General features: G+C 39.9%; 1 long non-coding RNA gene across 1 annotated transcript; it reads left to right on the plus strand.

Annotated features, from left to right (window-relative positions):
• Positions 1-6,823: 6,823 nt before the first annotated feature.
• LOC148127991 (uncharacterized) lies at positions 6,824-56,700 on the plus strand. Its single transcript, XR_015740787.1, has 3 exons — positions 6,824-7,055; positions 55,074-55,180; positions 56,624-56,700. It is a non-coding gene; the product is annotated as an uncharacterized LOC148127991 (long non-coding RNA).
• Positions 56,701-144,179: the final 87,479 nt, after the last annotated feature.

The raw sequence follows: 144,179 nt of genomic DNA on the forward strand, positions 1-144,179 counted from the left end.
AAAGATCTTCATAGTGTGTGACAGTAACCTGACCGGTCTGTAGTTGGAGCAGTCCGCTGGGCTGCCCTTTCCCTTCCAGATCGGAACAGTGGTGCTGCGGTACCAGTCGTGTGGCACTTTTCCCGTGGAGACGATGTTGTTGAACAGCTCGCACAGCCACAATGCCGAGCCATCTTGAGTTATTTATAAAAATAATAAAGATGGGATACACAATATATAAATACTATAAAAATAATAATGGTACCTTTCTATCTATACTGTCTAGAACTCTTCATGATCTCTTTCTTCTTCATCTACCATATCTATCATTTCTACCCTATCAGGGTTTCCACCCCAATCCACTATTACATACTCTGAGACCAATCATTTTCTCATCCTCCAACCTCTAAATATGGGTAATATCACAAGCCAATCTGTATTCATCGTCTCTCAATCCAGTTTACCAAAAGGATAATGCAAAACAACAACACCCCATCATCAGTTTGTACTCCCACACCCTGAAATGTCTTTGTAGGATCGAACCCAAAACATGACCCAACTCATATATACAGAAAAGCAAGTCTCACATTTTTAAAATGCTTTGCTTATTTTCAGTTAGATAGCAAAATAAAATAGTTACATAAAATTGAAGTTCAGTCTTTGTAAGGGAAGAGCTGCTAGTAGCAGCAGCAGAGACGAAGCTTAAAAGCTTCTGTGTTTTTAAGATGGACAAAACATTTTTAGCAGATGTCTCTTAATCAGAATTTGTTTGGCACTCACTATTCACAGGTGCTGTGTTCAGCCATTTCTATGCTGAGTAAATCAGGGATCAGATCACGGATTGACAAAAAGATACCATTTAGTTTTAATAGTAGGAGCCAAGTCCTCAGCCTTTTCCAGACAGCACCAGTGATTAGTGCAGGAGATACAGTATTTCAGCAACACACAAAATGAAGTACACAAATGCTACTACTGGTCTATACCGGTCAGTTCTAACTGTGGGATAAATATAAAGAAAGTAGAACACAGAACTATGGGAGATGGTGACCATTAGTAATGTCTGACTATATTGCAAGAAGAATTTAGCGGCATCCTGGTGCATGATTTTCTGACAGGGTGAAGATATGCTAAAAAATGAGTCTGATCGTAGGGGTGAAGGATGCAGATGGCTGTTTTCCTATTCATTTGCATGCACCATATGATAAATGTGGTATTGGGTTGTCAGTTTCTTTACAATGGTCAAAGATTGCTTTGGTTAAAAAATGATCTTTTTTCTATTCAAGAGATTTTATGCTAGCCTTTTGTAATCTGGTATCCTCTGCAAACGTAGGAACTATGAATATCTAAATTTCTCCCCTAGTGTGGTTTTAAATGGAGGAGTCCATGTTTGTCTACTAGACATCAGGATGCTGGAGACTGCTTTATGTACCGCAGTTCTGATAAAGAAGAATATTTGTAGCTCAGGGTTGAAATGAAAGGTTCGTAGTGTTTTCTGAGTTTGGTTGGATTTTTCCCTCCCCCCCAGGCATTTCGTAACCCAAATTAGGTAACATCATCAGTTACTTAGATGTTACCTAATTTGGGTAATAAAACATTTGCAGGAAAACAATCAAGCTCAGAGACCAACAAGGACCCTACATTGCAGCTCTTCTAAGATCTATTGTGATTAAATGGATGGGTTTCCAGGGTTGAGTAGTTTATCCAGTCTATACAGTTAGCTTTAGGGGCAAGGATAACGTGCTAGTTTTATGTTGGGCTTGAGGGTAGGGGGAGACTCAATTGAGAATTTGTAGCATCCAATTCTGCCTGATAAAGGACTGGATAATTTATAGCCCATTGAGCTTAATGTCAACTCATAAAATATTTATCTGGTTGCCAACTGAAAGAGAAGGGGGAGCAGTGCAGCAGCTTGCAAAACTGAAACTGCATTCCATAAATGTTTTCAAAGATAGTTTCTAGGTGACCGAAGTTTCTGCCACGCAAATTCTAACTGGAGAGTATGATTGATGACTCTTGGCTATGGATGTGTCCCATTGGAGAATATGAATTATGATACACCCAGGGGGTGGGGGAAAACCAGGATCAAGGCTGTCAATGAATGATGTGTCTGAGAGTCGGCTACACCCAGGCAGCGCCGGCATGTTTACTCCTGATAAATCTTTAAGTTTAGAAAATCTGGCTAGAGACTCATGATTTAGATGGTGGTAACTACCAGAGCCCTGAGACTTAACACATTGTACCAACCATAGATAAGTGTCTATATCAAGTCTTGATCATATTGTCACCAACACGACACATCAGAGTGAGCAGATACAAGACTATCATACAGGTAGCCCTTGACTTTGAACAACATCCATCCTGGATACAGTGCAACAGCACTGAAAAAAGTGACTGACTATTAGTCCTCATACTTATGACTTTTGCCGCATTCCCCGCCAACCAAGTGATCCAGGCCCTTGGAAATGGTTGCAGTGTCCTGGGGATCATGTGATCCCCATTGTCCACATTCCCAGTCAGCTTCTGAGAAGCAAAGGCAACCTGGGTAAACTGGATTTGCTTAATGATTACGTGACTCACTTAACAACGTCATTGGTTTACTTAACTGTCAGAAAAATCATAAAAAAACTCAGGTGTGAGTCATTTGACAACTGCCTTGCTTAGCAGCAGAAATTCTGGACCCAATTAACACCAGGCTAGAAACCAGGAAACTCTGAATTCAGATTGTGCCTTAGCCGTGAAAGCCAGCTGGGTGACCTTAGGCCGGTCACTCTCTCTCAGCCCAACCCACCTCACAGGAAATAGGAGGTGTTGTTGTGGAGAAAAATAAGATGAGGAAGGAGTGTTAAACATGCTCACTATCTTAAAAATAATAAAGGCAGGATATCAAGTAATAAATAAAATAAATTGTGATCATAAATTGAGGACTACTTATAATAGTTAGCCATGTTTTTTTAGACTAGAGTCAACTTCTAAAGGCCATATGTAGCCTGTAGCATGACATTCAAAATTTAAGTTACCCCATTCATTTCTTTTCTGTTGTATTTGACCTAGAGAAAATTATTGGCAGTTTGACAGATAGGAGTAGATGCTTCCCCTTTTCATGGATTATTTTCTAAAACATTAGTCTGATTGGGAGAGAGAGAGAGAGAGAGACAGACTTTAGAGCAGTGATCAAAGCTGTTCATTTAATTATTGGAACATTAAGTTCTTCCTTATAAAGCTATGAGCTAAAAGGTTTTATGTGAAGAGGATTAACAATAAAATATCAGAATAGACCTTTATATTCTACAAAATGCCCAGTATCAGAAAGAATATTAGAAGAAGCTGTGTTTTGTACTGCCTTGACATATAGAATCATGATATCTCATGGTATGCATTTATCTCTATTTCATAATCCAAAGCAAACAACGCTTCTGTACCAGAGACAAATTCTTTGTATGTTTAACCACACAATAAAGTATTCTGTTCTATTCTGCTCTGCTCTATTTCCACTCCATTCCATTCATCATTCCTAGTCTTCCATCTTTGCTTATCTATGTGCTTTTAGAGGGCCTAGGCTTCTGTCTATCTTACCTCCTTCCTCCAAAAAGGTAACATAAGTCTCAGGCATCTACAACTTGGATACATTTGCTAGTCTGCTGCTTATCATAATTTGGCAAATATAGAAGTAATTCTTTTATATGCTTTTATGGTTTTGTGCAGAAAGAAACATAACGGGGGTGGTTGTGGATATGTGAAGTCATACACACATACTTTTGTTCAATGACTATTTGGTCTACGATCCACACAGCATAGACACTAGAAGCCCTGAAGTATAGTAAATTTGCTTCTTATTTCTTGACTTAACATTCACAATCATGCAGTTAGCCTAAATGGTTTACGTTCCATGAAGTTTAGAATTCATGCTTTGCATGGAAAGGTTTCAGGTCTAATTTCAGGACATCCCCAGAATGACTTTGGGTTTAGGCTTGAAGTTTAACTGCCACTGCTGAATTACAATGCCTGGCTTGATATCACTGAGATCAGTTTCATGACTGACAGTCAAACAGCCTTTTGAAAGAATTGGGTTGAATGGTTGAGAGCTGAGTCAGATAGGCCAGCCATACAATGGGGTAACCAAAGTGGGTTACAGCAGGATTTCTTTGGGGGAGTTCTTGTGATTCAGGTATCTTCATTTCAGTTCATCCGTTTAGTTAATCCAGTGATAATTTGCCACCCAAATTTTGCTAAATGAAGTTGTGCTTCATGGATGAAGGCCAGCGCTCCATGAATTTACCCATTCATGCTGCGGACCATTATTTTGTGATGATAAAAAGAGAAGTGACCAACTGCACTTTTTGGTTCCTCTTCTGCATTCTGTTCTTCATGGTTGACTCCAATTTTCCATCTCATTGGAGGAATAGCAAAATTGGGAGAAAACATATTATTTAACTCTCTATGGTAGAATTGATATATTTCATGAGGAGTTTGAGAAATTTTCCCCAAATTGATCAGAGCATAGTTTTCCAAGAACTCGGAACCCCATCTTTTTAATTTGTCCCCTTGCCCATCTGTACTAGTGAAATAAAAGAGATGTAGGAATATATCTGACTCTACATCTTAAAGCTACATGCTTTTTTTTTTTGAACTGAAATTACAAACAGTGATAAGTTAAAAAAAACAGGGGTCCTTAAAAGTAATAACAAAATGTTCTTAAGATTTTAATATGCAATGTTTTTCTGCTTAAGTAATTTTGGAAGGCTGCCCCAGAAACAAGATCTCTCCACTATCCACTTTTGTAGTGTTAAAAATAATAAAATAAAACAGGAATCGATACAAATGTGTGGCAGACTCAAGTTACCAGTGTATAAAGGAAGAGGAAGGAAGCCAGAGTTTGGATAGTAAACAAGGCTATTTGTCTTGCAATAATGGAATAATTGTGATCATTTCAGAAGTTGCTCTTCTTTGGCCTCATGAGACCTCCTGCTTGCCTCTCATTGTTTAAATATGCATATTGTCTCCCAGAAAGTGTTTCCTGTTGAGAAAAAAAGGTAAGCAGGGAAGTATTAAGGCTGGGGAGGGTGGGGTGGGAAGAAATGGTAGGAATTTTATTTCGTTGTGAAAAAAAAAAATAAAAGAGAATAATTAAAACGCAGAATAAAACTTCATCTGCCTCATCTCCGCTTATTGCACAAGGAAACCTTGGCAGGGAAAAGACAGAAGAAAGACTCCAAGAAGATAGCTTTGCTTGGCAGACAAGGTAAATGTTTTGTAACATGGAGGATGCCAGTAACCTCTCTAGTAAAGACATAGTATAGAAGCATCTGAATAGTAAAGATGCTTAATGATAAAGATACTATTACAAGTAGTGGGATTCAGCCGGTTCGCACCAGTTCAAGTAAACTGGTTGTTGAATCACACACACACACACACACACACACACTGCTATCAAAGTGGATCCTGGGTGCTGCGCTGCAATGGACAAACAGGCAACAGCGTGGCCGGCATGAGGGAAGGACCAGGCCTCTTTCACCTCTTTCTTCTCCCTGTTCCTCCTCCTTCCCTTGTGCCGGCCATCTCTCTGCTTTGCAAGTTGGGGTGCGGAGAGGAAAAACAACAGTTTAGACACAAGTACTGAATGTAATGATGATCATGTGACTGAGAGATAGCCCTGTTATAACTTTGGGGCAATTGGTAAGTGAGGACTACCTGTATCGATTTTTTTCCCCATTTTTTTTTCTTCCTTAGGTCTGAAATATCTATAAGATTTCTCCTTTGCCTATTTAAAGGTGCAGCCGTGTTGACTGTGAGACTTTCGCAGGCTGAGGGGAGGTGGGGATTCCACAGCAGCTCTGCTCTACTGGAACAATATCAGATGTTAGCTGAGTACATCTAACATTACAAAAGCAGACTACCGCTCAGGGGTGTCAAACTGGAGGCCCATGGGCCGGATGCATCCCAGGCAGGCCACGCCCAGCTCAGCTCAGGGAATGGGAAAAAAATGTCACAAAAGTCATGTGACGCAGAACGTCACGCCACATGACGCAGCAAGATTGACACCTGTGACTTAGCCAATCGCGCTTCCTCTTGCTTTCTTTTCCTGTTGTCTCCCAGAGTGACTTCTTGAAACTCCCCTCAATTTTTTGGGAGCAGCCACCAGGATCTGTCTAAAAAGCCTGTAGTTGGTCTTGTTTTTCTAAAGTGGGTGTGGTGGAACTCTGGCTTTCTCTTCACTGCTCAATTGCCTCACTATGGGGAAAAAAAAGGATTTTAAAAAATTCTGATAAAGATGTGCCATAGAAGCAATGAAAATCCAATCTATGAGCTACATGTAAATAAATGACTGGTAAACTTTTCCTCTGTGTACATGTAAAAATAAAGAGCAAACAAAATTAAACTTCTAAGAGACTTACATATCCATTTGCCTTTTATTCTACCCTATCCCTCCCCATTATGGCACAATGAGGATCATAAGAGGTTGCATAGAATCTACTCCTACTTGCTGGCTCCCTGTCTTGAGCCACACTGCACCATCAGCTCCATGAAGGCAGGAAGCCTTCATGAAGGAGTATACAGCAACCGTCATAAATAAGAGTCAGTTGCTAAGTGTCGGAATTTTGATCACGTGACCATCAGGATGTTGCAATGGTTGTAAATGTAAAAAATGGTCATAAATCACTTTTTTTCAGTGCCTTTGTAACTTTGGTCACTAAATGAACTGCTGTTAGTTGGGGACTACCCATCGTCTGCAAAATAAATTTTAAAAAATGCTTGGCTTTATGCTAATGGATTGGAGGGGGAGAGAAATTCCTTTATTAACTATCTTGCATTCTCTCCTGCTTTTACTGATTTCAATGATAGTCACAGATATGATCCAGTTACTTTTGGGAAACACCTATTAAAATATAGTTATGCTACTGGTGAAAGTTACCTGCTCACCTCGCCTCTCTATGACCAAACACACATTTTGAGATAAACCAGCATGCAGTCAGAACTCATCATCCTAAACCCAACCAGAAGCTGGACCAGAAAGGATGCTAATCAGTTTCTCTACTACACATTGAATAAAACCTGGAACGTTCAAAGGGATATTGGAGGTAGGTGCCTGATGGGAAAGGGGTGGAGCTTTATCGCAGACTCGCTTTGGATTTGTTCATGAAACCAGATGCTCCTAGTGAGCTGTCAGTTTTCCCATATGAATTGTGGCTCATTTGGCAATAGTAGTTTTAATCGAAGATTGCAGAACCCACTTCTTTCTGCAAGTAGATGCAAGTGCTTAAAGTAGGGGCTTCCAAATGTGGCAACTTTAAGACTTCTGGACTTCAGCTCCCAGAATTCCTCTGCCAGCCATGCTCGCTGGAGAATTCTGGGAGTCGAAGTCCACAAGTCTTAAAAGTTGCCAGGTTTTGGAAGCCCCTGGCTTTAAAGCGTGCATTGCCAAGAGCTTCTAATGCCACCAGTTTGACCAGGTTCATTAGCTGGTTTGGAAATGAAGGCTTTAATGGTTATCCATACATTTAACTAACTTTAAAAGGAATCACCTGTTCATGAAGCAGTTTTCTCTCTTAAAACTGTGCTCGCTCTATGATTCAGCAAAGTGTTGATTCACCAGTAGGGCTGATGAACATCTTTTATAAGCTTGCGTTATCTTTATCTGTCATTGACAAGTTCTGCAGGTAAAGTATGAAATCATTATTATGTGTATTGGTATGATTGAAAGAGGAACAAAAAACACGCCTGCGAATGCTTTCACGGTAGCTTTTCACTACATCTGAAATTAATATTACCCATATATGACTAAGGTGATGAGGATTCCAGTAGCCCATTTGTTGACATTTTCCTGAGGACAAGGCTGGTCAGAGGCAGCTTCACTTCAAACAAATTTCTTAAGAAGGGAGACCTCCCAGGCCGTTTGTGAAACGTTGATAAGACCTATCGACAGTCAAATTCTTATCGAAGGTAGATGAGTTGCTGATTGGCAGTTCTTAATGAGGGTGGCTGGGACAAAGGCCAGGCCATCCTTCGGTACTCAGAATGCAGAGGCCAACCGTGAGCCTGGTGGAATGAAATGAAAATAGAGCTGTCCAATGCCTCCCACACTGAACATGTGTGACAATTCATGTATTGCACATTTGAAGTTGGAGAAAGAATCTCTCTCTCCTTGCAGTTAGAGGCCTCAGCATCTAACCATCAACTGGAGAACTGAAGTCACCTCTGATGTCGGGATGGAGGGTATATATTATTTCTCACTGCAGTTTTCTCAGAAGTAAGTCACATTCACTCTATCATAATCCTAAAACAAGCACGCTTAGAATTCAAGCTAGAGTATGACAACACCCTCTGGTTATTGTTTGGAAGTTGGCACTAGGAATGTCAAGAGGGATTTATTTCAGTCCCTCTTTCTTGTGGTTCTTTCTATCCAACATATTCCTCTTATATTTCACATCTGGTTTTTGCCTTCTCGTTGCACGTGACACACAAGAGTTTGGATGATGTGGGATAGCCTATTCAGTTTCAGGTAGGAAAGATTTCACTTTAAAGTCAAGGTGAGGAGTAGGTGTACCTTTTGTCAAGTTCCAGCCATTAGAAAAAAAATGACTTTTGCTTCGGTGCAGATGTTTTTATGTGACATATTGGTTATGAAAAAGGGGTTATTTGAGCCTTCCAGTCATTTCTCTTCCGTTTCTTAGATGGAAACCAACTCTCCAGTTTCATATAAAAAGCTATCACATCACAGAGGAAAAATGTTATACAGGGAGCATCCCTCCATCCTTCCCTCCCTCAATAAGTAAAATATTCTGAAAGGTCAAAATCCTTATCTTTTCCAAAGCAGGTGGCTTCAGTGGAGCCATTTTAAGAGAGATTTCTTTCAGGAGACTGAGCCTCAAAGCAAAGCCTGCATATTCAGAAGCAGATGTAGGATCCTTTACGCATCGGTGCTTCCAGTTTGCTTTCTCTTTTACCTCTGCTGTCAGATGCATTTAGATTCTGAACGAGGACCTCAGCTAGTCTTAGTCAAATCAAAGCTTTCCCTTTACTTCCGTACAAGGTTCGCAAAGACGATCTGTTTGCTGATGGTTTTCTGGGCTTCTGCCAAATAGTCTGGGAGGCGTCTTCTCTCTCTGCTTCTGTCTGAGGCATTGCTGCAGCCTTTCCATGAGGCCAAAGAGATTTCAGTTGGAGACTTATCCACATTAGACTATTAAATCTAAACAACTGATGGGCATAAAACGTTTTTCCCCTTAGAGCTGCATAATCAAGTATACATGTAAGTGTGTGTGTGTGTGTGTGTGTGTGTGTGTGTGAGAGAGAGACACAGAGAGAGAGGTGTTTGTGTTTGTCGAGAGAGGGGAGAGAGAGGGAGAGAGAGAGGGAGAGAGAGAGAGGAGAGAAGGGAGAGAGAGGGGAGAGAGGGGGAGAGAGAGAGAGGTGTTTGTCAGAAAGAGGGGAGAGAGGGAGAGAGAGGGGAGAGGGGAGAGAGAGAGGGAGAGGGAGAGAGGGGACAGGAGAGAGAGGTGTTTATCAGAGAGAGAGGGGAGAGAGAGAGGGAGAGGGAGGGGGGAGAGGGAGAATATAGTAGAATTCAGAGAAAAAAAGAACGTGAAGTGGTGTGTTGAATGCATCCGGAGAAGCACAGAATCCAATAGAATTGTAAGAAGTTCCAAAGAAGTGGAACCTGAATTGTTTCTTGTATTAATATGCCAGGATAAAATAATTTACAATCCATTTAGAAATTGCAGCGCTGAGGAAGGGGCTAACATCTTCATTCAATGGGAGGCAAGTATGCCCATTTCCATCTGCAGGTGTGCATTCATATTTGTTAAACATGGCTGAAACAATTCCAGGGATGGAAGCAGAGCATCCTTTTTCAAAAGCTTAGATAGGTGGCAGATAGATGTTGAGATTAGCAGGACTCCTTCAGACTCCTGCTGAACAAATGACACAGCCAGAGAAAATATTACCTCGATCTCTCAATCATATGGCTGGTTGAATTAATATTTTGAAAGAGGAGTTAAATAGGCATGAGAATTCCTTTATTTCTCTATTGGATTTGAAGCTTTGCTTTCTTTTTTCACAATTGGTACCTCTACGGTAGCTCCGATCCCTTTGGAGGGAATGCTGCTCCCCCTTATTCCCGAGTAATTCATTCAACTGAATCAAATGCACATCCACAATCTTTCAGAGGAAAAAAACCCATTGGTTTTAAAGAAGCATTAGTGTTCCATCATATCATTTCATGCCCTATTGCAAAATGCTTTCCTCCCTTCCTAATATACTGGATGTGGGGCTCCCCCCGAAAACTGGAAGCTCAAAGCTTCCAGTTTAAGTACATTTAAGAGAACAACGAAGGGTCTTCATTCGTCCAGAGGCAACTCAAAATTAGCTCATTTGATGCACACGAGATCAAATTGGTATAATTATAGGTTATTTATGAAATGCAAGGATATGTAAAATACAAAGTAAGATTTCTTCTTATTTCTAAGTTGGTTCTGTCCTTGATTAATTTCCACCCATTGTTTCTTTTCCTGCCTTCTAGTACTTTGAAGAATAGCTTGGCCACCTCTTCTCTGTGGCAACCCCTTAGACATTAGAACACTGCTATCATATCATCCCCTAGTCCTTTTTTTCATCAGACTAGACACACCCAATTCCTGCAACCATTCTTCATTTAGGCCCTCTTTGTTGTTCCTCTCTGCATTCTTTCTAGAGTTTATGTAGATTTTAGTCAGCCTGTAGTCCGCATGGAATAATTAGAGTAATTCATCCCAAGTGACAAATTCCATGTCATTCTTCGGCGAAATGGGTGATTTTTTTTTTTTTTGCTGTGCTTTGGAAAGATGCTGTCTCTCTGTGTTTGTTTACTCTGAGCAAAAATGTCTACAAACAGTGAAAGCTCCCTTTCCCCAACCCTCCAAAAGGTGGTTTGGATAGGCAAGATGATAGAAATGTTGTGATCGACTTCGTGCCTTGACAACTCTGGTACATTAGCTGTTATCAGAGTTGAAAGAGCTGCTACAACATACCCATTGTAGATATTGGATGAAGAGCTGGCAGGCTGCCCGAAGGTCAGATAAAGTACTTAGGCAGGCAGTTTGCCAGGCTAAAGAGATGTCAAGAAAATCAATTAGTCTCTAAAGAAAGAGCAACAAGCTAACTAAAAATCCAATCGTGAAAGGCTCTTTATATTCCAAAGGCAGCTTATTAGCACTGACTATATCTTTATCTCTTTAATAAAATTACATTTGCTAAGCAATTAAATCAGGCTTGGGTCAGATGAGGCTAATACAGAAGAGGTTGTAAACACCTGAACAGACCCGATTAGAAATACTACCCACCGCTGAGTATTTAATCAACTTACTTTCTGGATACCCTTCTATCTGACTTTCAATTTAAGTTGTTCCTCCTCTTTTCCATTCCCACTGTCCCCTTATTCCCTCTATTGATTGCTCTACATATATACATTTGGCATACCTAAGATACTTTCTCAGCTGAGCGGTAATGGAAAGCCATAGACATAGACTCTGTCTGGTGGAGCCGTGTAGGTTGCTTAGTAAATTATAACTGTCTGAAGTCAATACAAGGAAGGGAAAGGTACACAGGCTTGTTTTTGTACGTTTCTTCTCCGGTCACCTAAGTTAAAGAAATGAGCTTCATCATCATCAGAGGAATGCAGTGTAGGATTTGTGGGCTGCCAAAATGCCACTTCTGTGCAAGACTTTTTACTGCAAAAGTCTCTGTTGCTCTAAATTAGCAGATAATTTACAGCTACTATGGTACCCATTGCTGTTCATCTGACCATGTTGCTTAGGTTGGAAAATAACGGGGCTGGTTCAGAGGTGCCATGTGTTTCCTTTGTAATGCCTTTGAAGCAGTCAGTCTTTAAACCATTATGATTTTTCTAACTTCTACTTAGGTAAAAGCCAGGTCTGGGTAACAAATGGAACCAGGGGGAAGTCCTGCCTCAATAAATATCAAAATCCTACCCATTGTTGACAAGGTTTAAAAACAATCTCTCTCCTCCCCTTTCCTTTGAATGCACATAGTGGAAAACCTTCTGATGGGGAGATGTAGCTGTCAGATGCACACAGAATGGAGATTGAACATCTGTGAGTTCTTTCTTTTCAGAGGCATGCACAGAAATGGCACAGCCTTTGTGCAAATGTGCAGTATATTGTAGGGCAACACTGCCTTGTGATTATTTGCTTGGTCACCTCATCTGGGACCAGTGAAACTAATGGAATGGGACAACTTGCCATTGGGACAACTTGCCATCTCATTGTGGCCAACTTGCTGTAGCCATCTTGCCATGGCCAACTCACTGTGGCCAACTTGCTGTGGGACAACTCGCTGCAGACAATTCCATGCGGGATAACTCAATGTGGTAAATGTTATGCACCACTGTTTCTTCAAAATCATTTCCATTGAGAAAAATGGAAATAATGTTGATTAGACTTTGGACAACTTTGGGGCATTTGTGATTTTTCCTAGCCCTATCCTATGAGCCATGGTGACACAGTGTTTAGAATGCAGTACTTGCAGGCTTCTTCTGCTGACTGCCAGCTGTCAGCAGTTTGGCAGTTCACATCTCACCAGGCTCAAGGTTGACTTGGCTTTCCATCCTTCCAAGGTGGGTAAAATGAGGACCCAGATTGTTGTGGGCAATATGCTGACTCTGTAAACCACTTAGAGAGGGCTATAAAACATTGTAAAGAAGTGTATAAGTCTAAGTGCTATTGTTATTTGCTATTGTTATTTGCAGGGGTGGGATTCTACCAGTTTGCACCTATTCGCGAGAACCAGTTGTTAACATTCTAAGCAGTTTGGAAAACCGGTTGTTAGAAAAATTACTGGCCTAATCCTGTACGGAAGGCAGGAAGGAAACATTCTGCTGTTGCTTACAGAAACTGCCTCTCCGTTGACCCTTATTACATTCTTGGCAGGACTAGATTTCCTGTCTCAGGAACTTCTCTAGAGTTGTTTTCCCCTCCTTTGTTGGTACTTTGCTTATGTGGAGTGACCATTCAAAGTTACAATGGCACTGAAAAAAGTGACTTATGACCATTTTTCACACTTATGACTGTTGCAGCATCCTCACAGTCATGAGAGGCCAGGCGAGGAGATGGGTGCCTCGATGTGAGTGATCTTGAGTTGGCCACACTCAGCCAGTCACATGACCACCAAGCCATGCCCACCCAGTCAGATGACCACCTAAGCCACACCCACCACCTAAGCCACACCCACAGAACCGGTTGTTAAAAATTTAATCCCACCCCTGGTTATTTGTGCTGGTTTTGTTTTGTGTACAGGTCATGTATTATTGCCCCTATGGACGATGTCTAGAACATCAGAGACAGATATGGCATTCAACAGGTTCTGACTAGTTCTGGAGAACCAATGGAGGAAATTTTGAGTAGTTCGGAGAACCGGCGAATCCCACCTCTGACTGGAAATTTTACAGTATCCTTCCCCTGCCACGCCCACCAAGCCACGCCCACAGAACTGTTAGTAAAAAAAAAATGAATCCCACCACTGATCAGAGAGGAGAACTGATATGACACAATTGAACCCAGGATGAGGCCAATCTCTTCTTTAAAGGTTCATGCTTCAAATTCCATAGCACCAGCTGCATTAGATAAAGGAATGAGAGAAAAAACACAAATGATACGCAGTGAAAATTCAGGTCGGTATCTGTTCCTTTTTCTTTCATTCTTTCTCTGCTGAAATACATTTTCGCTAATCTGCTAACTTAACCGAACACTTTTAGTAGTACATTAAAAGCCACATGCCACTTTTCTTTCAGGTAAGAGATGGTACAAAATATATTCTTTGCAGTACAAAAGAGAACTGAGAAATTTGCATTAGACCAGTCAATGGACAATGTGTAGTCCAGTCTCCCCCCCCCCCTCTTTTTTTAACATTTATTCCCTAGACAATACATCACCACTCTGCCAACTCACAGGATTTTTGAAATGGTTTTAATGATTGCTTGAACATTTTAAACACTTTTCTTATGCAAAAAAAGGGAGAAAGAAGGAAAAAAACACACCTGCGCACAACCATGTTAAATTATGTAAAAGTATCATTTAACCAGTCCAATTTTGGGTAAAACAATTAAACCTTGATCACATGAAATAATATTCACCAGTCTTTCCTGGCATCTCAAATGTAAAATAAACACATATCTGTAATCCAAGATAGTAGGTTTGGAAGAACTTTCTTATTCTAACATTGAATGTTTATTTATTAGACTTGTATGCTGCCCATCTTGTATATCTTCTTTGTTATCCTATGGAGAACCGGCAAACACCACCTCTGACTGGCCCCGCCCCCATCTATTATCTGCTTCCCGAGTTCCAGCTGATTGGCTGGGTCTTCTTTTGTTGCACTGCACAGGAGAATGGAGCTGGAAAGCAGGTTAGTGGGGTGGGGAGGGAATGGGATTTTGCAGTATCCTTCCCCTGCCATGCCCACCAAGCTATGCCCACCAAGCCATGCCCACAGGTAGTTAAAATTTTTTGAATGTATGTATGTATGTATATGTATATGTATATGTATATGTATATGTATATGTATATGTATATGTATATGTATATATTCAGAATGACAAGAATTTAATCTTGTTTGGATTAAATAGCCCCATCCATCTCTGCTTTTTCCTCAAAATAAAACTATTTTGGTCTCTTTTTGTTGATTGTGTACCAGCTAACAACCAAAAAGCAGTAGTCGTTTGTTCCAACTGTTTAGATAGGAAAAAAAATCAATTGTATAGATTTGGTAGTGGTGGAAATTATGAGGAAAATTCTTAGCTACTGTACGAGCTTCTGCAAAGATACGAGTACAGTGCTTGCAAAAATATGGCAACCTGAGCTTGTATTATTAGGTAATTATTGTTGTATAATTACTGTGATATCACTACTAGCTCATTCCTGTTTTAATGCTCCAGAATAACTGTAAGAATTTTTGGGGGGGAAGCAATGAGAGTGGAACTCCTATCAGAACATACACATGTAGCTGGCAGGATAGAGAAATTCCCTTTTAAAACATAACATATTCAATTTGCCTATCTGTATGTTACTATGTTTCCTTTCCTCTTGGATAATTTGATGTACCATGTAAACTTCTTTCTGAATTATTACGGCATTCAAAGCTCTCATTGTTTCACAGGCAGCGCTGACAAACAAACTCATTCATTGAGCTGATATCTAAATGAATTCAGGCACTGGCTTGCATTGTAATTCAAAGTATAACGTAAGTCCCTTTGCTTAGAAGTTAGTGGAGTGTAACTGTTCATGTTGTGAAATTACTTTTTGACAATGATGCATGGGGGAAATTATGCTGCAGGAATTGGAAGGGGAAGTGATACATGCCGTAAGAAATTCAATGAGCTAACACACAGGGAGAAAAGAATGGGAGAATTATCCAGATGGACTGACTGGAAGTCGATCCGAGGGTTTGTTCGCCTTGAAATGATGATGTCTGGAAGTCTGCAAGGGCCTCCTTTGGTTCAGTCCAATTTGGAATAGGAACAGATGTACTATCTTATCAACGCATTGGGATGTTGCCCTTTCAAGAAAGGCAGCAGTTATATTCTAATAAAAATGGTGAGGAGCATCTAGAGGCCCAACAGTTAGGGTTGCCAAAATGCCAAGGAAATCCCAACCCTTGGCTTTTGCATTCATAGGGATTTTAGACTACATAGTAGAACCAAAGATACCCATTGTAATTTGCAATGTATATAGATTGCAATACAGGTAGGCCTTGGCTTGCAACCATTTGTTTAGAAACTGTTCAAAGTTACAACAGCACTGGAAAGCATGACTTATGACCCTTTTGCACAGTTAACACTGTCACAGTACCTCCTGTGGTTAGGTGATCAAAATCCAGGCGCTTAGTAGCTGCCATGTGGTTGTAGTCCCTTATCTTCTTTTGTGACCTTCTGACAATCAAAGTCAATGGAGAAGCCAGATTCACTTACTAACTTAATAACTGCAGGGATTCAGTTAAAGTGGTATTCAGCAGGTTCTGACCAGTTCTGGAGAACTGGTAGTGGAAATTTTGAGTAGCTTGGAGAACCGGTAGCAAAAATTTTGAGTAGTTCGGAATGCCATCTCTGACTGCCCCCACCCCCATCTATTCTCTGTCTCCTGAGTCACAGCTGATTGACTGGGTCTTCTTTCGTTGCCCTGCACAGGAGAACAGAGCTGGAAAGCAGGTTAGTGGGGTGGGGAGGGAATGGGGAGAGAATGGGGATTTTACAGTATCCTTCCCCTGCCATACCCACCAACCCATGCCCACCAACCTAACCCAAGCCTACCAAGCCACACCCACAGAACTGGTAGTAAAATTTTTTGAATCCCACCACTGGATTCACTGAATAACTGTGAACCAAAAAAAGGGCACAAAATGGAACAAAACTCATTTAGCGACTGTCTTGCTTGACTGTAGGCATTTTGGGCTCAGTTGTAGCCGTAAGCCAAGGACTTCCTGTATAAGAAGGTTTGCAAATCAAAAAAGTGTACAGCGATGCAATATGTTGCAAACCTCTTCTTTGATGGCTGCTTTCCTAATCCTTAGTCTGCTTTTGTCAAGAAATCCAGCAAGTAAGTTACCTGTTTCCTGTCTTGCTGAAAACTTGAAGCGGAATTGCATAATCCTCCAGGATCTAAGACTTGGCTGTTGTGTCTGCTTGTTTGGAAATAAATGTACATAATGTCTTCCTTGAGTTCAATAAAACATATTATAAGGAACACAAGGAAGTGAACAGTATAGCCACCATGTTCCATTTCCTTGTTTTTCCATTTAAAATATACATAATAGGCAGTCTTAAATTAGACAGTATTCCATCTAGCTCTGGACACCAGCGGAGAGATTTTTTGTGGGGGGAGGGGGGGAATTTTTTTGAAACAAGTCCTCTCCTAGTCTACTTTTCCTTTTTAAAGGAAAACCCAAACCTTGAGGTGGTTCATATCACCTCAAGGTATGATTAACCTTGTTTGTTGAGTAAGCTCAAATAGGTTGGATCACATGTTAAGTCAGAAATGAAGCAAACTCTATTATGACTTGTTGTGATGTGTGAACCCAGTCCTGGAATCCTGAAACCTGAAACTCAAGGGCAATGAGGCTGGGATTATACTGGGGTTGATGCACTACAACTCCCTGTGATCCCAGTTAGTCTATATGGAGATACAATTAAGATATCTCTAGAAAGCTCTGATCCAACAGATATATTCAACGATAGGTCAGATATTCGACAATTTCTATAATTTTGTCTTATGTTGTGACTATATGGTCAAATGGATAAGCTCTTATTCATCTGTTTATTTGCTAGATGTTTTCCACCTCTCTGTGTTTTTAAATTCTCAGAGGTTTATTTAAAAACCACTCCCAGTCTATCATAACAAAATGCAGTTGAAAATTGAATTGTAGGACCATACACCAGATAGCAGCAACAAACATATCATACACCCCAAAAGGGAGAATAGGTCTTTAAAATTCCCAGAATATCATCATAGAAGAAGGGATGCAGATGTCAGGGGAAACACATTCCAGGTTGGCAGGGGCCAGGACAAAGGAGACATGCTTCCAGGGTCCTGACAGATGACATGGCTTAATGGAAGGAGCCTGGAACATGCCAACTTTGTCCAACTGAATTGGCCAGGACTGGACTAGTTGAAGCTTTTGGGTGGTCCTTGAGAGTAGCCCCATGTAGAAGCATCATGCAGTAATTGGTTGGGTTCACATGTTAGCCATGAGGTGGCTAAGACAAGAAAATTTGTCTGGAGGGCCTCCCAGTATAGGAAATGATGCAACTGGTGCATCATGTGAAGTTGTGCAAAGGCCTTACAGGCCACAGCCACCACCTGCTCATCCAGCAATAGCTGCAGTACAGGAAGACCCGCCCCCCCCAGCTGGCAGACTACTCTTGAATGGGGAAAGGCTATCCTATCCATAGTTAAAGATGGAATATGCCCAGATCTGCCTGACTCCAACATCCACAGCCACTTGGCCTTGATGAGGTTGGGTTGGAAACAATTCATCCCCATCCAGATCCTCACAGCCACCACACACTGGGGCAAGACTCTGAGAGCTTCATTTAGGTGATCTGGTTTAATTTAGTTATAAGGTTCCCAAAGGAGCCTGGGTGGCTTATATAACCCAAACCCAGCAAATAAAATGCAACTAACCTGAAAAAACAAATTACCAAAACCCAACCAACACGGTTCAAACCAAAATGAACTGAAACAAAGCAAAACAAAGGTGGCCCAATCAATCTATCCCAAAGATTTGGGGGAAGAATCACATCTTCAAGAGTTTTCTGAACAACAGAAGTGTGAAAACAAAACCATAGAGCTCCAAAAGCCCTTTGAACTAGCTAGCCCATATTTTCTCTTTTATCGTTAACATTTTTATTGAGTTATAAAGTAATATAAAATAAAATAAAAATACAAAGCAAATAGGAAAGCAGTGGAAAAGGAAAGGGAAATGAGAGGTGACAAAAGGTAAGAAGAAAAAGAAGCCTTGACTTCTGACTCTCTTTGTTATAGTTAAATAAGGAATTAACACCAAACTACAACTTTTTGCTTTTTCAAGGCTAACCCATGTTTTCTCAAACCATTAGTCCTCTCTTGAGAAAGATTATCAGCCAGTGGGTGGATGCTTTTTCACCAATGTCTTGCTTATTCTGTTTATTATATGCAGTTGGAAACTTTGAGGATGCTGTTCGCATTCAGTGGATGACAGAAGGAGGCGTAGATCCTGCCTGTTAGCCGTACTTCAGATGACAAGCTTTCATAATTCTAGAGTGAGCCTATGTAAACAGCTCTGTTTACAGAGCTTAGCGATGCAGGAGGATGCGTTGCATTGTGGCAGAAGGAAGCAATCTCACTTTTGTCTCAGTGTTTTGAGTGTATGCCTGGGATGTTTGTGTACGAGGTTTGATATATTCCTTGCCTGTTTGCAGCACTGAAGAGTACTGGGGGGTTACTCTCCACTCCCTGTAGTTGTTTTGATTTCCTTTTGAGATGAAGTGAATTGAAAGTACTGAGTATAGCGGACTTGAGCCTACACAATTTTTTCTGCTGTTAAAGTTTGGGTTTTTTTTTTGGTCTTTACTCAGTTAACTCTATAACATGTCATTTCCTCTTAATTGGAATCCATGTATATCACACTGGCATTATTTATTTATTAGATTTTTTTAAAAAAATCCCACATTTATTATTTGTGTAAATAACTCAAGACAGCAAACATACCTAATGCTTCTTCTATTTCCCCACAACATCCCTGCGAGGTGAGTTGGGTTAAGAGAGAGGAAGTGGCTCAGTCACCTACTCAGGCACTAGAACTCATACTCTCCTGGTTTCTAGCCCGGCCTCTAGACCAAACTGTCTTTTGAAATGCTAAAACACTCCTCTAGCTGGATCACTGAGTTGCCTGATAAAATCTTTGCTTTTGCAAATGTGAGGCTACTGAAGAATGCCAAAGTCTGATTTGCATTAATAGCAGGCTGTTCTCCCTGCTGAGCCTCACGTATCAGTTTGTTCTGTTCTGTAGGCTGCTCGGTGCTGGGATCGATGCTGCTGGCATCCACACCTGTAAGGACGTAATGGAAATTAATGGATTTGATTCAGTCTATCACATGTCAAGGCTTGCACAAGCCAACAACACGGTCTACTTCAAGTTGCTCAAAGGAGCAGAACGTTATGGCGATACAGATCTAGACAGGGAAGCAAGAGATGGCTGAGAGAAATCTCTTGTTGGTGCGCAGATCTCTGGATCAGGGCATGAGAAAGAGGAAAGCAAGTTTCACAAGACCAGCATGCCACGATAGGCTATATTACTATTAGCCTTAACTGGTGCTTTCTTTCTATTATCAATAGCTCGGTATATAGTAGATGTATTGAGACTAGGACTGGTGTGCAGAGTTAGAGTCTTCTCTTTGATGATCTCTTTGATGCCAGTGGCAACAGGTGGGATACTGTTACATTCGATTTGACCAATGCATTTTGGATGCCTTCTTGTCTGGGGGTTCTTGAAGGGACTGAAGCCATATCCCATATTGGTAGAATGAACTTCTTAATTCTTATGGCCATGATGGCGAACCTATGGCACACTTGCCGGAAGTAGCATGCAGAGTAATTTCTGCCGGCACATGAGCCGTCGCCCGGAAGAGATGCACTGAGCATGTGTGTCTGCCTCCCGACAGCCAGCTGCTTGTTGGGTATCTGCTGCACATGCACAGAGGCACATGGTGCGCACAGGAAGACATGCGCATGCACAGGCAGGTGGGGGTGGCTCACATGCATGTTGCATTATGGGTGCAGGCACGCACGCATGTGCATGCATGCACTTCTGGTACACAACAACGAAAAGTTTAGCCATCACTGTTTTATGGTTTGTACTTCACATAAAACCACTACAGATTTACCCCTGAGATTTCATCATGGCACAACAATTATATTTCCTCTTAAGTGTTCTTAATATTCCCATAAAAGATACCATCTGTACAGGTAATACTAGACCACAATCGAGCCCAAAATTTCTGTTGTTAAATGAAACACTAGTTAAGTGCTGCCGTTGTTAAGTGAATCACTGCAGTTGTTGAGTTATTAACATGGTTGTTAAGTGACTTCCCATTGACTTTACTTGTCTGAAGGTTGCAAAAGGGGATCATATGATCTTGGGACACAGCAATGGCCATAAATATGAATCAGTTACCAAGCGTCTGAATTTTGATCATGGGGATGCTACAACAGTCGTAATTGTGAAAAGCAGTCATAAGACACATTTTTCAGTGCTGTTGCAATTTTGAACACTCACTAGGTGAACTGTTGTAAGTCTATATATACCATTATTGTTATTGTTAATGTTATTGTTATTGTTGTTGTTATTACTGTTATTATTACTGTTATTGTTGTTGTTATTACCCATTAAACATCCATCTATTCTATTTGATTGTCCTTAACTCCTTTTATTGTTATACTTTTAAAATAAAACACAGGGTAGCTATATTAAGGAAATCAAAACCTGGTTCACCTTAAGATAGCAATAGAACTCAGCACTTAGTCTTATATACCGCTTTATAGTGCTTTAAAGCCCACTCTAAGCGGTTTACAAGAGTCAGCCTATTGCCCCCAACAATCTGGGTCCTCATTTTACCCACCTCGAAAGGATGGAAGGCTGAGTCAACCTTCAGCCTGGTGGGATTTGAACTGCCAAATTGTAGGCAGCTGGCTGCAGAGGTATCTAGCAGTACTGCACTCTAACCACTGCGCCAATGAGGCTCCTCAATTTTATTTAAAGATCCTCAGATTAATCTGATACAAGATAATGTGAATAAATGAGGGAAAGTCAACACATTTGGGGAAATTCCCTGATGCCAAATGTACTTTATAAATAAATGAAAACAACAACAGCAACCAATCAGCGTGGGCATTATGGACACTGTGTGAATTTAGGCTACAACTGGAATAGTGCGCCTTAAGTTAATTGCAGAATTTTATTGCTTCAAATTTGAAACCACATTTTTATAGCTGAGGTAGCAGGTGCAGATAGTTTTATGATTTTAAAAAAAGTGAACAATCCAGTTTTTTTTTTAAGCAAATGGCCATTGCAATATAAAAATAAAGGAGGAGGCCAATATATATTAAAGCAAAACCAAACTATAAGAGTTGGAGGGTTTAAAACAGAATTGGACCCCAGAGCTAGTGTTTTCATTCCATTTTGTATCAAATAACCAGTGTTTTACAAGTATAATTTGGACCATAGGCTATAAACCCAGAGGTAGACATTAGATAGAGTCCCACATCAGAACATGCAGTGAGTTATGGTAAAATGAAAAACAAAAGCTTTCTGAAAAGTCACTGCATATCTTTGTCAGGGCTCTTTGGTGTCCAAATTACCTACATCTGTCTATTTTAGAACCTCAGTTTTCCTTTTCAATGATTTTTTTGGAGGGGGCAGGGACAATAATACATCATTTCAGTCAATTCAATTTACACCTACGTTTCAATTTCAATTTACACCTACATTTGAAAAACTACAGAAAAACCTCCCTGTGTCCAAGGTTTATATCTGCTGAATGAACGTTCCTTTATATTGTGTGGCACAGGTTTTGCAACTGAAGGAGTTGCTTGTTGTATAGAGCAGATTGTCCTTACAGTTTGTCCGGAAGGTGTTTTTTCAAGAGGCAGCTGGACTTTCTGGTTTTTCTTTGAAGATGTTTCGCTTCTCACCAAAGAAGCTTCTTTAGCTCATGGATGCTTCCTGGATGTTTCTTGGAAGCTTCTTGGATGAGAAGCGAAACGTCTTCAAAGAAAAACCAGAAAGTCCAGCTGCCTCTTGAAAAAACATCTTTGGAACAACCATGATCTGGATGACTGAGAATCTCCGTAGGCATATCTTATAGCTTACTTTCACCTGTTCTCATGAACTCTTGTGGAAAATAATTTGTTTTCAAAGGAGATGCAAATTTTGGAGAGCTTCCTTGGAGGGAATGGGGGTATTTTTGTACCATCTGAATTATGAGGTTGCTAAGAATCACGTGTCAATGTCCTGTCCTTCATGAGACAATTATCTCTTGGGGAATGGCATCTTTCTTTGGTTTGTTGTGCTTCTACTAAATCCACTGGGAAAACAGCAGTTGGAAACTCCTCCCCTAGACTTCACTAGTAGTATTTTACTACCCCTAATAAGGGAAAACTCTTATGTCCAGATGTTATGACATCATAGAAGACTTTTGGAAGAGTGATCCATCCAACCAACCTATCTACCCCTTAAGTTGGGTGGATAATTTTTTAAAAAAACCATTTGTGACCAGCTCTAATTTCTGATGGAGTACTGAATTCTAGTCTCTCTCTCCCCCTCCCTCCCTCTTTCTCCCCCTCCCTCCCTTCCTCTGTGTCTCTCTGTGTATGTATGTATGTGTGTGGTAACTTTTTTGTGGTTCCAAGCCTAAAGAAAGCCTTGAGATCAATTGGTGCAAGTACTTCAGCATATGTGGTTACAATCTGAACAGGAGCATGCAATACTGTAGGTGACATTTGTACTTAAATTAACAATGGGGAAAGAGGGGAACACATATGTATAGGATCTGAATCTTCTCCTGGAGAGTCAAGCGGAAATAAATCCTACCTAAACTTCTGGCTCCTAGGTTTAAGTAAGCAGCAGACTGAAGCTACCGTTAACTTCAGCTTCAGTCACAATAATACACAGGCAAACAAACAATACAAACTCAATTGCAAAAAATATGACTTCAGCAACAGAGTGGTCAATGCCTGGAACACCCTACCTGACTCAACCCCTCACAGGTTAAACCTCAAACTGGGACCTCACAGACCCCATGGACCTCACCCCATTCTTAAATCCTTAAAGGGGGCGTGCAAAAGCACACCAGCTTGCCTACGGTCCCTGTTTTACTGTCCCCATTTATCTGTACTTACTTCCTTTGTTCTTGCTTATGTTCATACTTATGCTTGTTATCTTTTACATTTTTGACAAACAAATACATAAATAAAATAAAACAAATAAATCCCTTTCTTCATTGCCACGATCTCTGCTTCTGTAGTACATATCAAATATGTTCTTTGCCTAGAAGAAAAGAAAAGAAAAGAAAAGGCTAACAGAGTTGGATTAGCAGCGTCTCCCCTCCTGACATTGGATTGCAGCAACTGTGTCTGAGCCCCTCTTCAAAGCACATGATTATCAATTCGGGAGATGTCTCACAGGCACCTTCCACTGAAATCTATCATGGATGCCCTTTCTCCTGCTCCACATACAGAAAACACTTTCCTCTTAATTCGGTACAAATTGTTCAATCTGATGTGATTAAGTACCCAGGGCTAATGTGCAATTTACTACTTTGAGAAGTACCACGTAAGAAGAGTACAAGGGCTCCGGAGAAGCAAGGTCTTTACTGTAGTCTTTTTTTTTTCTCCTTTTGAAGGAAGCTAGAAACCCCATTTTTCAAAATAAATGGGGACAGGATTAGATAATGCACCTTTCATGCCCCAAGAGCCCAAATTCTTGCTTTTAGAGTAGGAGCTATGACATCATTTCTCTGCGTGCCAAGTTAATTGATGGATTATCCCCAAATGACCAAAGGAGGCTCCGTGATCAGTAAATTATGATCACGCCTGCCTGCAGTGAGCAGTGAACTGGGTGAGGGACAATAAATTGAAGCTGGGGGAAAAAAAAAAGGAGGTTCTCATTGTAGGAGATAATAATTCCAGACAGTGATACATTTTCGGGTTCTAGAAGAACTTCTGGAAGGAGCAGTTGTGAAGTTGGGGTGTTTCTGGGTCTGGTTTTCTCTTTGGCTTCCTAGATTAAGGTTATCACCCCAGCACCTTTCTAAAAAAAGAAAAAAGAAAATAACAAGACGTGCTGACAACCTCTGGCTTTGACTCTTAATATGCTGTAAGTGAGTTTGCTTTATTTTTATTCTGTCAATTCTAGCAGGGGAACTAAAGCCACACTGCACTTGTTCTAGAAGTATTACACAGGCCATCACTTTGTTACATGGGCTCAACTGATAACTTGGACCTCCTCTGAAATTATGAGAACTGACCTCTGGCATTAAAGTTCCTCAACTTTTTGTATTTTCAAAATTACTGTTTTATTATTTTCATTGTAAACCAGCCTGAGACATTGGATATGCGAACTGTAAATAATAAATGAATTAAAGAATTCTGCCAACTACAATTCTGATCTAATTTCAGTTTTATTGGGTTCAGTGGAATAATTTTTGCCCTAGGACAGAAAAAAAAAATCTCCACCCTATAATGATTGTGTCAAAAAGTGAACACTTTCTGTATTTCAAAATTGACTTCTTACTTTCTACTACATTCTATTTTTTCCTAGAATGTTAGATGATAAATACAGGGGTGGGATGCTACTGGTTCTGCCCAGTTCTATAGAACCGGTAGTTCTGTAGAGCAGCAGACACCAAACTGTATGTCTGTGTTTGTTGCTGTTTGGCCCACCCGCCCACCTGGGCTCTTACCTGTCCTTTATTTCCTGCTTTTTCAACCTCAGCTGCTTTGCATGGCACAGCTGAGGTTGAAAAAGCAGGAAAAAAGAGGCTTTTCAATTGCTGCGTACCCCTGTGCAGTGCTTTTCAGCTGTCCAGGAGGCACAGCTTAAGGGTTTTTTTACACGTGCATGCGTGTGAAGTGTGCATGTGCACGCAAAATGTAGTCACCAAACTGGTAGTAACACTGGTTGAATCCCACCTCTGGATAAATACTTGGGAGGATCACTCTGTAGTTAACTTGGTATGTTGCTGACATTTATTTTGTTAATATGGGTAGTCTTTGTCTTACAACCATTTATTTAATTTCATGTTTAAAATTACAAGAGCACTGAAAAAGTGACCTATGGCTGTTTTTTCACACTTTATGACTGTTGTTGCATCCCCCATGGTCATTTGATCAAAATTCAGACCTTTGGTAACAGGCATATATTTATGATGGTTGCACTGTCCTGGGGTCAGGTGATCACCTTTGTGTGACCTTTTGACAAAGTCAGAATGGGAAGGTCAACATGGGGAAGCCAGATTCATTTAACAGTGATGTTACTAACAACTTCAGTGATACGTTTAACAACTGTGGTAAAATGAGGCAAAATTCACTCAACAATTATCTTGCTCAGCAACGGAAATTTTGATCTCAGTTGTGGTTGTAAATTGAGGACTATTTGCACTCCTGTTCATAAAGGAAGCTGTCATGGATCCTTCCATCCCAGTGCATTCTGGGTAAAAAAAGCACCAGTTGCTATGATCGAAAGCTTTCTTCCCCATCTTCCAGCTATTCAAATTCAAGGTGCCATCCATTATTTCCTTTTCTCATTTCTTTCTGCCTAATCTAGATGGTCATAGATGATGAGTCTAACTTCCACACACTGTAAATAGCACAGACACATTGGACACGAATATAAGCATGGCATAATGAACAATCAATTAGAGATCGTCTGAAGTCCCAATCTTTCCCATTTGATCTCTCCAATCCTTTCCAAAATGTGCTCTCTTCTTTATTACTCCTATCTTCCAGAGAAATGTACGAATTCAGCCATGACCTCTGATAAAGCTTATAACCCATCATCTCCCTTCCAAGCAATTTTTTCCCCAGTGGGCTTCATCAATATAAAATAAGGAGTGATATTAAAAACAATTTAAAGAAATACAATTGGAAGAAGGTTGCAAACACTACATAATAGGATACTAGCAAATTAATGATGGTACTTAAAAGTTTAATAATGTAGATATGAGATTTTTCAAATCAGATATAAAAGTCTACCTGTGTAATTAATTATAATATATTGGTGAAACATAATTTATAGAAACCCATATTGGATAGGTTGTCATAGGACTGAGTTAGGTATTGGAGTTATTGGACCTCTGGCTATAGAACTTAGGTCTGTTGGCTGAGAAATCGGGGCCAGCAATTTTTCTGGAAGAAAAGGTGCTTACCCATTGGAAATATACAAAGAATGATAACAAAGAAATAATGTTATTACAAATCCAGTCCAACAAGTAGAGGATTTCTGAAAAGAATACACCAGTTCTGGAAAGAACAACACCCAAAATCAGACCCGCAAATAATACAAGTGGCAAAAGTAAGCAAAAATAGTACCAATCATAATAGGCACCTTGGGTGCAATCCAGGAGTGGGCTTCAAAAATTTTAGCAAGGGGTTCTCTGCCCAGTTGCTGGGTGGGTGTGGCCATGGTGGGTGTAGCTTAGTTGGCTCCCGCACCATGGCAGAAGGAGGCATTTTTGCTCTCCCTGGGCTCTGGACGCTTTTCTCAAGCCTCTAAGAGTGAGGAAGCAGCCTCCCTGCACTCCAGAGGTTCTTGGGAAGCTGGAAACTTACCTGCATCCAAAACGGGCCACGTGGGGACTCCTAGGAGGGGTGGGGCAGGGTGGGTGGGGCCAGCCAGGAGTGGGATTTGGGGGTTCTCCAAACTGCACAGAATCTTAGCTAGGGGCTCTCCCAAACCTCTGCAAACCCCCAGCAGCCGACTCCTGGGGCAATCCCAAAACATCTGGAATACCACTTGAACACCACTGGCATTGACAAAATCACCACCCGTCAATTGCAATAGGCAGCTTCACTTGGAAACCCTTCCACTGTGCAACTATACCTTTGATAAGATCAAATCCACCACATCTGCCCTATCTCAGGTCATTCAGAAGGGGCCTGACAGGTGGACAAAAAGGCCAAATCTATTCTAAACATCTGGCTATATGGTCAGCCATAAAAATCTATCCAACTTATATGCTGCATTTTATAAACGAAAACAAAAAAATTAGGCGTCTGTGAGTGTGTATTCAATTTATATAACCAACCATTTCACATTTGTGACGGAGGTTGCCTTACAAGTAGAACAAAGAATTATGTAAAAAAAAAAAGGAACACCCATACAAACTGTACAAATGTTAAAAACAATGCAAGAATTAAAAGCCACACAATACGGTCTCCTGGAGAGTACAGCATTCAAGAACCGCATAGCTATTTTATGTTCTCAAAACCCCTTTCTGAATCCCAGGCCAGATGGCAAAGTCACATCTTCGGGCTCTTCTGGAACGCCATCAAAGTTGGAGCCAGACTGAAATGAATAAAACATAAAAGATAATGAATTTTGGGGAGGACAAAGTCTACTTTGAATGTGAGAATATTATATTTCTAAATAAAATTCTCTAACACTCCCTTTCCCCCCTGCAATGGGGTTGCTAATCTTTTTAAAAATTAAATATATATTCTACATAGCATACATGTCATTTATAAAGTCTATTTATTTAAATTTTATTGATGACATTCAGTCTAAAATGCTTAGAGAGAAAAGTAGGCGATTTGTATAATCAGATCTACAGACTAAAATGGCGTAATGCAGAAAAAAGAGGAACAGAGGAGGGAAAAGTAAACCAAGTAACTCAATCATCTATTTCACCATTCCTAGCATGGCCAGCTTTTGTAGAAGGAAGCTGCACACAGTGTTCCCAATGACACAATGGCTTTAAAACAGGCTTCATCATTTTAAATCATGGGATAACCGAGGAGCCTGGCTGTCACAGTGATATCTTTTTTTCTCATAGTTTATTTTTCAGCTGCTCACAGGACTTAATAGTCATCCACTTTCTATGTTTTATTTATTTATTTTATTTATTTATTTGATTTGTCAATTGCTTACAATATAATAGGTATAAGTAAAAACATAGTTATGAATACGTGGATACATATAAGAAAAAATAAAAAAAATATGAAAGAAACAATAGGACAGGGACGGTAGGCACATTGTTGTGCTTATGCACGCCCCCTACAGACCTCTTAGGGAAGGGTTGAGGTCAATAGCAGACAGTCTAAGGTTAAAGTTTTTGGGGTTTGGGGAAAAAAACCACAGAGTCAGGTAGAGTATTCCAGACATTGACCACTCTGTTGCTGAAGTCGTATTTCCTGCAATCAAGTTTGGTGCGGTTAACCTTGAGTTTGTATCTATTGTTTGCTCTTGTGCTGTTATGGTTGAAGCTGAAGTATTCATTGACATGTAGGACATTGCAATGTATGATTTTATATACCATACTTAGATCGGACCGAAGACAGAGTAATTCAAGGTTTTCTAGTTCTAGAATTTCAAGTCTGGTGGCATAAGGTATTCTGCAACGAGTAGAGGAGTGGAGAACTCTTTTTGGGAAATATTTCTGGACTTTCTCAACTGTGTTAATATCAGATACGTAATGTGGGTTCCATGTGTTCTATGTTCTATGTGGAAATATGGAATTGTCATCATGGACTGGAGTACATTTTCTCTGTTTTCTGGAATGCAATCACCCTACTTGGCTCTTAAAGCAGCTTAATTAAGGATAGGTGCAACATGATTCTTTGCAACAGTGTTGTGAAAGAAACATTGGACAGTCAAGTAAGGGAAGTTAAGAATGTGAGAAATTCAGAAATATGGCTGACATGAGTGATACAGAATAAGTGTTCATATATAATTGTCATGCTTCCAAGCAACGATCCCAAATGAATCAGGACTCAGAAGCTCCATTCAGGCTTGAAAGACCTTTTATTGAGTACATTGCATTGGCACTTAGAAAGTTGAAGCTAACTCTGGGTAATTCCCATGCTTCAGAGTAATAAAAAGAATAGAAACTTCCCACCCCTCTCAAGTGTTTTGGGTCACGTTAATCCAGTGGTGAGATTCAACATTTTTTACTACCGGTTCTTTGGGCGAGGCAGGGGAAGGATACTATAAAATCTCCAATCAGAGGTGATATTTGCCAGTTTTCCGAACTACTCAAAATTTCCGCTACTGGTTCTCCAAAACTGGTCAGAACTTGCTGAATACCACCTCTGCGTAAACCAATCAGTCTAGTGGGATCTTCCCTCTTGGTCTCAGCAGATATTCGTTGCTATGACCTTGGTTCATATGCTGAGTTTGGTGGATGTTTTGTCTAGTGGACTCAGGTTCCGCTTTCCAGTTTCTTCTAACCCCCCGCCCCCTCACCTCAAAGAGTGGCAACTAAGAAACAAAGCAAATGTAAATATGGCCTAGGCTGTAGTTGTTTTGAAGTTGACAATAGTCCTCAAACAAGAATAGAGGTAGAGACACAATTATGAGAAAAGAGCCCAGAAAGAAATGAAGCGAGACCTGTATTTTGGTGGTAGAAAGGAAGTAGATGTGCTTGGTACTCCAACATTTTCAAATACCGTTTTTTAAGTCAAAGATTAGGAATCTGGAGTCCCTCAAAGTTCCAATGTTGCGGAAGAGCAACTGCCTACAGGCTCAGCCAGCATCAGTAACCTGCCTGAAGGAATGTGAGGAGCTGAAGTTTGGTAACATTTCATTCGTTGAATTGAATTGAACATTTTAGGTTCATCAACAAAAATGAACAAGCTGAGCAACAGTACAGATCTATAGAGGAATGACTGAGTCTGTCATTTGCACTTCTATAAAGAGCCATAGTGGTAAAGTGGTTAGAATGCAGTATTGAAGGCTAGTTTCCTGCTTGAGCAGGAGAGTTGAACTAGAATGCAGTATTTCCAGCAGTTTGATTCTGACAGTGTCATGCCCCTGTTGGAGACTGACTCAGAGAGGGAGGAGGAATGGCTGACAGGGAGTGGAAGTGTGGCTCCGGAGGTTGTGGAGGAGGCTGCGGGAGGGCAGAGGCCTGCTGGGCAGTCAGAGGAAGACCCAGGCCCATCCCCTCTCCATCCTAGGGCATGCAGGGAGGAGAGGATAAGGGAGAGATGGGAATGGCATGGTCTATGTGGGGAGGAAAGGGTCTTGATCTTCTTCATGGGCTGCAGCTGTGAGAACTGGTTAAAAGGACGGACATGCATATGACTCAGTGCTGGAAACAAAGCGTGGAAATATCTCTAGCTTGTCATTCCTCTCTGAGTTTGGTGTCCTTCCCAGTGTGTGTTCTGATATTTGTGGACTTCTTCAAGCCCTTACCTTGCCTGGTTCCCTTAATAATTTCAGTGGTGTCTGTGATGATTTTACTCTTTATGATTTATAAACATTTTTAGTTTAAACGGCATTTCTTCTTTCCGTAACTGCTTGTGGAGGAGGGTTTTTTTGTCTCCAGTCAAGGATATTTGGAGCTTTGAAGCAAAGTGAAGGAATAAAAGGGGCTTCACCTTTTTGTGACTGTGTTTATTTTCTACCCCACAGACTGACTCAAGGTTGACTCATCCTTCCATCCTTCCGAGGTTTGTATAATGAGGAGCCATATTTTGGGGGACAATATGCTGACTCTGTAAGCCTCTGTGAAGTATTGTAAAGTGGTATATAGGTCTAAGTGCGACTGCTATAACTTTGGTTTGGTACAGCAACAAAACAGGACAGGAACTGACTCCAACAGATAGTTAGGACTGCAACAACAACAACAAAAAAAGCAATTGAGCCACCCTGCCTTCCATTGATGACCTGTATATTGCATGAGTCTGAAAGAGGAAGTATCTACAGATCCCTCATATCCTGGACATAAACTATTTCAACTCCTTCCCTCAGGATGCCACTATAGTGCATTGCATGACAAAACAACTAGGCACAGAGGCAGTTTCCCCCCTGCCCCCCCCCCCATGCCCATCACTCTGCTACCCATCTAATTCCTACAGTATTATGTCTAAGGATATTTACCCATGTAGTAGAACTCTATTACTATTATCCTTCTCATTGTTCCTATTACCTTCTCCTATTGGTATCTTATAATTATATGTTTTTTATATGTACTCTGAGAGCTTACGCACTGGACGCCAATTCCTTGTGTGTCCAATCACATTTGGCCAATAAAGAAGATTCTATTTGAAAGGCCACCAATTCTCCACCCTGGCTTTGTTAGGAAAATGTCATTGAAACTAGAACAATGGCTCCATTGATGTGTGCGCATGCAAATGGTTAGGGATGACATATTTTGCATTTACCTTTGTTAATTTTAGCATAAGAATATTGAAATACTACAGTTCAAAGACTGAAAGAAGAATAGGTTTTATGACAGGAGATTGGCTAATACTGTAATACGTGGAAAAGCTTTTGGTGCTCTATGACCCAACTTGAGGAAAGGCAAAAAATGACTCAGTTAAATGGACTGAGAAGCCACAAACAACAGGCCTCACTCCTGATTTTAAAAAAGTGTTTGGATTCTTTAGCTTAACCCTTCCCTGCACTACTTAATATACTCTCACTCTTTGCTTCAGTCAAAATACGTTTTGTTGATCTCACTGCTTAACTAGAGATGAGTTTACTGATCGGTTATTGCACCACCCTGCATATTGTTATTCACATCTCATGTGAAGTCATTTAAGATCATGTGAAGTCATGTAAAGAAAGACACTCTACGGTACATAAATGCACTCTTCAAAAAACTTTATTTTTCCTTACGAGAGGTTATAATGAATGAATATTACAATGAATGGGAAATGAAAAACAGATTAGGCCGATTCCTGTGTTCTGTGTTCACAAGCAAAATGGATTAGTGGCACTGTTGGTGAAGCATGGTGTTGAAGGAATTGCTGGTTTTCTGCCCATAGCTTCTGGTCTACATTGCAGAAGTTGGTTTTGTGCATAGTTGCACAAGTGTCTTCTTTTATTTTGCCCAAATCAGAAGAGCTTTCTGCCAATACTAAACCACGGAAATCTATCTAGTCCATCAAAATATGAGGAATAATTGCTTGACAAACAAGATGGACATAGTAAGACTAAACTGGACCCACTGAAATAGACCTGAAAGCTAAATTTGATTTATCTCAGAGAGCTTCTTGGCACTTTGTTCAGTTTAAGCAATGGTTGTCAGGACTTTTTGGTCTTGATGCTATAGCTGGCTCTGAAATTAGATATCTCTTAATGGTCCTAACAATATTAATTGATGCTTGCAAGCCAATAGCTTATATTTAGAAGAAATGGAAGGCAGTAGATGAAATTGATATCAATTATTAACACAATTGTTGAAATAACTGTCTTGACTGTCCTGTTCTTCCAAATCAGTAGAAGGCTGTTTTAATACTGATGAAACTGAGATTCTTGGTTCTGTGCTATATGTTTTAAAGTACCGCAAGACATTTGGAGTACACTGAATGCTTGAAAGAAGAAGGGATGGATATTAAAGAACTGCAGCTTGAGATGCAACTCAGGAATTAGTCATTAATTCTTATGGTTAGGGTTTGTGATACTTTGGTCTGAAATTCATTTCTAGCGTGACAGCTGCTTAACAAAGATGTTGCACTTTCCTTTCTTATAATTTCATGCTTGGAATTTATCACTACATCTAGAATTATTATAAACCATTAAAAGTATGTTGATTGCAGTGGACGTGTCTATGGAGATTCTCAGTCATCCAGGTCATATCTCAAAGATGCATTTTCAAGAGGCAACTGGAGTTTCTTTGCTTGCTTTGAAGATGTTTCACTTCTCATCCAAGAAGCTTCTTCAGCTCTGACTGGATGGTGGAGAATGGAAGGATTTACATTCCTTGCAGACAACTTCTGCATTCTTTTAGATAATTATTGAGGCCACTTGCAGGTTTATCTGTGTCCTCAGAGTCACCTGTATAATGCAAAATGGATGTGGAGGCTTTTTGGAACAGCTGAGAGGACTGTGTGTGGAGCTGTGTTTTTGACACAATGCTTTCTGCTCTGTGTCCCTTCACTGTTGAAGACAGACGCAGGCTTTTGGGGATGAGTCTGTGCTGTCTCCATCTCAAACTGAAGCACAAATGATTCCTGTAGTCTGCAATTTTTCTGTAAATTTGTCATACTCCTGCACCATTTAAAGGGTGTTCATTGCAAAGCGCATTGCTAAATGTCTATGGAGATTCACAGTCATCCAGTTCATGGTTGTCCCAAAGGTGCTTTTTCAAGAGGCAGCTGGACTTTCTTGTTTTTCTTTGAAGCCATTTCGCTTCTCGTCCAAGAAGCTTCTTCAGCTCTGCACCATCCAGTCAAAGCTGAAGAAGCTTCTTGGATGAGAAGCAAAATGCCTTCAAAGAAAGTCCAGTTGCCTCTTAAAACGCACCTTTTGGGACATTGCAGTCGACATTTGATGGGCAAACAAATAAAACACAGCATATACAAAGGAATTGTCAAAACAATTGTTATATGACCTTGGTAACACAAATCAAAACCAGAACTGTAGTTCTGAGTTGTTAAATATGTGCTGTTTCAACATTTAAATTCATCCTGGTTTTTACAAAGAAGAGGACTTTTGAGATATTTTATAACATTCCTTTGATTTTGACTTATTTATGGCATCAATCTCCAGGCATCCAATTTTTCTCCTATTTTAATTTTAATTTTATATTATACCTGTCATGCCTACAATGAATTGTTAGGACCAAATATATGGTTTATTAATGGCTGTATAACACCAAATTTGATATTTATTTTTCCCTGCAACTATTCTGTTATTATTGCAGTACTATTTTTTTAATGAAAAAAAAATACAGAAAAACAAAAACAAATTCATAATCCCTTGTTACAGGTGCCCCTTCCCCCCTCATCTTTTTAGTCTGTGGGCACACTGCATGTTTTGAAGGCACGAAGCAGGCATTCACACAAAATGGTTGCCACAGGGACCAATCACAACATCCTCCTTGATCAGAAGGAAATAAAATATTGGGATATTACAAACCCACATTTCAGTGTCTACGACTATCTGAAACCGAAGTGAGCACCACAGATCTCGTTAGGGTGCAGATTACACCCAGAATTGATGTTATGTTTGCCATTCCCATTTTTTGTATAACCTAACATAAAATTAGATGGGACAGTCATGAATATTCTAGTAGGAACTTTGTTGCCCCCAGGGGCCAAAGTAGGAATTCAGACTTCATTCTTTCCCCCACATTTTCTAAAGCAATTAAATTGTGGCATGTTCCTGCCTAGGAATGGCTGGCAGAGGTAAAGACAATCTCAGTCAGAACATATTAACCCCAAGTACCCTTCTGTTCTCTTTCTTGTACCTTTCAGATTGTTGCTTTATTACTTCATTGATCTTTCACATTGCAAACACAGTACAGTGTAGCTGAAATAAGCAAATCATGCAGAACTACCACAAAGTGTGCTATAAAGTGATTTCTGCCACCTTCTGTCATGTATCAAGGTCTTTAAAAAATGCACTGCGTTGAACAAAGAAACCAACCTGGCAGCATCGTGTCAAGGCTGCTGTAGATGCCTATTGTTTCCATTTCACGTTTGCCTCCTGGGGACCAAGTGGTTTTTTTTCTTTTTTCCTGTTGGGAAGGAAGTAATTTCTGTAGCTTAAGCAACATCAATTCTGCAGAGTCATTTTGCACCACAAAGCCAAAGAAGCCTTTGCAACACATTGATTCATCACACCCAACCCTGACTTCATTATATCGGACTTAGAAGAGGGTATTAAATTTTGCAGTGGGTCTAAATTAACTGTGTGTCAGCTCTACATAAAAATAGGAGCTTCTTTAATTGCTTGTTGAACAATTGTGATAGTGGTTGCAAGCTCTACCCTTCTAGTGATGCTCAGCAGGGAAGAACACACATCCTATTTCTGATGTAATTGAGTCTAAACAGTTTGATTTATGAAAAGTCTGGAATAGTTACCAGCTCATACTAATGAAACCTGGGGTTGGGTTAGGGTTAGGGTTGGATTTATATGTTTTTTAAAGAAGGGAAGGGAAGGGGAAGGGTGTAATGGGATGGGATGGGATGGCATTGGATGGGATGGGATGAGATGGCATGGGATGAGATGGAATGGGACAGGACGGGACAGGGCAGGGCAAGATAGGATTGAAATATGGTACTGGGAATACTGCTAGTGTTTTCAGTTATATTTATATATACAAACATATTCCAGTGATGTGTGCTTGACCATCATGAAAAACAAGGACCTACAGCATGGATACACTATGTTACACTTAGTCAAGCTTTTTCCAGTATCTCCAAAAGGCTCAGCCAATGCCTACTTTTTGAAGAGATACCTATAGAAGAAATTTAAAAATGACAACACTTGAAAATGTAATAAGGCACCAAAAAAAAAAAAAGAGTGAGCCAGTCTTTGTTTGTTCTTTAATTACCTATCTCTAAATCTGAATCTGGCAATGTCATTGTATCATGGTAGTCTTTGCAGAAGCAAGCAAGCAAGCAAACAAACAAACAAATAACTCCATCCTTACAATACATATGCCCAAGAAGGATTTGTTTCATTGCCTGTTGGGAAATTGAACCGCTGAATTCTATGCCTGTCTCTTCGGAAGAAAGCCCATGATGCTCATTGGGAAATGCCCAAATAGGTTCTTTGGCAGTTTAGCAGCACATGTTTAGTCATAGATCTATTCCACTGTGTTTAATGCAGCTGTTTTCCCGGTCAGTCTCTGTAGAATTCTAACCTAACTCCTGGAGTAATTTTTCTTTTGCCCAATTGGTTTTCTAAACCTTTTTTTGCCATTCATCTTACCTTTCTCTGGATTTAATTAAAGGACAAAAATATTTCTAGAAAAATAGTTCTCCAAAATATCTCCCTCTTGGCTGTTAGCATTCTTGAAGTACCAGAGCTTCCTTTTTCAGTTTTTGTTAGATGTAGTACTTTTTCAACTGCCATTAAATTCTGATTGGATGGATGTTGGATAAAATATCAATTTTAGCTTTTCTGAGAGTAGGATACTAACATACCTTGTCTTGCTTGATTCTTCATCACTTTGTCAACTGTTCCATATTAACAAGTAGCAAGGCTGCTTCAATTATTTTATAACAGAATAATAGAGTTGGAAGGGACCTTAAAGGTCTTCTAGTCCAATCCCCATAAATTATACCATTATGTTGGAGAGCTCATCTTACCTTGGAGGGTCTATTATTAATTTAATTATGTTAATAAAAAATGTTTCCAGTCCTGATATACCTAGTCAACAATGATAGGCATAAACAAAGTTCAGTTTTTTAGGCAGCTTTGTTTTGAAGTATATTACACTACAACTGAATGGATGTTATGAATGCCATCAGCTTGGCAACAATTGACTTAACACAAGAGTTGGCTTTCCCCCTCTTTTATTAATCAGATACAACAATAACAGCAATAGGAACAATAATACCAAGGGAAACTGAATTTCTTTCAAGAATAGGGGCTTGCTTCTGTTATACATAATAATGTGGTGTGGTATTGATGATAACGTTAGGAAATTATTAAATTTGTATGCTGCCTGACTCAAATAAATTACAATAAAATCAATAAAAAGGTACAGAATAAAGATAAAATGATGACAGTGTGAAATGTCTTCTTATTGAAGATTCACAGAAGCCTTTTCAGTTAAGGGTTTAAGAGACAAATAAGTTCAGTTTCATTGAAATTGGCCTTTAAAATCAGGTTTTCATTTCCTTAATTCAGAATTTGAATTTCTTAGCTTCTAAATAGGTTATTATTGCTATTTCCTTGACTTTTCATTATTAGTGTGATGCATTTTAACCCTAGCTTTAGAAATGAAGATGCTTTAATGTTTTCATAATTATCATAATACAGGTCATTCAGTAACTTGAATGCTAGCTGAATGCTTCACAATAGGTAAGAATCTGATTTCTACCATTGCTTTAAATTTAGTTTTTATTACAATAAAAGTAAAATGAAAAGATTCCAATTTATAAGGGCATAGAGAACACTAAAGTTTATATAAACCTTGTGCCCAAGGTTTTTTTTGAAGATGTTCTCACAAAGAAACCTTTTCACTATTATTCTCTTGCTATGTTGATTTCTGCTACTTATGGATAAAATAAGTATATGGAAATGGAGGACAGAAAATTGATAGAAGAGTTTTTGTTTCTACCACCCACAAGATTCCTTCTTCCCTCTGATTCCCTCTATTCCCTCCCTCCCTCCCTTTGACCCCCAAAAGAAGGAAAATAGGTCACTCTGTGTACCTGTGGAACTTTATGCCTTCATGGAATCTATCAAGAAGAGCCCCCAGAAGCTGTCACCTCCATACTGACCTCATGGACTCACAAGTAAGGCAGGGTCAACAATGTTACTACTTAGTTGGGAAGCTACCGAGGTATTCCAGAGCCATTCGCCAAACCAGGAAGAAACCACTTCTGTAATCCTACAAAGAAATTGCAAGGATGGAGTTGTCAGGAACTGAACTCAACCTGAGAGGTTTTCCATTCTTTATTTTATTTATTTATTTTTTATTTGTTTGTCAAACATGTACAAGATAACAAGTATAGGTATGAACATAAACATGAACAAAGGAAGTAAATACAGATAAATACAGGGGTAGGATTCTACCAATTTGCACCTATTCTCTAGAACCGGTTGTTAACATTCTAAGCAGTTCGGAGAACTGGTTGTTAGAAGAAATTATTGGCCTAATCCTGTAAGGAAGGCAGGAAGGAAATGTTCTGGTGTTGCTTACAGAAACTGCCTCTCCATTAACCCTTATTACATTCTTGGCAGGACTAGTCTTCCTGTCTCTGGAACTTCTCTGGAGTTTTTTTATCTCCTTTGCTGGTACTTTGCTTGTGTGGAGTGACCACTCAAAGTTACAATGGCACTGAAAAAAGTGACTTTTTCACACTTATGACTGTTGCAGCCTCCCCACAGTCATGAGAGGCCAGGCGAGGAGATGCGTGCCTCGATGTGAGTGATATTGAGTTGGCCACACCCAGCCAATAACATGACCACCAAGCCACGCCTACCACCTAAGCCACACCCACAGGACTGGTTGTTAAAAATTTGAATCCCACCCCTGGATAAATGGGACAGTAAGAAAGGACGATAGGTACGCTGATGCTCTTATGCATGTCCCCTTTAAGGACCCCTTAAGAATGGAGTTAGGTCCATGGTAGAAACTTTGAGAGGTTGAGGCTGTAATAATGGAGTCAGGTAGGGTGTTCCAGGCGTTGACCACTCTGTTGCTGAAGTTGTATTTTCTGTAATTGAGTTTGGAGCAGTTTAGCTTAAGTTTGTATCAGTTGTTTGCCTGTGTATTATTGTGATTTAAGCTGAAGAAGAAGTTGACAGGCAAGATGTTATAACAGACAATTTTGTGACTGCAGGCGGCGCAGTTCCAGATTGTCCAAGCCCAAAACATATTCTAGTTTTGTCAGGGAAAATTAAACCAATTTAAACTTAGCTCCTGGCCTATTTCAAAACTGCATATGCTGGCAAGACCTACTACAGCTGTTGTGACGCCAGAAAAAGGAACATGGAGGTGCAGAGATAATTTTTGTCCCTACACCTATGGCTTCCCTTTATTGGACAGCCTCCAAAAGATTACTCTGAGGGAACATCAGCTGTCACCAAATGAATGAATAAATAAATAAATAAACACACACACACACACACACACACACACACACACACACATTGATGTAAGATTACAGCTCTACTTCTGGTTATTTTATTAAACTGAATGCTCACACACTCACACTTCCAATAACAAAAACTATACATGTCAACCCAGCACAACCCAGTATGTAAAATACGAACATATCAAGTGCTTTCTTTTTCTCCAGTTCCCCAGAATTTATGAATAAAGCCTTTTAATCTACACAAGTGTAGTATAGAATAATAAAAATTAATGAAAAACATATAGACTTTATGATAATAATCCACTACATTTAGAATGAAAAACACTGCATCAAATCATAGACAATGTCATATTAAAATTTTAATATCAGATTAAAATTTACATGGAATGAACAAGTGATCACTGTTTGCAAATTATTACCAGTAATCTATTGGTAGGAGCTAATATGGGAAAGAATTCATATTCATTTATTGAATTATCTGAATTATTCATTTATTAAACTGGTGGGTTTTTTTTGGTTCAACTCTAAGTAAGGATTAATGCTAATAGTTGTGGATTTTAAGGGTTTTGGGTTCCACTACTTTTAAGAAACACAGCCGTAGCTACCAGACAATTCTATTCTTCCCTTAACTTTTTCTGCTTAGAGATTTGATGGACTAGCGTCAGGTAACCATTCTTCAGCTGAATGACAAATGCGTGCCCAGGCTGGAATTGTCTTTATTGTTGCCTTTAAAGTTGGTACAGATTGAATTAGAAAACTTTTGGGTTGGTATTTGCATAACAAGGTTATGAATGATAGAACAGCTAAAGCCAGACATGTTGGCTCCAAGATTCTGCAATTGCAGAAGGAAGTCTTTGCAATGCTTCTTAAAATAATCACAACCATAACCTGAGTTCCTTTGCCTGTGATTCTGAGAGAGAGAAATCAGCACCAAAGTCCTTCTTACAGTATGTGGAACCTGGTGAAATGAATAGTTGCTTTCAAAAATGGCTGCATTTTAGGTACTGAAATTGTAATACAGAGAGAACTAATGCATTAGTCGTTAGCAAATACTCTTCTTGGAGTGGCTGAGATTTGTTTGTTTGGGCATTTAGGAAGTCCATGTTTTAATTCTCTTAGTTTCAAAGATGATGAGAACTCTTCAAGGATCAGTTCTTAGGCTTTCTAAAATTATTTTCACAGGAGAGAATGATCAAATAAAGTTCAGTCCATAATTTGGAAATTTCCAAGAAAAGAATTGATTTTGCACAAAGAAGTAGTCCCCTTTGTGTAACAGACATATGAAATGTGTTACCATAACATCACTGAACATCACTGAAAAACAATAGAACAAAACTATTCATTGCTATTAGTTTGTGACCCAAATGAATTCTCTAGATTCTAAAGATGCCCTTTAATGTCCCTCAAGACTTCTGGCCCTTTTTAGCACAAGCTTCTCAAAAGGAATTTGACATTGAAAAATATGTCGAGCTCCAGTCTGATGCAATAGGGTTCTGCTGTTACCCTTGATTCCAAAGTATTTCTTTTAAATAAGCTCCATATATGATCACAATGTGTGATATAGCAGCCATTTTCCCCCTGTATTCACAGTATGGTGGATGCCAACAATATACCCCATATTCCTGCATGTAGGGTAAAGACTGTAGACCAGGGTGTCCAACTTACATCGTCATGGCGGTGTCATGTGATGTATTGGGACTTCCCCCCTTTACTAAACTGGGTGTGGGCATGGCCAGCATGTGACACATTCGGCCTGTGGGCTGGGAATTTGACAGCCCTGATATAGAGGAAGATGAAAATGTTGAGGTCACCCAATAGTTGCCTTTGTCTGTGGAATAAATGTATCTGAGTTTGGCAGCCCTACTGTAGACAGTCCAACTGGGGAGTTTCTGATGCCAGAAGAAGCAATGGCTTGACACACTAGGAGCATTTCCAAATTGCCTCAATATTGAGCAAAATGCCAGGAGGAGGAGGAGGAGGAGGCTTAAGGGTAGCTAAAAGGTGTGGTGAGAATACCTGGTAATAGACAGGAAAGAAGCAAATATCTGTTTTCTTGGTGTATCTTTCTCTATAGACTTTACCACAGCAATCAGAGTAATTATTTGGGTTAGAGCTTGTAGCAGCAGCAGCAACTGTAGCAGCAAGGAATTCGTTTTCAAAAGGCAGCATCATGAAAAATTAAACCAGCAGAGCCACATATTTTGAATCCGGCAACTGAAGAACAAGAAATCTATTGCTGGAAAATTAAAACTCAGCTGGTGATGTTTTGAATGGCAAATGAGGAAGAATGAGAGCAGCAAGCAAATTCCCACTGAACTCACAAGTTTCCTACAAATGACAGGCTGTCCTCGATTTATGAAAACAATGGAGCTCAAAATTCTTGTGGCTAAGCAAGATAGCTGTTAAATGAGCTTTGCCCCATTTTACACATTTTCTTGCCACAGTTGTTAAGTGAATCACAGCAGTTAGTAACATGGTTGTAAAGTAAATCCCCATTGCCTTTGCTTGTCAAGAAGGTTGCAAAAGGTGATAATGTAACCGTGGGACACTGCAATAGTCATAAATATGAACCATTTGCCAAGTGCTTGAATTTTGATCACATGGCCATGGAGATGCTGCAATGATCATAAGTGTGAAAAACAGTCAAAAGTCACTTTTTCCAATGCCATTGTAATTTCAAACCATCCCTAAAAGAATAATTGTAAGTTGAGGACTATGTGTACAGTAAAACAACATTAAGTGGAATTATCTTTATGCACCTAGACAGGCAAGCTTGGGTTGATATAGCATGCCTAAGCCACCGTTGCCTTAAGCCACAAGCTGCAAATGATTGTTACAAACCACTGTGGCTACTTTTATACTTCTGAGTCAAATCCAAAGGAACCTCATGAGGACTGAGTCATGAACAGAGGCATCTAGCAGGACCTGGGTTGCCCAAGGCACATAATAGTTTCATGATGGAGAACCTATGGCACGCGTGCCACAGGTGACATGCAGAGCCATTTGTGCCGGCATTCGAGCTTCAGGCAAACTTACCTCACTGGGCATGCGCGTGCCTCACAGCTGATTTTTGGCTGGTTTGAGACCTTTTTCAGCCTCCCAAAGGCTTGAGGAAGGCTTGTGCAGGCTTGTGCAGGCTTTGCAGGCCAAAAACTAGCCCCGTTTTGTCACTTTCTGTTTTTCTGAAGTGATGAAACGGGGCTAGTTTTCGGCCTGCAAAGCCTGCAGAAGCCTGCAGAAGTCTTCCTCAAGCCTTTGGGAGGCCGAAAAAGGCCTCAAACCGGCCGAAAATCAGCTGTGATGTACAGTGCAGATAAGGGGGCAGGGGGATTATGCACACATGCATAGGGGGCATGGGGGGGCACAATTGCCTTCTGGGTGCTGGCACATGAGTATGAGCGTGCAAGCGCACGCACAATTTTTGGCACAGAAGTCCAAAAAGGTTAGCCACCACTGTAATAGTTGAACGATTAGCTTTCTTTTTGGAGTTTTTATTTCTGCTCAGCTTTCAGATATTTTTGCTGTAGGTTTCATATAGGAAGAGTGTGTTAAGGGATTTTGGCTTATCTTTTAAAATTTTTATTTAATTTTTATTAAAGGATGTTTTTACAGAATAAAAACAATACAAAGTTTGTGAAAGAAAAGGAAGTAATAGGTAAGTAATAAATAAAAGGAAAGAGAAAAGAAAGGGGCAAAAAGGTTATAAAGCAGAGATTTCCTACCTCTTTACAGCAATTATAAAAGCATTTATATTTTATCTCTTTCTCTCTCTCTAAGTTTGTCTTGTGGCTCTCTTCATGATCTATCCTTTCTAATAATCAAACCCATAAATCACCAATCCATTTTTTCTTCTGGTTTCAGCAAAACGTCCATAAAGGATTTATTGTTGTTAACAAGGCAGCTTCCCTAATCAAACAGTCAATTTTGCCATTTCTGCAGCTTCTATCACTTTCCCCAACCATTTCTCCATTGTGAGTATTTCAGAATCTTGCCATCTTTGCATATATAATAAACTTGCTTCATTTACACATACAAAAACAATCTTCCAGAAATCATAGCTAATTGTCTATCCATTAGTCCCAGCAAGAAACAATCTGGTCTGAATAGTAATCTTTAAAATTCTTCAGATTGCTATATTTTTCCATGCTTTTTTTTTTACAAGTCCATCAAGCATGATCAAATGAGCCTTCATGATTTAGGGATTTGCTCTGTCTCATGTCTATTCCAATTGCTTTGGGAATGTAGAGTAGGCGAAAAAGGCAAGAGAGAATTCAAGGCTCGTAGCCCTGTTCCTTTGGTATCTGTGCTGAAATCACACGCAAGTATAAAGGTGAGGAGATATAATTGGGATAGCCACCTTCACTTTTTGATACCCTTACACTTTTTAAAAAATATGTAAAAGAGGTAAGGAGGCAACTATTTTTCAGAAACACCTCCTTCCGCCCATGCCATAGAGATGTGGTAGTGCGGTGGTTACAATGTAGTACTGCAAGTTGACTCTGTCTTCAGCCAGGAGTTCGATCCTGACTAGCTCAAGGTTGACTTAGCCTTCCATAAAAATGACAATCTGGATTGTTGAGGACTTTGTAAACCGCTTAGAGAGGGCTGTAAAGTACTGTGAAATGGTATATAAATCTTATTGCTATTGCTATTCTAAGGAGCCATTTCTTTTGACAATCAGTGGAGATCAGTCTTTGAAAATGGAAGGGCTCTGAATGGTTATTTTAAATAGCATCCCTATTAAAAAATGACCTTTATTATATTTATTGTAAAAATGATAGGATAGTATATGTCTGAGAGCACTTACATTTGCAAAGCTGTCAACGTGCATGACAATATCTGCCTAATTTAGATACTTCAGATAACACCCCCGTGCCCTTACAAAAAGGGAGAACAAGGAATTCAAAAGAAATAACGTTCTCTCTTCTTCTCTCTTTTTCTCAAATAGTTTCTGATTGAAGAATTCTGGATGGGCTCAATAAAGCAAACTCTGAAAATGGGAATCCTCCCCCGCATATAGATAGTTGAAGTCTACAAGTCTTAAAGTTGCCAAGTTTGGGGACCTCTGATACAGACCAACATGGCAATGTTTGTTTTCTGTGGCATTTAGGTTACTAATTTTAAAATTGCAATTGCAAAATCATCTTCCTTATGGTTGATGCAAGGTCCTGGAAGCCCCAAAGTCCTATTTGAAAAGAAAAATTCTCTAGGCATTGGGATGGTTGTGTACACCTTCACTTTGGATTGTTGCAGTTGCCCCTTTCTTTCCTGCTTCATGGTTTTAAGATTTTAAAATGGTAGTCATGCTTGATGATGTCAGAGTTCTTCCTGAATCATATATATTTTCTTAAGTTTTCGCGGGTACTTATATGTATGGCATTCAGCTTTGTCCGGGTATTTTCCCACGTCATTGTAGTTGTGCTTTTAAAGTTGTAGCAACGTTTTAGCAGAATCTCATCTGCCATCGTCGGGCTTCTGTATACTGTTCATCTGTGAGTCAGGGTGAAGAAAAAGCCATTCTGGCACAGCAATTGGTCTGCCCCAAATTTAAATCTGAAACCACTATAAAAGCCTGACTCACAGATGAACACTATACAGAAGCCTGATGATGGCAGATGAGATTCTGCCAAAACGTTGCTACAACTTTAAAAGCACAACTACAATGACGTGGGAAAATACCCGGACAAAGCTGAATGCCATACATATATATATATATATATAGACATAATGTGAAGACATGTGGAACAGCAAAGGGAACATTGCTCTGTCTTCTACAGCTATAGTAGTTCTAAAATGGGCTTGTGTATATAATAGATAACATTAAATCTATTATTTATTTTATTGGACTCTTGGATCACAGGGAGAAAAATGGGCGCCAGGTACATTGATTATTCCATTGAGTTAGTGAGCAGTATTCCCATTGTACATAGTGTATATACAAGCTTTACGGGAGAGAGTAAACAATATGTTTGTGAAAAACTACCTTCAGTAGAGGGATTATAACACTGGATTGGATCCAGATTTGGACCTCCACAGAAATCAATGTGAAGATAGTGACTAAATTTAAGTATCATTGATTTCAGTAAGTCTAGTCTTACTAGGCCTTGATCCAACCTCTACTCTAAAATTTATGAATGTAAATTATATATTATTCATTGACATGACTTCCTTTAGAACCTACCTTCCAAGTGAACTATAATATTGGGCATTATTAAAAGCAACGGCAAAAGTTCCCCAATGTAACAGCTCTACCTCCTTCTTCTCAGGGACATATTGATAGATATGCACTTAAGCAAAACATAGTACTATATTTGGTTATAGAGAGTTGTGTATGTTGATGAATTTGTGTTTTAAAATGGCTTTATCTACTAATGTTAGAAATTGTTATTCTGATCATGGCAGAAACTGGAAATCACAACGTTATAAGCAGCAGAATATCAGATCTTCATTATTGGATCCATCTCTAAAAATATTCTGCTTCTCCTCATCCTTCTTGCATCAGTGGGATTCTGCTCTTGTAACTGGTTCCTTCTTCCACTTCTTCCTATAATTTATAGAGATGGCAGGAGTGAAATCCTATTTTACAGCAGTAGATAGATATAGCTGGATAGAGCTCACTCACTTCAAAGCAACCCTTCCTGATTTAATGGAAAATGAATGCAACTGTGTTCGGTCACAGGCTAAATGGCAATGTCATGTCATGACTGATTATTCAACGGAGGATTCATCATCAGAATAAAGCTCTGTAAGTCCCCCCCCCCACCCAAAAAAAACTTTCTCATGTCTTGCAAGTGAGAAAATGAACTTTCGATAACCTTATTTACTGATACTGTCACTCAATATCAGCGGTGTGAATCTCCTTAGCCACCCTCTTCTTCACAGAGATGGGATGCCCCACAGCACCCAAACCCAAACAAACAGCCCTGCTTGGGAATTAAAAAAAAATAATCTTGACAAGTTCAGCCAATCTACTTTGAACTCTCAAGCAACTGGCACAACTAATGGATAACGGAATTGTGAGTTTTGCTCCAGCAACCAAGTGACAAATTGGTATACCGTAGCTATTACACTGGTAGATTATTAAGGTTTCAGTGTTAATGAAATTCAAGTCTAAAACTCTAGGAGCCACGGTTTGGCATACAATGTTTAACTGATTATGAGTTTCATCTTTGGTCTTTTGGAATGGTTCAGTAGCTTAGAAAACAGTATGTATTGTATGAAGCAATATTTACACAAATTACATAAATGACCTCTCTCCTCATAGTAATATTGAACTCCTTTTCCAAGAGCAATTTAATGAGAGGTAAAAAAAATGGGAAAAAGAGCTATTAAGTTATTATCCTATACCAGAGGTCTCCAGTTATGCTGGAATTATGGGAGTTGAAGTCCACAAGTCTTAAAGTTGCCAAGTTTGGGGATTCCTGTCCTATGTATATCTGGTGAGAAATAAATTCTACTATGTTCAGATGATGTTATCCTCATAAATGGAAATAAGACTTTTTTAAATAAAATAAAATAAAATAAAATTGAAACAACTATTCCTCTGGGAGTTTGCCTTGCCTGAACAATGTGCATAGTGGAGAATACAAAGTGGTGATTTTTTTTCCCCCATATCAAATTTAGTACACAAACTGTGTCTTTTATATCAATGTTTATCAACCTTGGCAATTTTAAGTTAGGTGGAAGAATTCTACCAGCTCAGAAGAATTCTATTTCCCAGAAAATTCCCAGAAAAACTGTTTCATATATAATTTCTAATAATTAAAAAATAATAAAAACATAAATTAAAAAGAAAACAAAAATGAACAAAAAGACCTCCCTCAAAAGGCAGACTCAATGGACTGCTAGATATTTTTCTGTTGTCAGTCTTCTATTTTTCTGTTTCTATATTCTCATCACCATCAACTCTCCAAAGCTAATGACGGAACAGTAACATTTGGAGGAAGTTTCATTCACCAGGGTTTGAATGAGGTAGTCTGTTCCCAGTCCATCATATTCTTATTAAAGAGGTTACTACAACTGCACTGGACTTTCATCTCATCTCTGTTACCTTTTTAACTCTCACTCCTTACTTGAATAAATATTTTAGATGTAATTTTCTTCTATTTAATGGCCATCTCTATGACTTTGTCAGCATGGCAGCTGGCTAGCAGTGTTTGAGAAAAGGAATGCTATTTACAGTAATTAAGATTTGATTCTCACATTCATTCAAACTATATGGAACACATCAGTCCGGGCTGGAATTTTTAAAGGTTAAATTCCTCAAGCATGAAAACCCAGAACCAATTACACCAGTCTTTTAAAAAGTAGTTTATTTCTGAAGTATTGATTTAGCAATCCCAGATGCCCAGCAAGAAGAATTGCTTGGGAATTTGGGGCACTGCAATTCCATCATGTAAACAAGGAATCAGTTTGAACAGGCTTGTTTAATTGAAGTTAGTTAGGCAATTAACAAGGCCTTCTAAAGGACTGTACATAGCTCAGAGTGGCTGAAAGTGGGGAGAATGAACAGGATCCTAACAATCGCGTGGCTATTACAAGCATCATTGTGGCTGTTTAAAGTACCCTCTGCATTCCCCACTGAACCCCTTCCTCAAGTCAGTCTTGGCCCTGCTCACTTTTGGATGTAGTTTTATATATCAGCTGTGCCCCAGCATTTCAAGTCATTTACTATCCACAATGACCATTGTTGCTAGCCAGTCAAAATTAGTTTTAAAAGGCACTATTAATCCAGAGATAAGTTTGGGAAATTTAGAAAGGATATGGTTCCTGAAGTCAATATTACACCTGACACAGCCTGTAATGAATGAAAACAACACAGATAAATCATGTTGAGCCATAGCTTATGGAATTAGCACATTTCATTGAGTTCACACAATGCCCTAACCACCCATACTTTGTCACACACAGGGGATGAGTTTGTAAAATGTGTCATATCTTAAACTACAAAATGTGTTTAAAATGAAATATTTGTAAATTGGTTAGTAATGAGTAGAATCCTGTTGAGAGAATGAAACTTTGTATAGTTGACTTTCAGAATTGTCCAGGTAATGCGTCAAAATTCACTTTTCTGCAATCCTGAGTGAATCATTGAAAGAAAACAATCATATATTAATAAATGTACTAGTCTCACTATGACCAGCGATTTTATAAAGAGAAGCATATTGAGAGTCAGATTAATCTAGTGGTTAAGACTTCAGGCTAGAAACCAGGAGACGGAGAGTTCTAGTCCCGCTTTAGCCATGAAAGCCAGTTGGGTGTGCCAGTAACTTTCCTCAACCCAAATTATTTCGTAAGGTTGTTATTGTGAGGAAAATAGGAGGAGGAAGGAATATTAAGTACATTTGACACCTTGACTTATTTGTAAAAATATTAAAGGTGAATACAATCAAAATGAAATGAAATGTAAAATGAAGTAAAATAAGGAAACTAATCAGGAATTATTGTGAGAAAATCTGCAGAAAATGAATAACCAGCCATTAAGTTTGGCAATTGGGAGAATCTGCGATGAGGCATTTCATAGTAACGATGACCATTTTGGCTATGTTGCAAAATCTGTTTTGCCTGTTTTCAAGTGTCTCAGGTGTAGCCATCCTTGCCAGGAGTAGCAGATGGGCAGGCAAAACATTGAGACAAAATGACAGGTCTCCCTGGGATATTTTGCTTTCACTCTCTCTTGAGTCTGACTACCCCATCTGCATTTGTTTAGCAAACCAGGCATCCTTATTCCAGTTAATGACCTGTAATTGAAACAATGCACCAAGGGAGCGGATGGCAATGCTGATATACAATGGCTGCTTTATTCCTTGACCTTAATTCATTTCTCCTAGTCTGCTGGAATAATAATGGAAAGACTTCAAGACAAAAAAATCCCCCAAAACCCTGGCTGTCTACGTGATGACACTCCCACAATAATCCTCAAAATGCACCCATGCTTTGCTCCTGCTGTTAAATGCATATCCATTTCAACTGCCAGAGTGCAAAGTTTTCAAGGAACGTAAATCAAAAGCAATCACAGCTGAAAATATAACTGCTATTCTTGGTTGTGTGTTTTCCAATAGAAAGCCTCAGAGCTTTGCTTGATGGATTCTGTCGACAAGCAGATCGCTGTGCAGGATTCTCAAAGAGTCCCAAAGATAGGCAAGATGATTGCTGATGGGCAGCCTCTAAATTACCTGGAAATCATACTCAAGTTTCCAAGGTAGCTATCCCATTGATTTGCACATATTGCTAAAGTGGCATTGTTTAATTGGGCCGTTGTACCAATTCAGTGACTGCACTTTGGAAAAAGATGCCTCTTTAAATATTAAAATATAATCTTCCACATTTGGCTTTCAGGTCCCTTGTTTTTTGTTTTTTTAAATTCTACTTCTGTCCTCTTTTATACTTATTTTCAGCTCGTGGACTGATTAAATAAATAAAATACAGTTAGATTGAAAGGTGGTTTGTGTTTTCCTTAGGCTTCAGGTGTTTATTCCCCTGCACCAATTCCAGTAACAAACTATGATTGACAAAACAAATCATAGTTCTACTAATCTCAGTCTGAAAGCCTAAATCTCTTGCTGCCTTTCCTGTCCCAGCTGCATTTTTAAATGGGTAGTTTAGCAGTTCAGATTTCTGACGGTTTCCCCACCTTCTTCTCATAAGATAGCTTATACTTTGTGATTCAAGCCAATTGCAGATAAAATGTTTTCATTCTAATGCCAATTGCACCATTCTTGCAGGTATCATACAAAGGCATCTACATAGTCTTGTCCAGCTGTCTAATGAAATAAACTCATTTCCAACATATCAGTTAATTAAATATTTTGGAAAAGTCTCTGTGTTCCAAAACTTAGAAGAAGCAATGAAGTGGCAAAACGGGGCAAAACTCAATTAACAGCTGCCTTGCTTAGCAGTGGAAATTTTGGGCTCAAGGTCTACCTGTACAGACTAAATAACACGGCAATATCCAATAATGTTGAGTTTACTGGCCGCCCCATATCTGAAAGAATAGAATCAGATATTCTTTTTGTTGGCTATGTAAAAAAAATGTGAAGGGTCATCAACTCTCACAATTTGGTCTTTTGAACTGTTAGCATCTTTTATGGGCCATACATCTCTCAATGCCCACAAAATTAATATTAAACTAAATTCTGATCCAGAAATGTAGAATGTGAATGTTTTTTTTTTAATAAACTTTGAGAAGAAGAATTATATAATGAGAAACTGGAAGGTGATGCTTTTCCCATTAATTAAAATTGAATTCAGGAGATGTGTAATTTATCCATTTTTGAAATGGCAATGTTTTTCTCCTGATTCAAGTAATGTGGCATATTTCCTTTTGTCATAGATGATAGAATCTCATTGTCCCTTAAATTATAATTTTTCTATGTTGTTTGATATCTATACTTGATACGATTAGATTTATGATTGTTCCATTTGTTGTTGCTCTTTTTTACTATTTTTCATTGTATCTGTTTTGCATTCTTTTTCAAACTTGTAATAATATATATAAACTTAATTTAAAAAGAGAGAGAGAGAAATTCGGCAGCAGGTTGAAGAGAGAGCTCTTCTTCATTCCATAAAGCTCATTGGCAGCTATTCCTCATCCAGGATTAAAACAACAACAACAATACTGAGGCCCTGAAATTTATTTCAGGATTTATTCTGAAGCGCCAGAATATAGGAGCATTTCCTGACAGACTTGGATCTTCAGTAGTCGGATGACAGTTTTACACCTCCCCCTCCATATTTTCGTCCAGGGGGGCAGTAAACCTGCATTTGCAGAATATGCAGTGCTTACTGTCTTCATGAAAGGAAAAAAAAAAGATGCACTCTCAGTTCATCTGTAGGGACATTCAAAGTATATGAAAGAGGTAAAATATATATATTGAATAAGTTATGTGTTGGACAACTCCAGGGCTGGCCCAAGATACTTGATTCCTGAGGCAGTACAAAAGAAGACTCTGCTTTGCCCAGGTCAAGTTGACAGTATACAGCTTTGGTTTAGTCTTGAACTGTGAATTAAATCTGATTTGATCTGAGCGTAAATTTAGGCAAGTTATCCCGATGTAGGAAACATCTCCCTGTCAGTATGGCTACAGCTGACATTTAGCCCACAGCTTTCAAATACTACATGCCATGTTTACTTGTGATAGATATCAACCTCTTTCCTTCTTCTGAACTGATTTTTGCAAATCTTCTTTTATTCTTTCTTTTCTGTGTGAACGTTTCTCATCTTGATTGCTTATTGAACTCTGCAGTCCAAAAATTATGTTGGTGATTATCAATCTGTTTTTGCAAGCACCGATCAGATCTTCTCTTGCTAGCTTGTTCTTTCCTGAAATTTCAGTTTCATTTAGAGCTGCCTGTAGTTTTAGTCATGTTTGTGAACAACAGAGCTTCACATTTCAATCTAGTCCAAAATATATGACTGTGTGTTTAGGAAGAAAGTCCACTGTCTGTTCTAGCTTATTGTGTTAGTAATTGCTGGACCATGTATACTAGTTTCACTAGGTTCTCAAGATATTTTGTTCATTAACCATAGCTAGAAGTAATGAATACCAAGAACCCCTGGATTCAGAAGTATTGAGTTGTTTCTTTAAGAAAAATTAAGTGACAGAGTATTAGTACTGTTCCGGACTAGCAGGCTCGAAAGCCTGCAACTCTGATTGGCCCGCGAATAGCCGATCGTGATTGGTCGCCATAGACTGATGCGATTGGCCAGTAAATGGGCTGCCACGATTGGCCCTGCCAAGAGCGGCAAACTCAAATTGCCTTCATTGGCTGCCTAGCCGCAGCCAGCCCTATATAAGGGGCTGCTGCGGCTGGGATAGTTTGCTCAGATCTGAAGTCACTAATAAAGAGCTGTTGTTGTTATCTGAGTCTTGCCTCCGTTCTTGAACCATCCTCCCAGATCTAACAAGTACCTCTGGATTATATAGTCACTTCTTTTGGCAAAGAAATTCTAAAAGGAATTAAAACCAAACTTGGCAGCAGGGGTGATAATTATTAGCTCAATTTCACTGTTATCCAACTTGCAGATTAAGATGCTTAACTTTATATGCAGAAAAATTACCTAATTGTATTAGGCTTCTATTCAAGTGAGGATTGTTCAGTTAAAATGACCAATGGTATTCATTAGTATGGTAGGAGAAGGAACTGTCTTTTAAATAATAATGTAATAAATTTGAATAAATAAATAATATAATAAATATGACAATACTATAATATAATGAATTCTAGTTTATCTTAGCCATGAAAACCAGCTAGGTAACTTGAGCCAGTCACTCTCTCCCAACTCACCACATCTCACCTCATATGGTTGTTGTTGTTTGTGAAATAAAAGGAGGAAGGTGTGTTGGATATGTTTGCTGTCTTGAGTTATTGGTAAAAATGATTAGGTGGGATATAAATAACTAAATAACTATCAAATATAATCTGCACCAACAAAACGGAAGATCAAACTGGAAAATAAGATCAGCATGCTATGATCAGATGTAAGCAAGCTAGATGAAGAAAACAAGCTGAAGAACAAGAGAGAATATTTGACCAAGAAATATCTCCTAGAAACAAGGAAAATCAAGGAAGCACTGGAAACAATAAAGCAGCAAATAACAGCTACAGCCAAGAAGACCAGCAGATTTGAAGCTCGAATCACACACTATAGGCAGAATCTCCAATTTCAGTCCAATTAGAAAATGGTGAACAGTGAACTGCAATGAATCAGTTAACACCTGGCAAAGAAGAAATAGTGTAGTTCAGAGTTCAACTATGGAAACATCCAAAGAAATACAACAAGAAGGAAGCTTTGATAAAGCAGGTGGGTAAGAATAAAAAGCGAAAGAACTTCTAATAAGAGCAGAAATGGTAGGGAAAAAGGAAAGAAAGATCAAGAATTGGTCAGCACCCAGTAGATGAATTGCCTGGTTTTTGGTTGAAACATCTGACTAGTCTACACCCACGTATTGCTAAGCAATTTAACAACATACTGCAAGGAGGTGAAATTGAGTATTGACAAACATCTGGAGAAACCTACCTGATAATGCAAATTCAACAAAAGGAGCAGCACCAGGCAACTTCAGACCAAGTACCTGCTTCTCAACAACTTTCAGATTGCTAAGTTGTGTGGTAGCTCATGCAGTTCAACATTGTCCACCTGGGCAGGAAGGAAACTGTCCAAATAGCAGAGGAAAGAGATTAGCTCCTAACTAACAAGATGATTTGGAAAACTTCAAGAGAAGGAAGACCAGTCTGAATGTAGCATGGACAAGAAGGCATTTGACCCTGCCACATGATTGGATAATCAACTGCCTAGAAATCACAGGAATCCGTAGAAATATCGGAAGCTTTGTGGAAAGATCAGTGGCACTATGGAAGACAAAGCTGGTGGTGAATAATTATAGAATGGGAGACATTACTAATAAGAAAAAAAATCTTTCAGGGAGACTCACTCTCACAACTATTGTCTGTCATCACATGGATTTCTCTGTAACAATTCTGAACAAATCAGACCATGGCTATCAAACATCAAAAACATCTGCCAGACTAATCCACTTCCATTACCTGGATGATCTGAAGCTGTATGGAAAAATCCCATATGAAATAGAATTGCTGCCCAATACAGTCTGCATATACAGCCAAAATGCAATTCAGAGGTGGTTATTCAGCAGGTTCTGACCAGTTCTGGAGAACTGGCAGCGGAAATTTTGAGTAATTCAGAGAACCGGCAAATACCACTTCTGACTGGCCCCGCCCTCATCTATTCTCTGCCTCCCAAGTTAGAGCTGATTGGCTGGATCTTCTTTTGTTGCTCTTCACAGGAGAACAGAGCTGGAAAGCAGGTCAGTGGGGTGGGGAGGGAATGGGATTTTTCAGTAACTTTCCCCTGGAGTGGGGAGGGAATGGAGATTTTACAGTATCCTTCCCCTGCCATGCCCACCAAGCCACACCCACAGAACTAGTAGTAAATTTTTTTGAATCCCACCACTGTAAATACTGTAATGGAGTTTGGACTGGACAAATGTGCCATTCTTACTATCAACAAGAGAAAAATAGTGAAAACTAAAGGAATCAAAATGCCCTGTGGAAATACCTGTGCATCCTTCAAGCTGACAACATCAAGCACCGAAGTCAAGAACGTGACTTCATAAATACAGCATGAGTTTGAAGAAGATCTTAAAGTTCAAACTCAGTGGAAAAGAATACCATCCTGGGAATTAACATTTGGGCAATTTCAGATAGAGAGCTGGAATAGTCATTGAGAAAAACTAAAAAGCCCTGCATAGGAAGACCAGAAAAATAATGGCAATGAATCATGCCCTTCATCCACGCAGTGACATTGACAGACTCCACTTACAAAGGAAAATATGTGGGTGTGAAATGTTGAAAATATACCAGGCCATTGTAAAATAAAATATGACATTTGAAAAATATCTGAAGGACAGTTAGGAAGATCCACTGAAACTGGTACACCATGAAAACAATGAATATGAGAAAAACTGCTTACAAAAAAGACCAATTGAAGAACAGAAAAGGGATATAGCAAGGGTTAGCCAAATCTAGATGTCAACTAAAACATCAGGCTGATGGCTAGATGTTGGCTAAAGATCTAACTGATAGGGCAACCAACCATAATAATTTTAGACATGTACCCTCTCAATAACTAAAATTATAATTTGATTGTAGCTCCATCCCCCATTTTTATCTAATTGAAGTTGATTGGTTGCTTAAAAAAATGAATCAAGTGGTAGGATTTACCACAAAGTATTAGCAGATTCTTATGTTTTTGGTGAACTTCCTTGTTCAGTCCTAGAGCCAGCTAATCCATTTGCTGTCCTGCTCTCTTTCAGGATATTATAAACTGGAAAAAAGCCCACATATAGAGGTGGAGGGACTTGAGGTTCTACTTCTCTTGTCTTGGTCCCTATGGAAGAGTTGCTTTTGAGTTGAGGGAGGAAGCAGTATTTTTCACAGAGGCACTGGAGTGGACTTGAGATCTCAGCCCAGTGGAATGGTTACATGTCCAGGAAGCTTTTTATAAAAATGATAAAGGATAGCTTTGCAAAGCATGCATTGTCACACAGTATAGACTACAACCAATGAACATATCTGCATTTATTCTACACCATCAAGTTCTTAGGATTTTTCGTTCATTACGAGGTGATTTTTTTTTTCTACCTATTTTATTCAAAAAGTTTCCTGGTTTCTGAAAAACATTTGAAAGAAATGTTTGGTAACTATGAAGAGTTAAAGTAGCCATGTCCTTTGGAAAGCTTGCATGCTTGATTCCTGGTTGTATGTATTAGATTGCGGGGTGAGTGAAGAGGCAGGACACTCAGATCGGTAAAACTCTTTATTTTTTCTCTGCAGGAACTGAAGAAACCAAGCCGAGGCAGCTCCTTTTACAGGGGAGCTGTTCGCGGCTTCAGCCAGTGACAGCCATTTGTTTTCCCGCTTCTGTGGTTCAACCAATCAAGGTAAGTATGCAAATATCTAACAGTATGCATGCACAAACAATAGTTCTGCTGGACCTGCCCATGCATATTCAGACAACCAGGTACAGTCTTTGTACTTCCAAAAGATGCAGAATTAATGATTCAAGGAAAGATGCTTGATAACCCTATCATGCTCTGAATGCTTCATACTGCCCTAGCAGTTAATCTACATGTAACGGTAGCTTGGAAGACAGCATCATCCTTTGTTTGTAAATTATCCATACTTCTTATAGTTGATATCACCCTAAAAATGACTTTCCTTCCTATGGGAGAGAGAGAACAGGGAAATGATCAAAAGTTGATCAGTGCTGTAATTTAAAATACCAGTTTCAGAAGACTGATGTAAGCCTCTAATTGAGTAAATATTACAGCCCTGATGAGCTACAATGGAAGACTTAATTTTCAGAGGCTGGCATTCAGAAATGGAAACATAGATTTTAAAACACATCATATTCCATTATGAATCCCCCGAGCCAGCCAGTCTCCCAGTTAAGATGATTTATACTTTCTGTGGCTTCCGAAGTGAGCAGACCAACCTATCAATGTTTCTCCCCCTTAATTACTTCAGGTCTTATATACTGCAAAGATAAGCTTTGCTTTTAATGCCCAGGAAAAAAAAGAATAAAAATTAAAATCTTTTAAAATATTTTTCAGTTTTGTAAAATATTTATGTTAAAATATTTATGTTTTGTAAATCCAGTGTTGGTTTGTAAATTACATGTTGTAGGTGAATCTCGTTCCAAAATGTTGCCCAGATGTGTCAAAATGTAACTCATACAATCTTATCATGCCTAGAACGTCTACAAATGTGGAAGTCACCTGGTCAGGAGCCTCCTTTAGACAATTTTTTTTTTTTACTACAGAAGTCTATCATTATTGCCTCCCTCTAATCATGTGTAAAGGGATGCGGTGGCTCAGTGGCTAAGATGCTGAGCTTGTCGATCAGAAAGGCTGGCAGTTAAGTGGTTCGAATCCCTAGCACTGTGTAAGGGAGTGAGCGCCCATTACTTGTCCCAGCTTCTGCAGTTCAAAAGCATGTAAAAATGCAAGTAGAAAAATAGGGACCAGTTTGGTGGGAAGGGAACAGCATTCTATGCGCCTTCGGCATTTAGTCATGCTGGTCACATGACCACGGAGATGTCTTCAGACAGCGCTGGCTCTTTGGCTTTGTAATGGAGATGAGCGCTGCCTCCCAGAGCCAGGAATGACTAGCATATATGTGTGAGGAGAACCTTTACCTTTACCTTTATAATCATGTGTAAAACAGTGTAAAAACAAACAGTAAGAAATCGCTTCTTGACAGTTGGCAGAAGTTAAGATGAACTAAAGCCCCAAATGAAAAAACAAACAAATTTGCTCTCCTCTCTCTCTCTCTTTCCCTCCCTGCCCCCTCCCCCATCCTCTCACATCCATATACATACAAAGACATACAAAGGAAGAGGGAAAGGAGGAGGAAGTTAAGATCTTCATTTGTTTTAAAAAAACAATAACTAAGGTGTATCATTAATTAATAAAAGACTTTATTACTATTCCAGAAGCCTTTGGCTTTTTTGTTGTTATTGTTTCAATGGTACAATCAAAATGACACATTCAACAGTTAATATAAAAAGAGATGTTCCTTTAAATAATTAGACCTCTTGCCATTTAGGGTATTCTACCTCAAACAGAAATCCAGGAGATGGGTGAAAAATAGGTGACCCATGTTACATGGTCTTGCTTTAGTACCTCATGGCTTCATTTTGCCATTTTCACTGGTTGCAAAGATAATTTTGTGTACAGATATTGAATTTGGTGAATCATGAAATCAATAGAGCCTGTATTCTATTGCTGATAGGCTATGTGTAAGCCAGGAAGAAGAAATGGCATCAAACCAGCCAGAGTTGAAAAGAGGCACTGGTTGTTGTGGATCCTCTAAAATAACAACTTTAAATTGCAGGAAATAAAATGGACAACTATGAGAGTGCTATGCCTAAAACTTTTTTAAAAAACAAAGTGATCAAAATTAGAACCTACTTTGGAATTGTTCTTAAGACCTTGTTAAGAAAAATCACAATTCTTTTGTTATAAAATTCTCTGACTTCATCTCTTTGTCCCACTAGACCCAGAAGAGTCTTAAGGGTCTCATCATCTAGGGCAGTGATGGCGAACCTTTTCGGCACCGAGTGCCCAAACCGGAACGTGTGTGCATACGCGTGCATGTGTGTGTGCCAGAGTGCTGGAAACCCGAAGACCAGTTGGCAGGTGCGCGCATGCCTGTTTTTTGGCCATTTTTGGCCGTTTTTGGGGGGGTGTTTTCAGGCAGGTTTTGGCTTGAAAAATGGCCTGAAAACAGCCTGAAAAACAGCTTGAAAACACCCCCAAAATGACCTGTTTTGGGGGCATTTTTGGACACTCTGGGCACTCTTCTGGTTTCTTCTGCCAGAAACCAGAAGAGCAGCTGGCAATGGCTAGCGTGTTCACAGAGAGAGCTCTGCATGCCACTTCTGGCACACGTGCCATAGGTTCACCATCACAGATCTAGGGAGTTACATCTGGTAGTCCCTAAGAGAGCTCTTTGTGCTTTGTGACCCACACTGTGGAATCTCTCCCCCCCAACACTTATGAAGGTTGGCTTCATAATTTCTGAGCTTCAATATCTGGTTATGCCAGAAGACCCAGGGATGGGTGAACCAGTGAAGTAGCTCCCTTGCTATTAACTTCCCTTCATCTATTATTTCTTTGTTTTACCTCTGTTTTTTATATTTTGCATATCTTTTTAATAATTAGTAATGATAGTGGTTTTAGATGTTTATTAGTTGTTTTTAGCTTCGCTGTACATCACCCAGAGTCATATGCTTGGTGAAATGGCTGGCTATATAGATTAGATAAACAAACAGATGCAGAATAAATGTAGCTCCAAATTATACCCTTATCATTCAGATGGGGAGTACTATAATTCTGAATAAGACATTCCTAATTCTTGTACTAGAAACCATCAACTTATATCCTCCAACTTGCTGAAGTTTGCTTTTAGTTTATTGATTTTTATTCAGGCTACTCTTCACAAGAATATTGGTCTTCTCTTGAGCTTGGTTTTTCTTTGGCAGATATATCATTCCTACCCTAGGAAACATTATCAGTGCTCTGACACGGAGAAGGAAAAATCAGCACTGATGAATAAGTGTCATCTAGTTGGGAATGAAAACCAAGCAGGCTCAGCAATTTCCCATGAGTGGGTCCCCCATCTACTTAACCATTCAGGTAAGCTTCATTTGAAGATGCAATAATGCTAGACAAGTAAGTCATCACCATCATGTATTATGCATAAATATGTGCGCTCACCTGTGATTGGCTGCCTCATTACAGATACTGTAATGTAACCACTGGTATTCTAGCTTATCATCCAATTCATTTTCCTAGTCTGTAGCTCTTCTGAAAATCAGGAGTCTATCTGAGCTCAGTGCACAGTGGGGTGCAGATGATTAGGTCAAAATGTCCACAGTCCTTTCCATTTTGCTGTTTTATACTAAGCTGGTGATTTTGACATGTCAGCCTAGTTCAGGGATTCCTTAAAGTCTCCAGGGTCAGCCAAGTCTAATAGGAACTTCTACAGGAAGGTAATTGCACCAACAATCCAAATCTGCCCAGGAAATCGACATTCCACAATAAAAATATAATCACCCCACATCCAAACCAACAGTCACTTGCCCAAGTGGAAATACGTGGTTAAAAGTATTTGCTGCCACATGAATTTGACCAGTGACCCATTGAGTATGATCCAGGATGTTCACAACAATCCTGAAGTTCCAAGCTGGCCAACTTACGTAGCCTTAGGCTTTTATAGAATATTATGATCTTATAGAAGAACATGATTCATAAGATCATTTCAGCCAGTTGATGTATGTATGGAAGCTGTTATCCCAGAACATAGCTGCATTTGAAAACACAGTTCATTGGTAGAGTTGCCCAATCTAAATTTAATTACACAGAAAATTAAATGAATACAGCTCCCAGCAGATCCATGATTATCCGAATAATCACTGCAGAGGCTACCCCCTCAATTTTGTTCTTCTCAAACTGAAAGTTTGTAGCTTGTTGTCATAAACCTCTTAAAAAAAAGAAAAAAAGAAAGAAAGGTGACAAATAGAAACTGCCTGTTTGAATCTGGGCAGCAGACTGAGCAGTTATATAGATCACTTACTCACAGTCCTTTCCTGATATGGTAAGGGGATTGCATTTCTATTTAAAATCTGCAAATGGGGATAAGGGGATTGCATTTCTATTTAAAATATGCAAATTTAAGTCTAAAAATATGTTATCCAAAACCTGGATCCTCCTTTATAAATGCTTAGAGCTTGCAAAAATGACCATCATCTTTCCTAGCAAACGACGGAAACATAAATTACCTCCCGCATCAAGGATCTACTTGAGTACCTCCAAAAGGTCATCAAGACTGTTGGATTTAACATACTTGCTTTCACCAGCCAAGCATTTCTTACATTTCTTGCCTTTTGGTGTAAAAAATTGGGGTGGTGGAAAGAATGACACCGATCTGTTAAATATTCAATGGTGACTTCTGTTTTTAACTTAAACACATGGAGATGACTCAAAGGGAGCAGGTAGGTAACTAGTTGCAATGTCTCACACGCTTGCAGGGACATTCACACCACTCATTTTGAAATGTGATAGCCATGTGGCTATTTGCATCTTCATATGACCTGGAGCAATTTGCCAAACTCCAATTAAAAAAAAAATCTTTGGAATCTATTTTGAATCGTTCCCCCGTATACATAGCATTTCGCAGCTACATGGCTGTTGCAACTTCCTGCTGAGTTCTCATAGAGGATGAATAAATGTTAAATTGGTTCTTGGTAGAACTGAAAATGCAACAGATCCACCCAATTTTAAACCTCGGGGCAATGTCAAATGTTCAGTGAACTGGGAGGAAAAATTCCTGATGTTCAAGGAGTCAGCTTAGAGTAGGGACTCCTATGAAAATTATCACTGACTTTCTTTGTAAAGACAATCGTGTTGATTATGAACTTCTTTGTTCGAAGTCTTTTGAAACCAAGTTTTTATTTTTGATGTGAGATGACAGATTAGGAGATGAAAGAAACTTCTCTTCTCTAGATTCATTCACCTGTAATACAATAGTGACTTTCCAAATTATATTCATCCAAAACTTTAGACATAACTCTGAAAGATAAGCAGATTGTTCTGGAGGCATCCAATATTAACAGCTATACATTATTTGGGGCTATGCAGAAATGATTTTGAAGGATCCTTTATAGCTCAGGGTTGAAAAGGGGGGGGGGGCTTGGTGTTCGCTGAGCTTGATTGTTTTCTTGCAGTCATTTTGTTACCCGAACAGGGTAGTATCATCATCAGTGCTGGTACCTGTTTTTTATCTAGTAATGCAGTGGTGGTATTCTACCAGTTTGGCCCGGTTCTGGCATACTGGTAGTGCTGAAGATCAGCGGAGAGAGAACTGGTTCTTTCGGAGGAGCTGTTGGAGATGCCCTTAGGCCCATCCACTCAGGCTTTATCTACTGACCTTTATTCCCTTCTGGAGCGCAGCTGCATTGCGCGGCATAGCAGATTGCCACACATCAGCTGCTGAAGTGTCAGGGAGAGTGCAGGGTTGCAGGAGGTGAATTGGAAAACCTCTGCATCTGCATTTGGCGTGCATGTACAAAGTGTGTGCACATGCACAAAGCACACCCTCCAAGCCACGCCCGCTGAACCAGCGGTAAACTCTTTTGAAACCCCACCACTGTAGTAATGAAACATCTGCAAGAAAACAGCCAAGCTCAGCTCTTTTCAACCCGAGATACAAGCATTCTCCTTTATTAGAAACAAGTATTTTATTTCCTTATAATGATAAAAAGAAATGGCATTGTCATCACTCTTACAGGGGGTGAATTTCTAGAGGACTGTAGGTGGACTATTTGAATTCCATGATGGAGGTCAATATGGTGTACATAAAACTGAATGGCCCAATTGGTTTTAAGTCAGGATAGCACTTTCAGGCCATGTTCTGAGCTTAAGCAGAAATGGATAGGACTGGTAAGAAAACTATTAAGTTGTTTTGGAGAGTTGTTACAGTTTGGATTTCCTGATACATCTTTTTACGTTCATGAAGGACTTTATGATTTCATTTCTACTATAATTACAGTGTCTTAAAGTTCCCTCGCTCATGACAACTATGCTTTTGACTCTATATGTTTGTGCTGTTGTCAAACAGAGGAGAAAGAAGAAAAAAGAAGTACACTCTTTTCTGTATTTCCCCCCTTCTCTTGGACAAAGGAAGAACTTCAGAAGTATAAATTATAATTTAGTCCTCCGGTTGATTTAATTCATCCTTCCACAAAAACATGGAGAGGCTTGCTATTGTATTTTTGACTTGGGAAGCAATCTCTGTTAGAAATTCTGTACATAGCCCTACAGAACATTCATTGCACAGTCCACATGGGTCTTGCTGCTTAACTGCAACAGGAAACATTAGATTCAGAGAAAAGGCATAGAGTTACACCATAGATGCAACTACAAAATTATAAACACTGCCATCTACTGGTTGAATACTGTGGTTGTTATACAGAATATATGAACACCTTATATATCCAGAAACTTATTTTCTCTTGCAGAATGACAGGCTGTTCTGCTATTCAAAAGAGGGGCAGGGGTTTGTGTGGAGGTATCTTCCAGAAGTCCTTTTGAATGAAAGTTTCATATAGTTTTTAACTGAAACAAAGCTACTGCCATCACTTTTGGAGATCCGCACAGTCCTGGTATCTATTGGATCAAAATGTGTGTTCTTTTAATTTGAAAAAGTTTCCTTCACTTGAAAAAGAGGTTCCGATTCATTCCATTAAAATTCTCAGAGGGTTTCGACACCATATTTGCTCTGGTGTAATATAGTAGTGCTTTGCTGGCATAAGGCTGCTTCTTCTTCAGTGTTTTTCACTTCTATATCTCTCCATCATCCAGAAAATGATCTGGAGTCTCAGTCTTTCTGATCTGAAAATAGTCCAGAGGAAGATTTCTTCTATATCTTCTCTTGGGACTTAAGTAAAAGGGGTTTAGGCCACTTACAACATATTTTCACAATTAAAAAAGAAAAGATCTCCACAAAATCCTCTAAGGAAAGATTTTGTATTCCAATGCATGAGAATTTCATCATTTCCTTTTTCTTTGGAGATTAAATAAGACTGCTGTGGAAAAAAAAAATCCTGACAATTTACTTATATTTCTGTGGTAGGACTAGCCTCCATATTAGATTAGCAACCAAACTTGCAATTCAACCGATGCAGCACGGATTCTCATGCATGCTTTGTGCCACTTCACAGATTTTAGACAAGCTTCTGAAATAAAGTGTCTTGGCCCTTATTAGCTGACAAAGCTTTAACCAGTTTGTGCTGGTTCCTTTGAGTTGAAAGCAATTTTGAGCTGTGTGGGAGAAGGTTGCATAATGAGACCATTTTGTTTACATTATATATGAGTTTGGCAGCCTGCCACTAGAAAAGTCCCACACATTCCATGCTGCATTAGAGAAACACCAGGGCGTATGTGCATCAGATAAAAAGAGTTGGAGGCTTCCTAAGGAGGGCTATAACTTGCCCAAACATGTAAATTACACGTACTAAGTCACATTTTCCCAAAAGACAGGAGTTTCTAATTATAAAAGGAAGTCTCTCTCTCTCTTTCTCTCTCTCTCTCTGTTTCTGAGTGTTGGCCTTGGGCCACTCTAATTCAGTCTTTCACTCTGGGATCTCAAGATTCCCTCTTACATTTCCACTTCTCACAGGAAACATTAATATTATCCATATGATGCATCATTTGAGGTAATGAGCAAGCATACTGGTAATTTGCTTATGCTTACCTCCTTTAATTTAAGGTTCCCCACTTTTATGAATATGGTTTTGGCATCCTAAACACACCCACACTGAGAGAGAGAGAGAGAGAGAGAGAGAGAGAGAGAGAGAGAGAGAGAGAGAGAGAGAGATGGCTAATAAAAATGATACAAAAGCTATACGGGTAGTTTTCGACTTACAACTATGATTGAGCCCAAAAGCAGATTTCTTTGATCCACTTAACAATCTTTTTTTTTTTCCACACAGTCATGGCAACTTGTTAAGTTAGTAACGTAGTTATTAAGTGAACCTGGCTTCCCCATTGACTTTGCTTGCTGAAAGGTTGCAAAAGGTGGTCCCATGACCCCAGGACACTGCCATGGTCATAAATACATGCTAGTTGCCAAGTGTCTGAATTTTGATTGCATAACCACAAAAAACGGTAATTTCCACCTCCCCAAAAAGTCACTTTTTAGCGCCATTGTAACTTCAAACAGTCACTAAACAAATGGTTGTAAGTTGAGGACTACCTGTATAATTTGAAGGCGTATTCTAAGTAGATCTAAACTCTCTCAGATATACTTTGGGATTGAACATTCCTACAAAGCACAGTCATAAGCCTGAAGTGTAGGATATTTGGCAGAATATTAATTTCAGCGTGGCTTGTTCAGAGAATCTTGAGAAAATCAGACTGGTATTCATGAGGAGAATAGACTTTCGTGCAGCCACTGTGGCTTATAATAACAATAATTCTATCAAAGTTAATTGTGAGGAACTATCTGAATGTACAACTGATTGCTGAGTTCATATTGAATAAAAGTTGGAATTCAGCAGAGGTCTTGATTTTAGGAAGCTTTCTACACTTCTTATGCAGTCTTTAAGGCCTAATCCCAAAAACAGATGAATATATGCATGTGGTGTATGTCAAGGGCAAACCCACTTTACTCCTGTGCTAAAATATAATAATCAAGATGATTTAACTTGAATAAATACAGCTTTCACTCAGGCGAATTGGTAGTTAAGATTCTGTGGAGTTTGGTGAAACGGTAAATCCTACCACTAGCTGGCCTCGCCCACACTTGATTTTCAGCCTGTTTCTTGGGCCATTTTTTGGCCCATTTTGGGCCATTTTTCAGGCCTGAAAATGGCCCCCAAATGGCCTGAAGCGGTCCCCAAACGCCCCCCAAACAGCCCCAAAAACGGGCAGGGTTAGCCAGTGGTGGGATTAGTCCCAACCAGATGAATCCTACCTCTGCCTTTGGGAGTGGCTGGGAGGCAGGGCTTTGTGTAATGATTGACATCACCCACCCAGTCACATGACCAACCGGCCATGCCCACCCAGCCAGTGAACCGGTTGTTAAGTTATTCCAATCCCACCCCTGCATGGAAGGTATTTTCTAGATATTTCGATCCAAAACCCTTTTTGTAAGTTGATAAAGTACAAATTTCCTGCAGTAAATGTCCAATAAAATATAAATCAGATAAAAGCACTTTCACTATCCAAAGTCACGTCCTGTGTTTCCTTACGGAAAAGCAGAAGTTAATGAGAATAGCCAAACAGAGCAAAGAAAAAAAGCAGAAAAGAAGAAGAAGATAGAATCCAGCAGGGGGTTAAAATAAATCCGCATTCAGCCAGCCAGTTAACATTTGAAGATAAAGAACAAAGCAAAACTTCAAAAAGTAAAGTTAAAACCCAGACTTGCTTATGAGAACATTCTGCTGATAGGAAGAGGAAGAGAAAAAAAACCAAAGAGTTTTGGGCTGCTCCCACAAGGAACTGCAGTCTTCAAGATTCTCCCTCCTGGGAAAGTTGTCAGCCACCCAAAAGTCATCTTGGGTCATTCCTAAGTGTTCCTATTCGAATCTAGGGAGCGACACAGCCAAAGAACCAGCTTGGGAAAAAAAAAACCCAGCAGATTGTTAGCAGGGGAGAAAAATGTCCTATTGAGCAGCAGCCACCTTGGGGGAGGAGTCTGCCCATTCATATTTTTAAAAAATCTAGGCCTTCAAGACCAAGGGTTCCCTTTGGCCCTTAACTCACCTTATCCCAAAATTTACAGAGCCCTGGTTTAAAATGTTTTTCAGTGAAATTACCAGTATTTTAAAATATTATAGTATGACTTACATAGTTCTTTGAAAAAAGACAATTGTTATATATTTGCATACTTGAAATACTGCCTTTTGATTGGTCCGTCTTATATACTTGAAATACTGCCTTCTGATTGGTCCGTCTGACGGCGGGAAATTCAGGGAGCTGTCATTGTCCGCGAGCCGCGAGCAGTTGCTATAAAAGAGGCTGCCGCGGCTCCGTGGTTGTTGAAGTTACTGAGAACTAATAAAAAGAGCTGAAGTCTAACTGGTCTCGAGTGTTCCTTCCCGCGACACAACAACAATGTTGCATAGAAGGTACGTTTTCTAATTCATGAATTCCATCAATATCAAAGGAGAAGAGAAGAATCTTATACAATTGGAATTGTTTCCTATCTCTCTTTGTCTCCTTAATATTAATTTTTTAGTTCTGCCCCTTTATTGCTAGGCTGCAACTTGATTTGGGGCTTATTTAAAAGTGGAATTTTTAAATTTTAACCGACAGTGGTGTCTAGATACTCCAAATCCCAGTTTCTCCTGCCCAAAGATATGCCCACCTCAGTCCCCAAAACAGAGTCCTCTGCATTGTAACTAGCAATTTGACCCTTGAAATTGCTTCCTTGTGAGTAAGCCATTTCATCCTTAGCAAGGCTTGGTAGAGGAAATTGTTCTGGGATTTCAGCCAAAACTGCTAAATGAAATCTTTCATTAAAAAGGCATGCTAATGATAATTAGGTAATATGTGGGGCACATACGGTATTAACACTGTGGCACAGCATATCCAGATGGAGATGTTCTCTTGATAATCCTAATAATAATAATAATAATAATAATAATAATAGTCCATATTTTCTATGGAGAAGCAAGGAATAGTGTGTGATTGCATCATCTACCACTGTCAACTGCTTGTAATCAACTTAATCTCTGATTAATGCAAACATTGAAAAGATCCAGAAATTAACACGCAGAATATATCATTTTGAGATGGTCTAGAAATGATTTTACTAGGTACGACATATTTTTCTGGAAAATTATAAAGATCATTGAATTGAGCCTTGATCGGGAGAAATCCATCTCTGGTCCATCAAGTAGTCCTACCTGACTATTGCTTAGTTTTCAGTGAATTTTGGGAAAATGGCATTTTATCCCTTTTTACTTAAGGAGTGAAAAATAGAACAATTTTTCAGAAGAACGTGTAAAGTTTGTAAGCAAAATATGGTTTTATGGAAGGAATGGCCCAATTTCATACTAATTAGAAGAGATGGCTTCTGACTTAACCTACTTTAAATCTGAATTTGTAAAATCTTGAATATAGTGGAGCTGGTTCTCTTGGGAGTTACTGCTGAAGTATAAGGGGAAATCTTTTTTTTTTTCCCAAGCATTTTATTGATTTTTAAAAACAAACATAAACAAACAAAACACAAAATGTGAAAACATAAAACATCTTTTTTGAAAGCAGCTTGATCCCGGGTTACATCTCTTCGTACAGACACAAATTCAAGTTCATGCTCACTTTTATATACCGTTCCATATCTTATTACCATTCTACATTTTCTATATAGCTTCTTTTAGGGGAAATCTTTCTGATGGGACTATTTTTCATTGTCTAGTCTTGGTGAATGTTGTCCCAGTTTAAAACCAAAGGGTGATATCTCCTAAGCTTCTGAACCAGCCATGAGAGATAAAGAATAAAGACAAAGAATAAAAGGCAAATGAGTCAGTAGACTAGGTCAGGTAGCTAGTGCTGCTAGTAAATTGCTCAGAGCAATTTAATTGCAAATTTTTTTTTTTAGTAGGTAGAGTGCACTGCATTCCTGTTAATATAGGAGGATGAAAAAAAGTTAGCCCTGATACTGCTTGTTGTTTTGTGATTATTTTACTACCCTTTTATTTTATCTATTCATTTTGTTTGTGACCAAGATAAAATTTTATTGTTGTTTTAAACATGGAGTCAACAGTTACAAAAATACCAAGAATACCCAACTCTATTTCTGCCCCCTCCACAGGACTGAGGTACTCTCATCTCTAAAATCTTTTTAAGTTGAAGGCAGAATTGTTGGTAGTTTAATTTATTTCTTACTGTCTACCCACTTGCTCTTATACTCTACATAAATAATTAAAATGTTTGTTACTCCAAGTGTTTCGGTGCTATACTTTGTAGTTTTCTGAAACCTTACAGAAATAGATGGGGGCTGAAGTTCACTCTCATCTGTTTCAGCCCAGGGATATTAAAACCCTTATAGACACAAATAAAGGGCCTGTTTGCATTACCTCTAAATAGGCAGATCACATGTACAGGTAGTATTTGACTTATGACCCATCATTTAATGATTGTCTGATACTACAACATCTTTGGAAAAGTTTTATGGCCTGTGAAGCATTTCTGACTATTGCAAAACATTGCCCGCTCCCACAGTCATGTGATTGCAATTTGTGTCCCCATAGTTGTAAAGAGAATCACATAATCCTTAAGCAAATCACATGGTTCCACGTGTGTGTCAACTTTCCCCAATGGCATTTTTTGAATTTTGCAAATCATGATCATGTGACCTCAAGTTGCTGCAACCGGCCATACGCGTGAGCTGGTTGAAAACTCTTGGTTTACGATGATTGTAAAAATGGTCATAAAATTGGGTTTTGATGGCTTGCTTTATGACTGCAACCAAAATTCTGATCTTACATCAAAAACTATCTGTAAAGCAATCAAGGTGTTAAATCACTATGTACGTGAAGACATTCTAGGAAGGGGAAATGATCTGTAGGTATTTTAAAAGACCATGTAACAATGCCTATATGGGCAAAACAAAAAACATCCATCTTTCCTTTCCTGTTGGTCTCCTCTGGTCAACACAGAATCATTATTCTACAAAAGGGGTGTCAAACTCGTGTCATCATAGTGGCCTCACGAGACATATTGTGACTCCCCCCCATGGGCATGGGCATGGTCAGAGCATGACACATCTGGGCCATGGTCTGTGAGTTTGACAGCCCTGTTCTAACACATCTTGTTCCACACCAGGTTCTGCTGAGTCTGGTGTTGTGACAAAGCTTGAATTATATTCACTTGCTCCAATCCTAAACCTATTGAGGCACAGGATCTTGTAGTTCCCTTTGCTTTCTAACCTGGATGATCCAGATAGGTCCAGTTGGAATTTATAGAAAAAGCAGTCCTGGGTGAACAGCAAAGAAATGAAAGCACTCACTTTCAACCAAGCACTTAACCAAGCATTACTTAAGTAAGACAATTAAGGTTCTTTGAGAAAACGGAGACCTGCCAAATTCCAAGCCACTATAAAGCTTTATTGATCAATGTATGCAACTGCTGTACTTGTCTATTACTCATCTCTTACTTAACCTAAATCTTGTTCAAGCACTAGCTGGAGGAATGAAAGCTTACTTCAGACTCTGAATGATTCAGAGAAGCAGATGTTCTGCAGGATCCTTTTTGGTCTCTAAAACTAATAGCTGATTTGTAAATTCAGTTACTATTGATGAGATTAAGACTTCCACTCCCTGTTTATCTTCTGATGGCATTTATTTTGTATGTCCTTTTGGCTTTTAATGACTTGTTTTCCTCTAATCTGTTCCCAATGCCATCTTATTTCATTTTAAGCTTCTAATTTTTATCTTTCTGTGTATGTGCTCAGTTCATTTTTCAATTATGGTCACAGCTTTTAGCTTTAGCCCAGTCTCACAGTGAATACCTATAATGCTTTTCTCGGTCTGCTAAAATGATATGACACCATCTCAATGGAATATTGAATATTTGAGAAAACCTGACAATTCTCCAGGAATTCTTTATTCTCCAGAAAATTAATAGTTATACTGTATTCCCTTAATTGTTCACCAAGAAGGATCATTCATATTGACCTATATTACAGATTAGTTGCAGTTTAAAGAAAGATTTTTCATTTATTTATTGCTTTTATATCTCACTGCAATCCCAAGGGATTAGGATAATGTATAGAACATAATGTGAACATTTAAAATGTGCCCTATAACTGCTGCTATATTTTGCGAAATGCATCATTCTATCTGTTATGCAATTTTGATGACAACATTCTTTATAAATTTGCAGAAGTAGAAGGCTTTTGGATTTGGATTTAGGCCATCGAAATCCTTGCGAATTAAATGGACATTAGCTCCAGTTTTTATATTTGGTTCATTTGTTCAGTCCATTTATTTAATTAGCAAAGCTTGCATTTATTACAATGGAAGGATTTCTTTGCCAGCATCCAAAACAATTAATGATTAATAAAATATAAGTGTCCCTTAAGGCTCCAAGCCCAATTCTTGGAGTCTTCATAGAAACAACCATATGATTTTCTTGGCAACATTATGGAAGTAGTTCACATTGCATTCTTCTGGGATTTCTTTTCTTTATATGTTTTTTAACTTCCCGATCTAGCCAACAGCCCCAACCCTGTTCATGATCTTCCACATCAACATACAAATGTCAACAGTCAAACTAGTGGACTAAAAAGAAATGAACACTCTTGGGAGCCTTGAATTTCCAAAACTAAAACTTTATTGGATACACCATTTTGGTACTGAAGAATCAAAACCAGCTCTGGTTTTACCATGCAAATGCTTGCTTAGTTAAACAATAGCTTTCCTTTCTCACCACCTCTGGGTGTTCACATTGTCCAATTATGAGACATTCTATCGTTATGGGAACAATCCACCTCCTTCTCAGGCACCTGCAGTAGTGACTTTGATGGTTTCCACAGGCTCTCATGATCCATGCTCAAAACCTCAGCGTTCCATTCCATCCTTCCCTCCCCGCAAGTCATTGGCAAGTTGAATAACGATAAGATTTGAAAGAAGCGGTTCGATCTTGACAACAATATTCAGAAATATTATTATAAAGGTTTCATATTGTACTGTTCGTCCAAATATTAATTTGTGTTTTGCCCATATACTTTCATTGAAACAGGTGAACTTACATTTGCTCAAATAAAAGTGAGTTAAGTGCTTGGTAGACTATAAAAAAACCCAAGTTCACTGTCTTGTTTAGGGAATCAGTCTTGAAGCTCCTGCCTCACTGAGTCACTGTCCTCATGTAATTTCATTCTCTCTTTGGCTTTTGCCATTGGTGCAATGCATATGTTTCTATCAGATTGGACACAGAGGGCTCTGTGGGCCATCAATTAATCAATATCTTCTACCTAGGAAATGTGCCATCTCTGTTGAATAGAAACTTCCTAGAGATCCATACAACTCCCACACTGATGGTATTCCAGTTGTCAAAGTTGCTTGAAAACATACCTTTGCTCCCAGGTAGGGTGATTGTTGACCCCTTCCTAGTTTTCTTTGGGTGTTTAGAGGAGTACTGCATCCAGTTTTGGGGAGTACTGCATCCACACCATTAAAATCATGCTGAGACTCTAGAAAAAGTGCAGAGAAGAGCAACCAGGATGATTAGGGGACTGGAGGCTAAAACATACGATAAATGGTTGCAGGAACTGGGCTTGGCTAGTCTAGTGAAGAGAAGGATCAGGGGAGACATGATAGCAGTCTTCTAATATTTGAGGGGCTTCCATAGAGAGGAAGGGGTCAAGCTATTTTCTAAAGCACCTGTAGGCCAGACAAGAAACAATGGATGGAAACTGAACAAGGAGAGATTTAACCTGGAAATAAGGAGAAACTTTCTGACAGTGAGAACAATTAACCAATGGAACAGCTTGCCCTCGGAAGTTGTGGAAGCTTCATCACTGGAGGCTTTCAAGAAGAGATTGGACTGCCATTTGTCAGAAATGGTGTAGCGTCTCCTGCCTGGGTGCGGGGTGGGACTAGATGACCTACGAGGTCCCTTCCAACTCTGTAACCTGAGCATTGGATTCCACCCCCCTACTTTTATTTTTTATTGTTATTGTCCTGTATTACAATAATGTGATATTCTGGTCCTCTAATTACAACATTCCTAAACTATTTGTCACACTATTACTATGGAAGTTAAATTAAGGTATCCACTATTGCCAATTTGGGTGAATTCTCAATGTTCTCCAAATGTATGTTTCTTGTTTGTTCACTTGCATGGGTATTGTACAAGGTTGGATAGTTTCAGCACAGTTTTTCATAACTATTACAGGCATTAAGCCAATGAAAACTATACATATTTATAATGCTAATATTATATGCTAATTATTATTTTATAAGCTAAAATTATATTCCTTACATAACACCAGATATTTTAAAGAAAGATTTCATTCTCTTAAAACCCTTATAAGATATACTTTTTAGGCTGATGTGATCCAAAACATAGCTGCATCAAAAGTGAAAGTGGTTTCATTCTTGAATTCTCTAATTATTTCCTTTTTTAGTCATGTTACTTCCTTGCCTTCAGGGAGTCAACCAATATTTTTGGAAAAGTTTAATGCTGGGATGATATTTTTCATATCTTTAACCGGAGTCTCCATTTGTCTAGAGGTAGCTCAAAATTAGCTCATTTAAAGCACATGAGACCAAATTGGTATCATTTTAGGATATTTATTATATGCAAGGATATGCAATGTGAAACTTAAAGGCCATATTTCTGTGGCTTAAAGAGGAATTTATGAACCTTGCAAACATGTTCTGTCTTCCAAATAACAGAATAACAGAGTTGGAAGGGACCTTTGAGGTCTACTAGTCCAACCCACTTCGCAAGCAGGAAAGCCTATACCATTTCAGACAAATGGTTGTCCAATCTCTTCTTAAAAACCTCCGGTGTTGGAGCACTCACAACGTCTGGAGGCAAGTTGATCCACTGATTAATTGTTCGAACTATCAGGAAATTTCTCCTTAGTTCTAGATTGGTTTTCGCTTTGATTAGTTTCCATCCATTGCTTCATGTCCTGCATTCTGGTGCTTTGAAGAATAGGTTGACCCCACCCCCCTTTTCTTTGTGACAAGATATCGGAAGACTACTATCATGTCATCCCTAGTCCTTCTTTTCATTAGACTAGACATACCCAATTCCTGCAACCGTTCTTCTTCGTATGTTTTAGCCTCCAAACCTTGTTGCTCTGAGCTGTGCTTTTCTAGAGTCTCAACATCTTTTTATATCACGGCAACCAAAACTGGATGCAATATTTCAATATTACGGTTTGTAAATATTGTATTAACATTACTTCTGATGACACTGGCAACCAAGTGATATGCACAGATGTTTGGAAGGGATGGGGAGCTTTGGTTTTCTTGGCCCCCTAAACTGCTGGTCATATAACTTTTGATTTTTTTTTTTCCCCAGGAAAACTAAACCTTGCTAGTTCACCATGTACAGTCAGCATAAATGATCATAACAGCCAAACGCCTCTGAAAAATGGTAGAATCCCATTAAACTTCACAGATTAGTTTTAGGGCAAACTAATCCATCTTCGGACTCTAAGGTAGGATGAAGATATCATTTTTTTTTTAATCCTGGAAAGAAAAAAAACACCTTACCTTTAAAAAAAATAAAAAAGACACAACATCTAATTTTTCAGAAAATGCTGGCAGGAATATGAATCACGGATTCAGTTCCAAGACTGAATGGTCAGTGATCAAGTGCATCGGCAATAATTCATTTCAACCGAGAAATGGAAAATTAAATTTACGTTGGTTTTTCCATAGGTTCACATTTATTTTGTTGTGCACCAGGGACCCTTTTAATCTATAGATGAAAAAGGTGGAAAAGAGAGAGAGAGAGAGAAAAAAAAAAGTTTGGCACTGTTAAACTCTGCCATTTGGGAAGACTGCAGCAAATTAATATATTTATTTTACACGGCCCAAATGCACACGGTTAGCAGACAAATGAAACCACTGATCCAGTGGTGGGATTCTGTGGGCACGGCTTGGTGGGAGTGGCAGTGGAAGGATACTGTAAAATCTCCATTCCTACCCCACTCCAGGGAGAAGATTAATGCAAAATCCCATTCCCTCCCCACCCCACTAACCTGCTTTCCAGCTCCGTTCTCCTATGCAGGGCAACAAAAGAAGACCCAGCCCATCAGCTGGGACTTGGGAGGCAGAGGATAGATGAGGGCGGGGCCAGTCAGAGGTGGTATTTGCTGGTTCTCCGAACTACTCAAAATTTCTACTACCAGTTCTCCAGAACTGGTCAGAACCTGCTGAATACCACCTCTGCACTAACTAATCCTTGTTTGCACAGGATTGATGCTGATATCGACAATGAGGAAATAACAGGAAGCAATGTTTCACAACCCATGTTTGTTTCTCCTGATTTGAATCTTCCTCCCTCTTTTCTTCCTTAACTTTTCATTTAAACTTAATTTGCCAAATGCTCTGATGGTAACAGTTTGATCTGATATGGGAGGGATATTGGATCTGCAGCACTTTCCATAAATCTACAAATAGTCCTACAAATAACCTACAACACTTCATTTAGTGACCATTCCAAGTTACAACAGCACTGAAAAAAAGTGACATGACTATTTTTTTCACACCTGCGACTGTGGGTCAGGGGATCAAAGCTCAGACGCTCAGCAACTGACTCATTTATGACAGTTTCTGTTTCCCTCGGTCATGGGATCACCTTTTGCAACTTTCTGACATGCAACATCAATGGGGAAGCTGGATTTACTTAACAACTGTGTTACTCACTTAACAACTGCAGTGATTCACTTAACAATTGTGGCATGAAAGGTCATAAAATGGGACAAAATGCTTAACAGATGTCTCTTTTGGCAACAGAAATGTTGGGCTCATTTGTGGTCGTAACTTAAGAACTACCCTGTATCTTTCTCATGTGAGAGTGAAACTCATTTGATATTGAGGAATCAAGGTAAATGGATTCCTTTATACACCTATAACTTAGCAGTGATTTGTATATTTGTGTAAATTCTATTTTGGGTTTAAAAAAATTTTTTTTTTTTGAGGCTTCCAGGGTAAATATAGTCTTTAGTATTAGAATTTACTTGTTGTCTTTTTTATTGTTAATTTAATTGTCCTTTCTATAGAATAAAGTGAGTTGATTCTATGGAACCACAGCCAGATAAATGACAACTGGAGTTTGGTATCACTAGTAGGATGGATGCATGTTTTGGGGGCAATGATAATAGTAATAAAATCTTGTTGTATACAGCTAGTGTCATGCATCTTTCTGGACTGGCTCTGCTGGCTGCCAGCCAACAAAACAGCAAGCTGGCTAGGAATAGAGATGCTTAAGGCTGAATAGACTTTTGAAAGGGAAAAAAAAAGTCTTCTTTATCAGCATCTTAGGACAATCACTGTAAATCTATTCGGTAGACTTGGCCCAAGTAGAGACCAGGAATTCAGTAACGAAGCCACAATCAGGAGATACAGAGAATGAGATCCAGAGTTTTACGCATCACACAGCAAGGTAAAATTCACAGAACTGAGGCTTGAAAAGTGTTTTCTTCAGAATGCTGGCTGGGGAACTTATTTATTTTATTTTAATTTTATTTGGTTTGTCAATTGCTTACAAGATAATAGGTATAAGTAAAAGCGTAGTTATGAATACACGGATACATATAAGAAAAATAAAAGAAACAATAGGACAGGGACGGTAGGCACGTTGGTGCACTTATACTTCTGAAAGTTGCTGAGTTTGAGAAATGCTGCATTAGAAACTTTTCTTCTGTTGTTGCAGCTTGGCAAGACTTTTTCTGCATCGGAGCCCAGGTCTCTCTGTAGAGGCTTAATCACAAGCTTTGCTTAAGGCTGGATGGCTTAACTTCAGGATCTGAGAGGCCGGCTGTGGATTTCAGACAGGGACTCCTGGAGGCTTGCTAGATCTGCTTTAACTGGAGTGGAGCCTTTGGTTTCAACACTGCTGGAATCCCCTGTTCCAAGGCTAGTTTCACTAGATGCTCCTCCTCCTCCTCCTCCTCCTCCTCCTCCTCGGAAGATGTGTCCAGCAGAGCCATAACAAAATGGTCATTTTGCAAGGGCAGCCGGAAGGAGAATTGAACAGGTGAGCAAGTGAGTGGGTGGAGAGAGCGCAGAGCATCTGAAGTGGCTGGGGGCTTTCCATTTTCACATCCCCTGCTGCTGCTGCTGAGCTCTGGACCAAAGAGGCTGGGGGCTGGCAGTGGAGAGGTGGCAGCTGAGCACATTCTGTTTTCACACACCCCACGGCTGCAGCTGCCCACTGCCACCACACCAAACAGCCTGAATACTGCTGCCATTGCCAAATGGCATGTGGCAGTAGCGGCAGCGGTGAGGGGTGTGAAAATGGGAAGTCCCCAGCTGCTGCTTCCACTCTACATTCTGTCCACTCGCTCACTCACTTGCTTGCCTACCCAGCTCTCCCTCCAGCCACCTGTGGCGAGTTGTCCCTTTCTCCAGTGAATTGATCATGTGGAGTTGTCCTGCAGCCGTGTGGCAGAGGTAAGTTGACAAAGACAACTTGGCAGTGGTGAGCTGGCCGCACTGAATTGGCCATACCAAGTTGTCCCATAAGTTGTCCAATTTATATTATAATTGCATTAAAGCAGCCAACCCTATTTATCCCTTACAACAGCTGTAGATTAATATTGTTCAGCGTTATGTGGAATGTTTACAAATCGTAAATTACTTCTAAACAGGTCCTGTAATTTGAACATCTTTATTTATTGTCAACACTGATCTAACAATTGTGTGACACATGATTTATCAAAATGTTCAAGCTGAGTGGATCTTTTTCTTCATGCAGTTCCATCACTAAAGCTGTTGATACTGTCATTTCTATCTAATGTATCAAATCTCTGTTTCATCTCTAAAAAGTTCTATTTCATAACATACACCTCAGATTTTATCAGTCTGAATTTAATTATCCCCAAAGACCATCAATCATGGGAAAGAATTTTTAAAGCAAGAAACAACCCAACATTCTTCAGTTATGGGTTTTTTTTGGCGGGGTGAGTCAGGAATAAATTCCACCAAAGATAGATTTTCTGCCGCTCTTCAGTTTTCCCTCAGCTATTTTTGTTTTCTCTTTGTTTCTGACTTCGTACCAATAATTTAGCACTATAAAGCAGAAGTTTAAATGAAGAAAGTAAAAAAACAAGTTATCTGTTTTCAATTAAGTAATAAAAAATGAAGTGAGAGCTCTTTGTCTTAGAAGGAAACTAAATCTTCACACACAGGATTCATTGTCAAACAATTATTTGGCAGATTAATGTTTATATGATCCTAGACAATGTCATGAATGATTAGTCGGAAAATAAATCCTTAAATTAAGATTGCCAAGGCTGAGATTACCAATCTTGATCAGTTTACTCTTCCCCCATTACTTTTATCTGTGGGGAAACTTAGATTTTTAGCAATGTATTTTTATCTGTGGGCAAACAGATGTTAATCAAGATCATTGGGGTGAGATAAGCTATAGTTCTTCCTCTTCACTCTTATTTATATTTATTTTTCTTTCACTGGAGAATGTGGATCCAATTGAAGTCTCCAGGGCTTGTTAGCAAAACAGAGATATACTGGCCAAGGACATGTGGTCCACAAATGGACTTCTCTTTGAAAATCTATCCAATTGAAGTCTTATATGTATAAAAAATTAGAAGTAGGTCTTTGTCATCACTTGAAAGTTGTTCTATGCAGTTTTCACTAGAGAAGAAGCGCTGGCAGACACACTTGTGTTGTGTTGGTAGGATAATAGCAATAACAAATACTGCATCCAGGTAGAAGAATTCTTGTATTGTGTACCACTATGTGAAGAAGATGTACATTTTGATACAAGTAGCACTTGTTCATACCTTCTCCTAGGAGATGTTCCAATAATAACCTTTCAGTATGCTGTACAAACTTTCTTTAAAGATCTCCTAGCTGACCTGAATTCCATTTTTAGTTTTCAAAATCCCGATTATAAATAATTTGGAGGAAACTTGCCTTACATTAATGCATGTACATCCTGAAGCACTTCAAATTGGAACTGAAGGCATTGAAGAAGAATAGCAGGCAAGAACAGGAAGTTTTTGTATGCCTAGAACTGCAATTGTATTGCTGAAGATAAATGGAGGGCAAGAAAAATAGTGCCTCTTTAAAAAAGAATAGCTCATATGCTTTTTCAGAGGATGATGATGAAGATGATGACGACGGGGATGAGATTTTAGACTCAATAGAAATAATGGAGTGTAAGCCACAAGCTCCACATTCTCAACAAAGAAAGCATTCGATACACTCCATGGCTTATTCATAGCTCTTTTTCATGCACTTTAGAAGAATCTCTGGCACAGTTTCTTTAAGACTCAAAACTATACTTTAAAATCCTGTATTAATTCCTGAATTGGCTGGAAAGTTGGCTGAATCCTTTTTAGGACAATGGGGCGTTCCTTTTCCATTGACCTCATTAAGATCAACAACCACTGTCTGATACACTTTAACTGTGAAATCATAATCTGTTTACCAAAGACTTAAAAAGCCTGATCTGGCAAAAATAAAAATGAAAACATAGAGATAACCCTCCCAGCTCTTAGAGCTCTCAAATCCATTAGAAGTTGCTATTTTATGGAGTACCACTCTCTGGAGCAAAAGTGTGGATGATCTTCTCCCTCTCCTTGATCCAGAGAAGGTTCTGAGGAGCTGATCCACTCACTGGTTCCTCTTTTCATTACTGTTGTTCAACTCCACTTTTCCAGAAGCAACTTCCATCTTCCATTGCTTTCTGCAGAAGTCCATTAAGACACAACTTGCAAACGTAGGGCTTTTGGTGAAAGCCACTGAGCAATCCATTCAGCTGCTGAAAATTTTATTTTCCTGGGGTCAGTTTCCATGTGTGCAAAAATATCAAATCATTGATCACAGGCCCTAATTCTTAGAATATATGACCCAACAATGTGGTAGAATCTTTTATTATTTTGGAGTCTTTTTAAATACACATTTGCAGGACCCTTGAGTGAAAAGACATTTGATATGTATTGGTCCAAGTCAGTAGTGGGATTCAATTTTTTTTTACTACCGGTTCTGTGGGCATGGCTTGGTGGGCATAAAATAGTGTAAAATCTCCAGTCACAGGTGGTATTTGCTGGTTCTCCAAACTACTCAAAATTTCCACTACTGGTTCTCCAGAACTGGTCAGAACCCACTGAATACCACCTCTGGTCCAAGTCATCATTGATGAGTTGATAGATATTCATACAGTATCTCTTTAAATGCAATACCAGGCTGGAAAACAGAGATGCAGTCATATACTTACTGAGAATATGGAATAACCCTTTGAAATCTTTCAAGCATTTGCCAACAATCAATTTCTTATAAATGGGAGCAAACATCCAGCAGTGGATAAATGATAAATTATCAGTTGGCAAAATTTTCTGCTGCTTCGTTTGTGACAGCTACATCTCAGCTTTCATTCAGGAGCCCAAGACAATTTATGTGAGGATTCTCCATTTTAGGCCTTCAACAACTCCATACAAAACAGGTTGGATAACAGTAACTGGCCTAAAATCATCCAGTGAAATTCTGAAGACTTGAATCTTTTAGTCCAACACTTTAGCCACTATGCAATGCTGAATGTTACCCAGCATTGTTGTGTGTGGCTCAGAGGGTTTGTACTTGGTGACACATCAGAACCAGAGGTGGTATACATCAGGTTCTGACCAGTTCTGGAGAACCGGTAGCGGAAATTTTGAGTAATTCAGAGAACTGGCAAATACCATCTCTGACTTGCCCCACCCCCATCTATTCTCTGCCTTCCAAGTCCCAGCTGATGGGCTGGGTCTTCTTTTGTTGCCCTGCACAGGAGAATGGAGCTGGAAAGCAGGTTAGTGGGGTGGGGAGGGAATGGGATTTTGCATTAACCTTCCCCTGGAGTGGGGAGGGAATGGAAATTTTATACTATCCTTCCCCTGCCACGCCCACCAAGCCATGCCCACAGAACTGGTAGTGATTTTTTTTGAATCCTACCACTGATTCAGAACCTCTGTATCATCCTGCTGTTTTGCCAGATTAAACAAAAATAGCTTGATAAAGATGTCACTACCTTGCACCTGTGCACATTTTGAAGGTATGTTGTGAAATGGCTGCAAGGACCAGACTGCTGGCCCTAGGAATAAGGACAACCACATGGATAACAAAAGCTTTTCCAGGAGCGACTTTCTTTTCACTGGAATCTATGTGGAAACGTTGCACATGTTGAGAACAGCAGGTTCTCATTGGAAGAAGAAATTAATAGGAATAGACTGAATCTTATTGAGAACTTTCTGCAAAACTATTTCTGAACACCCCACCCGTTCCCTCTTTTAGCAATAAATCCACATTTTCAATAACCTGTAAAGAATGTGGCTATCTGTTCTTGCTGCTCATTTAAATTTTCCTCTCAGGCATTCATAGCTTAGCTTGAAACAAGGCTCATGTTTGTTCTGCACGTTTTCCCATATATGGTAGTGAAACTACTGAGGCACGTTCCATATCTTTAATATAAGTTTGCTCATACTGCATTATGAGGAAAAGAGGTCATAAAACCTTCATCAGTAAAATCCTTCTAAGATTTAGCCATAATCTGCACGTCCAACCTGGATGATCCATATTTGGCTTGTTTCGGGCATGATTCTCATTTTTGCTAGTCTAATGAAAGGCAACAGAAAGAATGTTCATATGGACCAGGAGGAAGTGGAAACAGGAACGCTGATATGGATCAAGTAGACACTTGAAAAGTGACTTAAGGCATTTGCTCCATAATTACTCTAAATCTAATAAAAATAAAATAAAAAATAGTGGTTCTCAAGTCATTCATCCAAATGAAAACTTCCCCCAAATTGTGTTTAATAAGCTAGGATGATTTATTTATTGCTATAATGCCCGGAAGAAAAGCAGCAAATAATTAATTAAGGCTGCAAGTTATAGTAAGTAAGTTGTGCTGTGCTAACTTTTTCATTAGTTCTGGTATGATATATTTTTTTTCAATTCGATGATATATTTTTACAGGTAGCACACACAGTTTTTGCACCGAGTTATCAGTTATTCAACCAATAGGAAGGGGAAACATAAATACGACTCACAAAATAATCCAAAGCACATACTCCAGTAGAGAGAAGTTTCCTGAGGATAGGGTCCACCAGGAGTCCAAAAATTCAGAAGAGTGAACCTCTGGTCCCGATGACTGACCCAGATTCGATCTTGCAACATTAGCCTGGGACATGTATATTTCAGTGGTGGGATTCAAATTTTTTTTACTACTGGTTCTGTGGGTGTGGCTTGGTGGGCGTGGCAGGGGAAGGTTACTGCAAAATCCCATTCCCTCCCCTCCCCACCCCACTAACCTGCTTTACAGCTCCGTTCTCCTGTGCAGGGCAACAAAAGAAGACTCAGCCGATCAGCTGGGACTCAGGAGGCAGAGAATAGATGGGGGCGGGGCCAGTCAGAGTTAGTATTTGCCGGTTCTCCAAACTACTCAAAATTTCTGCTACCGGTTCTCCAGAACTGGTCAGAACCTGCTGAATACCACCTCTGGTATATTTGCTTTGATTCGTGTTATTCAGATATTGTCAATATATTGACAAGTTCTGTACCATTCTGTAACACTGAGCCTTGGTGGCGCAGTGGTTAGAGTCCAGTACTGCAAGCTATTCTTAACTGCAATTTGGTAGATTAAGTCTCACCAGGCTCAAGGTTGTCTCAGCCTTCCATCCTTCTGAGGTGGGTAAAATGAGGACCCAAATTGTTGGGGGGAAATATGCTGTTTCTGTAAACCACTTAGACAGGGCTGTAAAGCACTATAAAGCGGTATATAAGTCTAAGTGCTATTGCTATTATCTGTTCGGTTCACCAATATTTATAGTTTTCCCATTCTCTCACTTTTCAAAGGAATAACACATTAAGGAAACTCCTACACAGCTAATCCTCAATGACAACCATTTGTTTAATGACCGTTTGAAGTTACAACAGCACTCTAAAAACTGACCTATGACTGCTTTTCACACTTATGACCATTGCGGCTTCCCCAGAGTCACATGATTAAAATGAAGATGCATGGCAATTGCATTATTTACAATGGTTGCAGTATCCCAAACTTTATAACTGTGTTACTAACTTAATAATGGGAGTGATTCACTTAACAACTGGTTATAAAATGGGACAAAAGTTACTTAACATTTTTCTTGCTTAGCACTGGAAATTTTGAGCTCAATTGTGGTCCTAAGTTGAGGATTACCTATAGAGTATTTTTTTCAGATCAAGAAATGTGAGAAGCCAAGAGGATGAAGCGGGATGGTGAGCTAAATAACAGAGATACGGTAGCTTCCTCCACAGCTACCTCACAAATATAAGTGAAAACAATTCCTACCAAAATATCTTTAAAAGCACTTTGTAAAGGAGGCATGAAAACAGCAGTTGCTTGTGGGGTACATCTAGGAAGGGGAATATGACCATATCTTCTGGCTTTTTTTTTGATATGCCCTTTTACCTATGCTGAGCATAGTCTATACAAATCGGGGTGGTATTCTACCGGTTCGGCCTGGTTTGGCCAAACTGGTAGCTCTGAGGATCATCTGTGAGCAAGCCGGTTTGCTCCAATGATCAGCTGATGGGCCTGCCTGCCTGCCGCCCCGACTCTATTCTGACCTTTATTTCCTGGTTTTGAAGCTCAGCTGCTTCGTACGGCACAGAGGATTGCTGTGTATCAGCTGTTTACCGCACAGGGAGAGTGCAGGATTACAGGAGAAGGTAAGTAGCAAAGCATATGCGCACATGCAAAGCACGCCCACCAAAGCACACACATGGAACCGGTGGTAACAAAATATGAATCCCGTCATTGATACAAATGTACCTGCTTATATTCAGCTCAAGGCCTCTCTATTTAACATCTGGAGAGTTAGATGAGACCACTGGATACCTGGAGTTAGGGACTGAGCTGCCTTCTCTTCCATAGATCTATCTTTATGCATGCAGAAGAGACTTTCTGAACAAGTCTTATATGGTCAAACATATCAAGAAAACAGATTTAAAGGGAGCATTAGTAGTCCGTCCTTTTATAACTGTGTATATGTATGTGTGTCTGCATATATATATATATATATACACACACACAAATATACCCACATACATACCCACACTATTACTAAATATAAAAACTGTATAGTCTATTCATTTAGAGATACAGTTTTATTCCTACAGGATTGCTCATAGAAATGATCCTTAGCTGAAATATTTATTTGTCAGAAAACTTTATTACAGATACGGAGAATATTTGTAGCTCAGGGTTGAACTGTGGGATCCTTTACACTGTCTGAGCTTGGTGGTTTTCTTGCAGAAGTTTCATTACCAAACTAGGTAACATCATCAGTGCTCAGATGGTGTTACCAAGTTTGGTAATGAAACATCTGCAACAAAACCACCAAGTTCAGACAGTGTCAAGGATCTCACTGTCTTATTAGTACAGGTAACACTAAAGGGCTGTTGACGCCATATTGGCCATCGATGAGGTCAGGTCAAAGACAGACAAAACAACTGTGAAGTCAAGTTGCCAAACAATAACCACAAATGATTAGAAGAAATGTTTTATTGATTGTAGAAAAAAAGGAGAGAAAAAAAATACAATGTGTTAAGGAGGTTTAACAAAGCTAGATTTTCTTTTTTGAGGAAAACACAGTCTCCTAAAACGTGGAAAAATGGTTATCTTGTACTAATCATCAGTGATAAGATGACACAATTTCCCATCCCACTACATATTTAAGGCTACTGCTTATTTCTTTTCAAAGCAAATTTCCTGATCATCAAAAAGGTGTCTACTCTTGTGACTGGATATGCAAATAAGGAGTGTATGTTTTTCTTTGTGTGCGTGTGTATATGTGTGTGTGCGAACCTATTTTTTCTTGAAATTATTAAGCCCTCTTCATTTTAAAAGCAATGTTGACTCATTTAAGTTTACTGAACAACTGAATTCCAATCAGATGTTCAGTATATTAAAAGAGGTGAATACTGTATTGGTTTTCTGGCTGACTGGTTCCAAAACATGAATTTGTTTTAAGGAGAAGGGCAATTTAAAACAATTGCATTTTATGATTTGGTTTGGGGGAAGGTTGTCCATATTTAATGTGCCTCATAGAAAACATTGTTATTCTCTCTCTCTCTCTCTCTCCCTCTCCCTCTCTCTCTCTCACACACACACAAAGAGAGAGAGAGAGAGAGGGAGGGAGAGAGATACTATTATTAAATTTATTTGCCATCCATCTTGCCATGGGGCTACTCTGGATGACTTACAGCAGTAGAATTTAAAATGATTAAAAAATGTAAATATAACAACAGTAAAACAATGAAACAACAGAAATAAATAATGGAAATATGGCCATGTGAATTAAAGCAGAACTGAGAAGGAAAGTGGATGGAACTGACTAAAACAGAGAACAAGCATCTGAAACTGACTGTCCTTTAGAACCACTTGTGATGATTTCAGGCCTGCAGCAAGTTGAAACAGAGACAAAAATAAGGTCTCATTTTAAGAGAATGGGCGACTTGGTAGCCCTGCAGTAGATTTGCAGCATGTACTTAGGATGTGCAGGGCATGAGTTTAGGGGACTCTAGGAACTGCAAGAAAAAAAGAATGCCATAAGTACATGATTTGTCTGCATAAATAACAGAAGACAGAAAATAGTCATCAAGCAGGCTTGAATGTGCTTTTGTCACAAGTTTGCTTTTGTTTTAAAATAGTTCAATTTGATGTCTTAATATTTCTGTTGGCAGCGCATAGAGAGAAGTCCTTCTTGGGTTCTTGTTTAGGATGAATTGCCATTTAGATATGACTTATCTTAAGGAGAGTAGAAGATGCACGAAGCTTAGATGTCCCATTTTTAACTCTTCCATAAACTTAAGAAGCGTCTTTTTTGTTACCATAGGCTTTCTTTTTCCGTTAATTATCTTAAGATGACTCATCTGGCTAATACATTTTTCTGATCTAAATCTTCCTTCCTCCCTCCTCCCTCTCTAGGATTATAATATATACAATATTTCAGTGGACAACTTGCAATCTAATAGAAAATGACACCGTACTTAGTTTTTCAAGTCTTCTTTAATATTTTTAAATGGAGTACTGATCATCAACTTTTTAACAAAAGCAATTACAATGAACAATATTTAAAACTGTGAACAGATGGAAGGATTCAGAGAGTAGAACAAGTTTTGCCATGTATATGATCTCTCTGTTACTGCTGTTTGATGTTCTGTTAGTTCCATTAGTGGAATTTGTTTGGTATGAATTAGAAATCTAAATAGCTGTACAAACACAATGACAGATGGCAAAATCCCAGATGGAACGTATGGCCAGCAAACTGACTGCAATTTGTTTTCACTCCAGGATAGACAGCAGACATATTGTATCTGTAAAACAGCTGTGACAAATATTCAATTCCAAAACTTTCTTAGATGCATTTTGAATAAGTTGGTGAATGGAGGTCTGGGAAGATAAAGCTTCAGCTAAGAAAAATTGCTATCATAAATAGCGAGAGACAAACTCTTGTGAAGACTAGGAGAAATTAAAAACCCAAGGAACAGTGAAAAAAAATAATTTGGTGTAAAATTGTGCAAATGAAATCGGATTTTGCAATCAATGAGATTTTGGAATTGTGACCTGTATTTTTACACGCAAACCTCTTTTATTTTATAGTGAATAATTTTGTGTTTTCACAGAATCTTCGACAAAGAAGTTTTCTCCAAGTAATAAACAACAGACCGCTTTTGTTTTGAAATGATCTTATATGAAACAAAAACCCAAATGTGGAATCAAAAAGTTTTAAATTTCATTCTTCAGAAATAGAAGAATTTTTTTTTAAAAAAATAATGCTTAAATCTGCGTGCCTTTTTTTAAAACTGGATTTTATTTCTAAGAAATGATGAATAAAATCCAGTTATTAAAATAATACATTTCATAAAGAGAGTCAGTTTGGCTTAGTGGTAGGCACTGGACTAGAAAGTGGGATATTGTGAGTTTTAGTCTTACCTTAGGCATGAAAGCCAGCTGGGTGACTTTGGGCCAGTCCTTTTCTCTCAACCCAACTTTCCTCACAGAGTTATTGTTATGTCAAAAATTGGAGAAGAAAAGTGTGTTGGACATGTTTGCTGCCTTGAGTTGTTCATAAAAAAAGAAAAAGAAGGTGGGATATTTTATTTTAAAAAAATAGTCAATTCCAGGAATAAAGGCAGGTCTATATTTCTAGCTTACCCTCTACTCATATCCAAGCAGCAGCCAAGACAAACTTCGTTGTGTTTTTCATCTTGTGTCTTTGCACAGCCCTAAAATGTAACATATATTGATTTCATCAAAGCATGTAACAAAAGAATGGATTTCGAAATTCCGGGTCATTCTCAATTAGTGTGGTTAATGAATCCTATGACATGGTTGCATTATTTGAGTTTGCACTCTTCAAGTTGATATTTCTATGGAAAATAGGGTAACTTGTTCCAACTTGATGAAAATAGGCAGCAAAAGATTTTAAACATTGTTGGAAGAATTATCCTTTGGGGAAAAAGACTCTGGAAACATGGAGGCTGTTTGGAAAGATGGTTTAATGGTGGACAGGACCACATGGCTTGGAGCTCCAAAGCGAAAAGAACAATCACATGCTTCAAGATATTGCGTGAAGGAAAAGAAGGAAGGGCTGAGATGCTGAGAGACCCTTAGTTATATACCCTCTTTTGGGCCCCACCTTAGTGTTTCCTGTTCCTGTGTAAGAAATGTATCCCATTGGCTGTCAGACTCCGAGGGCCGGGGGTCTTAGTTAACTTCGTATTGTGTGGACCACATGGCTTCACCTGAGTTCTGGCTGATGCAATCTTCCCAGGCCAGGTGGTGAGATGGGCAGAGACCTTTATTATGTAGAATACTCTGGCCTAGGCCTTAATGGCCCACCCATTAACAACGGTGGGGGTGAGCTCCTGCTTCTGAGTTGAGTTTCTGCTTCTGAGTTTCTACTCTTTTTAGGGGAAATATTCTGCCTTTTTAATATTTCCTAGGACATTTCATTTTTCTAGGAGAGGGGTGGGTGCTAACTTCCTACAACATATTTTTATATGTATAATAATGAAACAGCACAGTAAAGCAAAAAAACAACAACAACAACTAAATACAGTCTTCGACTTACAACCATTCATTTAGTGGCTGTTCAAAGTTAACAATGGCTTTGAAAAAAGTGACTTACGACTGTGACCATGGGGATGCTGCAAAAGTTGTAAGTATACTTACAACTTTTGCAGCATCCCCATGATCATTGTTAATCGTTTTGATTAAATGATGGAAAGAATGCTTACAAAAGCTGCACAAGGCTCAAATATGGGTATCACAGCTAAGGTACATTTAATTCAAGGCAAACCTGTTAGGTTGGTGGAAATTACTAAAAACAACACAATGAAATTTAATGGACAAAGTAAAGCTTTTCATTTAGGAAATCAAATATAGGATAGAAGGGAGGATAACTTCGCATCAGTGCTTATAAAAACATCTTGGAAAAGTACTTGACTGTAAATTCAATGTGATATGGGACTATTAAAGAAAAAGACAGATACCATGTTAGACTCCGTGTAAAGAGAAATACATTTTGAATCATGGGAAGGAATCCACTTTATTTTGCATTGATAGGATCCCACCTTGAGCTCGGTGTCTGGTTTTGGGCACTACCATTTTAGAAAGAATAAGATAAACTTGCAAAGTTCAGAGAAGGGCAACAAGGATGAGCAAGTGAGTAGAAACTTAATCCAGTGAAAAGAGAATATTTAGCCATGAAGAGGAAATAGAAGGTGAATACAACAGCGTTGTTCAATTATTCAGAATAGCAACACATGGAAGAAAGATATATTTTCCATTGTTCTGGGACACAAGATAGGGAATGCAAGATTCAACTCACAGAAAGGCAGATGCCAATGAAATGATTGAAACACACCATCGTTTTGATAGGGGAACTCTGTCAAGGCAAGGAGACCAAAAAAAGGAATAGGAGTTTCTTAAAAAAAGTTTGCACATCTGCAGGAAAATGCGAAGACCTATTAATAATGGGGTGAATCTTTTGCTTCAAGAATGTTGATAATCTCCAAGAGATGTAGATAAACATGTTTAATTAGAAATCTAGGTTGCAAATGTATGCTTTGATTTGGACCCAGGTGCTGGTGTCTGCTTTAGTGTCTCTGATGTTTTAATTGTGCACTGCATCTTTTCTATCCACACAAATCCAGTAACTGGGTTAACTTTTGCACTATTTACTGTACATCCTCTGGGCAACAGAGCTTTAGTTAATAATCCCATCACGTGCTTTGCTCAGAATGTTCTAATTTTAAGCTTATGCTGTGCTGTCTGTACTTTAGCAATGCTAAAGATTCTATGTCTTTTACAATTAAACATTTCCTTAAATCTCTCCCTTCCCTTTTTTATTTCTAATAAAGTTGAAGTTTAATTATCCTTCGAGTGGTGGAATGTATCCCCAAAGAGGAGAAAAGACTTACTCTTTAATTACATATTCTAAAATCTACAGAAGCATGAGCCGGCACTATGAATGTTAATGATGATGATGACGATTTTCCTTATTAGATGTCACCGAGGCCTTCAAATTATGGGATTCTTCTCTGTCCCATATAGTGGGGTTAGGGAGAAGAATGCTAACCCCCAGGCAGATCGGTTATGGCAGCAGTAAGGGTAGCTGTACTGTGACAGGAAGGAAGAGCGATCAGTTATAGAAGACTTCTACAATAAGACCTTCACCTTGCCCAGCTTGTGCCCGTAGAAAATGTCACAACACGGTATTGTATGTATCCTCCTCTTCAGCTTGTGAGTCAATGTCTCTGTTTTTACTACCTTACAATCAATGGTGGGATTCAAAATTTTTTACTACTGGTTCTGTGGGCATGGCTTGGTGGGCATGGCAGGGGAAGGATCAGAGGTGGTATTGGCTGGTTCTCCAAACTACTCAAAATTTCTGCTATCGGTTCTCCAGAACCTGCTGAATACCACCTCTGCTTCCTAAACAAATTTTGAATTAAGCTCCTCTTCTCTATCTAAGAGCATAAGAATTAGAAGATGTTCATTGGGAAAATACTTATTGATAAATGGTACAAATTAGGATGCAGGTTACAAAGGCCCCAGGTGTTACTAAGGTTTCCTAGAAAATGAGAGCATTTTCTTTACATTTCTCAGATGCTTCCTGACATGTTTTATTCATTGGTGTTCCAAATCTTTCCTGACTAGAAGTGTTAAAAGAAGACCGGAATAGTAAATACTAACAAAGCATATTTGTAACAGTATTAAACTGAACTATAAAGCAGAGGTGGTATTCAGCAGGTTCTGACCAGTTCTGGAGAACCTGTAGTGGAAATTTTGAGTAGTTTGGAGAACCGGCAAATACCACCTCTGACTGGCCCTGCCCCCATCTATTCTCTGCCTCCTGAGTCCCAGCTGATTGGCGGGGTCTTCTTTTGTTGCCCTGCACAGGAGAATGGAGCTGGAAAGCTGGTTAGTGGGGTGCAGAGGGAATGGGATTTTGCAGTAACCTTACCCCTGGAGTGGGATGGGAAGGAGATTTGGCAGTATCCTTCCGCAAGCCACGGCCACAGAACCGGTAGTAAAAATTTTTTTAATCCCATCACTGTTAGGAAGGTGGCCAAGAATTAAGATCAGTACAAAATGTGTATTCTGGACTAATGGTCATGATCTGTGCTGATATCTTGTTGATTGGTTGTGTACCATGTACCATGGAAATGTACCAATCATCATTTTTGACTTCTAGCGATCACATAGATTTTCTCCTTGACGATATGTCCCTAACCTGGTTTTTCAGCTCTGTGAAAGAGAGGAAGACAACTAACAATTGGTTGTCTCCATCCACCTCTTTCCTTCTACCTTTCCCAGCCTGAGAGCTTTCTCCAGAGAGCTGAGTGTGTCTGAAGTAGGATTATTGAAGTCTGGTCATTTGTGTCTCGAGTAAGATCCCTAGGTTGATTTGTTCAATAATTGTTACTTGGTTTGTTTAAAAAAATCCTGTAGAACATAGGTGTCAAACATGATCGCATCACGTGATGTATTGTGACATATTGTGACATTTTTTTGCCTTTGTGGAGCTGGGGTGGACATGGCCTAGGTGTGATGCATCTGGCTCACAGACCGCCAGTTTGACACTCCTGCTTGTAGAGATCAAAGAAATTGTTTATAACAGTAGTAGGGGAATTTTTGCCCAGCTACCAGCTAGTGATCCAGGAATATTTCGTTTTGGCTTTTTCTGATAATTCAGTTTATTGTCCAAAAGAAATTGGAGCAATAGTTCTGTAGTCCTCTATGGACAGCTGTATGTATAGTTTATTGGTTAAAAAAGTCCAAAAGAAGATGCAATCTTTCATAATTAATATGACAACAATTATATTCTTTTCTATAGAAGCTTCAAAATAATTTAGACTTCTGGTCTAATTTAAAATGTATTCCTTTTAAGAAAAGTAATTATTAAAATGAAAACCTTGGCATTGTTTACAATTTTCTTTTCAGAATATAGCTATTTATTCAGATTTGTGGCAGAAATACAGTATAATATATATTATGGTAACTGAAAAAGAAGAGGAATCAATTAATCATCATGTTTATTATGTTCAGAACTGAAGAAGCTTCTTGGATGAGAGCAAAAGGTATTCGAGGAAAAATGAAGTCCAGTTGCCTTTTGAAAAAAGTGTCTCTGGGATAACCATGACCTGGATGACTGAGAATCTCCATAGACTCCTTACTCCTTACTTTCATTTGATATGAATGATGAGGTATTTCATCTGCAGAGGTAACTTATCCATTCAGTCTATGGTCTCATGGGTTAACAACTTAATTAAAAAACATGTTTTGAATCAACTTTTGTATTTAGGTATTGCTGAGCCCTCAGAATTCTCAGTGATTTACATAAATCTGAAAGGTACAATCCATAAAATCCCATTAAATCATAAATAAACCTGCTTTTCTGCTATCACCCAAATTTATAAACCTGTCCATGCAACTTTCTTGGCAACAACATGGATAAAGGTGCTTCCTGAGTGTTTCTGATTTTTTGATTTCCCAGTCTAGCCTACAGCTCTGGTAAATCCAGAGCCCCCTCCCATCAGAGTACTAACCTGCCCCAGTTTTACTTAGTTTCTGAGCTCAGATAAGATCAACTGGGTGCTACTACATGCTGAGACAGCAGTCAAGTAGCCATGGGTTATAGGTAAAGTTAATGACTGTAATTAGGTTTCTGGGAGGGGATAATTATGGAGAATAGAATAGATTGTGAGCAAATTCTGAAAAAAAACTTGGCAGATTTAGTTACTTCACCCAGAATTAGGACAATCTATACATATTGAAATGAAACCCACAAAAAATAAATAAGTAATAATATTTATTGGTTTGTTTGTTTGTTTATTTATTTATTTTCCCATGTTCCTCAAGGGTTTGGTTTATTACGTCTAGGAGTTTCATTGAAGAGAAAATGAAATGAAGATCTTTCCAATGCCATTTCTTTAAAAATTGAATTTTACATTTGAGGGCTGTGGTCACTTTTTAAAAATCCTTTGTGGGAAGAAATATCCATCTGGTTCAGCTCCAAGCTGGGAGAAAGGCATTGGAGACACAAATGGAGACTGGAGGCTGATTGGAAGGTCCCTTTATTGATGAACAGGACCACACGTTTGTGGTTTTGATACAGCTGACCACATGGAGTTCAGAGTGGGAGGTATTTATGCCTTCTCTTGGGCTTTGAACTTGAGCTTCCTGTTCCTGTACAAGAACGTGTATTCTATTGGCTCTTGTCAGACTTCTACAAATCCTAGGAGTTTGTCTGAGCTAAGTTTGGTTGAAGTTTGGCTGATGCAATGAAGGGGCTTGTTGCACAATTCCTATTGTGGCTGAGGGCTAATGCTACCCTTGTTCAGATCTTCTGCAGGGAATTTGCTTATGAATAGAGCTAGCTATCTCTGTATCTCTTAAGTGCTGACATCTACTGAGGGCTATTTTAAAAGGTGGGGGCTACTTTCCAAGAGCATGTTTCTCCATTTCTCATCCAGGGAAGCATAATATTTTGCCTTTTTAATATTTCTCAAAATATTTCATGGGGTGGGTGCTAACATTCTACATCTTGTTTAATTCAGCAGAACAGAGAAAGAATAAAACAGTGGTGAAAGGAGGGGAAAAGGAGCAAAACAGCAACAAAAATTAGCCCTTTTGAGCTCATATCAACTCCGGGAAACCGCCTGGATAAATCCTTGTAGTTTCCTTGGCAACATTTTTTAGAAATGGCTTGTCACTGTCTTCTTCCTAAGGTTGAGACAGAGCTGCAGTCCTAAGGTCCCCCTTTGGCATATATTTGTGCCAAAAATGGCATGAGAACATAGTAGGTACTGGATTTTAGCTTGCTGCTTTAACTACTGCACCCAAGTGTCTCTGTTTCACATAAAGACACATTCACACCCTCATAGGTGTTGTTATTGGAGATGGCATTGTCTCTTCGTTTTGGCCACTAGGGCAAAAGACAAGAATAGATAAAAGATAGATAATCTTCCCAGCTATCTGTAGGTCTATCTGTCATCCAGTTTATTAATGTTAGATTATTGTTACATTAATGAGTCTCTCTGTTTGAAAGACAAGTAGAACTTCCTCTTTTTATCTCTTGTTCTCTTTCTCGCTCCCTTTCCCTGGCTTCCATCTGTCTAAGATGTAGTTTAGACAGAACCAAGGGTTTTCTATATTCATGCACTTCTCAATAAATCTAGCTTTTTGCTCAAACAAATTTAATGGCCAGATGAAACCCATACTGTTTCCAAGACAACTATATTGTGAATATTTACATCCCTACTTAGTTCTCAATACTTTTTCAACCCTCTGCTTAGGATGAGGAGTACATATTCTAAGAACAGCTTTTGCAAAATTTAGGTCTCTGGCAGAATTACAGGCCCAGGTTGGTTTGCAAGTTGTGAGAGATGGGATAATCAGGAGTGAAGGATTACAAAAGAAGCTCAAAGATCCTAGAACTGACAGAAAAAATATAGAGGTGAAAGAGTGGGTAGCCTCTATATTTTTTCTGTCATTTCTTTTTGTGAGGTAGTGAAGGTAGATTTTTTTAAAAAACCTTGGCAAGCAGCTACAAGGAATGAAAATCCAGAATGTCCAGATTTTGAACATGAAGATTTTGAATGGATTTACCATACTGAGATGTTCTCAGAAAATATCTGATTATCGGAAGTACTGTAAATTCAAGACGTGGAAGAAATAGCTTGAGAACTCTGAAACTCTGTGTAGATAATGTCTGGATACGTAAGTAGCAAAGTGCTTGTTCATCATATCAGAGAACTGAGAAATATGAAAGAAGTTTGAACGAAATAAATGAAATAAAACATGCTGTACAGAAACCGTGTGTCGGATGGAAAGAATGTGTTTTTTAAGAATGCAGAATAGTACAAGCATCTCAGACCGAGTGAGCCAAAAATTTGATTTAAACAGGCTGCTTAAAAATAAAGGGGAAATATTTCAATATCAAGTTACAGATGTTTTTCTTTTGATATCTTTTCCCCCAATGTTTTATTGTCCTGAAACAACAATCATCCTTCAAGAATGTCTGAGTTTGGATCAGAGAAATTGATGAGGACGACGACAATGATGATGATCGAGTTTTTTGATAGATGGTAGTTTATGGTGACAATCATTTTTAATATCCATTCCTATTTTCCCCACAACAAGAGCAAACTCTGTGAGGTGGGTTGAAATGAGAGAGAGGCGGGGGAAAGAGAGAGGGGGGTCAGTCAGCTGGCTTTTGTGCCTAAGGTGGGACTAGAACTCACAGTCTCCTGATGTTTAGAACATTACCTTCATCACTATACTAAGCTCCAAAATACATGAGCAGTAATCCCTAAAGGAAACATATTAATTGGCCAAGGAGAAATCCTTGATTTCAAATCTACAGAGATTAAAAGCAAATCTTCTTTTACCTGCAAAGGCAAATCATACCTAAGAGCTCCCTGACCAGCACTTTATGAATGCAGATGAAGGAAGAGCAAGCTAAAATGAAGATTTTCCACTGTTAAGGGAAAGAGATATGATAAAGGTTGGTGAAGAAGGCAATCCCAAAGGATGGGAAATGACACATTCCAGGAAAGAGAAGACGATGCTTCAAAGAAGATGGGGCTGAACTGAACACCTTTTATCTGAACTATTGAAAAAAAAACAATAACCGTAATGATGTGTTTGTTGGTCTTGATATAAGTTGTAAAGGGCACATCATAGCAGCAAATGGAAAGCAAATAAGCTCATAAAGGATTGAAGAGACTGAAAAAATGCAGACTGGGTGATAAAGAGACTATTGCTTTGCATGTTAAAGATGTCCTGCTTTGGATTCCAGATTTGGATTCCAATTTACTAAGTTATGCAGTCGGAAAGGGGAAAAGTGCTCAATTTGTTGATGGAAATTTCTCAGTAACAAGCATGGATGGAGATTGGTTGCTAAAAAGGAACATTGTTAGAATATGGACTTTCCAAAATAGATTCCCCAGAAACTCATGAAGCCTGCAATAAGGGAAAATCAACTGAGCTTTTAACCCCAACAAGGCATTATAAAGGGAGAAACTACGTACATTGAATTTTGATATAGACAATTAGATTATCAAAGCATAGGTCAGATCAGGCAGATACAAAAGGAAAAACATTTCAAAATTACAAACTGCAAACAAGCCTGTTTGGTATATCTACATGATACATGTCTGAAAACTTAAACAATTCAAAGATAAAAAAAAATTGAAACTTTGGAAAATGTGGCCAACAGCAATATTCAACGGGGGACAAAATCCACCTTGACTTCTGTTCTCTTCCTATTGAGTCAAGTGAAGGAAACAGGCATTTTGTCATTCTCTTGGGTGAAGTATTTTGTTTTTGCTGTTTGTATCTCATCAGGTTGAAGTGTTCTGCGAATTGAAATGTGGGTGATGTTGAAAATACCTTTGAGAGGAAAAATCTACAGCTTTTACATCCTGATGATAATGAACTAAAATCCACGAATGGCCAGATGTCTGGTTATTTGAAGGAAAATAACATTTTTCATGGGAGATTGGTTTTCTGTCACACCAAAATCGAATGGACGAGCAGAAAGGATCGGTATGCAAGAATTCTGGCTCACATTGATCTGGATCAAAAATGATTGGCAGATGTCATTTCAACAACTACCTTCAACATAGGTTATTTGTTAGAACCTTAAAGGTCCTTATGATCTGTGGTTCAATGGAAACCCCAGTTTAAATCACATTAGGATTTTTAGATTCAAGCATAGACTTTTATTTCAAATCAAAACAATAAAGACTGTATTGCTGAGCAAACATAAAGCGGTACAAGGATTGTTCAATATGTTTCCTGGGAGGATTAAAATATTGAGCATGGCTTATCCTATTGAGATAGAATCAGGAACTCGACCTAGGAACAATCACAGGTAACACTATCACATCTAGTCTTTGTTTCTAGTTTCCAAACATCATTACAACTAGTTCAGAAGGTGGTTTCAAGATGGCAACTGAAGTAGCGCACAGTGCAGAAATATAGTTGCAGTACTGAAGGCTACTTCTGCTGATCACCAGCTGCCAGCAGTTTGGCAGATCAAATCTCACCAGGCTCAAGGTTCACTCAGCCTTCCATCCTTCCCAGGTGGGTAAAATGAGGACCCAACTTGTTGGGGGCAATAGACTGACTCTGTAAACTGCTTAGAGAGGGCTGTAAAAGCACTGTAAAGTGGTATACAAGTCTAAAGGCTATTGCTATTGCAACAACCAGCAGCTGAGCCTGATCCACAGTTAAGGCATTCTCAGAAACCTAACAAAGGGATCTTGACAGCCTGGATCTCATTCATGAGCAAGATAAATGGGATGAAAAAACCCGAAACTTGGAGAAATATTCAAGAAGCTATCAACTGGGATATGGAAAGAAGCAGCAAGAAAGAAAAGGTACTACCATTTTTTACAAAAATGACACTTGAGAAACCTCTTGCCATGAAAAAGGTGGTGCTGTCTTAAAGCTGCTGAAAATGAGCCACCCTGATTATATGGATCTAAACTGAACATTTGGGCATAGGTTCGTAAGGCCTGAAGACCTAGTTCTGCCAGTGGGTCTTGGGAACCCAGAGGGGGATGAAATGAAGGCTCGTTCGATTGTGTATTATCACTGGGGTGGGGTGGTGGTGGATTATTGTTTTTTATTCTTATATATTGGATTTGTATTGTTTGTAATCCTCCCAGAGTCATTGAAAGTGAGTGGGTGGCCATGAAAATAAAATAAATAAAATGTAAGTAAGTAAGTAAGTAGGTTTGAAATCTCAAGCAACTATCCAGACTATCCAGATGCTCTGAGATAATATGGGAGCTATGAGTGGGTGCTATAATAATAAGAAGAAAAGGGGTTGAAGATATAAGGCCCTAAACTAGTTTGTGCTATCAGAAATTGGAACTTTATTTCTTTATTGAACTTTGGTTGAAAGCACCTGGTTGAAATGGTTTCCTTTAGGTATGATGATATTTCAAAAGAGGAAAATTATATTGGAAATGGAACAGTATTCTTATCAAAATTCTGTATATGTCATCTTAGAAGTGAACACCACTGAGTTTGGTGGAGGTCTGATTCAGAATTTAGTCTGAGTTAGTCCCAGATAAACATACATTGCTATAAAAATTACCCACTTTCTATTTGAGACTGTAATTTTCTCAGCTTTGTGCTCTTTCTGTATCCTAAGATACCAACTCTCAGAACTCTTTGCCACAATAACCGTTGGGAAAGGCTACCATAAAAAAATATATACATATCTCAACAGCTTGTGTGAGTTTCAGAACACTTCTTCTGAATCATTTTCGAGATGTGGGCAGCCTTCCTAAATATTGCAATAAAAAGAATGGTAGGCAATGAAACATGTCACACATCCATTCTCATTAGCCTCACTGCAAACAAAATGCAGATGTTGCATTTCCTACCATTGGGGCTCAAGCTGAAGGTGGATTTTGCAAAAATGGCATTGCAAAGTCGGGGTTGAGGGAGCAGAGGGAAGCTAGGAATGCCAACCCATTGGCTTCTGGCTTCTGCTAGCCTCACAGGCACATCAAATAAGCTCTTGTCCTGGCAAATCAGAAAGTGGCATCTTGCCACATAGAAAGCCATGGAAGGGTCACTGATGTGGAAGAGAGGAGGAGAGGAGGAAGAAGTGGAGGAGGTAGGAGGAGAATTAGTTGGAGAAGAAGGAGGAGGGCATTTTGGCAGCCTCCAAAGAAAAGTGTTGCCAGAGGTGCCATATAGCAATTATATTCCTCTTATTTTAAACACAGACATTAATTCACAACCTATGAGTAGTATTATCTTAGTGGGATTCAGAGTGAAGTTCACACAGACTTAAGGAAATCTTATTCAAATAAATGATTTGTGTTAGCTGGAATATCTGTTGTTATGGAGTTGCTATGGGGATTTATGTAATTGGCTTTTAGGTTGCTATGGTACCTAATATTTAAAAATACATTTTTTTTTAATGTTCATCAAGGTTCCTCCCCCCACCATCATCCCAGTTTTTATTCAACCCTCCCCTCCCCCACTTTATCAGATCTGTTGTTTTTCAGCTACTTGTTCCCAAACCTACTGGAAGCTGTTTTGTTTGGTCCAGAAATTGTGACAGAAATTATTATTCATAGTAATCTCATTCCCCCTCCCCCTTAATGTTGCATAACAGGCAGTGCTCAAAGACAATTCAAATACCATCTCTCGAGAATGGAAAAAGGTAGAATGTGGAAAGAGATGGGCTGAAGAAAAGGCAGGCAATTTTCAACAAGGAACATATGCCATTCTTGAGGGAAAACTGGAAGAGCTCATCAGGTGTAAAACTGAAGCAGGACTATAGATATTTGCGAGGGAATTTGCTATACAGTAAAAGAAAGAATGCGGATGACATGCTTTGGCTTGAAAGTCAGAATTTTCTAAATATATTCTGATTGTTCTAGGACTGTTCAATCTCAAGACACAGGGAAAACATTTCGCATATTCTAAAGCAGTGGTTCCCAAACTTTTTCAGTCAACCGCCCCCTTGGTGCTACAAACTTATCCTCAGTGCCCCCCACCCAGGGGTGGAATTCAAATTTCTTAACAATTTGTTCTGTGGGCGTGGCCTAATTTGTAGGCGTGACTTGGTGGTCATGTGACTGGGTGGGCATGGCTTGTTGGGTGGGCGTGGCTTGCTGGTCACGTGACCAAATGGGCATAGTTTGGTGGTCATGTGACAGGGTGGGCATGGCCATGTGGCCATGTGACTGGCAAATCAAATATAAGTGGTCCTCACTTAATGGCCAGCTGCTTAGTAAGTGTTCTAACTTATGACTGACCTCCCCAGAGCTACTTGACCTGTTTTTGGAGTTTTGACAGCCATGCGCACGTGCACGCGCACACACACACACACACACACACACACACACACACCCTACACACAGAGTCTTCTAATCTTGCTGGAGCACATGATTGGACTAGATATCTCATTCACTTTCTCCTCCTCCCTCCCTCCCTCCCTCCCTCCCTCCCTCCTCCCTCCCTCCCTCCCTCCCTCCCTCCCTCTCTTTCTTTCTTTCTTTCTTTCTTTCTTTCTTTCTTTCTCTCTCATTCCCTCTGTTTCTCTCTCTCTTTTCCTCTCTCTCTCTCTCTTTCTTTCTGTCCCTTCCTTCCACCCCCTCTTTCTTTGTCTATCCCTTTTCTTCCTTTCTCTTCCTTTCTCTTTCCCATTTTCTTTGTTTACTTTCTTGTCTGTTCATTCTCTTTCCTCCCTTTCTCTTTCTCTCCCCCCCCGTCTCTTTCTCTTTCTCTTTCTCTTGTTCCCCCACTCTCTTTCCCCCTCTCTCTATCCCTTCCTTAATCTATCTACCTATTTTCTGCGCAGGCAGGTGTGGCCTAATCTGTCAAAGACCTGGGCTAATCCTGCATCACTCCGTTTCCCCTTTCAGAGGCCCTGGCCCTTAATCTCCCTGTTTCCTCTCCCACAACTTCCTCTTTCATCATCCCACAGCCGTGACTTTACCTTCCTCCCTCAGTTGGCTGCCAGGGAAGGCAAGCCAGGGCTGAACCAATGTTGCTGCTGGGCTACCCGCCAGCCCACGTCGCCCTTGTCATGAATGCCTGCAGACACCGTGTTTTTCTTTTTGATGCAGCTGGACCAAAAAAAACCCCATGCGGTGTCTGGAAATTTACCGATCTCTGGCTTTGCTCTGCTTCCCCAATGCGCTGCTACAGCCGCATTCTAGGTGCTGGCCCCACGGGTCCACCCCATTGAGCCGGCTGCACGAGAGGGACTTGCCCAAGCAAGTCCGAGCGGAATGGTGCAGCAGTCAATGGGATGAGGCTCACCATGGCTGGTGCCTGGAATGTGGTGATGGTGGTGCATTGGAGAAGCAGAGCAAAGCAGGAGGCTAGTAATTTTCATTGCAAAAAACCTCCAGAGGCCGCGAGTCCAGCTGCACTGAAAAAAACACACGGCGTCTGGATGCTTTTTGGAGCAAAAATTACTTACCTCCGGTTTTGCTTGCTCCGCTTCTCCAACACGCCACTGTCAGCGATTGTTGTGCATTTGTGTGATGTCATGCATGCACAATAAGAACTGACTGGGCAGGGAACGGAGGAGCAGGTGGAGAGGAGCAGGGCCAGCCACTGTTTTACCAGTTCTCCAAACTACCGGGAACGGCAATGAACCGGTAGAATCCCACTCCTGAATTGTGCCCTGCGAGGGTCCCACCTCCAGCGCCCCTCTCCTGCCACCTCTTAGTGCCCCATGCCATCCCCATTGCCTCTTAGTGCCCCCCCTAAGGCATCCCACTGCCCCCCCAGGTGGCATTCAGCTTAATTTTCCAGATATATTTTTTCTTTAGAGAAGATGTAAAGGATTTAGAATTCAGTCCTTTTATCATTCCTTTTTTAAGGCATACTGAAGGGATCGAGATAATCTGGAAAGTCTTTAGTCTTTAGCCAACAAATATTATTTATCATTCATAAAAAAAAAAAACTTACATAGTTCTCATGAAATAGAATGAAAGTATTAAGTGAAGTTGGATCTCCAGCAAACGGCGGACTTTGCTGAAAGACAGATCTGGCCTGATGCCCAACTCCCTCAGTGGGTTGTAATTTCAGAATAAATTCTTGTACTTATCAAAGTCAGGACAAACGACTGCATTTGTGTTGATAGGGAAGCTGGTACAGCACAGTTTGTACATTTGGAACAATCTTATTGCAAGAGGACACTGGAACAGGACTGCAACCGTATCAGCTGCCAAAACTATATCCTAATCAGGAAAAACATGGCAATTTAGATCAGTTGCAAGTTGTTTTTAAAAACAGCTTCAGAAATTGATACCATGGTGAATTAATGAAGTAAAGATCAAGGCAGGGAAGTGAACAAAACATCATTATAAGATATGTAGCATGTTTTAGATGTTTCTAGATTGAAAGAAACTGTCCGCAGCCAATTACCACATACTCTTTATCTCTACTTCACTTATTCAAGAACAACCCCACCATCTTTCTTTGACAACGCACACAGTTCCAGACGAGAGCAAGGGAGTCTCTTTTCCATCCACGTTCTGGAGATTGGATTGAATTGAATTGAACTCTTTATTGTCATTGTACGTATATGCACAGTATGCATACCATGAAATTCACATAACACCCAGAGAGCAGACCCAACACGCACACACACATGTTAATCCCCAAACACCCACCCACCTACCTACCAAAATCCCCCACCTCCTAAAAACACACAAGCACCCATACAACAGACCAAGTAATACTGTCCAACAGCTCACTGATGGTGCTCCTTAAGTTCATGGTTAAGTGCAATTATATCATAGGGATATGCATTAGGTCAAAATTTTTAATCCAAAATCAAATTCTGGATGTTTGATAGTTTCAGGCATGGTTATTTTTTAAAAAATTCTTATTTTTTGCTGAAGTTTCATTTGCGCCATTAGCATCGTTAAATTACAAAATTTTGGTCCCAAGACCATGGGAATGGTGCAACAGCTGTAACTTTGAATGGTCAACAGTTGAGAATTACCTGTGTTTTAGAAATCCCTGCTCTAAGCGGTATCTGGAGAGTGTCCTTGAGACCTGAGCATTGCAATGTATGATAGATCCAAGGCTCTGGAATAAATAGATGAGCACGTTTGGATTAGTTGCTACTGTAAAGAGTTGTTTTAAACAATTGTCATGTCACTAAATTGTCTCAGAACTCTTTCTGAATATTTGCAGAAGGTTGAACGGATAGGAAAAGGGGCACAGGGAAAGCTTTGTGTAAATCTTTCACATTCATGTTCTACCTTGTTTTTAGCCTTCACACAGCAAGTTAAGAGCTCTACGATTGGAGTGAAGATGTCCTATCATGTTATCAGAATTACAATTTGCAATAACCCTTCCTGTTACAAGGACTGTATCCTGCATCTCTCTAGGCTTTAAGAAAGACTAGAAGATTAATTTCTTTTTCTTTTCTGAAAACTCTTTTTCATTGAGTCCAGGTTGAACATTGTGACAGTGTCCTCAGAAATATCGGACTGCTATAGCAATAGAACTTAGACTTATATATATAGCCCTCTCTAACTGGTTTACAGAGTCAGCCCCCAACAATCTGGGTCCTCGTTTTACCAATCTCAGAAGGATGGAAGATTGACTCACAACCTTAAGCTGATGAGAATTGAGCTGCCAAACTGCTGGCAGCAGGTGATCAGCAGAAGTAGCCTGTGGTGCTGCATTCTAACCACTGCACCACTGTGGCTTTTGTACAACTCTAAAAAAGAAATTGGTCATGAAACTATCTTGTTGTGGATAACAGCATCTTCAGGTGGATTGCAAGGATCAGGTGAGTTCACCTCCACTTTTACCAAGCCAAGGGCTATATTATTTGCAAGAGAGGAAATGAAGGTATGCAAAGGCCAAATGTTTCAACATGAACTTAAGTTTGCTTTTTATTCTCTTAGCATACTTCTTGCCGGCATGGGAGAATCCAATAGGGATTTACTTTCAGATACACAAGAAAAGATGGTGACTGATTGCCTGCCAAATGTATGGATTGTCACAGTGACAGTTTCCAAAAGATTTCTCCCAAGGGATCACGCCATTACTTGCTTACGCAGGAACGGAATCTGAACCTTTTCATTTAAGGAGGAACAGAGCTATTGAGCAACTTCTGGGCAAGGTATATGTAACATCTCTCTCTCTCTCTCTCTCTCTCTCTCTCTCTCTCTCTCTCTCTGTGTGTGTGTGTGTGTGTGTGTGTGTAAAGCCACATAATGACAAACAAGACACTCTGATAGACTGCTGCATCAGTTGTGATAATTACTGATAATTAATATCTCCATATTAAATTGCATCGAATCAGCATTGTGAAACTTCATGTTTTTCCTTGTGAGAAAGAATCTTCATCAGTGATTTCTCAGAACACAGGAATTTTCAACTTTCTAAGCATGATGAAACAGTAAAAATTTGTCTGAGGAGGTGTAGGGAACATTTCAAGAATGATATTGGGAATATCCAGGGATAAGCAAACGAGGGTCATGGCCCCATCGGAGCCCAGTTTGGAGAAGGAGAAGGAGGAGGAATTGGAACTGGGACCATCCGAAGGCTTGGAACATCTCCCTTGATGTGTTTGGAGAGGCCAGGGGCTGAGGATGATGCTGTCCCAGGCCCCTCAGGCATTGGGAAAGGTGGTCAACCCAGACAGAGAGTTGCTTGCCTTCACAGACACATGGGTGGATCAGCTGCTGACAGGCAGTGGTGCTAATAGGCGGCAGACCTCCTCTGATGAGGAACAGTTGCCTCCCCCACTCGATCCAAGGGCATGGAGTGCAGAGCATAGGCAAGCTCAGAGAAGGGTTGTGAGGCTACGAGGGAGAAGGTCACCCCACTCTTCCTCACAAGGAAAACTAGAGTGGAAGAGAGAAGCCATGGGGAGTTAGTCTTCGCCAGGAACAATTGTTTGTTGTGGCTTACACTCCCTTGGCTTTGATTCATGCCTGTTGCCATTTGCCTTGCCTTGCTTCAAAGACTGTTCTTCGCCTATTGTCTTGGACCTTGCCCTTGTCTTGTGGACTGCTTTGGCCCTTTGCTTCACTTTGCCTTTAGAACTGCCTCTTGCCTTGGACCTTGTCTTTGCCCCAAGGACTGCCGTTTGTCTTGTGCCTGGAATCTGCCTTAGCCAGGTGGACTGGACTTGGAACCCTGGACCTTGCCCTGTGAGCATGCTCCCACCTCTGGACTTTATTTGTACCACAGGGGAAGTTGTTTGGGGGATTGGGGGTGAATGCCTTCAGGGTAGTATGTGGGTAGAAGATGAGGTCCACACATGAAGGTTCAAATTAACTAATTTAGTGCTAAAAGCATATGCACAGGAATCTTCTCCACTAACAATTAGCACTTGGTTAAAGGGTCGGCTGCATTCAAGGGGAGGGATTGGATCTACTTCACATATGACTATGTATAGATTCTAGGCTGATTCCTCTTTTCACTCCGCCCACCATTCCTTTTCCTACAGTTTTCCATGTTAGCTTGGCTAGTTTCCGACATTCATATACTGGACCTCCATTCAACAGGATGAGATTTTTCAGTATGTCTACAAGTGATTTGGGCACTATTTGGGGAATAGCTACTGCAAGTCCATGGTTCACAAACATCTGTCATATTCACAAGCAAATGAGATACTGTTATCTGAAAAAAAAAACATTCAGTTTTAGAAAGTTTTCAAGTAAACATTCTAGTACAAAAGGTACAACAGACTATTTTTGGGGAAGGAAAATAGGGAAAGAAAAGCTATCATTCACATTACTGCAGAGTAAAATGGAATAATTGATAAATTTGCCCCTAGCATGCAGGAAAACATTTTAATTGTAATAATACTGATGTAAAGATAGATATTCTGGGCAGAACTATGTATGAACCAGAGCCAGCACATCTGGCTTGTTTCATAACACTTACTGTATGCCCTCCTTTATAGAAGGCAATCCTTCTTTCAAATAGGCCATTACAAGATTCATTTCAGCTCCAATTCTGTTAATGAATAATAAGCAATAATGTGAGAAGAAAGCTGTGAAGAACCCTGAGGAATGATGGACCCAAATTTCATGCATTATAAAACAACAAAAAAATATATATGAAATGTTAACTTTGTCAGCAAAAAATTCAGACGAGTCCCAGAGGAAATGTTAAAAACCTATGTCTATGTCCAGCTTCTGTCATTTCCTACACCCTGCTAGCTCATGCAGATATGGGAAGATACAAATTCTTCCATTTGGAAAGCTACTATGATTGTAGTACGATACTGTACGTCCTGCTTCCATTCATCTCAATGGTGGGGGAAAGAACCCTATAATAACTAATTCAAAATTACTTGGCATTGCTGTAGCTTTCCCTGCAGCTGTTTCTGGAGGATGGAAGGACATTGGATCTTGCAGATCCATAGCCAATTCCAGCACACAGCACAGAGCCATGGTGTTGTTCCCAATTTGGGTGCTGAGCCTGGTGCTGAAGCCAATGATGGACACCAGACACGAGGTGCAGGTTTTCTGATTGCTTTTTATTGATGTACTCCAAGGAAAAGGTCTGCTGTTCAAAATGCCAAGAGCCAAGAACAAAGGATTGAGGAAGTTTTATACATTTTCACTAAAGGAGAAGGTGGGACAAAGTGAGATGATAAGAAATATCATCTAATAAACATTTTAGTAATAATTCTACAATTTGTTCTATTGGTCTCTAGCTGTCCCTATTCCCAAGTCTTGGCTAATGAATGCCCTAGGAGTTATCTAATACACATTTGATTTGCTGCAGGCCATCTCTATCCCTAACTTTTAGCTGAGGTCTGCCAGTTGTCTAACTCATGTTACTTTTATCAGCTTTCCAATTAGCCAGGATCGTTACAAGATTTACACATGCATATTTCCTCTGGATAAGAATTCTTTGTTCTTGCCAGGCAGACTCCACAATTACCGGCTTCCTGATTTCAGTGTACTTTCAAGTGTATGTATGATCTTGCTTTATTTTAGCAGATAGCCCCTCAGTGGTGGTGCAGTGCTGAGAATGCAGTATTGCCGGTTAATTCTGCTGACGGTCAGCAGTTGGATCCTGACCGGTTCACGGTTGATTCAGCCTTCTATCCATCCAAGGTCAGTAAAGTGAGAACCCACTTTGTTGGGGGCAATATAGTGAATCTGTAAACTGTTTAGAGAGAGGTGTAACTATGAAGTGGTATATAAGTTTAAGAGCTATTGCTATACTTTTTTGAATTTTTTTGTCCTTTCCTGGGTTGGACGTGGATTCTGACATTAGATAAGTACCATTTAAAGAAGCATAAAAGATCAGGGCAATAACAGAAGTCTACTTTCAGCGGCCAGCTTCTCTTTCTGCACTCAGACTGAGATCTGAACTTCTTAAAACCACTTGATTATCATCCCAGTGGGCACAGAATTCTGCCCTAGGTGGTGTTTGCTGCCTTTATGGCTCCTTTAAACTCCTACTCTATTGCGATTATGGTCATTACTGTTAATGCACACAAGCCATTTTTAACTTCATTTGTCGTAAGTTTCTTTGGAATTTTTTTTATTTGTGAAAACAGTTTGAAGTGTTCTAAATTAATTGGTAAAATAATAGAATCTGGGCTTCTGTTTTGCATCTGATCTTCACTCAGTCAGGGGCCGCTTGGCTTGTCCTGAAAATCTGTTAGAATGGACTCTTATTTGTAAGATGTTATTTGCAAAGCCAGTCCACCAAAATGCCAAGGTTCAAGAGGTAAAGCAATACTGGTTTGGAGAAAGTTGAAATATTTGTCATATTTCCTTTTCTGTGCTCCAATGTGCACAAGTGTTGCAGCTAAATACGTTGGCATTTTATGGCAGACTTTCCTAATCAATCTGCTACAAGAAAGCTGTACTGTACGGGCTTTCATAGCTATTCCAAACATAGCCATACAAGTCAAAAAAATACAAAATGAATTCTTCCAGATCATGGGAATTTTCCTGTAAGGAAAATGGTCTTCGTTCTTCTAATATCAGTTCTGCCTGGTATAAAAGAAATGACGTGGTATATGGTACAGATAGTCCTTGGCTTATGGCCACAATTGAGCCCAAAATGTATGCTGCTAAGTGAGATATTTGTTCAGTGAATTTTACCCCATTTTAGGACTTTTCTTGTCACATTTGTTAACTGAATTGCTGCAGTTCGTAAATTAGTGACATGGTAGTTAAGTGAATTTGGGCCTCCTACCTATGGCTTGTCAGAAGGTTGCAAAAGTTGATCACGTGACTCCAGGACACTGCAACTGTCATAAGTATGAGTCAGTTGTCAAGCGCCTGAATATGAATCACGTGACCATGGGGATGTTGCAATGGTCATAAGTGTGAAAAAGAGTCCTTTTTTTCAGTGCTGTTGTAACTTTGAATGGTCACTAAATGAACTGTTATAAGTTGAGGACTACCTGTACTGGGGTTGATCTCTAACTTCTTTCACATCTTACTGTTCCAATCAGCTGAGAAAAGATTAAAAAAGGGGGGCATTTATCAAACAGAACTTTCTGATCTTAGCCTCCTTCATGTCTGAGTCTTTCTGAACAGATGTCCGTTGATAGACAGTATATTAATTAGACCATGACAGTCCCAGATTATGGGAATTATAGTATAATACCTTGGGAAGGATGGAGAACAGCCTGATCTAACCTCTTGACTTACAATAGTTCATTTAATGACTGTTCGAAGTTACTGGAAAAAGTGACTTATGGCCATTGCAGTATCCCCATGGTGATGTGAACAACATTCAGAGGCATGGCAACGGACTCATATTTATGACAATTGCAGTGTTTCCCAGAGATCATGGGATCACCTTTGGTAACTTTCTGACAAGCAAAGTCAAAGGGGGAAGCCAGATTCACTTAACAACAGGGGTGGGATTCTACCAGTTTTGACCCGTTTGGGTGAACCGGATGTTAAATTTGCATCTGGTTCGCTGAACCGGTATGGCCCCACCCACCCTGCCTCTCCCAGGAGTCTCCACGCGGCCCATTTTCGATGCAGGTAAGTGCAGGGTCCGCGTGGAAGCTCTGGGAGGGAGAAAAACAGGCTTTCTGGAAGTCTGGAAATAGGCCTCCAGAGCCCGGGAAAGGTTGTTATCACCCTCCCAGAGGCCCGAGGGAAGCCTCTGGATCCTTAGGAAGGTGAAAAACAATCCTACTGGAAGTACCAGCAGGCCACGCCCACCATGGCCTTTTTGAATCCCACCCTGCTTAACAACCATGTTACTAACTTAACAATCACAGTGATTCACCTAACAGCCGTGACAAGAAAGATTGTAAAATGGGGCTAAACTCACTTAACAAATGTCTCACTTAAGAACAGAAATTTTGGGCTCAGTTATGGTTGTAAGTCAAAGAATATCTGTATAGAGGATTGTACACGATCCAACGTTGTGAGGTATAAATTAAATCCTTTATAAGGGCTTGTCGTATCGGCTGATACGCACAAAAGACGCGAGGCAGTGACTTGTGATCAGCTCATTTATTTAAGATTGTAGAATGTCCCGCTGGCTGGGTATGCGGCAGCTTATATGGATCTGGCACCGGGCGTCGCGGCCAATGACAGCCGTTCAAATCGCCCGCGATCGGCTCGGCCAATCGCGGTCGATTCCAAACGGCCAATCAGTGCCGTGCGCTCGCCCAATCAGGGTTGCAGGATTTCAAGAATGTAAATGTCCATCCAGAACAGGGCTTAAGATCAGATCTCTATAATTCGTTTAGGAATGACCATTCCTGTATTGTTTACTTTGCTGTTCTGGTACTTCTGCCTGCCAGGCCTGTTTCTTCCAAGTTCAGTAGAGATCAAATGTATTATTACCAAATGTTATCAATCCCCACGGAAACAGAGTATGCATTATTGAAAGCTAATTAAAAAACAGACGCTTGAGGCCTTCCATTAGCATTTCACAGCAAACACAACTGGTCTCCCAAACATCTTGTGGTTTTTTTTTCTGCTCCCTGTTTTGAATAACTCAGACATTTACTTAGGAAGCTCTTTTAAGAAGCCTCTTTGGTACCAGTGACCTTATCATTAGAACAATTCCATTATTCCATTATTGCACTTTCTCTATGTTAAATGAAAGATTGCTGAAATTCACTCCATGAAAATTTTAAGAACAGATAACAAGCATTTTACTCTTGACAGCATAAACTATAAACAGCAAGATAAATGGCATAAATGCTGGCTACCTTCATGTAATACGTAGAGATTCTCTGGAGCTGTTGGCAGAGATGTCCATCATTCTCTCTACATATATACAAGATTGTTGTTCATTTGATATTTAAAAAGTATTTTTTCCTCCATTTCTAATCTGCAGATAGCAATTTGGTTGCTGACAATCTAAAATGTTCCTGTATTTCCATATAACTACATTCTTTGTAGTTTTTAAGGCGAGGATAATATCTTGTTGTATTAGAACAGTATTTTCCAAATTCTGTTTGAGAAAACCTTAAGATTCTTCAGAAACTCAGTGAAGGGGTCCTTAATGGAAGAATGGGTAATGGTGGACAACCTTCCTCAACATACATTTTATCTGTCCATATCTAGCACAGAAAATCAGGAGTCCAGGCAATTCAAATGAATACATAGGTTTATTGTATGCTAAAGTTCTCTGCAGGAATCTGACCAATGGTCAGAGCCAGTTAATGGTAGATAAGAGTCAGGGGAATTCAAGGTGGGTTGGACTTAGATCTCTTGTGGGCATGAAGGGACTCAGGACTGATGGTGTGCTTGACTCCTCCCTCAGAATCAGCCTGGTCATCTCTTATAGCAGGAGAGTTGTTAAGTATATGTGTCAACGTGTCATGTTGCCATAAATGGTCATTAGGAGTGGAGTCTGGTGTCAGACTTCATTCATTGGCTCAGCCAATGGCGGGAGAAATAAAGTCCTGTCAGTGGCTGAAACGTTGGACGGTGCTGGCTATAAAAGCCAGCGCCAGCCGCGGCTTTGCCGCTTTTCTCTTTCGGATTCTAAACAAACAGTTTACCTACAGTCTTTGAGTCTTGCCTCTTCATTCAGCACATCCACTTTACGGGTGTCAAACTCCAGGCCCATGGGCCAGATGTGGCCCATGGGGTACTTAGATCTGGCCCATGGGGCTGCTCTAGTGAAGGACCAGCCCACAGTGCCTCTGGCAGCAAAAACAGAGCTCAGGAGGGCTGCGTGTGGCCCTCCCAAGCTCTGTTTTCACTGGCAGAGGATTGCAGGAGGCCACTGCAGCTGGAAACATAGCTTGAGAGCCCATTTTCGCTGGCAGAGTGCCTGGGCTGCCATAGGCTCCCCTGACATGAGTGATGTTGAGCTGGCCATGCCCACCTCGCCTCCCTGAGGTCAAACACAACCCCTGAATATTGCAAAGGAATCCAGGTCTTGTTCAGTGTCAGGAGAAGACCCTATGCTGCTCTCCATAAGTTTGGCTATGTAGACTGATGGGAGCCCAAAACTGCCACAGAGTTGGCTCCCTTCTAGGTCATGTTACCTAACAGCAACATAAGCCTTTCAGAAAGCATAGCTGATGAGCCCATGTATAAAGAAGCCCCTGATATTTTTTTTAAGGATCTTGAAAAGTATACTAAAGGTTTTTGAAAAGCTGGGATGAAAAGGGAACATGCTCTTTATATTTGAGCAACTGTAGCAGGCTGCAAAACAGATATCGGGTTACATGTCAAGATTTCATTTTAGTCACAATGCCAGAGCACGCCAATCCTTTCATCTTTTACTACGACATAATTTTGATTGAAACCTAAACCTAAAAATAAATGTCTTTTTGCACCTTGAAGATTTGTGACGCTTTTTATCCTAATTGAGACAATTGGCTTTTTTTTTTTTTTAGTGCTGGTGATGGATGAAGTTTCATTTGGACAGCCAGAATGGCTCCTAACAATGTCAGTGTTGTAGACTGCCTGACAACTATCATTTCTGCTGTCAGAAGGCTTTGAAAGTCATACAGCTGAGCATTATTCAGTTGTACCCAGGAGCAACTTTGAAATATAATTTTATCTATTGTTACATTTCTATTTGGATTCCTTTTTCTAAATGCCACAAAGAGATGCCTTAGATGATCTCATTTGGAGTCAGCAACAGAAAACACTGTGGAACTTTTTCTATGTTAAAAGTATTTTCAAAGCAATTTTCAGTTTAAAAATTTCACATATGGCAGATTAGTTTAAACCCCACACTCATTCACACTGATGATGTTACCTAGTTGGGTAAGGAAATGTCTGCAGGCAAACAACCGAGCTCAGAGAGCACTAAGAACTCTCAAAGACTGATTTGCCAAATATAAACATGTGGATGATGGGCACTTGGGCAAATGTTAGGTCTATTTGAACTGGCTTGCAAAAATCTTGGTGACTATGACAAGCCAAAAGGAGATTTCACGATTTCTAATTTTTTGTTGCTATCAAGCACTGTCCAGATTTTTGCAGTTCTAAGAAGCATGATAAATGTCCTCTAAAACAGCCAAATAAATAGTACAGGGAAACTATTTAGATATATGAGTTGGCTCATGGTGAAATGGTGAAATGGATGGCAAATAAATGAATGAATGAATGAATGAATAAAATCAGTAGCAAAATGCATCCTCAAATTGTTTACCCTACTGGATAACTTAGCAGGCCTGTTTTTGGTCATTTTTTTTTGTTACCCTTAAAAGCATTTCAGGATGATGCACAATTAAAAAAAACATCAAAACAAGCCATCCTAACAAAATATAATAAAATACACACAAGAAATTCCATCAAGTAATATAGCAATTTTTAAAACAAAATTCTTGCACAGAAACTCAAATCAACCTGTTCTAATATGAGGGTCAAGATGAAGCTTTAAAGGTAGCCACAGAGTGAATGTATAATATAGTGATTTCAACTTTTTGTTTATCTGTGTCACAAACATCATAATTAAAATAAGGCATAAGATATGACATAAAATTTAAAATATAAAATACAAGTTTAAAATATGTACAAATTAAATAGATCTTACCCAGAAGCTAGCAACATTAATTGTGTCCTGTCACGCTGCCATGAGGTCCTCAAGTGTACACTGATGGGGACACAAAGGACAAGTGTACATATGTGTTGTTGTCTGCAAGTCACCACAATCGCAAAGAGCAGAAGCAACCGGAGAACCCCATTTGTTCAGCGTCTCTAGACTTGTATCCATGCACAGTGTATTCATGACTTCCATACTTTCCAGCTTTCATCAGACCCAGGTGCCAGCTCCTCTGTTGGTCCATCCACTATTGGTTCATTGTAGCTTTCCATAGGTTCACTCTCTGCTTTCAAATTCTTCAAAGTGTTCCACTGACCTAAGGAAGCTTTTCCTGGATTTTAGTCTCTACTGAATTGATTTGGATTTCTAAGTCCCACTCATTGCAGAACTTTTTTTAAAATTGGGAATAATAAGAGGAGAATATACCAAAAAAGACAAATATATCATCTTACATGTAACAACTGCGTCTAGAATTGTGTACACCCAACATTGGAAACAGGATCACATACCACTTGAGGGGACAATGATAAAAAAGATTTTGGACTGCACGGAGATGGATAGACTTATTCTAGTCTAGAGTTAAAAGATAGAGGTGAATCAGAGTATTATTTGGTCTGGTTCACCTGGTTAGATAATAGAAACAGAAGTAATACTGTATCTAATATGTGAATATGAATGTTGATGATGTTGTAACATTGTAAAAATGTTTATGTATTATAAACTGTGGGAAAATGCCTAATAAAAATATTGGGGAAAAAAGAGAATTACTCATTGCATGTAAACTAATTCCTCTTTCAAAACTGTAAGGCAAAATGAGGCAAAAGAGAAGATATTACTGGGAATTAGAAGACAAGGGGGCAGGGAGTGTGAAAAAGGAGAAATGATACATCTTCTTTGTAATAAAAGAATCATCACTATCTATTTGGAAAGATCCCACCCGCTGGTGATGTTTTACTCCTGGAGCCTAAAGGAAACGTTGCTCTGAGAGTAATAGTTTTCATTCTGAAGGAAAATGTAAGCTTACATTAAAAAAAACAAACCCCATGATATATTATTTTAGTTGTATTTGGAGAAAAAAAAATCAGTTAACTTGTTAAGGGTCTTTAATTCACATTTCCCTCTGAATACAAGTGGGCCATAAATACAAGAGATGCAATCATATATTGTGTCCTGTCCTGGTTTGACTATCATAGCTATTTATGGAGGAAACTTAAGACTGATAAATAGGTGGGATTAGAAGTTAAGATTATCTCTCTATATAAAAGTGAAATACCACTCATGCATCATCACAAAATCTCAGGAACCGTAAAGCCTACAAACTTGAAATTTGGCATATATGTTCCTCTTGGCTTCTAGGTGCTCACTAAGAAAGGATTTTTCGAAATGACAATCAGAGCATTAGTATTCGTATATTATTATTAACACACTCTGATGCTAAGGAATTCTACTCCCCCTTCCCAGGTGAAAAGAAATCTGTTCCAAATGCAAAACACAAGCAGAGGAGAGGAGTTTCAGTTTCAGTTTTAATTTCATAGTACCAGGCAGCTTTAGTACAGAACAGTTGAACTAAGCCATGTCCAGGCTCCTTGCTGTCTTCTTCTTGCTCACACAGCAAATACTGTTTCACTTTCCAAACAGCCCTCAACTCTCTCACACACTGACAGGACGCTAGCCAGATGAATACCGATGATGCTGATAGGCAGAGGCACAATCCCCCGCCCCCCTATTTTCCTCCCCAAAAACTAAGCCCAATCACATAGTTTCTAGTGAAGCACAGGTATAGAGTTAGTTATTATATATATATATTTAAAAAATAAAAAAAGAGATGATGGATACTGGAATAGAAAAGCAAATACTGCTATTATTATGTGATCACTATTTATGAACATTACTGTGATTATCATTATCATTATAATTGTACCCAGACAACACACTGTTCATGTAGACATTGATTTTTTTAAAAAAATAAAAAATAAAAAAACATATATAAAAAAGAAGGTGGGATTATTGGAAACCTCAGTAAAATTTTATTTTCCTTAAGAATAGATTTTATTTTCCTTAAGAATAGCATTCCTACTCAGTCTGAAACATGTGCTGTATTTTTTCTTTAGATTTAGGAATTGTTTTCGGGTATAGTCTATCTCCTGGTGGCCTGAAAGTTCTCCAAACCAACAAGGAAAGCAATAATTTTCTTGTGTGCATTTATTACCATGGTGTGGCTTTTACTAAAGAAGCAGAACAGTCTCCTCTGTAGAATTCCCTCCACCCCCCCCAAAAAAATCAAACAAAATCTGTTTGTTCTTAGATTTTATGGTGAACCAACTTTATCCACTGTGCAATCTTTGAACACTTGGTGCGTGACATAATCATTAGAATTAATCAGGTTATGCCCACACGGAAGCTGGTTGGGGGAAGAAAAAGAGAAATAAATTCTGTTTTTCTGTTTTATGGTGCTGAATAAATTAAAGAGATTCTAGAAAGCAATGCTGCAGTTAGAAGATTGAGGTGAACCATGACAGGTGATGCTTTCCTGAAGCATAAGCCCTGGGAAACTTTAATTAAGAGAAATGCTAGAAAGGCTAATAATGATAGTTAGAGGCGGTGTTGGGGAATCTCTCTGCAGGTAAGCTTGTAGCTCTGGTGTAAAGCCAGATAAGGAATTTGAATGAAATTAGCTTTGGGAAGAAAAGTATGTCTGCTTTGGTTTTAGGAGATGATTTTGTATGCACTTCTAGTAGAAGTTTGGTTTGGTATTAGGATTTTTAAAAATAAACCTCTACTGGCAAATGCTTTTCACATGGATATCTTGGTGAGGGAATTGTAAATGTGAGAACTGTGAAAATACCTTCCCAATCTAACCTGTATTCATGTAGTAAGGTTACTTAAGGAGTGGACCAGTGGGATTCACATATTTTTACTACCGGTTCTGTGAACATGGCTTTGTGGGCATGGCATGGCTTGGAGGGGCATGGCAGGGGAAGGGTACTGTAAAATCTCCATTCCCTCCCCACCCCACTAACCTACTTTCCAGCTCCATCCTCCTGTGCAGGGAATCAAAAGAAGACCCAGCAGATCAGCTGGGACTCGGGAGGCAGAGAATAGATGGGGGTGGGGCCAGTCAGAGGTGGTATTTGCCGGTTCTCCAAACTACTCAAATTTTCCACTACAGGTTCTCCAGAACTGGTCAGAATCTGCTGAATACCACCTCTGATGTGGACTGGAATCAGAAGAGAGCAGGGGTGGGATTCAAATTTTTTAACAACTGGTTCTGTGGGTGTGGCTTAGTTGGTGGGTGTGGCTTGGTGGTCATGTGACTGGGTGGACATGGCTTGGTGGTCATGTTATTGGCTGGGCATGGTCAACTCACATCGAGGCACGCATCTCCTCGACCTGGCCTCGCATGACCGTGGGGATGCTGCAACAGTCGTAAGTGTGAAAAAGGGACATAAGTCACTTTTTTCAGTGCCATTGTAACTTTGAAGGGTCACTCCACACAAGCAAAGTACCAGCAAAGAAGGGGGAAAAAAAACTCCAGAGAGGTTCCTAAGGCAGGAAGTCTAGTCCTGCCAAGAATGTAATAAGGGTTAACGGAGAGGCAGTTTCTGTAAGCAACACCAGAATGTTTCCTTCCTGCCTTCCTTACAGGATTAGGCCAGTAATTTCTTCTAACAACTGGTTCTCCAAACTGCTTAGAATGCTAACAACCGGTTCTAGCAAATAGGTGCAAACTGGTAGAATCCCACCCCTGGAAGAGAGGACAATACCAGATCAGTTAAAATCCAGTACCATTCCCAGCTCAAAAGAAAGTCAGGGCTCAGTTGTGTTGTATCTGCAGCTGTTATGAGACTTTGCTATGTGGTATAAAAACCTCATGATAAATTGGCTCAGCTACCTGGAAAGCTAGGAAAATCTACCCTCTGATTACCTGCCATGTGCTGTTTGTTTTGAGGAGGAGAAATGAAGTAAAGTTCCAATAAAATAAGAGGTCATTTAAAATATTCAAGCTTAATGTATCATAATGTACCACTCTTGCACAAGCTGACATTTTGCAGCAAATAGGGGAGCAGGCTTTGCTTTTGTCAACAGGGAGAGAAGAAATACTCGCAGTTCCTGCTAGGTTTTGAAGGAAACTCTAACTTAGAAGTCACAAAAGGGCTTTATTTCCATTTATACAGCCATCCATTTCAACCTCGTGGTTCAGGGTCATGAAAGCCACTTTAAAAACATAAAGTAACTATAACATCACAGTAAATTATCAGACAATGTAAAAGCCATTACAATCATCAACACGGCATCCCACATGTTCCAATTGACATGCCAGGTTTTCAACGCCACCTGAAAGGCCACCAGTGTTGGACTTGATATAATCTGGGGGATGTTATTCTACCACTATGGATAAGGGTTTTTTCCTGGGTCCCATCAAGTGGCATTCTTCAATACGCAGGATGCACAGCATGTGTCTCCTGCCAGTTCTGATAGGACAAGAAAATACATCTGGAAAGAGGGAGGGTCCCCACTTAACACTCAGTTTTGTTCCAAACGTGCCCTAGCTAGATGTCCATAGGATTGAAGGTGATTGTCAAAACGATGAAAGAAGCCGTGCATTGCTGCAATGAAAGCTCCTTCCCTTTTGTCCACCTGTGAGATATCCACTATTAACGTCACCCCATTCCTAAGAGGTCTGTAAGTGGTGTGTGCCTACCGTTTCTGTCCTATTGTCCCCATTTATTCATACCTATTTCCTGTATTCTTACTCATGTTTATACTTATATCTATTATTTTGTAAGCAATTGACAAATCCAATCCAATCCAATCAATCAATCAGTCTAATTAATTAATTCTTCCCTGCTGTCAAGTCATCCCAAGCCTGAGGGACCCGGGATTGCCTCGTCCTGGTCCTCCCCATGTTTCTCCGGAATCAACAAAGCCATACCCTCACCTCCATTAGCCCCAGATCTGGCTCATCCTCCTCAATGGACTCAGGCCTCGACAGGGCCATGACCGTGGCATAATTCTGCTTTTGTCATTTGTGCCTGCAGATATCTGTCCACTGACAACATTTTTCTTCCACCATGTCCCATTTATACCACCTCCAGTCCAAGAGAGAAAAAGGTTGAGGTTATCTGTAGCTGTACATGTTCAACCAATAGCATTCAGTTCAGTCCCAAGATAGGTCAAATCGATTATTGCTCTCTACCCAATATCTCACGTGCTATTTAAAAGTAGGGCTGTCTTTTGTAGGCCATATCTGACATACTGGGGTATATAAGAAGAGCACAGAGAAGAACTTAAAAGTGCTGGACAGAATCCAAGAGCCAGCTCGATCCTATTCCTACTACAGTGTTATACTCGGCAGATGTTCTCCTTGATAGCTAATGGTTTGCTAGTCTGTTTGGGATATAGCATATGTTACCTTCAGCAAGGCTTTTCACAAAGCCTTTCATAGCATGCTTATTAACAAAAAGATCAAATAAGGATTTGACAACTCATTCATTAGGTGGATCCACAGTTGGTTCAAGGATCATAGTCAAAAGGTAGTTATCAAATGGTATCAAATCTGTCTGGAGAGACATCTTGTGTTGTGTCATAACAGCTTGTTCTGAGCTTGATGCTGTTCAATGTTTTTATAAACAATAAGGATGAAGGAGTCTAGGAAATGCTTTCTGAATGTGTAGATGATGCATAGGTATGGGGAGTGAGCTGCTATTTCCCTTTTAGAAAGAGAGGGGGGGGAAATTAAAGGCTTAGGCTAGCACAGTGGGCAGTATCAGGGATAAATACAAACTTATTCATGTAGATAAGAAAAACAAAAGAAACATGTGCGGGATTGTGGAAATCTGGCTCCAGAGCAGCACATGTGAGAAGAATTTGGGTGTGGTATAGATCATAACCTCAGCATGTCCCAACATGTAACATGCCATCAAAATAGGCCAACAACATCTTGAAAAGCATCAAGAGATTGTGGGAAATAATTATCCCATCTACTCTACCTTGGTCAGGTATCACTTGGAATATTGAGTTCAGTTTTGCAAACCCCAGTTTAAAAGAGACATTAATAAACTGAAGTAAGTGCAGAGAAGAGCTACCGACATGGTGAAAGTCCTAGAAACTAAGTTCTACAACGATCAGTTAAAAAAAACCCTGCAGAAGAGAAGGCTGAGAGGAGACATAATTGTTTTCTTCAAATAGTTGAAGAGGTTTTACGCGTTCAAGGATTCGGAGTTAATCTCCACTTGCTCCAGAGAGTAAGATCAGAACAAATGGAATGAAATTTCAAGGATTTAGATGCAGTTCAGACATTAGAAAGAACTTCTTGTCAGTAAGAGTCAGTAAGTGGAGACGTTTCTTCCTCTTTACTGGAAATTTTCAAAAAGGCTGGATAGTCATCTATCAGAGATGGTATGGCGAAACTTTCAGTGTGCAGGGGATTGGACTAATTTAATTCTTTCTAATTCTACGATTCTATGAAATCCAGATGTGTCAATTGATCATGTACACTATAAATGCCAAAAGAGGTTAGTATCATGTGGTAACAAGTCAGAGCGGAGATTTCATGCCGATATACTTTTCTGCTGACTCAAAGGTGAGTGGAAAGCACTTTAATTGGGGAAAGTGGGGAAAGATCCTCAATGGTTTGCAACAGGAGCTTTGTTGCGATCTTTAGCAGATCTAACATGATTTGAATTTCCATACTGCTCTAAGATCTGACTTACGGAACAGCAATAGCACTAGCACTTAGACTCATATACCCAGAAGGTGGTATTCAGCAGGTTCTGACCAGTTCTGGAGAACCGGCAGCGGAAATTTTGAGTAATTCAGACAACCGGCAAATACTGCCTCTGACTGGAGATTTTACGGTATCTTTTCCCTGCCACGCCCACCAAGCCACACCCACAGAATCCCACCACTGAATATACTGCTTCACAGTGCTTTTACTGTCTAAACCCTCTCTAAGTGGTTTACAGAGTCAGCATATTTCCCCCCCAACAATCTGGGTCCTCATTTTACCCACCTCAGAAGGATGGAAGGCTGAGTCAACCTTAAGCTGGTCAGGATCAAACTCGTAGCTGTAGGCAGAGTCAACCTGCAATACTGCATTGTAACCACTGCGCCACCATGGCTCTTGCAATGTATATACTTATATACATTACAGTGATGGGATTCAAATTTTTTTATTATTGGTTCTGTGGGCGTGGCTTGGTGTGCATGGCAGGGGAAGGACACTGTAAAATCTCCAGTCAGAGGGGGTATTGGCCGGTTCTCCGAACTACTCAAAATTTCCACTACCGGTTCTCCAGAACTGGTCAGAACCTGCTGAATACCACCTCTGATACACTATATATACTTACAAAGATATAATTTTGCACAAAATAGTTAGCTACAAACTAAATAACAATATTGTGAGATGTGTACTCAGCCATTACTGATTACAAACACTGACAAAATACACAAAAAGAGGAAAGGAGAAGAGAAAAGGAGTTTTGATGGCACAATAGGACCACGACATACAAACTGAGCTTCAGTAATCACCAATATCACCAAAGATTAAAATGTTGATATGTAGGTAGTCCTCAGCTTACTACCACAATGTCTGTTGCTAAGTGAGATCAACGTGAGATCAATGATTCCCCGCTCCCCATTTTATGACCTTTATTGCCACAGATGTTAATCATTGAAATTGTGAAGTTAGTAACACAGCTGTTAAGTGAAGCTCTGGCTTCCCCACTGACTTTACTTGTCAGAAGGTTGCAAAAGGTCTCATCCTGAGACACTGCAACCGTCATTAATATGAGTTAATTGCCAAGCATTTGAATTTTGATCACATTACCTCAGGGATGCTGCAATGGTCATAAGTGTGAAAAACGGTCATAGTTAGTTTTTTTCACTGCTGTTGCAACTTCAAATGGTCACCGAATGAACTATTGTAAGTCGAGGACTACCTGTCATATATATTGTGGTCTTCTGTAAAAGTTTGGTTGGTTATTTTTGCGGGATACTGTGTACGTTTGTAGGATACTAGAGAAATCTTCAGAGACTTTTAGCAAGAGTTTGCTTTCATTGTATTGTCCCATATTTTTCCTTTCACCTTTTTTTGTATTTTTGCAAATGTTTCTTCATATGACTCTGCATTGTGGATAATTCTTAAATCTCTTCTTAGAGCTTTTCATTTTTTTCTTCTTCTTTTAAAACTTCTCTAAAAAAAAAATAGGGCAGCTTATTGATGGTCTTCAGCCTGGCTCAATCATTTCATTTTTTTTAAAAAAATGTTGATTTGATGTACAGTTACATGAAAAGTAATTTTGTTGCCTAGGTGCTTTTGAATGCCGGCAAATCTCTAGCTTCTAATTACCATTATTTTCTCATTTTTATCTTGCTTGTGCTGCTTGGGATTCTGCTGATGATGCCTGAAAGAAAACAGAATCTTAACTTTTCTTCTTCCTTTTTCAAATGCTGAGGCTTTTCTTTTAGCTTTCCTTAATACTGTTTCAGAAGACCGAAACTGTTAAATGGCTGATACAGAGAAAGCAGAGACAAACTTATCCAGTATTTTTTTTCATATTGAAACTTGAACCAGAATATATCCTCTATCCTCTCTCTCTCTCTCTTTCTCCCCCTCCCTCCCACCTCTCTCTCCTTCAATCTACTAGGCAGTGTGTGTGTGTGTGTGTGTGTGTGTGTGTGTGTGTATTATATATATTATATATATATATATATTGTTTGGCATTCAGTATGTTCAGTTTGTTGTATTTTCCCACGTCATTGTAGTTGTGCTTTTAAAGTTGTAGCAAGTTTCGGCAGAATCTCATCTGCCATCATCAGGCTTCAGATGAGCACAATACAGAAGCCTGATGATGGCAGAGGAGATTCTGCTGAAACGTGCTACAACTTTAAAAGCACAACTACAATGACGTGGAAAATACCCAAACAAAGCTGAATGCCATACATACATACAGACATACATACATACATACATATATATATATATATATATATATATATATATATATATATATATATATATAAGAGAGAGAGAGAGAGAGAGAGAGAGAGAGAGAGAGAGAGATGTATATGAGAAAATGAGAGCTTGAATTCAGTAAAATCAATAGTTTATTTTAAAAAATTAATCCCCACCCTTAAATTCTTGATGATACTTACCTCCTAATCCAGATCATTTCTCGTGTGGAAGAATTCATTCTGATATCATGTGATAAATACACAATGCAATCTTAGTGCAGAAAATTTAATTCAGTTCAAATTTAAATGCATTCAAGTCAATATATCTGCCTTTGAATAATGGATGCAGCGATTGCAGCCAAAATTACATATACAAAAGGAAGCCCAGCATGGTGCAGACGTAGGCTTCTTAGAAATCTTGTCAAGGGTACCTCAGCCCACGGCCAAATGGGCCAAGAAAGTGTTTTGAGTTATGTTGAAATAGGTAGTGAGGATTGTGCCAACAGCCTGATAGATTTCTGAGGTTTTGGCATTAAACTTCATTGTAATCCCACCCCCAAACCCATATGATTTTCTTAATCTGTCTGTCATTTCCCCCCTCTGTTTACCTAGCCTTTTATGCAGAACAGAAGAACCTTAATTTAATTCTTGGTGCCACTTTCTGGATCTTTCTCCCACTCATGAATTTTTAGAATAGGATTTGATTACATGGAACAAAGGTAAATAACCTGAAATCATGATTGGTGGGTTGTAAGTATGTGAATGTTCTCCAACAGAGCTAATTCCAAAGGTCAGAATGAATTTAATTTGGTGGGTGTGTTTACATGTTGCAAGAGTGGCCACCAAGGCATTCCATAAAATTCATCTTGGTAAATGAGCTACAATATCTCTGGAGAGGAGAAAAACATAGAAAACATTCCCCTTCCCCTCTCAGCATCTTTGTCATTGGTAGGCACAATTTCCATAGAAGACAACAACCCACAGTGCAACAATTACTTATGGAATCAAAGCTTGAAAATAATCATCCCTTTAATAGGTTGCTCAGTTCCAGCCCAGCGAGTTTGATCAACACAAGTTCCCAATTAATGTAAGCAGGTTACCTAAATTAGTAACTGGGTAGTTATCAAAAGCTGTTTTGTAACTTTTAGATTCCAGAAAATATTTCCTACATGGAAAAGAAGGCAAGAGACAGCAAACAAACGACCAAGCTTAGGACAGAGAAGGTCTTATATGGTACAGATAACCCCTGATACAATTCATACAATTCTCAAAGCTTACATCCACAGTTCCTCTTCATCATTATTGGATTCTGGTTTCCATCAGTTTTGTCAGGGAACAAGCTAGCTATTCTTGACACTATCAGTCATGCTTTGATATTCTCCCTTTGTTGGGCACATTCTTGTTTTAATCCACCTAGCATGCTCTGTATTTCCATGCACCTGTGAACTCAGATGGACTGTATGCACTTCATTAGACTGAATATTCATTATAATTCATTCAGTTCAGCATTCACCATGACCACAAGGAAAAAGTCATTTCCTGGGCAAACCTTCAAAGGAGGTATATGCTGTTCAGATAGCCCTTGACCTATGGTGTCCAAAGTATACTTCCAGCAGTCCCTGCTTCAGCGATCACTTATTTTGTTAGGCTTTCAGAAGATGAAGGGTTGTCCAGGGCTCATTTACTAATAGCTGTGACCTACTGCCTTTGTTATACCTTCTTATCTGAGATTAATGGAACACTATGGCTATGTACCTATGTTAAAGCAGAAAGTAACTCAGGTGTATATGTACAGATGTAATCCTTGCAACAGCCACCAGCATACAATGGACAGCTAAGGAATGGATGTTCATAGGGAGTGTCTAATTACTCTTGTTCCATGTTATCAGCTGTGACAGCGCAGTGCTTAGAATGCAGTACTATTCACTGCTCATTCTAGGAGTTCGATTCACAGCAACTCAAGGCTGACTCATCCTTCTGGGGTCAGTAAAATGAGGACCCAGATTGTTGGGGGCAATATGCTAACATTGTAAATCATTTAAAGAGGGATGTAAAGCATTATGAAGCTATTTACTACAGCTGTAGTCCAATAGGACAACTTTCAATTATTGTATCGCTCGAAGCTGAAAAATACAACTACAGTGAGATGATTTCCTTTCCATATTTCTATGCTTTAAATCCTAACTTTGGAGAATTTTTTTTTTCAGGGGTGCTTATCTAAACCCTCAAGTCTAAGAGTGAGAAGGCAAAATTGAGAGATTAAATTAAAAGTTGCCTTTGCTGCAGGAAACCGTCCAGTTGCATATGCAGTGACTGGCATACTTAAATAGTGATTTATTCTCCTGTTCGTTGATTAAGGGAGGGAAGAAATGGTATGCAAGAACAGGATATCATCTCTTCTCCACTCTGCAAGCAATGGCACAGAGTGATGCTAGCAGTGCCCTATTAGGCTTCATTAACCCTGGAACATGTTGCATATGCAGGTTTGGCTCTCTCGCAAAGGCTGCAGGCAGTAATCTGTGAGTAATCACATTACATATAACCGAGTATATCCACAAGGAATAAGTGTATGCAATTGCAGCATTTTGATATTCAATTAGGACGTTGTGGGCATACTCATTTTGGAGATCCTGAAGCAGTTTTCAGGTGTCCCTTGGAAGCTGGTTACTTCATTAGTAGAAGTAGTAAATAATGAACGTAATGAACGACACTTGTTTTTTCCGCCTCTATTTTGTTTCATGATACATATTTGTGATGGCTGAAATAAAAAAAACAAATCAGAAAGAAATCTTTCCTAAGCTGGTGTTTTTCCATTGTATTGAGCAATCGTTTCCATTATCAACCCATAATATTGATGCACTGTACTTCAGAACAATTGTAAGGCAGCAGTTGGAAAAGGCTGGCCTACAATATACTTGGAATATGGGTTAAATTCTGCTATGAACAACCCCCAAGCCACTTTAGAACACTGTGAACAAATTAACTATGACAAAACCATGACAATAAAAGCAGATCAGTGTGGTAATAACATGTGTTACTTACCAATACTGAGTTTATTGGGAGTGAAATGGACTGCTTTATGAACATGGGAATTGGAACAAAATAAAAATGATGTATGACAGTGACAATAAACTCACAAATGCTGTTTTTGTGTTAAATTTATGGTTTAACACAAAAATAGTTTGTTGCGAAAAGGACTGCCCTAGATTGGGGCTGAAAAGCGAAAACAGAAGCAGTATGCTCCATCACATAATTGGGTAGACCAGGTTGCCTGAAGTTGAGTAACACATAAACATTCTTGGAAAGATGGAACAGTTATCTTGAATTAGAACTCAAGTTAATTTCAGCTTCTGGTGAGGGTCCTTGGTATTCTTGGAGGTTCATTGTTTTCTTGCAGGTGTTTTATTACCCAAACTGGGTAACAACCCATTAATCTCAGATAAGAAAGTAATATTTCTTTTTATTGGTATCAACTTCTGGTGAGTTTGTAAATTCAGGAAATAACCACTTAGATTTTTGGGTGGGTGGGTGAGTGGGAATCTGTATTGTTAGTTGGGTAACGTAACAATATCTTGAAAATCTGCCAAAGAAATTCTTCACATCAACTTCTACCTAGCATAATTAAGGTGGAGTTACTTTGAATTTCTTTCTCAATATAGGTGTATCTCTCTGTGTGTGATTATGTGCGTATACTTTCATCACATTTTAAAGAGTGAAAAATAACTAATATAGACTAATATAAAGTAAGAAAAAATTAAACCGAATTTTAAAAGTACAAGCAGAAAAAAGTAAAAGAAAACTAAAAAAGAAGAAAAAAACAAAAAACAAAAAAGTATCTTCCAATTTCCTAACAGTAATTAGAAAACATAGTACAATTATTAGTTTATCTCTTAATATATGGTTACAATATACCTCATTTTTTCTATCATCATTTTCTATCATCAAAACCAAAAATCTCTAGTTCATTCCCCCACCCCCAATTTTGTGTAAAAAGTCCACAAGAGGTCTTCAATCATCAATAAACATAGATATTGTCTTTTTCTGATCAAAGACAACTAACTATCTGGCCACCTCAGCAAGTTCCAGCAGTTTTATCAACCATTCCTCCATTACGGGTAATGTATCGTTTCACCTTTGCCTAATCTTGCGGCAATTATCTTGTAGGAGCAGAAAGTCCCACAATTTTCCCCCTCAAATGTTTGTCCTAAAAAAAAAACACCCTCTGGTTTCAATTGTATAATTCATCTTTAGAATCCTTTGAATCAGTGTATATATTTGAACTCCATTTTTTTTTTAGATTTTTACACCATCCACCAAATGTGATAAAAACATCCCTACTTTTTTCACATCTCCAACCTACGTTTGATAAGTTTGATCCATTTTTATCAATGTATTATTTCTCACCTGTAAAATGCTTATTGTGCTTTGAGTCACAGAGTTTATATCTATTCCATGCTCTCAGTATGGCACACCTAACATACTGATTTTTAAAACCCACATTGACTTTGTATGCTAGAACTGTCCATGCCACCCAAACCTCAAGTCATGTCCTTCTAACTCCAAAACCTTCTGTTTCTCAACAGCGCCTATTCTTTCATCTGCAAAACACAATTTTAAATCGGTTAAACCCAATCCCTCTTTTTCCTTTGGATCTTGTAGCTTCTTACATTAAACTTCCATTTTTTTTTCCTTTATCACACACATTTATATATATTCTTCTGCCTCTAAAGGGTGCATCGGTTGTCAAAACAGATATTGTCTGAAACAAAAAACCACCGTTCTAGGTAAGGCATTCATTTTTATTACAGAAATTCTCCCTAACAATGACAGTTGTAATTTCTCCCAACTTAACCTATTTTTTTTTAATTTCATTCAATTGGCTTAACATAGTTATTTTGAAATAACATACAATTCATATTTGTCATAATGACACCCAAATGTTTTACAGTCCACTCAATCTTAAAGTCCATCTTATTCATCAATTCCTGTTTGATCTTGTATCTTCATATATTTTTTTAGTACCTTCACCTTCTATTTCTTATTCTCAAAATCTTTTAATGCAACAAATTCTTTTAATTTTCCCATTCATGTTTTAATTCTCACTGCCCTAGCCCACCTCAGTAGTTGAAACTGACTGGGATATAGGGGGAATTTTCTTTACCCGTTCACCTGTCCTTACTGAATGAAGGAGAGCAGAAACAGAGAAGGTGAGGAGAAGGAAGAGAGGACCAGCCCAGGAGAAAATCTCTTGTCCTGCCCCTCCCCGCCAATAAAATCTCCAGGGACTCAAAGTGATGGATCACCCATTAAGAAACCCTACAACCCCATCCCAGAAAGGATTAAAAATTTAGAAGAATGTAACTGTGCAATGTGTCAGTTAGAGATTAAGGAAATGTAACAACACGTAGTTAGAATTAAATAGGAAGTTACAAGATTGGCAACAAGAAAATCAGCGGTAGAAACCACAAGTAGGGCCAAAAGGGACCATAGAGCTTAACCATGGCATAACTCTATCAGGGTAAAATGACACGTATGCTCAAACAAGGCACAACACTATAGACAAACAGACACATAGACTAAAAGCAACTTTGTACAACTCCAAGTAAGGCAATAGCTTTGTGAAATGTCACCTCCCTATTTCTGGAAAGCAATTGTATAAAAGATCATGCAATGCTGCTGTTCAGGGTCTCAGCTCCCAAATGGGACTGGGACCCTTTTGCTGAACCACTTCACATAAAAGTTTTGCAAAAGTCCATCTCTCATGTCTGGTTCTGATTGGCTTCTGAGCCAGGCTGAACCAATTTTTGGACAACCAAACTAACCTTCTATTCTTACCCCTTGCTTTATTCCTCAAATGCTTCTGCCAGAGCAGAATAATACACGGAAGGAGGCATTTTATAAATACTGGAGCTGTACACATGCTCAGAGAAGAATCCTTAATTCTAGAGGTTCTGCCAAGGTGAGCTGCTAAATACAGAATAACACCCCAAACCATAGTAAGTTGCTAGAGAAAAACATGATGGAAGGAAACCCATTTTACCTCAGATCTCACTGAATGATCTGCAAATCACAAACTGTCCCTAGTTGAAGTTCGGCCTGCATTGCTGAAGTTGGCATGCTGTTTCATATTGTTGCCAGGGCCATCATGCCAAACCTTTTGAGCAGTGCCACATCAGCTGCCATCAACACACCCCTACTAATTTAATCCAAGTCACATTTATCGTGGGTTTCTTTTCTGATCTTTTCTGAGGGGAGCAGGTTGGAGTCCTCCAATGGGATAATTTAATTCTCTTTGTAAACCATTAGTTGTAATTCATTGCTGCGTACCAAGAGAGTTGGTCAAGCTCGGCTATCATTATTAAGTTACTCATGTTTGAGAAACTTGGCAAAAGGGTATTGGTAAGCATTGTGTTGTGCTAATTGACTGCAGCTGTGGCCCTTAATGAGGGGAATTCAAATGTAGCAATGGAGGCTGAAATAGAAGGGCCTTAACAGGAAAAGCATTGAAAAAGAAAGGATAGGAAAGTATTACAAAAGATATGTCAGGCCTTTGGGCACTTTCACAAAGGGATCCTTTTCCCGTGGGCTTTTGGAACAAGGAGGGGAAAGTTATAAATCCTTCTCTCCAGTGATTAGTCAACTTTTCATCATATTGGCCAGATGAGCAAACTGCATGCAGCTAAGCCTATAATTAAAGTTCACGAAAAACTCAGCCAACAGACATTTCATGCCTTCTGCAACTTTATTGTATAGCTCTACTAGGGCTGAAAAAGATGGCTCAATGGGGCATATTTGGTGTAACGGAATACATATGAATATTTTGTTTCAAGCTCCAGCAACAGCCAAGTAGCCGCTACTCCAGCAAGTGAGATCCACGTGTATTGCCAGCACAGATGTATTCATCCAGTGGTTTGCCAGTAAATGTTTCACAACTGGTTGTATCTCCCCAAATATCCCCCCCCCCACACACACAATGGCTCCATTGCTGCTGCTACCCATGCTGCTAGCTATCAAGTAGCTGATCATCATGCCAGCAGTCTTGAGTGAGTTCCCAATCAGCCTGCAACATTCCAGAAAATTTAACAATCGGTTTTCATTGCCCAATATAAACCAGCTCCCACACAGCACTATACAGTATTCTCTCCTACCTATATAGAATAGAATCACAAATAGAATGACGTAGTTGGAAGGGACCTTGGAGATCTTCTAGTCCAACCCCCTGCTTAGGCAGGAAACCCTAGACCATTTCAGACAAGTGGTTCTCCAATCTCTTCTTAAAAACCTCCACTGTTGGAGCATTTACAACTTCTGGAGGCAAGTTGTTCCACTGATTAATTGTTCTAATTGTCAGGAAATTTCTCCTTAGTTCTAAGCTGCTTCCCTCCTTGATTAGTTTCCACCCATTGCTTCATGTCCTGCCTTCAGGTGCTTTGGAGATTAGATTGACTCTCTCTTCTTTGTGACAACCCCTGAGGTATTGGAACATGGTTATCATGTCATGCCAAGTCCTTCTTTTTATTTAACTAGACACACCCAATTCCAGCAACTATTCTTTATATGTTTTTGCCTTCAGTCCCCTAATCATCTTTATGACATTGTTTTATTTCTGTTCCATAGGCTGCATGTAGATGGGGTGGGGTGGGGGGAATACACCTCAGCATCTGGTCCACCAACAGTGACACATGCGCACAATGTGCATGGAGATAGTCCATGGTCACAATGAAGAAAGGTACCTCTCTTGAAGAAAAGATTGATATACTTATTTCTTGTCTTTCATCTCTATAAAATCAATGTGTGCAGCTGCCCACCCAGTAGTCTTTTGACCAATGACTCAATGAACCCGGTAGCCCAGGGACTGTGCAGTCACCACCATTGCTACTTCAACTTTTAGGCTTCAAATATTGATGTGGTCCTTAAAACATAAGATATAATTGTGGCTGGGCAATTGAACTCAAGAGCCTAGTAGTAGGGTAGAGTCCAGTTTCTTCCCTTTTGGACCTTAGAAGAACAGAAGCAAGGTAATGACCACAGAGCATTTTCTGAAAGATGTTCTTCCACTTGCATTTAGATGCAACATGTTACCAGTAGTTGAAGAGCTAGGAGGCAGATCTTTCCAACCACCAATCATTTTTGCCATTTTCACCTTTTGCCATCCTTGCTGTGTGAGGCCATTATTTTACTCTGACTAATGGTAGGGACAGCTGTTCTTGGTCTCCTGCCAATGTTCCACTGATGTATGGAATTCATGTACATGTAAAGCTTGGATAGTCCATTTTTGTGTTTTCTGGATGATGTCAGTAAGGTTTTCTTGCTAGTTTTGGAAAATATGGTTGGAAATGTCATATTTTTCTCTTTTTTCTCAGCTGAAATACCCAAACATAACGGAATAATGTAATACCAGGGTTGGAAGGGACCTTGGAGGTCTTCTAGTCTCAAGCAGGAAACCCTATACCACTTCAGACAATCTCTTCTTAAAAACTTCCAGCGATAGAGCACCCACAACTTCTGGACGCAAGTCTTTCCACTGGTTGATTGTTCTCACTGTTAGGAAATTTCTCCTTAGTTCTAGGTAACATCTCTCTTTGATTAGTTTCCATCTGTTGATTCTTGTCCTGCCTTCAAGGTGCTTTGTAGAATAGGTTGAAACACTTTGCTTGAAAATGGTGGACCTCTGAATATCATATGCCATCCAAAGATTAGGGGAAAGGTTTTTTCCTGCTATGGTGCTCAATGCCTGATGCCCAATTATTCACGTTGAAGCAAAAATATTTCTATTTGGCCTTAGCTGTCTTTATGAGGTTATTTGTGGACCAGGAAACAGAGGAATGAAGGAAAGCTGGCCAATGAAATAAATAAATAAGAGAGCAGAGGAAAAAGCACTTTACAGAAATAAGCACAAAAACACCAGCTAAGAAGGTTTAAGAGAATTTTTAATCATCCAAAGAGTGAGGAAAAACAGAAGATTCATTTTTCAAGCGGAGAAAACTTCCAAGAAATTGGAAGACAGATTTCAACAGAATAGCAGGCAGACCCTGTAAACAAATAATAAAATAAATCTTTATAAAAGTGACAACAGTTTAGTAACTAAAATAAATTGATATGACATATCTATGTCGTTAAGAAATAATTTCTCATATTTAGGTATGTGCCATTCCCATGAGTCTTGCTTTGGTTAGTGCAAAAATTCTGTAACTTTTGGAAAACATTTTTTGTTTCCTGAAGTGCAGAATTATTATTATCCTTTAATCATTTGAATTTCAGTAAATGCTGCTTATGCTACTTTTGGAAAGTCAATATACTTGCCATAATGCTTGGAATAAAAGAGAATCCATGTCAATGGTGCTCTGGTGTTTGGAGATTTCTTCATATTAAGTTGGAAATCCAAACCACTGGGAGAAATGTGAATTAAATGCCTGGGGCAGAAGAGAAGAAAACTCAGTTAAAGTTATGAAACTCTTGGGAGTTCTGATTTAAATAAATTATCTCAAGTTTCTTCCACACTTGTTTGCCAGGTGTGTTTCCTAATTACAGCAGCCCTCCAACATTTTCATCAACTCTGTTCTTATTTTGCCTTCTAAAGATTTCAGAAACTAGGTTATATTCTTGGAAGGCCAAAAAGTCTCTGTTTCTAAAGCATAATTATAATTTAAGCATCCAAATGGTTGCATATGCTTTCAAAAGAGCAACACATTACTTATCTTTAATTCTTTATCACTTCTGGACTTAGCACTTTGGTTTTCTTGGCCAAGCAGGCATTTTCAGGCGTTGAAGGATTATAACGCAATCCTTGTTAATTCACGCCTCATGACAATCCAAAGTTTGCAGAAATGATGGTTAACACACTGGGTTACAGATACTATACCAAGCCATCTATGCATAAATTGAAAGACAATGAGACTGATGAGTTGCTTATAGTTCAGTCATTACAAAACACACACTAATGTCAGTTTGATATACCTAAAACATCACCATCTTGTTATGCCCAATGTATCACCTTGATTTTTCTTGCTCTGTTTACCAATCTCAAATACAGATAGTCCTTCACTTATGACTGTAATGGAGCCTGCCGTTATGGCCATAAGTTGTGTACAGTGGGTCACCCACATGATGAACCTGGTTTTACAACCTTGTTTGTGGTAATGGTTAAGCAAGAGCAGCAGTTGTTAAGTGAACTTGGTGGCTTTTAAGCAAACCCATTGCTTGTCACAGGGTGCTTTAGTAGAAAACTGGAAGTAAATGTCAGCTTTCTGCAAAAACTGTTGTAAAACATGGTCATGTGACCATAGGAATGCTGCAAATGGCCATGAATGAGGACTGGTTGCAACAACCAAACTTTTACATTTTATTTGAATATACCTTTTGAGCTGGCTGAGCAAATGAAGTCAAGACTCTGTGACATTAAGCAACCCGTCCTAAGTAAAAATGATGATGATGCTTTGTGCACTATGACATTCTGGAGTGGTGTGTAAAGGCTGAAATTATCACTGGGGTGGGGAAAGGGAAAAGAAAGGAAAAGTGCCAGGCAAGCCAGTCAAAATATAATTCTGAAGCAATAGCACTCAGACTTATATACTGTTTTACAGCACTCTCTGGGAGAGTCAGCGTATTGCCCCCAATAATCTGGCTCTTCGTTTTATCAACCACGGAAGGATGGAAGGCTAAATCAACCTTGAGCCGGTTAGGATTGAACTCCTGGCAGTGAGCAGTGAGTTAGCCTACAATTCTGCATTGTAAGCACTGTACCACGAGGAATCTAGGATAGCCTTTAATTTCTCCAATAAATGATAGAAAATGGCCAATAAGAGATTCTTTATATAAATAACTGTGATCCATTTTGAAGAATCTAAAGGGGTTCTGCTCCATGCTGAAGGAAAAGCATGTAGTAACATTAATGCCAGATGTTAGTATGTCACTTGTAAATTCAAGATACATTCCTGTTATGTCTCCTCTTGGAGATTCAAACGAACAAACACAAAGCAGCCGTTTCACAATCAAATCAAACTGAAGGAAAATAACAAACATTCCTATTGAAATGGCAAGACAAAAAGAGGATATCTCAGCATTATGCCCTAAACTGATTTCATACTACCCTGGGGTTATTATACAATTTTCAGATTTTTGAGCTGATGGTTTTAATCATTTAATCCTGTTGGATGACCAAATCCATGATGAGTGTAAAAAATGTAGCTGATTTTGCACTCAGGCTTTAAATGAGCAGAGAAATCATTTCCCAAATTTACACGGTTAAGATGCCTTAGAAGTTCATCCTTTCCAAGCACTGACAGACAGCTGTCTTAAAAGGCAATCCACCAAATGGTCAGAAAAGTACATTTAAAAAAAATGTAATGTAGAATAGAATAGAAATAGAAATAGAAATAGAAATAGAAATAGAAATAGAAATAGAAATAGAATAGAATAGAATAGAATAGAATAGAATAGAATTCTTTTATGGGCCAAGTGTGATTGGACACACAAAGAATTTGTCTAGGTACAAATGCTCTCAGTGTACATAAAAGAAAAGATACATTCTTTGAGAGTCAAGAATCATAAGGTCCAACACTTAATAATAGTCATAGGGTACAATAAACAATCACATCATACTAGGAAACAGTCAATATAAATCATAAGGATACAAGCGACAAAGTTGCAGTCATACAGTCACAAATGGGAGGGGATGGGTGATAAGGAGTGATGAGAAGATTAATCGTAATATACTTTGTAAATAGTTAGACAGTGTTGAGGGAATTATTTGTTTAGCAGAGTGATGGCATTCAGGAAAAAAAACTGTCCTTGTGTCTAGTTGTTCTGGTGTGCAGGGGTAGGAGTTGAAACAGTTTAGGTCCATGATGTAAGTGGTCTGTAAATATTTTCACAGCCCTCTTTTTGACGTGCAGTATACAGGTCCTCAATTGAAGGCAGGTGGGTAGTAATTGTTTTGATTGTTGAACTTAATTATGCCTCAGTGACTAGGCAGGTCAGTCAGTGGTAGTATTCTTAACGTTTTAATATGGGCAATTAAAGAAATTTCTTCAGGTGATTGGAATAGCTACCATTTCATCCTGCACCCCTCTGCCATACCTGCATTGCATCGGTTGTAGTATTTTTCAACGTAAGTTTAGTGCTCTTTTAGAAGAAAACTAGGCCCACACTCAGAAATATCTTGAGTCATAGGCCTCAAGCATAGAGAAGGGCTTGTGAAGAGCCTTGGGCCACTCTCTCCTGGTTTAGCCACTATTCTGCGACCTGTTTGTTGAATGTACGGTCATGTGGAGGGACATACAGCCAAGTCGGATGGAGAAATTGATAGAGAGATAGCTCTGTGCTCAAAGTGTGCTAGATCACAACCCCAGTCAAAACTGGATTGGAAAAAAAGAGAAAAAACTACTTTGAAATTGAGATAGTTAGAGATAATTTCTAGCTTCCTCAACTGTGGGCTAGGGATGAGATGTAAGTAAGGTGATGTGGCCATGGTTTAAAAAAAACAGCATGGCATGATCATACTGCTGTTAGACATGAGTGAAGTATCACAGACCATGCATAAAAAGCAACTAAAGTGGATTTATTATCAAAGGAAAGCTAAACAAAAATGGCCTAAGCTAAACAAAAATGAAACAATTGAACATGAAACCTGTAGTTCAGAAGTCTAGAGATTCTCAGTCATCCAGGTCATGGCTGTCCCAAAGGTGCTTTTATCAAGAGGCAACTGGACTTTCTTGTTTTTTCTTTGAAGATGTTTCACTTCTCATCCAAGAAGCTTCTTCAGCTCTGACAGGATGGTGGGGAATGGAAGGATTTATACTCCTTGCAGGCAACTGGTAATTGCATCCTTTTACAGGGTCATTGAAGCACTTGGAGGTTTATCTATGTCCTCAGGGTCACCTAAGTAGTGTTCTTGGTTCCTGTAGTCTGCAATTTTTCTCTGGAAATCCATTCCTATTCCTACACCATTCAAAGTGTGTTCATCCCAAATTGAATAGCTAAAAGTCGGTAGAGATTCTCAGCCATCCAGGTTTTCAAAGACAAAAGTAATTATTTACTTAATAAATTAAATACAGTTTTTTGGCAACAGCAATAACATTGTTTAAATATATCATTCCAAAATTAAATATGTTTGGTCTAGTTCCTTATGGTATGTTGGAGCACTTTTCTTTAATCAATTAACCATTCAATATTTTTGGTTGTTGAAACCACATCTTCCAAATGTCACTGCAGTCAATACTTCACAACCAGAAACTAAAACTAAATAGCAGCCTTAGTAGATTTTTCTACTTCTGGCTTTTGGAACAATCCAACTGTTGCAAGAGTTACCTACTAGTTAGACTTTAGTTTGAAACCTTCTGATGTTGGGTGAAATCTTTTCTTGAACCCAGAAGCCGCTTACATTGAAGAGCGGTCTAATCGTGGCAAATGGTAGGGATGTGCCAAACATTTCAACATTGGAATGTTCTGACCTGAAAATGTTCTTTTTGACGGTTCTAAGTATAAAACAAATAGTTTTGTCCTAAACTTGAGAGAAACTCTGGCTGATTAAGAATCTGAAATTGTGAACATTTAACCTGTCTCAAGCACTGCACTCTTGTTTGGTAACCTGTGGTTTGGCTGCTTTATTTCCAACTTGTCTTTCCTAGTCAGAAGAACATTAGGACTAGTCATGGAGTTGCTTTAATTAATTTTGATTGTTGATGGTAGAGTGTTGAAAGGAAAGAAACAATAAAGCACCAAAGCACCATAAACAATAAATAAAACACAATAAGACTCCTCACAGCTGAAGAATAAGTTTCTCTGCCCTACAGATTGTTGTTTTTCTTATTTTTCTAAGAAAAACCCACCTTTGCTATATGGAAATTATAGTTCATGTAGGATACATTGGTGGGTTTAAAGAATTTTGAGCTTTGGTTTAGTTTGGTTTCATTCTTGTTTGCATTACAGATTTTTATCTAGCTGACTATATCTATAAGACTTCTTCTAAAGGTTAACTTAGGAGATTAGTCTAGTCATGTAAAGTCAGGAGGTCTGTGATATGCTAGATCATAGCTGGGGGAAATTGACAATATTGAATTTTGTTCTGATAAGACACAGTTACTCAAAATATTTCAACAAAACCACTTGATAAGGATGTTTTGTTCAGAATTAAAGCAATATACATTAAAAAAAACAAAACAAGGTTCAGATAGTTTTCATGAACAGATGTGGATCTTCCTGAAGAAAACAGTTCTTTTCGTTCTCCAGCTGGAATGCTGAGCATAATGTGACTTCCTGCATGAAGCCTGGCTTCTGTGTTTGACTGTATCTTGGTTATAGTATTTTCCTGCCTTCTACTTTTTTGGTAGAAATGCCACAATTCTAAAACATTTGTATTAGAAACTACTCCAAAGAAGCCCATGAAAGGGCAACACAATTGTTCTCACCCTGTATTTTCCTTGCATTTGTGAATCCTTTGGTTTGCTGATACAGGATACTTAATAATTAGGTCAGCAGCACTAAATCGTCAGAAAGGATTCCCTGTTCCTATTTTCAGAGAATCCAATTTTAAAAAGCGGAAAATTTTGCATGATTATGAAACCTTCAACACACATGAGAATGTTGAAATCCTGTAAGGTTTCACATGACATTTTGTGAACGTTTAATAGAGGTTTTTTTTTTTTTTTTTGAGGTGGTGGCGCAGGTGGTTGATATGTAGAAAAGTCTGGTCATCTTTTTCTCAGTAAGATCATTCCAAAGAGATTAGTTATGTTAATCCTTTGCTCCAAAACCCAAGTATGCCTCATTTGAAGGATGTTTAATAACTGCTTCCAGTACTGATTTTGTTAGACATAATTTAAGGAGGCAAAAAAGAAAGGATAGAGGTTGAAATTTCTATTCATCTGCATCATGCTAACACTTAAAATATCTGATTGGCACTGAGATCATATATAGAACAGAATGGAATATAATAGAATGGAATAGAATAGAATGGAATGGAATGGAATGGAATAGAATGGAATGGAATAGAATAGAATAGAATAGAATAGAATAGAATAGAATAGAATAGAATAGAATTCAATTCTTTATCAGCCAAGTGTTATTGGACACACAAAGAATTTACCTTTGGTGCATAAGCTCTCAGTGTACATAAAGAAAAAATAAAATACATTAATCAAGAATCAGAAGATACAACACTTAGTGATAGCTATAGGTTACTAATAAGCAATCAAATCATATATACCTGCTAACATCCTTTGAAAGTCTAGGAGAATGAAAAAAAAAATCTGTACTGAATGCCTCTCTTTGATGTTACCAAGAAGGTGACATATATGTTTTTGTTGTTTTTTTAAAAAGATGATAGCTGGAAACTCTCAGGACAAGATACTGCTTGAAAGGCAGGTCTGCTTAGGAGCTTATATGTAGGCGGGAAGGAATGGGATCTTCTCAGCTGATGCCCTCAGGCTGTGGAAAAATCTCCCTGCTGAGACACATAAATATTCAGTTCTGCTTTGCGTCAAAGACCTTGTCCTTAATGAATTTCTACTTGGCTTTTTAAGATGATAGTTGTTTCGCTGCAGTGTCAGATCTATTTGAGTTCATCTCTGAGGATATGTTTTAAGTGAGAATAGGAAAAACAAGCAGCATTGCTCCTTCCATTACAAATACTAATACAGACATCATTCCGGCCTCAGTAAAAATTTAGAAATAATGCTATCCATCTCAGGAAATTATGCATTGGCTAGATTGGAACCTTGCTTTTTATCAAAATGGAATTCAGTTTCCCACATACATCTTTTGGCTATAGCTTATCATGTGAGATTTTCTGATCAGAGTGAGATGGTTTGGAAACTGTTACTTTAGGGATATGTGTAGTGTGAAGGAAAAGACAAGCCAAGACAAGCCAAACCACGCTCCATTTTTTAAGTGTGCCATTAATAACAGTTAATTGATTGATTGGTGTCTTTGAATCAGGGTTGGCTCCTAGAAAAGTTCCTGGACTACTCCCTGGAGTTTTTCATAGCAAGATTTTCAGAAATAGGTTGCCACAGCATTCTTTTTGGGTTGAGAGAGAGTGACTGGCTCAAAGTCACTGAGTTGTCTTCTTGCCTCAGGAAGGACTAGAACTCACAGTCTCCCAATTTTTAGCCTGATAATTTAACCCCCACACCAAACTGGCTTCTGCAACTTATTGTTCTGACCCAAACCTTGTTCCAAGTAAACGAACACCGAACAGAGATCAAAGCAAAACCTTTTAATGCTTCTTTGTGAATTCCGTTCATTCATGGTTAAAAGGCTATTAAAACTAATTGTCTCTGATAAGGACGAGCCTTGCCTAGGTTGTGCAAGGCTGCCAAAAGCACTAGATTAAGTTGCCAAGAAATATTCCAAACAAAAAGTCTTCAAACACAAACTGAACTTCCATAAGGCATGAAGTACAAGAACTTCTTTGCTTCCTGCAAAGAATCTTGGTCTCTCAAGCTGGCTTTTATCTCTTAAGGGAGGAGCCATTACCTTGCAGCCTTACTCCTGAGTCGCCCGTGCTGCTGCAGCTGCTCTTTCCTTCAAGCAGCCCTGCACACACACGCACTGGGCACAGGTTCCTCAGGAGCCTCTGCATCACTGCTGCCAGCCTCCACAATCTCCGAAGGCAGCACTCCACTCCCTGAGGGTCCTGGGCCCATCCCTAACTCACATGCAGGCACCTTATCTGAGTCCTCGCTCTCTGAGACCTCAGCCATCCGCACCTGCTGCCGGAGAACCACAACACATATCTCACCATTATATTTTCCAAGCAATCTTGCCAGATCACAGCTTTTAAATAAAACAACAATTGCATATTGTTTGACAATCAGGAGTGCGTTTATGTCATATATGTTATGTCCTGAGGACTCAAGGAGTTCTCACTCAGGTCCACTCACTTAGGTGGGCGTTCTTTTCCCCCATTCCCATTGGTTGGTTCTTCCCAGCAGCCAGCTATAAAAGCAGGCTGCGGGGTCCAACCCGTTGCTGATTGCTGCGAGCCAGTTCCAGGCTTGGCAAGCACGGTCAGCCCTTTATTGTAAAATAAAGTATTGTTGCACTCATGCTCTGGTCCAGCCTCTCATTGCTCAAACCTAACACTGGCGACGAGGATGGGATGGCTACCAGTAGCACTGTGCAACCGCTGAGTCACTAGCCTCCGATCAGCAACCCAGAGAGAGTGATCGGCTGGCGATAAGGAAACACTGATCCGCAGCTTCCGATCTGCAACCCAGAGAGAGCGATCGGCTGGCGATAAGGAAAACGCTGACCCACACCCAGAAAGAGCGGTCAGCTCTCAAAACGAGCGATCAAAAAGAGCAAACGCTAATCCGCAGCCAGAGAAAGCGGTCTGATTCAAAAAGTTAGAAGCGTCTGTAGCCGCTTGTTAGCCTCGCTACGGGAAAGTGAAGCACTGCGAGCCGCAGCCGCTCTGCATTGGCGCGAAATTCAAACGGGTGTCATTTGAATTCGAACCAGTAAGAAGCACAGCACAGCGCTGTAGGAAGTCACTACGCCTACTTTTTTGGCGCGAATCTAGACACCTCCAACGGCTAGCAGCCTACGTGGTAACCTAGAGAGAGAAAGAGAGGGTAACAGAAACCCCTCCAGAGCTGACATCACTAATACTCACGGCGCTCGTAGTCCCAGAGAGATTTCTCCCGCAGGTAGCCCAGCTGTTAGCACCATGAGTTCCAACCCAGCATTCCCGGCGTTTAAACCAGACGAAGAGAAGTGGGAGTCGTATAAGAACCGCTTCAATCATTACATAGACGCGGTCGGCCTGGCAGACGCGGGAGAACACCGGAAAAAATCCTATTTCCTCATCTACTGTGGAGCCACCGTTTATGATACCGCCGCAGCCCTCGTGGCGCCTAGAGAATTAAAAAGCGTTCCGTGGTCCGAGTTGCTGGAGATCCTCACTAACCACTACGCTCCCAGACCTTCACAAATCGGCAGGAGGTTCACGTTCCGTATGAGGAAGCAGTCTAGTAAGGAGTCAATCAACCAGTATATGGCCGCCCTCCGAACAGCAGCCCTGCACTGCGGGTTTGGAACATACCTGGAGGACATGCTCCTCGATCAATTAGTCTGTGGGGTCAAGGATCTCCACCTACAGAGGTGCCTGCTAGCAAAAAGGACCTCAACCTAGCGCAAGCAGTCGAGGAGGCCCTGGCAGCCGAGCTAGCAACGAACTCAGCCACCGAAATTCAGGGCCCAAGTGCCAAACCAGCATCGTTCCCCATCCACTCCGAAGAAGTGGAAGCGGAGGAAACCCACAAAGGCGAAGACGACGTCCACCGCCTCACCAACGACAGACGGTCGCAGGTAGGGGCCAGACAGGAACACGCCGGTCCACCCAAGCACATCACGTTGTGCCTAGCCTGTGGGGATCTCATCAGAGGGCCACCTGCAGGTTCAAAGGAGCCATTTGCAACAACTGCCATAAGAAGGGGCACATCGCGAGAGTTTGCCAAGCCCCCAAAGCGCTGCCCGCAGACCCCGTCCTCGAACTCGGGACCACAGAGGCAAGTATTAAACTGTCGCACAGACCGCCTTGCCGGGCGTACTTGCCACTCTGTTAGTAAAATTTCTCTCTCCGTTTCCCTAGAAGGTAAACCGTGCCACATGGAGGTTGACACAGGGTCAGCGCTCTCAATAATCTCGTGGAACACCCTCAAGAGACTCCACCCCAGCCTATCTTCTACCCGGCTTCAGAGATGCCAGTACCGTCTGAAGGACTACCAGGGGAAGGCCATTCCCGTGATCGGCAGAGGCAAGTTTTTTGTCAGTTTTAGAACTTTTAAAGGCCACCTACCTCTAGTGGTAGTTAACGGCAATCTACCAACATTATTGGGGCTCGATTGGTTTCCCCACCTCGGCCTAGGGTTAACAGGAGTCCATGCTGTCTCAACCTCAGACACTGACTCCTTATTCGCTGACTACGCAGATGTGTTCAGCGAAGAGCTGGGGTGTTATAATGGAACCCCATCTCGTTCACAGTCGACCCCAGGCAATTCCAATCAGATTAAAACCACGCAGGGTTCCCTTTGCTATTAGACCAAAACTAGGCGCTGAATTGGATAAACTACTAAAACAAGGGGTCATTGAACCAACAGATTTCGCCAAGTGGGAGACGCCCATTGTCACACCCTTAAAAAGATGGTAGCCTGAGAATTTGCTCGGACTACAAGACAACAATCAATAAATATTTACAAGTTAGCGCCTACCCTGTGCCCGTCATTCAGCACTTATTGCACACATTCGAACCGGGCAGCATTTTTGCTAAATTGGACATGTCTCAAGCGTATCAGCAGTTCCCTGTTGATAACCAAACAGCGAACTGCAGACCATAGTTACTCACAGGGGTGCCTTCCGATGCAAGCGTCTCCAATTTGGCGTAAGTGTTGCCCCGGGTATTTTTCAATCCCTCATGGAGCGGATTTTACAGGGCCTCCCTGGTGTAGTACCCTACTTCGACGACATCTTGGTCTCGGCCAGGGACAGACCCCAACTCTTCCAGAAGAGTACGAGCAGTGTTAGAGAGGTTCAGACAGCATGGCCTCAAGTTAAAAAAAGAAAAATGCGCCATTGCCACTAGACAGGTGGACTTTCTGGGTTATAAAATTGACGCCTCTGGCATTCATCCCCTGGAGTCCAAAGTTAGGGCAATCCACGAAGCTCCCACGCCTACTTCCAAAACGGAGCTACAAGCTTTCCTAGGACTGCTGAATTTTTATGCATCCTTCTTGCCCCATAAAGCCTCAGTAGCCGAACCCCTACACAGATTACTAGACAAAAAGTCACCATGGCACTGGGGGCACAAAGAGGACCAGGCGTTTAACGCTGTCAAATCACTACTTACATCAGAGCGGTGCTCATCCAATTCGACCCCAACCTTCCTTTAGTACTGGCAGCAGATGCATCACCATTTGGAATTGGGGCGGTCCTTAGTCACAGACTTTCCAATGGCACCGAGGCCCCCATCGCCTTTTTCTCCAGGACACTCTCGACCATGGAGCGAAATTACAGGCAAATAGACAAGGAAGCCCTAGCAGCTGTTGCAGCCGTGAAAAAGTTTCACTAATTCCTTTTTGGCCATTTTTTGAACTGGTCACCGACCATAAGCCCCTCCTGGGCCTACTGGCGGCGACAAACAGACACCTCAAGTTCTTTCCCCTAGGATGACAAGGTGGACACTTTTCCTAGCAGCCTACTCATACAAACTTATCCACCGCCGGGCAAAACTCTATCCCACGCCGATGCTCTCAGTCGCTGCCCCTTACCCGCTCCGGCTGAAGCCCAGCTCCTGTCAACGCCATTTTCGAAATCACCCAGTTGGACCTGCCCATCAACGCCCTTGACATCGCCACTAAAACCAAGGCAGACCAAACGCTCGCCCAGGTGCTCGACTGGGTGAGGAGGGGGTGGCCGGGAGGCAATGTTGATAACAAATTCACACCCTTTAAGACACGCATGCAGGAGCTGTCCAGTTTGCAGGGTTGTCTACTGTGGGGCACTCGGTGGTCATTCCGACCTCGCTGCGTACCCGAGTCCTGGAGCGTTGCACGAGGACACCCTGGCATCGTGAGAATGAAGGCATTAGCACGCAGCTACGTGTGGTGGCCGGGTCTAGAGCGAGGACATTGTCAATTGGGTAAGTTCCTGCAGCATTTGCCAGGAATCCCGTCCTGCTCCCCCCATCGCCATCCCTACCAGATGGGAGAGCGCCAGCGCCCCTTGGTCTAGAATACATATCGATCTGGCCGGCCCCGTGCATGGGAAGATGTTCCTAGTGGTCGTGGACGCTTATTCCAAGTGGATAGGCGTGGCACAGCTATCCACGACCACCACACTAGCAATCACCAACGCGTTAACACGCCTGTTTGTTACACATGGACTACCCGACTCCTTGGTCTCAGATAATGGCCCTCAGTTTGCATCCGTAGAATTCAGCCGCTTTGCAGCCAACCTAGGCATTCGCCACATTTTCACAGCCCCATTTCACCCGGCGAGTAACGGGTTGGCTGAAAGGGCCGTCAGGACCACCAAAGAGGCCCTCGCTAGGTTTGGCAGAGATGACTGGCACCACAAACTCTCACGGTTCCTGATGAGCCAGCACTCAACCCCCTGTGCAGTCACCAATAAGTCCCCAGCGGAACTTCTGATGGGCCGGCGCCTGAGGACTGTATTGGATAGACTGCACCCACAATACTGCCTGACTCTCCCCTCGCTTCTACTTGGGGTTAGACATTTTATGTTACAGGAGCCAGTCTTCGCAAGAAATTTCGCTGGGGACCCACTTTGGATTCCTGGCGAGATCGTCGCTGTCACCGGGCCGAGATCGTATAGGGTCAGACTGGAGGATGGTCGCGTCTGGAGGAGACACATAGACCAGCTTAGAAGGCGCCTCAGCACCCTTGCCAACAAGAATCCTGAGTTGCCAGCCGAAGGGGACTGCCACATCCGCCGCCCAGCCTCCTTCGCACCCAACGACCAGTTTGCACCAGCAGTCGTTCGGTCAGCCGAACTCGGACAACAGCGCCCAAAGAGTTGATCAGCCTGATCCAGCCCACGAGTTCGACCCCAGTATCCGACCCGGTGATTCCGAAGATGCCCAGTCCAGAGAGAGTGTTATCGACACTATGCCGGCTCAACCGTCACAGACTGATACCGAGCAGGCAGACAGTGTCCCGAGCTGCGCCGTTCCGGGCGCCAACACAAACCACCCGTCTACCTCAAAGACTATGCATGTTCGCATCTGGGGGAAGGGGTGTTATGTCCTGAGGACTCAAGGAGTTCTCACTCAGGTCCACTCACTTAGGTGGGCGTTCTTTCCCCCATTCCCATTGGTTGGTTCTCCCCAGCAGCCAGCTATAAAAGCAGGCTGCGGGGTCCAACTCCGTGCTGATTGCTGCTGAGCCAGTTCCAGGCTTGGCAAGCACGGTCAGCCCTTTATTGTAAAATAAAGTATTGTTGCACTCATGCTCTGGTCCAGCCTCTCATTGCTCAAACTTAACAATATAGATAATCCTTGGCCTACAACCACAGCTGCAGAGGTGGTATTCAACCAGTTCGCACCTACTCACGTGAATCGGTAGCGGTTATTTGGCATGGGTCGCCAAACTGGTGATGACCCCTGGCTGGCCACGCCCCCAACCCAGTCACCCAGTCACTCACTTGCGATCGCTCTCCTAGCTTTCCGTTTCCCACATCCTCTTTCTTCCCGAGGGAAAGGAAGAAAGGCATGGATGCTGCAAGTATCACTTTCCCCATGTGAGTAAAGTGCCTGGAGTGAGAAGGAGTGCGGCCTGACAGAGGGGGTGGGGGTGAATTGAGCCTTGGAGCACTTTTGCAATGTAAAAGAAATGCATTTTGGAAGCAGGTCCTTTAAAAACTTCTCCAAGGATTCCCCATGGATGCTGCAAGTATCACTTTCCCCTTGTGAGTTAAAATGCCTGGAGTGAGAAGGAGTATGGGCTGACAGAGGGGGTGGGGGAATCCACTCCAGACTTGGAGAAATTTAAAGGAGCTGCTTCCAAAATGCTTGTCTGTTAAGTGCTCTGTGTGTGTGTATGTGTGTGTGTGTGTGTGTGTGTGTGTGTGTGTATGAGAAAGAGAGAGAGAGAGAGAGAGAGAGAGAGGAAGGAGAGAAAGAAAGAAAAAAATAGGAAGAGAGAAAGAGATAAAACTCTGTGCTATTATTTTTAATTGTTCCACTATTTATCATGTGTTAATATTTTACACTGTCCCTACACCTAGAGTGATTTTTCTACCTTTCTTTTGCCCAGGGCTACCACACATTTTTCAGGGTTTACATGCATTTAATGTCAATAGTCCAGAGCATAAAATACACATGTGTTTAAAAAGAGTTGAAAGGGATCTTGGAGGTCTTCTAGTCCAACCCCCAGCTCAGGCAGGAAAACTGAGGATGCCAAACTCTGAGTAGAGGTCCTGGGTAAGGTGTCAGAATAACACTTAGAAGGGACTTTTGGGAGAGAAATGGCTGTCCAGCCTTTTAAAAATTTCCAGTGATTGATCACCCAGAACTTCTGGGGACAAGCAGGTCCACTGGTTAATTGTTCTCACTGTCAGAAAGTTTCTCCTTAGTTTCAGGTTGCTTCTCTCTTTGTTCAGTTTCCATCCATTGCTTCTTGTTTGCCTCCTGGTGCTTTGGAAAATACACCCCACACTCTTTCTTTGTGGCAGCCCCTTAAAAGCCTGTAAAAGCCTATCACACTCTTGAGTAAAGCATGTGAGCCATTTCCTCCTTTCGGTGGTCCATGAAAGTACATCTATAGTATGCAGATAATAAAGTCAAAAAAGGTGAACAACATTTTTACAGAATTATAGATAAGTTGAGGCTGGGTGACAAGGAATGGCTGGAAGAGGAGGGGCCAGGTGAGGCACCCCTTGATGTGAGTGACATTGAGTTGGCCATGCCCACTCAGTCACATGATCACTAAGCCACACCCACCCAGTCACATGACCACCAAGCCACACCCACCAAATAAGCCACACCCACAGAACCAGTAGTAAAAGCTTTTGAATTCCACCACTGCACAGCTGAGCCCCAAATTTTTGTTGCTAAGTGAGACAATGGTTAAATCTTACTTGATGACCTTTCTTGCCAAAGTTGTTAAGGGAATCACTGCAGTTGTTACGTTAGTAACACGGTTGTTAAGTGAACCTGGTTTCCCCATTGATTTTGCTTGTCAGAACGTCACAAAAAGGTGATCATCTGACCCTAGGACACTGCAACTGTCATAAATATGAGCTAGGTGCCAAGCCTCTGAATTTTGATCAAGGAACCACAAGGAAACTGCAACAGTTGTGTGAAAAATGGTCATAAGTCACTATTGTTAACGTTGAGAAGCCACTCAGCGTACTGTTGTTAAGTAGAGTTTCCCCTGTAATTGGTGATATGGTGGTTTTTGTCAACCCTGAAGCTGACCTGGGAGAAACCATCTTGGAGCTTCAGTGCTGCCACACTGGAGTGAGGGATAAGGGGTGGGGGGGATTTAGAGATAGCTGGGCTTGTGTAGTCAAAATAAGATACTTTCTCAATACTTTCTCCTAGGAACCAAGGACTTTCTCACACCTGGCTGAAAGAAGGAGGAGTGATGTCACCAGACCAGTGGATGCTGCAGTGATTGGGCCATGTGACTGAGGAAAAACTTTTTGCTTTTAATTAGGTGAAAACCAAGGGTCCCCTCACAGTTGGTTTTCACCGGACATGTGCAGTGGTGGGATTCAATTTTTTTTTACTACCGGTTCTGTGAGCATGGTGTGATTTGGTGGGTAGGGCAGGGGAAGGTTACTGCTAAATCCCCACCCCACTAACCTACTTTCCAGTTCCGTTCCCCTAAGCAGGGCAACAAAAAGAGACCCAGACGATCAGCTGGGACTCAGAAGGCAGAGAATAGATGGGGCGAGGCCAGTCAGAGGTAGTATTTGCTGGTAGTTCAGAGAACCGGCGAATACCAATTTCCGCTACCGGCTCTCCAGTGTCAACTTATAAAATATTTCTATGGTCTTTTTAGAGTTGCCAACAGAAAGGGAGAGGGGAGCAGTGGGCAGCTTGCATTCCATAAATGTTTTCAAAGATAGTTTCTAGGTAACTGAAGTTTCTGCCGTGCAAAATTCTAACTGGAGAGTATGATTGATGACTCCTGGCTATGGATGTGTCCCATTGGAGAATATGAATTATGATACACCCAGGGGGTGGGGGGAAACCAGGGTCAAGGGTGACAATGAATGATGTGTCTCAGAGTCGGGTACACCCTGGCACTGACAGCACGTTTACTCCTAATAAATTGTCTTTAAGTTTTGGAAGTTTGGCTCGAGACTCATGATTTAAATGGGGGTAACTGCTGGAGCCCTGACATCCAGAACTGGTCAGAACCTGCTGAATACCTCCTCTGGATGTGTGCCAATATAGCTATTCCAATAAATATAGCTATTTCTAAAAAAGCTATTCTTTGAGGAATTCACCTACCTCCGATTTCTTGCTTGCAATATATTTATTTCTTGGAACCCTGACAGCTTTGACCTGTTAGGGGAAACATGTCTTGACTTAATTGTGCATTTGGGAATTTGGCCCTTGGGATTACTAAGTGATCAGTGTGAACCAAGGCTGCATATCCAGCTTTTGGGGAACTACAGAAGAAAGGAAGACCTATGGTATAATAATGACAAACAAATAAGGTCC

The sequence above is a fragment of the Pseudonaja textilis genome, chromosome 1 (genome assembly GCF_049901715.1).
Source record: "Pseudonaja textilis isolate UNSWEBS1 chromosome 1, rPseTex1.2, whole genome shotgun sequence".
In the NCBI taxonomy this organism is placed as follows: Eukaryota; Metazoa; Chordata; class Lepidosauria; order Squamata; family Elapidae; genus Pseudonaja; species Pseudonaja textilis.